The sequence below is a fragment of the Cervus canadensis genome, chromosome 5 (assembly GCF_019320065.1).
Source record: "Cervus canadensis isolate Bull #8, Minnesota chromosome 5, ASM1932006v1, whole genome shotgun sequence".
NCBI lineage: Eukaryota > Metazoa > Chordata > Mammalia > Artiodactyla > Cervidae > Cervus > Cervus canadensis.
Window position 1 is genome coordinate 99307458 of NC_057390.1, and position 136445 is coordinate 99443902.

Consider the following 136445-nt stretch of genomic DNA (forward strand, 5'->3'; position numbering starts at 1 on the left):
GAGGGGCCCGCTACAATAGACTGTTTTGTCTACGTTGTTGCGAATGTTTATAGTACTTCTCCGTTTGGGACCCGGGAGGTGTGCGGGGAGCCCCCCTCCTCCTCCCCCGACGGGGCTCCGAGTGGGCTGGGGAGGGGGGCTGTGTGTGTGCTTGGGCCTGGGGCACGCGTGTGTTCAGCCAGGCACCGGCTGCTCCGCAGGGTCTGGGAGCTGAGCCCAGGCCCCGAGAGGCCAGTGCGGGCCTGTACCCGCCCAGCCCCCGCCTCGCCCGGCCCAGGCGACAGCCTGAACTGGGCAATAAAGCCTCCCTGCCTGTGTTGCCTGGGTGAGCCCTGGGCACCCAAACCCATGTGTCCAGGGAGCTTCCCATCCTTTTGTCTCCTGCAAACGCGCTGCCCTGTGGGGACCTCCTAGCCATGGGGGCTGGATGCCCCATAAAACAGAGGACATTGGGTTACATTTAAATTTCAGAGGAATAGAGCCATTTTTAAGTAGGTCTCCTGCAAGTGTGCTCCGAATGTAAGACACACTGAGGCAAGATAATTATCTATTATCTGAAATTCAAATAGAACCAGGCATCCTGTATTTTATCTGCAACCCTACCCGTGTGGCTATTTACTTTCAGATCAATTAGACTCAGCTGACATTTAAAGAGCCAGCTCTGCCAGGCACGTTTGAGAGGCTCACCTCTCAAAGAGCCTGTGTGTCAGGCGGACGCTGCCCGGTCGGGGTGAGCATCTCCACCGTTTAAGTGAGTTCCGTGGCACGCCACCTCTCGAGGCCTCCAGTGACATCTCGGAGGACTTTTCCAGGCACTCACTCTCAGAAATCTCAGGACTCAGGCACCCCAGTCCTCCCTGCCTCGGGGTTGGGTGGGAGGGGCAGTCCTGTCTGGAGCCCAAGATGGCCCGGGACGGCCTGGGGAGGGGGCGCTTCCTGCACCAGGGACCTGAGTCTCAGATTCCAGGGACCTGAAGACCCCAGGACTCCCTCACACTGCGACCGGAGGTGTTGGAGTGAAGGCCACCACACTTCGTCCTTGTCAGTCTTGGGGTGTTGGGGGGGCTGCCTCTCTTCCCCTTCCTGGGCATGCCCCTCTGACCCTTGGGTAGACCCCTCCACCCCACAAGATGCCTAAGTGGTCCTTCAAGCCAGAGGAAGATGCCTCTGGGATGTCTGGCAAGACCCTGGGCACCGCCACCAAGTCAGTGATCTGTGCCCAAGACATGAGGGCCAGCTGCTGCCTCCCCGACCGTCAGGGTTCTCATCTGCAAAGTGGGCTCAAGACCCGCCCCTGGGACCTTCCGAGGGGGTCTCTGCGGGGGCCAGCGGTGCTCGGGAGGGGCGCAGTCGGGCCTGGAGCCCGAGAGGCAGACGGGGCTGAGGCCTGGAGCGCGCCTCCTAATTGTCCGTGACTTACAGACTTGGCCAGGCTCCCAGGTGGCCTCATAAATCAGGGCGGCCGCAGTGAGCAGCCTGTGGGTGCAGCCCCTATGCGCCTGGCAGGCCCCTGCCTCCTCCCCGCTCGGGAGCAGGCTGCGGCCTCCAACTTTCCACGCACTGCACTGCCGCGGGGCTGGGAGCTGGGGCGCGCTCGCTGGGAGGGCCCGGGGGGGGCTGGGAGGGAGGTGATGGGCTGGGGAGATGGTCGGGGGACGGTGGGAGGTGGTGGGCAGGGGCCGGCCACCTTGCAGATTTATGGAGTGATGCCGCCTGGCTCCCCTCCACCCGCGCGGCCCGCAGAGTCTGTCCTTTGCCTTACCAGCTGGTGCTGAGCCGTGCGTCTCCCCCTGTGGAACCGGGAGGCCAGAGGGGCAGACCCGAGGCCTCCGCAGGTGTGCGTGCGTGTCTGTGTGTGCACACGCGTGCTCACACCCCCACAGAAAGGCCCGAAGCCGACCAAGGCGTCACCTGCCTGCCCCTGGGCCAGGGGCCCCCCGTGTTCTGTGCCCTCCTGTGGGGACGCGTCCGGGTCACGGCCCAGGAGCTGTGATGAGCGAGCTCTCGCCCCATGAGGCGTGGTGAGGACCCTGAGCGTGGGGGGCCGCTCTGCCACTAGCGGACTGTGGAGACAGAAAGGGGTGGGGCCAGGGCCAGGCTGCGAGTGTCCAGGCCCCCAGGATGCGGGACCCTGGGGCCAGTCAAGGGGGCCCACAGACACACGGGGGCCAGGCTGCAGGGGCCGCCTGGTCCAGCTGTCTCCCTGAAGCGTGGCCGGGGTGACTTCAGGACACACCAGGGGCCGCCCCACGTGGTGGGCACGGACGTGGGCAGCTGCACGTCTGGAAACACAAACAGGCCCCAGACAGGTGTAGGTAACTTCCTGCCTGACGAATGTGCCCGGATCATTCGGGAAGCTGGGAGCCTCGGCTTTGTGAGGTGATGTCTGGGCGGCTGGCTCCCGCCCCCACGACCGGGCGGTGCCGGCGGGCCCTGGATGGGAGCGGGCTGACCTCTGCACATGGTGGCAAGCCCTGCCCCGTGGGGCCAGCCTGGGGACCCGGCGGCCTCGCTTGGGGTTCCGGACCTGGGCCCACCCTGGGTGGGAACTCGAAGGCTCGGTAGGTGCTCCAGAGTGAGGTGCCCGGAGTGGTGCCAGGCCCCAGGGACAGTGGGCTGAGGTCAGCCCTGCCGTCTCGAGCTTGGGGCCCGAAGAATCCCATGGACAGAGGAGCCCGGCAGGCTACAGTCCATGGGGTCGCGAAGTCAGACATGACTGAGTGACTTTTGTACTATAATCTTAACCCTACATCACTTTCCAACCTTCTCTCCCCCTCAAAGTAGGATACCTCTGGGCCTTGAACTTGCCATCTACTCAGACTTGCTTCAAGGACTGGATGAAATGAGGAGGGTGGACAGGACGTGCAGATGGCTTGATTCAGGGGCCTGGTGGGAAGGGCAGCAAGGGACAGAGCGGCCTGGCTGGCCCTGGCGCGCTGAGCCTGAGGGCACAGGTCAGCAGTGGGCAGACCGGTTGCCAAGAGAAAACAGGTGGCGGGTGACGTGGGGGGCACACGGCCGGGGACGGTGGGCAGGGCCCCTTGTGGCTGGGACTGGGTGGAGAGAGAAGGGGGAGGGGTAGGCAGACGCTGGCTCCGGGGCTCTGCAGACACTCCCATCTGCCAGGACCTTGGCTTAGCAGAAGGGAGAAAATTCTTTTCTTCCCAGCGTGGTGCTTAGCACCCCTAAGAAGTGGCTTCTCAGGAAGCGCCTGGCCTGTGCTTCCCAAAGCCCTGGAGAGGCCTCAGGCTCCGAGGAGGGACGTTCCTCCGGGTCAGGCAGGACAGGCGCCCCCGGCAGGCCGGGGACGGGGCAGAGCGGGGCTCGGAGCCAGGACGCCCGGTCAGATGCAGGCACAGCAGAGGGTGGAGCAGTCCAGCTTGGCGGGGGGCCCCGCGCTTCCAGCCTTCTTGTTGACCTTGGGCAGCAGCAGGGTGAAGGACATGGCCAGGGCGCAGTGGTAGAAGCTGTGGACGTAGGTGTAGTCCCAGTCCTACGGGGGCGGAACCGGACCAGTCTGCGGCCTCAGCCCCGCCCCGAGGCCTGTCTTCCTCCACCTGTCCCCTCCCGCCCTGGGGCCTCGGCTTTGGGCCTGGTGAGCCCGGGCACCTGCCGGGGTCAGGGGGCCCCTCCTCAACCGCCCAGCTCGTCCTTGGGAGTCTGGCCAAGTGTCCCCTCCAAGAGGCTTCCTGACACTGTCCAGCCCACGCTGGTCTCGCCCTCCACGCCGAGACCACCGAAGGTCTGTGCTGATTCACTGGGGCTTTGCCGGCGGGGTGGGGTGGGGTGGGGTGGGGTGGGGTGGGGCTCCTCCCTCCCTCCCCATGCCTCCCCCCCTCCCCGCCCCCCAGGAGTGGCTCCTGTCCCGGCCCCTTCAGGGCTGTGCACCCACCAAAGGCAAGCTCTCTGTACCACCCCCCACCCCTGGAGATGCTGGTGGTGCCGGGGAAGGACCAGGCCGTGACTGAACGGGGGTGCTGGTGTCAGCAGGAGCGGGGTGTTGCTGGAGCCCCCTGGAGGGGTGCGGCCCCACCCAGCCTCAGGCCAAGCAGGGCCTTTGTGGGGGGCTCCTTCCCCACCCCTTCCCAGGGTACCTCGAAGAAGAAGCGCAGCATGAGGGCCAGGGCCCCGAAGCAGAGGCCGGGGCCTATCTGCTGGGTGTACACGCTCTTGTCCGGAAACAGGCGTCTTGTCTCCTTCATCTGAGGCAGCTGCGGGGACGGGGGCCAGAGGGAGGGTCTCAGGCCCCAGCCACGGCACATGCGCCCGGGCACCCCGGGGGGAGCGGGGGACAGGGCTCGGGGAGGGGCCCAGGCGCATGGGGCTCCACGGCTGCAGGATGCGCGGGAGACCCCCCTGGGTTGGGCCGACTGGGGCTGCCCTCGGCCTCTTGACCCCACAAGGACCCCCTGCCCCGACCGCCTCTTGGAGGCAGAAACTTGCCCCTTGCAAGTTTCCAGCCAGAGGGGAGCCCCAGGGGACCAGTCACGCGGTGTTCCCCAGCCAAGGGGTGTTGGCGGTGTGGGACCTGCCCTCCAGCGTGACCACAGGAGGGCGTGGGAGGCGTGTGGCTGACCCCGCGAGACCTCTGGCCACTTTCAGAGTGGACCGACTCATCGTAGCATTTCTTAGACAAGCCTGCCCGGCACGTGAGAGGGCTGTGCCTCAGCTGGGCTGCCTAGAGTGAGACTCAAGTGGGAATTAGAAACACGGGTTCACGTTCGCTAAACAAACGAAGACAATGCAGGTCCGCGTCCCGAGAGCCCGAACCGCAAGTGCTACAGACGGCAGGGCGTTTCGGGTTCCAGCAAGGGAACCTGCCGTCACACACGCTCTGGGTGGTGGACCCCGTGTGCACACTCCCCCTGCAGCGGCCCACAGAGAGACTGTCAGTAGCTTCCTGCTGGGTCAGGCCCGGTTTTGCCACTAAATAAATTCCGCACTGATATCCGGTGTTCCGTTTTCTGGACTTTTCCACCACTGGTGAGGACTCCGGACCTGCAAAGTCGCGGGTGGTGTGTGGGCACAGCTGGGCAGCGTGACTCTGGGCGCAGGGGCCTGGGGACCTGGGAGGCCGCCTTCAGCTCGCCCAGCACCTTTGGACTCGAGGTCCCTGCCCTAGGGGGCGCCTGGCCTGGCCCCTCCCCCAGCCCTGGTCACCCCCTCTCTGCACTTCCTCTCCCTGACCGTTGCTCAAGAAGGGACGAGCCTCCAGGAGAAAAATGCACCCTCATTCCAGGAAACAACTGCCCTGGAAAAGCCAAAATAAACTCCACATTCAATGGTCTAGAAAACACAATTTGAGCCCCAGATGGAGGGAGGCAGGCAGCCCTGGGTTCCCGTGGGCCTTCACGGGGACACTGGCAAGGGACTGCTCTCCTGGCTAATTAGAATCCAGCCCAGAGCCAGACGGGTCAAGATTCTGCGGGAGGGACAATCCTTCAGGGCGGAACAAGGAGCCTTTATCCCACTTCCTGCCAGGGAGGGAGTGAATTATCAGTGATGGGAGCTCTCTGTGTTTACGCATTCCAGAATGTTAATTAACGTGGCCCTTCCTCGGGTCCAGACAAGTCAGACCCCAGCGCGCTTCCTCCCCCGGCCTCTCCGAGGGCCTCCTGGGTCAGCGCGGGGCCAGCTTGGCTTCCCCAAGATGTGAGGAGTCACAGCCTGGCCTCGCTTGTCCTGCCGTGACTTCTTGTTAAGTCACTGACCTCCCAGCCTTGCTTTCTTCACTACCCAAATGGCAAACTAAATCCTCTGCTCTCTGGCACAGAGAGGAGGGGGGAGCTTAGGAAAGCTCACCCCCAGGACTTCATTTTCCCTCCCCAGACTGCACAGTGGGTCGGTGGGAAACTTCTCACCTCCTGCCCCACCCCACCTCTTTCCCAGGCCTACATTCTGGTCCCCTCAAGGCACAGGGCACTGGGGGCTCAGAAGTGCCCTGGGTCTACTCTGCCCAGCATCCATCTTTCACTTGGACTAGTTTGAGTGGGTTTCGGTCCTTGAAGCCAGGAGGGCCTTGGGGTGGGGGAAGCCTGGGGACTATATGTAAAAGGCCTTGCGAGTGCTAGATCCCTGCGTGCCCAGCAAAGGGCCATTGGTGTTGGAAACTCTGGCTCAGGCCACTTGCATGCTCACGAGTGATTCCGTCTTCCTGTCGACCTCACACTGCATCCTCCTTCTTCATCTGAACCAGGCTCAAGGCTCACCCCCTCCAGGAAGTCTTCCCAGATTAACTCAGGCCACTTCCATTTGACATTGCATCTCTAAACCGGCCATTCTCTTCAATAATAATGATAATAACAATGACTATAATAGCAGCTCCTATTTGTTGAGCATACTAGAAGCCAGGTTCTGTGCCAGTCCTTAAGGTGCATTATCTCAGTTAATCTTTGAACCAACCCCTATGAGGTAGGTACTGAAATGTAATGCCCATTTTACAGATATGGAAAATGAGGCAGAGAGGTTAAGTAACTTGGGCCAGATCCAGAGCTGGTGAGTCCAGACATAATACAAACTGGGTCTGCAAGGCGGGCGCAGCGGACGGTCACTTTCTGTGTGTTAGCTGAGGCCCTGTGTCCAGCCTGCCAACCCCTGAGATGGGAAGTGGGTTGAGACTCTGGGAGGGAGGAGTCTCTGCCAGGGGAGGCAGCCCATTGTGTTGAGGCTCGCACGGTACGTACCCACTTGGCCGCGATGATGAGGATGGCCGAGCCGATGGGGCCGGAGTAGACGCCGTAGCCCCAGCGGTCGTGGTAGATCCGCACGGCGATGGTCAGGACGCCGAACATCACGAGAGTCGACCGCTTGGGCTCATCGAAGTCGGCCAGCGCTGCGGGGGAGAGAGCGGGGCAAGGTGAGGGGCCTCTTCTGGACGCACAGTTTTAAAAGGTTACAAAAAAAGGGAGTCGAGGCATTGGTGCCCTGCACGTGCCTTCTCACAGGTGGGCGGAGGGCTGGGCCGTCAGCGGGCCGGCCCGGGTGGGCAGCGGGCAGTGGGGCATCCTGACCGCACGTGCAGGGCCGGGGGCTACGGGGCGGGGCGGCCACTCACCCATCAGCGAGACCCACATGCTGAGGGCCGTCCCGTAGACGCTGAAGTACTCCAGGACGTCGTGACGCAGGAAGCAGAGGACTGACAGGCCGGGCCCGGTGCAGGCGTGGTGGAGCTGCGGGAGCCGCAGAAGGAGGCTCAGCGGGGAGGCGAGCGCGCCGGGGCCCCAGGCCCTGCGAGCCGGCGCCTCGGGCAGGCCGCTGAACGGCCCGGCCTCCGTCTCCCCATCCACTGTGAACCACTCTCCCAAAGGGTCCCCCAAAGCCCCACTGAGGTGGGGACCCTCCCACGCGATCTACACGTCCCCTCAGCATCTGCTCAGCTGAGGCCAGAGCCTTTTCCCTGGGGCACCAGTCTGCTCTGCCCCGGCCAGAGTTGGGGGGCCTCCTCTCCCACAAGTGACCCCTCTGACCACCGAGGCTATGGAGCCCTGGGGGCTGGCGAAGATGCAGGCGCGGACCCGGCCTGTGAGATGCCCTGCCAGCAGGTTGGAGTGGAGGTTGGAGAGCTGCTTTCCTAAGAGGCTCCCGGGCCGGTCTCAGGGTGCTGCCAGAAGGGAACCCATTTTGAGAACCGCCGGCTGGCAGCTCTCAAGTTCTGTCCGAAGTGAGGGCAGATGGCAGAGACACCCCCCACCCCACACCCACCCTTGTGCAGGTGCTAAACTCAGCATCCTCGTCTCAGCCCCCGCCCCTGACTCCTATGGTTGTCTCTCAACATCGACTTTGAAAGCAATTTGAAAGCAAAGTGCCAGTATTCTCAAAGCTGTCCACTTATTTCTGGACAACTCTCTCCTTTGGCGTACACATTTCATCATTTTCAGCAATATTTAATTACGTGATGTAATTATTTTGACAAGCTCAAGGGCATAAACAGGCTTGGGGACCAGCACAATGGACTCTTGGTTAATGCGTCTCAGCAGGATGCAGAGGCGTGCGGGAGAGCAGCCCACGTCTGGAGACGCCAGGGGCGCTGCGGTGGGGGTGGGGTGGGGTCGGGGGAGCCCTGGGTCTCCCGGTGTGTCGAGCCAAGGTGAGGTCAGCTTAGAGCTTCCACCGGTTGCAGCTTTATGTGACCTAAAGCTGTGGGGCACCAAGGCAGCATTAACAGAGATATAGTGTCCAGGGCAGGGGAGGAGAGGGCGCTGCTCCTTCCTGTCCGGTCAGACCTGCTTAGAGGACTGTGCTGGGCTTTGGATGCCACATGCTTTGAAGAGACACAGGGAAAGAAAAGCTTGAAGGGGAGGAACCAGGTGTGGATGTGACTGTTTGGTGCAGGAAAGAGAAGGAGCTTCAGGTGGGGCCTGATCAAGGTGCTCACCCCTCCGGGATAGAGGAAGAACACTTGCTCCCCCGCACGGCTCTGGCAGGCAGGACCGGACTCTATGAGTGACTCGGGTCCCCTTCTCCCCAGCCCCACCCGAGTCCCCTGGTCCGCCGTCTCTTCTGTATTCAGTACATCCGTAATAGCACAGATCACTGTGTAGGCTGGAAGACCTCATCGCTGTGAAATTCTGGATGCTGTCTGTGCCCTCCCTCCCATCTGCCTTGTCCCAGCCATGACCCCAGCTCACAGCAGAGCTGGCTTGCCCTCTGCCAGCGGCTTGCCTGCGAACGTGGGGTCAGGGAGGTGGGTTTTGGAGTGGTTTGGAGGAGAGCTGGCCCAGGAAGGGCCCTGACGCCCAGGCCCTTGGTTCACTGCTGCGGGACAGGTGGGGCAGGCGACCTTCGGGGAGGGACCAGGTGCCAAGGAGCAGGGGGACGAGGCAGGGGGCACTCGGCCTCTGCGTCTGCTGGGACCTGGCTCCCTGGGGTGCTGGCGGGGTGGGGGTGGGGCGTGCGGCTGGGGGCCTGGCAGGAAACGCATGGCCTCTGGAGGCCGACCTGGCGGGTCCTGGCTGTGAGCTCGGAGGGGTGGCTGACGGCCCCTGGGGCCAGGGTTGGGGCTTCTGTCAACTGGAGGTCAGAGCCCCTGCTCCACGGGTGGCGTGGGCCGGGGAGTTCCGCGTGACTGAGCACACAGCGCCGTGTCCAGCCGCTGTCACGCCTTCTGGTCGGGACGCAGAAGGTGCCACGTGGGAGGCAGAAGTGGGGATGGTGTCGGCTGTACACCAGCAGAAAATTCCAAGGGGAGTGGTGGTGCTTGCCGGGGCTCCTGGGAAAGGGGCTGAGCGAGTCTTTGTGGCCAGAGGACATTTGTCACCGGAGGCAGCTGGCCCTGTCCCTCTGGCGGGGCGGGGCGGGGCAGGCGAGGCGGGCCTCTGAGGCTGCCGCAGAGGCAGCTGCGGGGCCAGCTCACCCCGGCAGGGAGGGGGGGCCTCGGCGGTGACCGTGGTTTCCCGGGCTGGGTCTCCCGTGGGGTCTTGGAGGGTGAGACCTCGGCTTCTCTCCCTAGCTGCAGGCCCTCGTCCCCGCAAGGAAGCCCCCTGCCTGCCTGGCCCCAGTCTCCCACCTGCCGGGCAGACCTCCTGGCCCTCACCCAAGTTGGGGTCCTGAGTGGAGGTGGGGGGGGAGGGAAGTGGCTGTCGACAAGATGCGGTGAACGAGCGGGGCCGGGCTGCTGCTGGGGAAGTGAGCTGCCCAGCGCAGGGGGCAGGCCATCTCTTGCACGGAGCTCGGGTCACTCACCTCCCCCTGAGCATGCCACCCCAGGGAGCTGGGCTTCAGTCAAGGCTGGGACTGATGGAGTATGGTGGGGAGACACAGCGGGGCCACTCAGGGGGTGCACTGGGGAGGGTGGAGGAAGGAGCTTCAGAGGGTCAGGGGTACGGAGGCAGGAGGGCACTAAGACGTAGACAGATGATGGATGGATGGTCAGGCAGGTAGAGAGGTGGCTGGTTACATACATGTAAAGATGCTCGATCACAGAGAGGGTACATAGGTAGGGAGGTGGACAGACAGCTCGACAGAAGCTAGAGGGATGGATCCATGGAGCCAGAGAGACGCGTGGAGGCTGAGGGGGAGCAAGGCCAGGGAGGGAGAGACCCAGACATTCAGAAAGAGAGTCAATTCCACGGGCGTACAGCTCCAGAAATCAAGAGGGAACCAGACACAGACCGAGAAACAAGAGAAGGCAGCCCCAGAGGGAGTCAGGAAGAGAAGCACAGAGGGAGACGGACCCCCGGGGAGGGGGGCGGGGGCAGGGAGGGGAGCTGAGAGCCAGCCAGAAGTATAAATAGAGCGGGAAGGACCCAGGGAGACGCGCAGGCCCCACGAAGGAGAGACCGCGTACGTGAGCAGGCCGTCCCGCGCCGAGGCCAGCTGCAGCGTCCTGGAGGAAGATTCCTTGGCTCCTCACGCTCCCAGGGCCCTGCTAGTCCCCCTGCCGGGCCCGGGGTACCAGGGGGCGGGGTAGGGAGCTGGAGCCAGGAGCCGCCTGGAGGGGGGCGGTTGGCCAGTGACAAGAGAAGGGGAACCTCCGGGGGGCCAGGCCTGGGCCTACTGTCCCTGGCCCCTGTGGGCTTGGTCTCACTCACACCAACCCCAGAGGGCCTCTAGGCCCAGATGGGAAAACAGGTCCAGGGAGGTGAAGGCGTCCCCCAGCCCTCTCTCCTGGGCTCTTTCTTTCACCAGCTCCCCATCACTTTTCTTCATCACCCAACATGGGAAAGTGGTGAAAAGGTAGCCCCCATCCTCTGTCCCTGGGAAGGTGCTCTGGGCGGGGTGGGGGGGGGTCCTCTCCCCAGATCCCCAGACTTACCACCAGAAAGAACGTGGTGAAGAGGTAGACCATGGCCTCCATGTGGAACCGCCTCTTGGCGGCGATGCTGACCGTGGGGAGGAAGGCCAGGCTGCTGACTGTGGGCAGGAGCAGTTTGGCCATGAGCGTCCCCATGGGCTGGGGAGGAGAGGCGGGGTGCAGGCCGCCGGGGTCCCCAGGGCAGGGAGAAGAGAGGGACAGGGCCTGCTCCTTCCAGTGGGGGCCCCCGGTGGCAGCTGCGGTTTAAATGCCCTGAAGGAGGCAGGGATGTGAGCGCACATGTCGAGAAGCTCACGGGGAGGGTCCAACAGCTGACGGACCATGTGATCAGCACTTGTCTCTGATTTTTTTTTGGGATCGGTCAGAGTTGTTGATTCAGGGAGACCATACTTCTCGGAGGCAGCAGCACTGGAGAAAAGTCCCCTGTGAACACAGTCCCCGACATCCAGCCACTTTCCATCCTGGCCCCTCCCTGGGGCGCTGGGGAGCCCAGAATGAGAAAGGACAGACGCTATTGCTTGAGTCAGGAGTCCACAGGTCGGGGCACGAGGTGGGAGAGCCCAAGGGTTAGCCTGTTCCCCTGGAGAAGGAAACGGCAGCCCTCTCCAGTATCCTGCCTGGGAAATCCCACGGAGAGAGGAACCTGGCGGGCTACAGTCCGCGGGACTGCAAGAACTGGACATAGCTTAGTGGCCAAGCCACACCACCAATCACCGCAAGGGCCTTGTAGATAAGTCTCACGTTTTACCAGCCCGCATCCACATCTCACTCACCTGTTCTCGCCCAGACAGGTTTCCTTGGTAACTACGTGAATGAAACTGTTCCTTTCTGCTTGGTTACGTTGATTCAAGCCTGAAGTGCACAGACCAGGAACTTTCTATCAGGGTCACCGAGGCAAGGCTGACGCCAGCCCTCTCAGCGTTCCTATGCCTTCGGGAGATAGTCTTCGCTTTTTGAAGAGGCCTGGGGGGAGCTGCCTGGCAGAGGGCCCCCATCCTCCGGCCAAATTACCTCTGGATAACTCTGTGTGAGTTACCTGGGCTGGCGCTCTCCCGGGAAGGACTGCTGGATTGATTTGTTTGTTGTCAGCAAAAGGACAGCTTTTGTTAAATGTTTTGTGCTTCGCCACGGTGTAAGGATGTCACCTGCAGCAAAGCACACAGAGTCATAACGTGTGGTCTGGTGGGACTTGCCGAGTGCCGTGTGACGGCCCCAGCACCCCTTCACTCCAGTGCGGTCCTTTGAGTCCCCAGCAGAGGCAGCCTCTGTTCTGGCTTCTGCGGACACCTGTCTCAGCCTGCATAAACAGACGCATGCCGGGTGGATTCTTTCACGGCCCCAGAATGCCCCTGGGAGTCACCCATGTATGTCATGTGGCTTGTTCCTGTGGTCGCTGGGTGGCTACTCCGGATTTTGTTCTCCTGGGAGTTGGAATTTGGAGAATGGGAAAAGCAGGCGGGGGGCGAGGCTGAGGGGTGCCCACGCTCGCCAGTCGGTGCCTCAAGGAGAGGCTGCCGGCTTGTTCCCGGCCTTCGGGGTGCACTTGATCCTCCTTTCTGTCCTCCTGGGAGCTCCCTCACACCTTTCAGAAAAGTCTCTGCTTGTTGTATGCTGGCTGGAGCCCGTTTCTGCTGCCTGCAATGAAAAGTCCTACTTGGGACATGTGGTCACATCTTTTTCTGCTCAAGTGCCTTCTTCCTAGGCACCCACACTCTCAGCGTGAAGTCCAAGGTCTCCAGGAGAACCCTGGGCCATCCCTGCCCAGCCATCTCCCCTCAGCACCCCCAGCCGCCCTTGTACACCCAGAACCTCCTCCTGGCCTCTCTGCCTCCCCGGAAAGAACACACGTCCTCCACCTCTGAGTCTGTGGGGAAGGCTTGCCACCCGGCTTAGGTAAGCCGAGGTGCTCTGCGCTGGGCCCGACATGCTGCTCTCTCCCATCCAAGCGTCCATGCCTCTGTGCAGAGCGGCTCGGGTCGTGTGCCCGGGGCTTGGTTGGCCGGCTCCCCACCCAAGCCCCGGGCGGAGCCTGGCACGTGGTGGGTGGTCAGCAGACACTGGCTGGATGAATGACTTTGTGAAAAGAATGAATCAAAGTCGGGAGAGGCGGGCGGCAGTGCGCTTCAGTCTGGCACTTAGGAGCCCCGTGCCACTCCAAATGGGAAAACCAGGTCCTGCCGTGCGTGCGTGCGTGCGTGCGTGCAGCTCTGGGTAAGAGGCAGGCAACTCCCGGCGAGCTGGTCACCACCTCTGCCCCCAGCTCCGGCCTCCAGGAGGGGCAGAAATTGCAAGGTGAGGACATGGATTAGATGTCAGGTGCTAGGAGAGAGCTCTCTGGAGCCACAACCCCCCACTCGGAAGTGGGAAAACATTCCACAGTTGGTTTTGTGCATGAGTGTGTGTGTGTGTTTTTGCAGTTGTAAACTCCAGGGCCAGGGCTGCGAGCTCGGGGAAGGGAAAAAGAGAAGCGGGGAGGGGCCGGGGGGCAGGGGATTGCACATGTGTTGTAGCGATTAAGGAGAAGGGGGCTGAGGAGGGGCTCACCCTGAAGAAGAGAGACAGGTGGCCAGGCCGGGGCGAGGGGCTGGGGCGGAGGACTACCCCCCACCCACTCTGAGGAGGGGGGCTGAGCGCAGGGCGGAGGTCGGGGTCCCCTCTGAGACCTGGTCGCCTGGAGACAGACCAGCTGGCCCGGGGGAAGGCGTCCTGCTCTGAACAGGACTGGAATGACCTTCCTTTCTCACTGGTGCCAGGGACGTGATTGGCCTGGGGAGGTGGGATGGGGGGCAGAGGAAAAGAATCAGGCTGGCTGCTCAGGGGTGGTACTGCCCCTGGAGGCACAGGGCAGCGAGCCGGGCTGGGAGCCCAGCTCAACCTGGGCAGGTCCGGAGCCAGCAGAGGTGTGAGCTGGCGCCCTGTCCTCCCCGCCGCCCAGGGCTCCGCCTGCCAGCTGGCCTGCAATACGCCCCCCACCACCCCGCCCTCACCTGCTGGTGCCGGGTCAGCGCAGACCCCACAGGCAGCGGGCCTGGACCCTCCTGCCAGGGTGCCCGCCCCCGGGGGCGGCCTCCGAGTTCACAGTGTAGCTCTCCGTCCTGCCCGACCCCTGGCGATGGGGCGGGGAGCTCACATTTTCAGCCCCACCGCCCTGTGTATCTTGAAAACCATTTACGCACACAGACGTTCATTCAGCGCTGGCGGGTGCCAATCTCTCTTCCTATTTTGTCCCTCTGGGCTGTCAGCGGCTGGACGTCTCTCTCTCCCCATTTTACAGAAGAGAAGACTGAGGCTTAGAGCGGGGGGAGGCTGGCATTGCTCCTAGCCAAGGCACCCTGCCCCCACCACAGGCAGCATGCCCCCTGTCCCCAGCAGGTGGTGCTGGTCCCAGTGAGACCCAGCAGGGGCCGTTCCGGGTGGGGTGGGGGGCCGCCTGACCAGGCAGCCACAGCCTGGGGAGCGGGGAGGGGGAGACGACCCGCCCTCCCCGCCCCTCGGCTTTTATAGAGGTGCTGAAATGCCAGGAATGCCACACGGCTCCCATCTCCCGGACAGCTGCCTGTCTGCCCGGCTGGGCCTGCAGAGCAGGGCCAGCTGCCGCACTCGCGTCCTCCACGCTTTGAACCCCCAGCCTGGAGCTCCGGTCACCCCCGGGCACAGCAGGCCTCGGCTCCGGGTGCAAGGGTCCCCCGAGGCGCCCCCCTGCCCTGCCCCTGGTGGGAAGGGTCTGGGCACTGATGCTCCTGACCCCTTCATTGGGGCCCCCAGGCTGGAGCGCCAGCCTGGACCTCCACAACCGGCGCTGTGACAGCAGGCGTGCTGAGTTCGGCTGATGGCCGGACGTGAGCAGCTCACGCGGCCCCCAGCTCCTCCACACCTGCCGGGTGAGCCGGGTGAGGGCTCTGCCCTCCTCGCTCCGGGGCCTTGCTGTGCCCTCTGGGCCCGGAGCCTCGGTCTCCTCACTGACACGAGGGACGCCCGTCGCTGTCCCACAGGGGCGCTGTGATCACGGGCAGGTGCGCTGGGCTCTGGGAGCGGCTGGCCCAGGAAGCTGTCTGTTAATGAGAAGCAGCAAAGAGCCAATGTGGGTCATTACAGGGGGGACTCTCTTCCGAAAGGTGGGCCTCAGCATCCATGCCTGGGGACCTGGGGGCTGGGAGCAGGGCTGGGACAGGGACACAGGCTTGTCGTCCCCTGCCCCGCACCCCCCACTGTGTCCGCGCATTGGGTCTGCCTCTCTGTGCAGAGGAGGGAGTGGGGCTGAGACGGGACGGGGCTCCTGGGCACCGGGCCTTCCTGGGGGCCTCCTGCATACCCGGGCGGGCTGTGTAATCCAGGAGCCCGAGGTCACAGGTCCTGCCCGGCCCTGGGCCTGGTGGTGGGCTGTCCCTGGAGCTGCAGCGGCGAGCTCACTTCCCAGTCATGCCAGGGCCCCCCAGGGCCCCATCCTTCCTCCAGATCTGGGGACAAGGGCGCCTCTTTCTTGTGAGTTTTAAGAGCGAGGAGGCCTACACATAGAGTCCCCCGCTTGAACGTCAGGACTGGGCCTAGTGGAAAACGCCAGTGCTGGGAGGGAGGGAGGAGGAGCGCTCTGTTTTGTGGTCCAGCCTGCTGACTCCCGGGGCTTCCCCGGTGGCTCAGATGGTAACGAATTCGCCGGCAAGGTGGGAGGCCCGGGCTCGATCCCCGGGTGGGGGCAGATCCCCTGGAGGAGGGCATGGCAACCCACCCCAGTGTTCTGGCCTGGAGAATCCCCATGGACAGAGGAGCCTGGCGGGATAGAGTCCACGGGTCGTGATGAGTCGGACACGACAGGGACACACACACGTGCATTGCTGACCCCCAGTGGGCCGTGGAGGAGGGTCCTCCCAGAGGGAGGAAGATCCAGGGCAGAGACAGCTGGGCCTGCCTGGGGCTGGGCGGGGAGCTCTGGGGGTGGCGTTGGCCGCTGGGGCCTCTGCTGGGGCTTGGTCCTCTTCTGGTCCCGGCCCACCACTTCCAAACTGGCCACAGGGGCCCTGGTGGCCCAGTCCCCGTTGGGAAGAAGCGCTCTGCTGTCAGAAGGGGCCCAGGGCGCTCCAGGCTCTGGGTGGGCTGCAGGACGTGGCAGGAGAAGGTGGGGGTCATGGCCCTCCGGGCCGTGCTGGCGGCCTTGGGTGCCAGAGTTGAGGACCCCCTCGCAGGGTCTCTGGCCCTGGTCCCTCACCTTCGGAGCTCTGTTTTGGACACGTGGTTGTGCAGGACAGGGCCCAGCTCCCAGTGTGACCGTCCAACCACAAGGACCGCCAGGCTGGTCACCCCGGCCCACTGTGCCCCTCCCCCTCCCTGACCCGTCCCTTCCCTGCAGGCTCCTCTCCTCCCGCCTTGCTTTCCCACGCTTCACATCACCTTCCTGAAGAAATGTGCACATTTTCCTGTTTCCAAGCTCTTCAGAAATCCAGGTCTGGCAGAAAATCTCTAAAAAAACAGGTGTCCACAGCATCTCCAGCCAGGGCTGCCCAGAGAGTGGTGGGGACACTTCCCCCTCACCCCAAAGGACAGGGGCTGCCAGACAAATCCACGCTTCCACACACCGAGCACTTTCTATATGCCGGGCCTGGCAGGTGAGTCCCAGCCGTGGGTCGGGAAGCCAGATCAAAGTGCTGGACTGCTGCCTGGTGGGCTTCCTGGAGGACGTGTGCTCAGGAGCCCATCTGGAGGGCCAAGCACATCCAGACGGGTGTGAACAAGGGCTCCAGGGAGGAGATGGCAGGAACCAAGATGGGGGCCCCACGCCACTTCTTTCTGTGACACCCGAGGGAGCCCTGGGCGTTGTCAGGGCTGGGAAACAGCAATTCCGAGGGCCCCCGGGTGACCTGGGGGTGAGCTGGGGCTCAGTGAAAATCGAGAAGCCCCTCATTCACCAACAGGTCAAAGCTTTCTCTTTCTTCCAGGGCTGCTCCCTCTTAATGCTGTGCTCCGCTGGGCCCGGGGAGGTTGCGGCGTGAGCCCTTGCGACTCCACCAGAGGCTCCGCCTGACCCTGGTTCCCCAGGGGGCACGAGGCAGGCCTGAGAGGTGCGGGCGGTGGGGGGTCCCCCAGCAGATGCCCCATCACCCCATGCGATGTCACCCCCAGAACACAAATTCTAAAATGATGCGATTAAACCTTCAGCAACAGTGATGGCAGAGAGTGGACCCCAGAGTGTGGACCTCTTCTGAGCCTGGCCTGATGCTCTGGTCGCCAACACTTAGATCCTTTGGATCTGCCGTCCAGGTCTGGCTGCAGCCCCACAAGGTGGGCCCAGAGGGCACGTGAGGACCAGGAGGCCCTGCCTGACCGGTTCTCTGGAACCGACGGCAGCTCTGTGCCGGGCACATGACCAGGCCTTCCGTCGTGCTTCCTGCCTGTGCTTGACTCTATCCCCAACCACCCGCCTGCGATTCCTAGGGTCTTCAGGGCCCCAGGCCTTCCCCCAGACCACCAGTGGACCAAGCTGTGGTCAGAGCTCCCTGTGGGCCTGGAGTTTGGGGGAAGGCTGGTGTCCCTTCAGGAGGGGGAGCCCTGGCCAGCTCCTGGAGGTAGGGGGTGGGGTGGGGTGGATGGGGGGCCAGTCCAGGTCACACACCTGCTGGAGGTCCCAGAGCTGGGGTGGCAGCCTGCCTCTTGGGTGCTGTCCCACTGAGCTAAGAGAAGGCACTGGGGTGTTTGCGCCGGCTGGCTGTAGGGTCCCTCCCACGGGAAACCATTAGTCACTCTGGCTCTGGCTGGACGCGGATCCAGCTATGTCCGGAGAGCTGGGGACTCTGACTGGGGATGCAGAGCCCTGGTGCTCGGCTGGAGGGGCGGGGTGGGGCAGGCAGAGGCCCCAGAGTGCGGGAGTGATCAGCAGGGTGTCTGTGAGGGGGTTGGTGAGTGTGTGCCCCGTATGTGTGTGTGCATGCACACATGCATGCACGCATGTATACACACGTGCACGCACACACATGTGTACATGTGCGCACATGCACGGACGCACACATGTGTGCGTGTGTACACGCAGTGCACACATGTGTGCATGTGCTCGTGCCTGACACGTGTATGTGTGTGCGTGTGCACGCTCACCAGTGCTGTGTGACAGGTCCCGTCGTGTCTGCGATCCAGCGTGCCAACAGGGGGCAGCGTGGGCCTGGGTTCTGCCGAACATCCCCGGGGCCCCAGGGGAAGAAAAGCAGAGATGGATAAGACCTGCCTTCCCAGAGTCTGGGTCCAAGAGCCTGCCGAGGCGGGGATGGGCTGTGCCGCTCACCAGACGTGCGCCCCTGGGCGCCCCTGGGCAGTCTCGGAGCCTCAGTTTCTCCGTCTGTAAACTGGGGAGTTCCTAGCTCTTGGCACGGAGGAAGGACTCCTGCGGGAGGGACAGGACGGTGGCAGGGCAGCGGGCAGGGCTGCTGGCTCTCTTCCCCCGCCGCTCCTGCTGGTGGCAGAACTTCCCTAGGGGTGGAATGGTTCTCGGCCTGGAGGAGCTCGCCACAGTTCCTTCCGGCAGGGAGGACGCAGGAGGGGGAGGGCTCTCCAGGCGCCACTGTGAGCCATCTGCAGCGTAGAGGCAGGGGGATGGCTGGAGCGGCCCGGGGTTGCCCCCCTTCCACCCCCACCGTGTGTGGAGGTGCCCCTGCGTTCCGGGCTCCAGAGGGCCTGGTGTGTGGGGCGGGGGCCTGGCCTGCTTCCGGGGCGACTTGCAGTGTCTGGGGTGCCCCCCTGGGTGCCGGGGAGGGAGGGGGGGTGCGGCCGGAGTGCATGCTGCTGGCTCCGTGCTCTGCTCCACGCTCTGACTCAGCAGGAATGCAGGCTGGAGCCCCACGCCGGCCTGCCAGGGGCTGCCCAGCTGGCGTGCGCCCAGCCAGGCCGTGTGCCCTGCCAAGCTGGTGTGAACATCTGTAAAGCTCTGCGCTCCTCCCCCGCCGCTGGCTCCGGCCATGCGAGCTGTCTGGTTCGCGGGCTGCGGGCCCTCCTGTCCCATCCCCGGACCCTTGGCTGGGGCCTGCACTGGGTCTCTGTCAGTCCCTCCACTGCTCAGGAGAAATGTCTCCAAGCCTGGCTGGGTGACCTCAGAGCTGGGTCTCCCCTCCCGACCCCAGCCTCACCATCTGTAAGCGCCAGCCATCACATGGCTGTCTCACACACCTAGGATCCATTCTGGGGAGGGGCAGAGACGGCACCCCCCCCCACCCCCCAGGGAGGCAGGCATCCAATGGACCGAGCCTGGGGCTCAATTCTGCTCCCCCACCCTCCCCACGAGCTCCCCTGTGACCCCGGGCCAGCGGCCACTCTGTCTGGACACCCAGACTCTATCCCCAACCACGGTCCCGCGTGGTGGCCCCGGGCCGGCGGCCTCTCCGCTCGCGGCGGCGGCGGGCGGCAGGCAGCTGGGCCGGCCTGGCCGTGCTCCAGAGGCGCGGAGCGGGTTAAAGTGTGCGCCGGGCCGGCCGGCGGGGCGGCGGGCGGGGGAGCAGCCTGGTGGGAAGTGTGAGTTCCTCCCCGTCTGCCTGACAGCTATAAAGGCCGCCGCGCCCGCCCGCCCGGCCGCCGCTGGGCTGCGCCTCCCTGGGAACCCCCTCTCGTGGGTGCGCTTTGAAGTGGAGGAGGGAGGCGGCGAGGGGCGGGGGAGCAGACGGGAGAGAGGCACAGCCCGCGGCCCTCGGCATCCGAGCCTCCCCCTGCGCCGCGCACCTGGCCCGCCTGCCCGCGGCCGCGGCCCCTTCCCCCGCGAGGACACCCTGCCGAGCACCGGCCAGGTAGGCCACCGTCTGGCTTCCCTTCCCACGGCCGCCCGCCCAGGACGGAGGTGCGGCCCCCAGTGCCTGCAGGTCAGCCCCTGGCCCCTTGGGGAGCCGTTATATAACAGGAGCAGGGACTCCTGGGGAGGGGTGCAGACCCTCTGAGCCCGGCCCGGGGCGGGGGGTGGGGGGTCTCTCAGCTCCTAGCCTCACCGAGTCCAAAGCCCTCGCTTGCAGGCAAGCCTGTCCCGCTGGCCGGTGGTGGCTGCTTTTGGACCCCAGGGAGGGCTGGATCCCGCGTGAGCCGGGCCTGGCCTGCAGCCGCGGCTGTCTGGGAGCCTTAATGAAAACCAAGTGTGCGGCCGGCTCAGCACCTGTCCTCAGCCTGCAGGCAGGAGCCGGGGCCGCAGACGAGCCGATGGGGCTGCGGACGGGGGTCTGTGCTTGCGGGGGGCGGGGGGCCGGGGGGTGCAGGTGGGGGCCTGCGGGGAGGGGCAGCCCCCAGGTGGCAGGCGGGCCAGGCAGGCGGCTGGGGGGCTGCGGATCTCGAGGTCTCAGCTCCAAACTCCGGGGTGGACTGCTGCCCCTTCTGGGGCAGAGAGACATTCTTGGGGTGCGAGGCTGGCATTGCTATAGCTCCAGCAAACTTGCAGGCGCTTGGGCCCACGAGGAGGCGAGGGTTTGGTGCAGGACGGCGGGCAGATGAGGAGCTGTTTTCAGGGCTGGCGGGCAGCGGGCGGCCGGTCCTTTCTACCTTCTTTCCCTGGAACCAATCCCTGTTTGCTCTGGGGTCTGGGGGCTAGTTGGCCAGATACATGGCTGTGTGGCTTTGGGCAAACTGGCTCCCCTCTCTGGTCCCGGGCTAGAGGGGGCTGGGCTCGGGGGTTTCCGAAACTACTCCAACTCGCTGGCACGTGATGCTCAGGACCCAAGACAGACCCTGGCCAGAGGTCACTGCAGGGCTTGCTGGTCCTCCCGTCTCAGGGCCAGATGAGGGGGGCTGAGGGCCCAGGAGGCTGGAGGCAGCCCTTGATTTGATCTCTGGCAGGGAGGACAAGTATGGGCTTCCCTGGTGCCTCAGATGGTAAAGAATCCTCCTGCCAGTGCAGGAGACGTGGGTTCGATCCCTGGGTCTGGGAAGACCCCCTGGGGAAGGAAATGGCAACCCACACCAGGATTCTTGCCTGGAAAATCCCATGGACAGAGGAGCCTGGTGGGCTAAAATCCATGGGGTCACAAAGAGTCAGACACGACTGAGCGACTAAACCATAGCAGGGAGGTCAAGTCATGTTTTGGGCTGGGGATGTTGGACTTCTCGGGAAGGAGCCAACCCCAGGGTGGCCCTGGGCCACCCTCACATCAAGGCCCCAGAGGTACAAGCTGCATGTCTTCTCTTGGGAGGGAGGGGACAGAGGGCTCTTTGCAGCCTGGGGTCCCTCTGAGGCAGGGGGCAGCTGCACCCAGGGAGGGCCTGGCAGAGTCTGCTCACCCACACCTGCTCTAGCAGCTCCACATGGCTGGTGGGAAAGCCTCAGTCTCCCCTGTCGGTCAGCACGTGCCGAGCAGACGAAAATCCCAGGGTGCTCTTGCTTGGGCCAGGTCCAGCGCCGAGGTAATAGATTGATCCTTAGCTCCTTCATCCAGGGGGTGCAGCCCGGGCCTCTCTGTGTCCCTGGGTTTCTCCCCAGGCATCCTCCAAGGAGCTTAGGTATTCCGAGGCAAAGCTTGGCCCATGTCCCCAAACGCCCTCAGATCCGGTGGAACGGGCTTAGCACACACACCATCACCCTAGGGTCTCAAGCCCATGGCAGGCATCTCTAATCACTCATGGAGCCCACCCAACAGGGCTGGCAGGCAGTCACTACCAACAGATCCCAGATAATCGCAGGCCTCACTAGGTGGGCCCCCAGGGGGTTTTGCCCCAAAGCAGACTCTGGCCGCCTGCGAGGGGAGCTGGGCCTGGCCTGGCAATGACTGTGGCCTTGCTTCCTAGGATGGAGGGCAGATGGCAGCCTTCATGCTGGGCCTGGTCCCTGCTGGCTATGGCCTTAGTGACTGGGAGCGCGTCGTCCACGGGGACCACGGTGAGTGGGGTGCACAGGCCCTCACCCACGTGGGCTGACGCTGAGAGCTGCGTGGCAAGATACGGGACAGGGGCCTGGGGCATCTGGAGCGCCCACTCTCCAGGGCCCCCTCCACTCCCAGGAGCACACCTTACATGCCGGTCAGGCCAGCCCCTGGGTGGGTGGGTGGTGGGCTCTGGCGACTCTGGCGTCCTTGCCGGTTTGGCGGGACGGGGGCTGCGGGGACTGGGCGCTCCCCTTCAGCACAAAGGCCTGGGGTGTAGCGTGTATACAGATGGGTTTGGGTCCTGCAGAACCCAGGCTGGGCGCCCCCCCACCCCGAGGCCACTTGGGAGCGTGAGAGGATGGTTAGGTTTGGCGTCAGGATCCTGCCAAGCCCCCAGAAGGTTTTGGATCTCAAGATCAGGTAGCACCTGAGGCGCTCAGCTCCCTGGGAGGTCCCTCAGAGATCCCCCCCCAGAGGTCTGAGCTGGGGCTTTGAGCAACCCACCCAGGGGGCTGTGTCCTCCTGTCCAGGGCACGGGGTCGGCAGGCCCGTCTGGCCAGGCGCTCCAACCTCCTTTTAACCGTCGTGGGGCCTCTCACCCAGGACAACAGCCCGACGTCCAACAGCCTGGAGGTGGGCCCCGACGCCACCGCCTACTGGTGGGGAGAGTGGACCAAGTGGACGGCATGTTCCCGCAGCTGCGGGGCCGGGGTGACGTCCCAGGAGCGGCACTGCCTGCAGCAGAGGTGCTGGTGTGAGCGCGGGGCCCCGTGGGGCTGGCTGCCCGGACAGCGGGGCGGGGGGCAGGGAGGCGGGCAGCAGCTGCCGGGGGGTGGCTCGGGCTGAACGCAGCCTTCAGGTTGAGGCTGCACAGGCCAGCTGAGCCAGTCAGTCTTTTCATTGGCCTCCGCGTGGGGACGCGGCTTCTGTCGGGTCCCAGGCAAGAGTGTCCTGTGGTTCATCCCGCTCTGGGGCACTGGGCTAAGAGGACCCTGCCTAGGGCTCTTTCAGGGAGTGGTCAGGCCTCCCTGACCTTCTATCCTGAAGACCTGAGTTGAATAAACATGGGGTAAGCCTACGGTGCGGTGGTTACTGCTGGCCAGACCTGCGTTCACATCTTGCCTCTGCAACTCCCTAGCTGTGTGACCTTGGGGAAGTCACTTAACCTCTCTGAGGATCAGTTTCCTCTTTGTGGAGCGGAGATTATGCTCGAGCCCACCTGAGGTTTCTGAGCACGCGATTCCGTGTGTGTGTGTGTGTGTGTGTGTGTGTGTGCACTTTAGCAGAGGGCCCAGGCCCGGGCTGAACACTGTTCTGCCATCACTAATTCTGTGGCCTGAGACCCTACACCGTGTGCTGAGGATACAGAGGTGAAGGGGACCTCGCCCCTCCCCCAGGAGGAGGCTGAGAAGCCCCCTGAAACTGTGGGGGTACCTGAGACAGGAGCGGGCTCTGCTGGAGCAGCGGGGATGGAGTAGGGAGGGAGGCGGCCTCAGTCAGAGGAGCCCGTGGAGGCTCGGGGCTGGGGGGGACCGTCCAGAGGAGGGCTGGGAGCTGGGTCAGGACGGCAGCCGGCCACTCCTGACCTGAGCTCACAGCCCGGTCCTCCCTCCAGGAAGACATCCGTCACGGGCGCCGGGAACCGGACCTGCGCGGGCACGTCCAAGAGGTACCAGCTATGCAGAGTGCAGGTGAGGCCCGCCTGGCCGGACCACCCCCACCACCCCGTCCCACGCAGGACTCCGGGTGGCTTCCCGGTGGCCCCAGCCCTCTGGACACTCTGTTCTGGGCCCGCCCCTTGCATCCCAATGAACAGAAGTGGGGATGGGGGCCCCCAGGCCCAGAATCCCGCTCCCTGCCTCAGGTCAGGTCCGTGGTGCCCGCCACGCGCTGCGGGCACCTGAGTGGGAAGGACTCGCTTCTGCTGGCAGAGCTGTCATGTGACCTCAGAGTTTGGGGGTCTCTGGCCACCTGTGCCCCCCTGCACCCAGGGTGAATCATGCTCCCGGGGAGGCTTGATGTCACAGGCGGCCCTGTTCCGGCCACAGCCCCCGTGTGCCCCCTCTGCGCCCACACACTCAGCCCCCGAGCCTTGTCTGTTAACCTCGCTCTGCAGCGAGGTGGCCGGGCTGGGCTGGCCGGAGGCAGCACGCTGGTTTGGCTTCTGCGCGCTTCTCGATGATGGGGTCCAAGCCAGTCTGAACCGCACCCCCAGGACGGGGTGGGGCGGGGCAGAGAGATGACCGTGTGTGTCCTTGCGTCTGTGTGCATGTGTGAGGGGTCAGGGGCCGGCGGGAGTGAGCAGCCCGGCTTCTGGGTTGGCCTCGTGGGTCAGCTTGAGCTCGGGAGGGACACTCAGCCGGTTGAGCTTCTGGCCCCCTTGGAATCCTCTTCCACGAAGTCAAGCCCATTCAGTCAATGCCCGTGTCCCAGGCCCCATGGCTGTGGTTGCAGACATGCAGATGGGCCCCCTTCCCCAGGAGGCAGGGTGAGCACAGGCCAGGCTGGTGTCCCCGCGTCTCCATGAGCAGCAGGGGAGATGGCCAGGGTGGCAGGGGGCGACGGGATCCAGCTCGCAGCAGCGGGAGGGCCAGCACACGTGGGTCTGGAGGCCCGGCGCCCCCGCCCTCCTTCCAGAGAGCAGGGAGGAGAGGCCACCCCGCGGGCCTCGGCCTGGCACGGCCGTGCCGGCTGCAGCCACTTCCTGCTCAGCCTGGACAAAAATGCCTTTGTCGGGCCGAGTTCCTCCCGGAGCCTCCCTCCCTGTCTCTCTCTTCCCAGGAGTGTCCGCCGGACGGGAGGAGCTTCCGTGAGGAGCAGTGTATCTCCTTCAACTCCCGTGTGTACAATGGGCGCACGCACCAGTGGAAGCCACTCTACCCGGGTACTGCGGCCCTGGGCCACCCAGCGGGGGCCCGCTCCGGAAGAATCCATCCCTTGTGGCCACCCCCTGGGGACCACGGGAGGGCGCGCCCTTGTACAGCGGGAGGGCAGGGGGGGAAACAGCCTGGGGGGCGGTTCTTGTCGAAGGTCCCCAGTAGTTCAGGCAACAGTGTACAGGACCTGGCTTCTCCTGCTCACGGAGGAGGTGCAGGGTGCCCAGGACCGGCAGCCTGGGGCCACCAAGTCGGCTCCGAAGTCCTGCAGAGGGGACGCTGCCCGCTACTCACAGGGCCGCAGAGGCTGGACTCAGAGCTGATCTGGGACAGATCACATGCATCTCAGTCCCCGTCTCTACCGCTGAGGCCCTGGGCAAAGTCCCTTCCACTCTCCAGGTCTCAGGGTTCCCATCTGCACCACGGACAGAGGGCTGTCTCCGTCGGGGTGGGGAGGGGCGGGAGACATCCCCGACTCAGGCTCCGCAGCGCCCTGAGACGCTGTCTCCCTGCAGACGACTACGTGCACATCTCCAGCAAGCCGTGTGACCTGCACTGCACCACCGTGGACGGCCAGCGGCAGCTCATGGTGCCCGCCCGCGACGGCACGTCCTGCAAGCTCGCCGACCTGCGAGGGGTCTGCGTGTCTGGAAAATGTGAGGTTGTTCAACACTGTAGCACAAGCACCCACCGGTCCCCTCGCGCCCGCCGCCCACCCCGTCCCCCCGGCGGTGGCGGCCCCGGGGTCTCGCCTCGCGCCCTCCCAGCAGCCTCTCCGCCTCCCTTCCTGCAGCCCATCGGCTGTGACGGGGTGCTCTTCTCCACCCACACGCTGGACAAGTGTGGCGTCTGCCAGGGCGACGGGAGCAGCTGCACCCACGTGACGGGCAACTACCGCAAGGGCAACGCCCACCTGGGTAAGAGCCCCTGGCCTGCCTCCGGCCGCTGAGTGGCCGCGCGCAGGGTCCTTCCCCTCCTGGGCGCCCCCCCGCCCCGGATCCTCTGCCCAGGCCTGGCAGGACTGGCCCAGCAGCTCTGGGAGGACCCTCTTGGCCACAGGGCTAAGAGGAGATCTGCGTGGCCCATCCCTGGATCCCAGGTGCCCCGGTGCACATGGGGCTGGGAGACCACCTCCAACTCAGCACAGCCTACAGGGAGGTATTAGCCCCGCTCGTAACAGGGGGAAACTGAGGCACGCGTTCGGTCCTTGCCGCTGACCTGAGGGTGGGGCCTGGGCACGTGGATTCTGGGGCCTGAGCTCTCAGACCCAAGTCTCCAGGGCTGAAGGGACGTGCTGGGTCCCACTGGCCCCAGCCGACCCAGTGCAGAGCTGGCCCCTCTCTTTCCTGGGCTGCTTCTTATCAGCGGCCTCACAGGAGCGTCCAGCTCTGGGGGCTGGGCCGACAGGGGGGTCTGTGCATGTGCTGGGACTTGCTGGGACTTGCTGCTTTTGGAGGGATGTCGCTTATGACACTCGGGGCTAAACTGGAGGCATTCGTGGGCCTCGGTTAATGCCGTGGGATTTAACTGGGTTATCACAGCTCCTGGACTGGGACAGGCAGGGCAGCCCGAGACCCATTTAGCAGATGGGGAAACTGAGGTGCAGGGTGGGAACTGCCTGCTTGAAGTCCCCCACGGAGGCCAGGCACATCTGGACTGGAACCAACCCCGGGAGAGCCCCTGAGGACCTGGCTGTTGGGACCACACCTCTGCTGGAGCCGGAGCAGATGGATAATTTCAGAGTTAGTGTTAGAGCTTGGACGTGGCACCCAGGGATGAACACGCCGACTGAGGAGGGTCAGAGTAAGAGAAGGAGGGGTGTCTTAGCGGAGGCCCAGCTGGACAGGGCTCTGACTAACGCTTGACAGGCACAGTGGGCAGAGGCCGCTTTCTTCGCAGGGCTCACTTTGGAAGGAGCGTGGGCAAAGACATCGTGTGCTTCCTCTGTTCCTTGCACAAACCTGCCTGCAGGACCTTCTGCCAGGCCCCGGGGTGTGGACACGGCAGAGGCGGCGCTCAGGCAGTGCGTCTCTGTCTGAGCACCGCCTGTGTGCCAGGAGCTGCAGGGTACAGTAGGTCCTTGCCGGCACGGAGCTCGCAGCCTGGGGGCCTGGGGGCTGACACGGGACCAGTCCCACCCCTGCTGCCAAACGCGTTCTGTGCATGGGGCCACGTGCAGCGGGGTTAGCTTGCTCCCACCTCGCGGCATCTCCTCTGGGCGGGGACCACCACTGTCGTCGTGTTACAGATGTGGAAACAGAGAGGTTAAGAAACTAGGTTAAGGTCACATAGTCAAAAGAGGCAGAGTTGGGTCTGAACCCAGACAGCTTGTTCCCGGGTCTGTGGTCCTGAGCACTGACCCACATGGTCCCCGGGTGCGTGCATGGTAACCACGGTGAAGAGTCTCATGAGCTGGCTGCTAATTTAAAAGTAAGTATACATAAACAAAGATCATGGCATCCAGTCCCATCACTTCATGGCAAATAGATGGAGAAACAGTGGAAACAGTGGCAGACTTTATTTATTTGGGCTCCAAAATCACTGCAGATGGTGACTGTAGCCATGAAATTAAAAGACGCTTACTCCTTGGAAGGAAAGTTATGACCAACCTAGACAGCATATTAAAAAGCAGAGACATTACTTTGCCAACAAAGGTCCGTCTAGTGAAGGCTATGGTTTTTCCAGTAGTCATGTATGGATGTGAGAGTTGGACTATAGGGAAAGCTGAGCGCCAAAGAATTGATGCTTTTGAACTGTGGTGCTGGAGAAGACTCTTAAGAATCCCTTGAACTGCAAGGAGATCCAACCAGTCCATCCTAAAGGAGATCAGTCCTGGGTGTTCATTGGAAGGACTGATGTTGAAGCTGAAACTCCAATACTTTGGCTACCTCATGCGAAGAGCTGAGTCATTGGAAAAGACCCTGATGCTGAGAAAGATTGAAGGCTGGAGGAGAAGCAGACAACAGAGGATGAGATGGTTGGATGGCATCACCAACTCAATGGACATGAGTTTGAGTAAATTCTGGGAGTTGGTGATGGACAGGGAGGCCTGGCGTGCTGCAGTCCATGGGGTCGCAAAGAGTCGGACACGACTGAGCGACTGAACTGAACTGAACTGATATGGAAACCTTCAATGGCAACCCACTCCAGTATTCTTGCCTGGAGAATCCCATGGACAGAGGAGCCTGGTGGGCTACAGTCCATGGGGTCGCAAAGAGTCAGACAGAACTGAGCAACTATACACACACCTTCATTGCAATAAGTGATATTTAAGCAAAGTCAACCAGTTAATCCTAAAGAAAATCAACCCTAAGTGTTCATTGGAAGGACTGATACTGAAGCTTTAATACATTGGCCTCCTGATGCAAAAACCCAACTCATTGGAAAAAGACCCTGATGCTGGGATAGATTGAGGGTCGGGGAGAAGGGGACAGCAGAGGATGAGATCGTTGGATGGTGTCATTGACTCAATGGACATGAGTTTGAGTAAACTCTGGGAGATAGTGAAGGACAGGGAAGCCTGGGCGTGCTGCAGTCTATGGGGTCGCAAAGTCAGACATGACTGGGCTACTGAACACCACCAAGCACAGTCCTCACTTCCTAATCACTTACCTCTGGAATTAGTGTGTCTGTCAGCTGGAAGTACTAGGGCAGCAGGCAGATGACTGCGTCCCTTTTCCCAACCCTGCACGCAGCGACACCAGTTGGCAGCTTAAATCGGCCACTGTGACAGGCAGTGTTTGCACCCCGGAAACAGGCCAGGGCTGCAGGTCACAGCACCTGCTCTCCCACCAGGACAGCCGGAGGCGAAGTGTTTAGGGGCCCCCTGCTGGCTGGAAGGACAGGCTCAGGGTCTTCAGGTACCTGCAAAGGGGAGCAGCCTGTAGAAGCATCTCATCTGCCAGGTGGGCCCACACGTTCCTCAGGTAGCCTGGAATCAGCAAACCTGATTCCAGAACCTTCTCACCATCTCCTAAAAAGCTTTTCATTCTTAAGGCTTTAAAAATCTCCCCTCCTTCTCCCCAGCGAACCCTCTACCACTTTCTGGCGGCACTGTCCCTTCCTCAGACCCTGCCCCCAAGACCCTTGGTCCCTCTTTAGGGAGCTCTGCGGGAATGTCCGTGGCTGCTTCCTCACCTGCTGGGGCCTTTGATGACAGGCCCCGAGCTGGGGCCACGTACCTCCTCACCTACATTTGTAATGTAGCAAGCCTGTAAAATCAATGTGATGTTATGACAGTGTGGCTTTTTTAAAATAATAATAGTGAGAGTGTCCTCAGGGCCAGGCTCTGAGCTACCCAGAATCTCCTCCATCACCGAGCATGGGGGCTGTCATCCCCGTGTGTGGATGAGAACATGGAGGCCTGAGGCTCTAGCAGCTTGCCCAGGGCCACCTTGGTGATAGCGGTGGAGCAGGACTGAGGACGTCTGACTCCGGCCCATCTATGACCCCCGTGGCCTGTGGCGTCCCTCAGGAGGAACAGGGCAGGTACTCGGGAGCGGCACCCACGGCCTCGATGGGAAAGTGTCTTGGAATGCGGTACCGCTCAGGCCGTGCCGGGACGGCCAGCCAGCTCGCCAGCCGCACGGGTGGTTCCCGCAGTGCCGTGCGCGCACCCCTTGGGGGCCTGGGTGCAGCTCTCGGGTGGGGACGGGGCTGCCCTGAGACACTGTCTCTCGCCTACCAGGAGCGCAAGAAGGTGGTGACCGCCATCCAGGGCTGCCTTTCCGCTCGAGAGGCGCCTGTCGCGGCCAACCCGCCGCTCACCACTGTCCCCTCCCCCAGGTTACTCTCTGGTGACCCACATCCCGGCTGGCGCCCGAGACATCCAGATTGTGGAGAGGAAGAAGTCTGCGGATGTGCTGGGTGTGTATGTGGGCCTGGCGGCTCGCAGGGCTTGTGGATTTACACAGGGTGAAATGTGTGGGTTGTGGGTGGATGGGGGGCACTTGACCTTGCAGAAGAGGGGTGGCCCCGGAAGCCAGAACTCTGCCTGGGTGTCTGTGTCCATGCATGGGGTGGGGGTGGGGGCTCCTCGGGAGGCTGACCTCATCCCCAGGTGTGGAAAGACCTCACACTCAGGGCAGCTTGACACCAGAGGGGACTGTGACTCAGGTGGTGAGCGCCCCATCCCCAGGGGGCCAGGCACGGGAAAAAACTGGAGGTGCTGGAGGCGGCATCTCTGACCCCCCCGTCCTGCCCCAGGGCCTGAGGACTGAGAGTCTGGGGGTGAGAAGTTGAGGCAGGGCAAGAGGAAGTGGGGGGCCAGTTGGAAGCCAAGGGTGACAAGAAGCAGGGGTGGGATGCAAGCTCCCATCTGGGGCCCAGAGTTGATGTTCTGGCCACTGGCCATTCTGGTGGGAAGCTGGAGGCATTTGGGGTCTCTGACTTGAGGATTCTGGAGTAAGTTGCGTATTGGCCGAGGCAGTGAGGCCCACCTGGGTGACGATGTCTGGAAGGGCTCCCTGTGCGGCTGGAGGTTGGTGGGGCCATGCCCATTGTCTGTACCCCTGGGGAGCCCTTTCTGGCCAAGGAGGACAGGTATTGACAACTGGGAGCTGATCTCTGCCAGGCAGGCCAGGGATCCAGGCAGGCAGGCTGTCCCTGAAGCCTGACTCACCTCCCTGCCTCTCGAGGCATCTTCTTGGGGGCCAGGGCCAGCGGGGTGCAGCCACCCTTCCTGGGGGGTGCTGGTGTGGGGGTAGAGTGTCTGCTAAAGTTCCCCGGGGTTGAACCCTGCACAGGCTGTCAGCCCCAGCGCCTGGGCCCCTGAGCACCAGCCGCTGACCCAGTGGGTCTTCAGGCTCTAGGCGGCAGCCCCGGACCCGAGCGGGAGCCCGGCCTCTGCCAGGCCGGTTGCTCTGTGGCCTGCGGGGAGGGTGCTGAGGCCAGGAAACACCGTGTTCCCAGAGCTGGCTGCAAAGACATCATTCTTGAAACAGACGCGTAGAAATACCGAGGGCGGCCCGGAGTGCTGGGGAAGCCGCAGGAAGGAAGGTCATTACTGTCAGGAAGCAGGTTTTGGACGTGGGCCGGGGATTTAACCCCGTGCGCGAGCCTGGCCCTGCGGGTCCCCTTGCCCGGCCCACGCTCTCGTCCTCGTTATTTTTGACGGAGCTGCACAGAGAGTACTCGTCCAGCGGGCGGAGGCTGCTCGCTGTGTCTGATAATAAATTAACTGCTGGGCTCCGCTGCGCGTGTTGCATCAGGAGCTTTGGAAGCTAAGCTCTTCCCCGCCTTCAGGCCAGTTCCTGGAACAGGCTCTAAGGACACCCTCTGGAAGAGACGCTGTCCCCGAGGTGGAGCCCCCACCCACACCAGCCCTGAGGCTCCCGGGGAGGGCTAGCGGCCCGGCTCTGGGCAGACGTTCCAGCCTGTTGCCAGGGGTGTTGGGGGGGGTGCGGTTCCAGTTCCGGGAGCAGACGTCCTTCCGAGGTCCTTGGTTCCAAGTGTCCACCACACCCTGCCTCAGAGAGAGGCTGCCCCGGGAGAAGGGGCAACCAGGTCCCCCAGCCTGGCAGAGCATCACGCTCCCAGCAAGAGCACCAGGCCGGTTAGCTTGGGGTGGTCTGGTAGGGCCTGCAGGGGATGCTGAGACAGGGCTGCAGTGTCGCTCTGCGTGGGCCCCGTCGGGGCGGGAAGCTAAAAGTGGCGAGTCCCCCCAGCTCACGGGGGATCTCTAGCAGAGCTGGCCCCAACCTGGGTGACACCTGCGGTCCAGCATGTGTCTAGACCTGGCCGCTTGGCCCTGACGCTCCTGATCGCCCTGCAGCCCCGGGCCCTTCCGAGGCCACCAGAATGGCAGGACCAAGCGGGCCCCGAGCCAGCCATCCTCGGGTCGTCTAGACAAGCCCTTGTTTATTTTAGGCTGGTTAGGAATGAGGACTCATGTCTCCCCGGCCAGGGCCACATGCTGTGGCAGACAGAGCCTGCCACTCCCACACCACGTGGAGGTTCCCGGCTCTGGGGGTTTGGGGAGGGTCACAGGGCCAGGCTGACCAGAGAGCCTGAGCGTGGGGTCCCACTCCTCCTGGCCCTTCAGTCCCCTCTGTGTGCCCCACTCCCCGGCACATGTGACTGGGCAGCTGTGCCCTTTCAGCTCTTGCAGATGAAGCCGGCTACTTCTTCTTCAACGGCAACTTCAAGGTGGACAGCCCCAAGAACTTCAACATTGCCGGCACCGTGGTCAAGTACCGGCGGCCCATGGACGTGTATGAGACGGGCATCGAGTACATCGTGGCTCAGGGGCCCACCACCCAGGGCCTGAACGTCATGGTGCGTGGGCCGCTGCCCCCGTGCACGCTCACTCACTGATTCACGCCCTCATCCCAGCCCTCACTCAGATTCGAGTTCCTTCACTGGCCTCCCAGTGACTCGTGAATTCATTGGCCCGTTCGCTCGCTCACCCTCTCACCTGTGTGGTCCTCCCCCTCCCCTCCCTGCCTCCTCCTTCCCCCCTTCTAAGTTAGCTCCCCTGGGGGGCATACACAGCAGGAGCCCCAGGAACTGTGTGGGGGGGATGAGGACAGAGGGCTGGTTGGGGTGCGGGGGTGCAGGACCCCACCCCACTCCGCAGTTGGGGTTTGACCCCCCATGGAGTTCCCTACTCCCGGCCGCATGGACCCTCAGTGCCAAGGATGTGGCGGAGCTTGTCACAGCCATCCCCCGATGCTGTCCCCGGTGCTCACGGCTCCTGGGGGTGGGGCAGGGGCACGAGCAGAGGGCGGGAGAGTGCAGCCTGTTAGGCCCAGCTTGCCAGGACTCTCCCGGGGCTCCTGTCCAGAAGTGAAGGTCACTGCTGCCTCGCCCCGGCTCTGGAAATGTAGAGGAACATCATGGAGATCAGGGGATGTTAAGAGGTAGTTCTGAGGCTCTTGGAGGCCTGCTGGCCTTCGTGGTCACCGAGGGATGTGGTGGGAACAGAGGCCACCCTCCTGACCGATGCCGGAGGCTGGCCCATGTCAGCTGGCAGACCCCTTCTATCTCTTGCCTGGTTGTTTCAGGCCCTCCTGGGGCGGGGGCTCCCCTGAAGGCATTAACAGATGAACCAGAGACCCTCTTCCCTGAATCCACCCATGTGCGCCTTCTCCAGACCACCTCCTCCCCTGTCTTAAAATCTTTTCCTTCCAGGTGCCTGACTAACCAGCCAAGCCAATTGCACCGTCCATGAGTCAGCATTTATTCTTACCTAGGGCCACTCTGTCTTCCTTACAAACTGGATGACCACCTTACACGCACTGCCTGAAGCTCGCTGGGAGGGTTTTCCTTCACAGCAACTTTTCGGGGTCCCTCCGGAGCAGAGCTCATTTTCAGCTTGCACCTCCAGACCAAGCTGGCCTGATTTCGTGTCAAGTTTGGCCATGGTCCTCCTCTCTGACTTCATCAGAAGGGTACCCCACGCGGCCATAGGCGTGAGCTGAGAGAGTGTGCTGGTGCCAGAGTCGTGGGTGACGGCAGTTGGGTCACCTGCTGACCAGCTTTCTGACCCTCGAGCCCTGGACTGCTGCTGGGCCCTCCCAAGCTCCGAACTTAATGGAGTTGAGGGGCCGCGTGTTATGTTGTCCAGCTCTGGTCACTTGATGTCCTATGGTCAGAGGGCCTGGTAGCTTACCAGGAGCTTTTCCCAAAGAACATCTATTTATTTTAGGGGGTATGGCCTTTCTCTAGAATGCTAGGGTCTATGTTATCATTTTCTCAGCTAAGGTTGGCAGAAACTCTGCAGTCCATCTTTCTCCACCACAGACACCTCTGTTACTCCAAGGGCTGCCGGGTACTGTGGCCCAGGAGGCAGGATGTGTGCACCACCACCTGGACCTCCTGCAGAGCCCTTTGCCCTCAGGACCCCACTCAAAGCAAATCCCATGTATGGACTGGACCAATATTCCCAGACGTGGAATACGTTGTGTCCAAAATTCTTCATGATGGGCGAGCATGAGATGTGATCATTTTCCCTTTCTTTTCGAGGAGAGGTCCTTTCCTGCCCTTGACGACTGGCCCCGGAGATTTTCAGTGTCTTGGGGCCAGTCTTCCCCGGGGGTTAATCTCTGAGCATCTGGAGCACCTGTGTTTTACCAAGGCCTCCAGTGCCCCTTCCCGCTCATCTGATAAACACGATGTTGTCAGCCTAGAGGACCAAGGTCATGTAATGTGGGACAGGCCAGACCCCTTTGTCCTGTGTTGTGACAGGGAATAGGTGAGTCAGGGTGGCCCTTGGGCAGAGCCCCAAAACAGATCTCTCCTGCTCCTCGTTCCCGAAGGGGCAGATGAGAATGTGCCAGATGGATGGCCACATACGTTCAGCTGGAGGGCACGTTAATCTGTTCTAGAAAAGATGCCACATCAGTCCCAAAGCTGCACTTGAGGCTACTGCTGGGCTGAGTTTGTGGCAGTTCACCTCCTGGATCTGACTTGCTTCTGTTAGGGTCAAACTGTTGAATTAAATGGGGGCTATGATGGGGTCAGCACCCCTGCATCCTTGAGGTCTTTGAGCAGCGCTGATCTCTGTGTTTTCCCCAAGGATGCAAAGTGGTTTCTGATTTACCCTCTTGCATGAGGTTGGGACTCAGGTTCACAGGCTTCCCAGCTATGGTACAGCTGCTCCCCCCAGGTCCAGGAGCCGCCATGAGAGTTCTGCCAACTCCCAGTTATGCGTTTGGGGGCTGGGTGAGCCTTGGATCCAGTGGATGGACTCTGGATCAGACCAGAGTCATGATGGGGCCATTACTTGTCACCCACATGTTCTCACAGTAACGGAAGGTAATAATGATGCTTTGGGTCCCTGGTCAACAAGGACCACGTGGACCCAGGTTCCACAGTGTCTACCTGTTTCTCCACTGAGCAGTTCACCACGTAAATAGCTGTGAGTTTTTTGGAGGAAGAACTGGGGGAGCCTTTTTCCTGGGGACTTACTTGGCTGTTCCATCCTTCAGTGGATTCTGGGTCTAAAAAGTGGTCCAGGAAATAGAGCGGGAATGGATACTTTTATGTGGCAGCTGCCTCTGCCTCGTGCGTATCCACCCTCGATTTCTTCTGATCAGATGGATGGAGAAACACCTTTCTGGGCCCACGCATCTGTCCCCAGGGCGTTCTTTGTTTTATCAGCTGTGTCCAAATGTGTCCCTGGCTACGGTGTCAACCTTCTTGCTCATCATGGTACTTGAGCCTCCTTGTTCTGACTATCCTGGAGAGCAGACGTAACAGCACCTCTTGCCACCAACCCTGGCCCATGAGGACACCCATCAGCCCTCCGGGTGTCCCTCTGAGTGACGCTGGTGACTCTTCGCCATCACACTTCCTTTCGCTGCGGCAGACGGCATGTCCTCAGGCGATGCTACAGAAAACAGTCGCCTGGCGGCTCCCTCCTTCGGTGTCTGCTGCGATGGCCCCAGCATGGATTGTTCCCTCACCTCCTCCTGGGGTTCTTGCCAGTGTGGTTCCTCCCTCATCCTGAATGAGGGCTCCCCTGGGAGACTCCCCGCCTCACGCAGGCTCAGCTTCTGCTGCCTCCGGCGACTGGTCCTGCGGGCCTGTCACGGATTGCCTCTTTTCCCCTGAGCAGCCCCATGACTGTCCTGAGCAGGTGGAAAGGGGTCTGAACGCAAGCCTCCAGCCGGGTGGTCCAGGGAGGAGGTGGGCACAGCCCCAAGGGAGGCTGGCAGGGTTTTGAAGGCAGAGATCTCTGCACCATCTTCCGGTGAGGGCCGGGGGCTGGCCGTCACGGGGGTGGGAATGACCACATTCCAGGCCCCAAGATTCAGGGGAATCTGAGATTTCAAAATGTTCAAGCAGTTTCACTCAGATCTCCAGGCTCCAAGCCATCCCCCGGTCGGGCTCCTGGTGAGGTGGAGAAGCCAGCCTGGTTCTCTGGTTCTGGTACACTTTCTAGTCCTGCTGGGGGACATCCGCCTCTCCACGTGACACCAGCGAGGCCCTCTGGCTCGGCCTGAGGTTGCAGCTTAGGTGGTGACGTCACCCTAGCCTTTCGCTGTCTTTCTCCACAGACCCTTACCTTTGCTCCAGGCCCCTGCAACCCCAGCCAGCTCCCAACACTTGAGACACCGCACCCACAGCACACTTCCTTCCTCTCGTATCCTCCCCAGCCCACTGTGTGGGGGGGATCTCAGGGGTCTTTGCACCGCCAGGGAATCACCCCTGCTGGTGGAGGACCCTACTCTAAACTCCCATTTGAGAGCCCACTTCCTGGGGCCTCTTACACCAGCTGACTTAGACCAGGCAAGCCCTCGGGGAGGGTGGGGGGCGGGCGCTGGACCAGTAGGGGAGATGCTGGCGGTGATGTGGTCTCAACAGATGCCTCAGCACATCCCCCACCAGCTGTGATGGTGGGGGACCCTCAGGGGCCTGGGCCTTGGCCCTTCCCGCGCGGCCAGGGGGGCAGGTGGTGGGGACGGTCCAGTCTTATTGCTTAGGACTGCTGGCACGTGGTGATGGTAAAACGCAGGCTGGGTTTTAACTGGCTTTATTTCCTTTCAAACACTCTCTGCTACCCGAGCACCCTTGACTGCCTGTGCCTGGGCTTTGTCCGCTGGTCCTGGGCCATGTTCACCTGTCTTTGGACACGGGCTGCCCGTGGGGCTAAGTGTGGCCTTGGGCAGGCGAGGCAGCGTCCTCCAGGCAAGGGGGAGTCCCCGGGAGGGACTCAGCTGTCGGCCTGTGTGTGGCAGGGAACCCTCCCGCAGCTGCGGGACCAGAGTCTCCTGTCCTCGAGGGGCTCGTGGGCGGCGGGCTGAGCAGCCGCTCTGGGCTGGTGGGGAAGGGCTGGGGGAGGGGAGGGGCCAGGGTCCCACTTCTTCTCCTCCCCCAGGTGTGGAACCAGAATGGCAAGAGCCCCTCCATCACCTTCGAGTACACTCTGCTGCAGCCGCCGCACACCCACCGCCTCCAGCCCATCTACTACAGCTTCTCGGATCCCGCCTCCGACAGCGTGGAGAGCCAGGAGCTGGACGGGGCTGGGCTGGTGGGCTTCCTGCAGCACAACGCCTCCCTCTTCGGCCAGGCCTCTTCGGAGCGGCTGGGCCTGGACAACCGCCTGTTTGGCCACCGGGGCCCAGGGATCGAGCTGGGTCTGAGCAGAGGCCAGGAGACCAACGAGGTGTGCGCGCAGGCCAGCGGCAGGGCCTGCGAGGGGCCCCCCAGGGGCAAGGGCTTCCGAGGTAACCAGGAGGAGGGGCGGGGTGGGGGGGCGCTCCTAGGGAGAGGGCCCTCGGGTGAAGGGTCTTCAGCCCCCGCAGCCTGCAGAAGAGGGCAGCGGCGGTGCCGGTCACGTGCGGGCTGGCGGGGCAGGTGTGACCTCCACACACCTTCTTCGAGGTGGGTAAGGCTGTCTCCACTTGACCGAAGTGGGGACTGAGCCCCGGGGAGCGGTCTTTCCCAAGTGACGCCGTCCCCATCTGCTGGGGGCAAATCCCAGTGGGTCTGACCCCATGGCCTGGGCCCTTGATCACTTGGTGGGGACAGACAGACAGACAACGCAGCAAGGTGTGGTGAGAGCTCTGGAAGGGAGTGATGGGCAGCTGAGGGGTGTAGGGAAGACCTCGAGCCCTTGGCAACCGACCGCAAGCCGGGGGCGTAGAGCCTCAGAAACGCACAGACTCTGTCTTCAGCCCACTGCCCCTCTGCCTGTGCGTCTCCCGCGTTCTTCTAAGGACAGGGGCGCTGCAGTTAGCACCCACTCTAAACCTGTAGCAATCTACCCTGGAGCTCTGTAGTCTGTGAAGATCTCATTTCCACAGAAGCTCACATTCTGTGGTTGCAGGGCAGGCATGCATTCGGGGAGACCCTATTCGACGCCCCTGCTGAGCTCAGGCAGGTTCCCCAGCGAGAGCTTGTCTGGGTTGGCTTGCAAGGCTCCGCTGGACGATGCGCGTCCTCTCACTGGGTGGAAACCTGCCTCTGGGTGCTTCCTGGATCGGGTCTTTCCTGCAGCCCTGCCCCCTGGTCTGCACTCCCTCCCCCCACAACCAGGGCAACCCTTGCCCCACACGAGGGGGTCACGGAAGGTTGAGCACTCGTCTCCCCCATAGACGGTAACGCCACCCGGACAGCTCTGGCGGGAGACTCGGATGACCGAGAGGCCGACGCCCGTTTCGCCTCCCAGGAGCTGCTCTCACCCAATGCCATCTCCGACCAGCTGCTGGGTGCAGGCTCCGACTCCAGGGAACTCCCCCTCAACGAGACCGTCAACAGCATCTTCGCCCAGGGTGCCCCGAGGGGCTCCCCGGCCGAGAGCCTCTACCTGGACTACGAGGAGAGCGAGGGGGCCGGGGCTTACCTGCTCAACGGGTCCTACCTGGAGCTGAGCAGCGACAGGGTGGCCAACACCTCCTCCGAGGCCCCGTTCCCCAACGCCAGCGCCAGCCTCCCCGCCTTGGCCGGGAACCGGACGCAGAAGGCCAGGTAGGTGGCTCCCCGGCCCTGTCTGGCCAGGGGTGTTGGGGTGGGGGACACAGGGCAGAGGTAAGGGGGAGGGGGCTGCCCCTGCCTGGCCCCTCGGGGAGCCGGAGGCCTGGGTTTTAGCGTCTTTCCCACAAGTTAGTACCATGGGTTGAAGTTCCTGCTCTGCAGTGGGGCCGGGAAGTGGGGAGGCGGACAGTTCCGTGCACTTGGGGCTGAGCATCACCCATACAGAGGCGGGCTCTCATCCCAGCCCCCCCTCCTTAGGGACCGACATGGGGCTCAGAGAGGTAGGTGAGTGACACCTTCGGGGCTCAGAGCCTGGAGGCTTGCGGTCCTATGGTTCTTGGTCTGGATGGTTGTTGCACACGTGGCCATCAGGCATGAGGCGGACGTTCCCTGAAGGTGGAGTGGCTAGGACAGCCTTCCCTGCTGGCCAGGGAGGAGACTGGGGGATGGTTCAGTGGGGTGCCCAGCCAGGGGCCAGACCCCAGAGTCAGGCACTGGGAACAAGACCTCCGGCTGTGGGGGCTGGAGCTGCTTCTGGGTTTGGGACGTGGGAGAGTCCAGTGGCGAGGATACACTGCGGACACCTGGATGGTCACAGCTGGGGACCCCTGGACAGTCACAGCTGGGGACCCCTGGACAGTCACAGCTGGGGACCCCTGGACGGCCACAGCTGGGGACCCCTGGACAGTCACAGCTGGGGACCCCTGGACGGTCACAGCTGGGGGCCCCTGGATGGCCACAGCTGGGGACCCTTGGACAGTCACAGCTGGGGGCCCCTGGATGGCCACAGCTGGGGACCCTTGGACAGTCACAGTTGGGGGCCCCTGGATGGCCACAGCTGGGGACCCTTGGACAGTCACAGCTGGGGGCCCCTGGATGGCCACAGCTGGGGACCCTTGGACAGTCACAGCTGGGGACCCCTGGACAGTCACAGCTGGGGACCCCTGGACAGTCACAGCTGGGGACCCCTGGACGGCCACAGCTGGGGACCCCTGGACGGTCAGAGCTGGGGACCCCTGGACGGCCACAGCTGGGGGCCCCTGGACTGTCACAGCTGGCCCTGGAGGAATCTGAGGACAGGAGCCTCCCGGGGTTGGGGCCAGCTGGGAGCAGGGTGGCTCCAGGCCTGCTGCTGTCACTGTCCCTACGAGAGGACAATCCTGGCACCAGGCCCCGGGCTGAGGGCTACTGTCCTGTCATCCAGAGGCTCGCAGGGCAGTGAGGCTGTCTAAACAGACGGAGGAGGGCTCAGCAGAGGCCAGTGCGGGTGTAGACTGGAGGCCGGAACAAGCCCCCCGGGTTTTGTTTCGTCCCGTTTTCTGTGGACCCGCCTAGACCCCTTGACTTTAGACACCAAGCCAGCAGAACCCTTGCCGGGGCTGGGGGTGCAGAGGTGGGCATCCTTAGGGAACTGAGATTGATGGAATATTTGGGGTTCACTCTTAAGGTGGCACGGTTGGAGGCGACTCACCCCCGGAGGACAAGAGCAGGGAGCTGGGCCCCTGAGCCCACAGGAGATGCCCCTCTGGCCCTGTTCTCAAGGTGTTTTTTCTGAGGCCCTGTGAGACTCCCCTTCTGAGGGGGAGACTTTGCAAACGCGGATAGAGTGGGCGGCCCGGAGCCCCTGTGGCTGTGCTTCCTCTCCCAGGGCCCGTCGAGGCCATCTGCTGGCCTGACATGGGTCCAGAAGCTCACAGGAAGTGGGCCTCAGGGGTGTGTGGGACCCAGTGGCTGGAGGGGGACAGGCTCTGAGTCTGAGAGCGGGATTCCGAATCAGTTGCACTTGCCTGTGTGACCTGGGGCCAATTACTTGTTCTCTGATCCTGGGGGGCTCTTCTAAGCCCCAGGGGTGTCCAGAGGACTGAATTCTATCCAGGGCACCTAGCCAGGAAGCAGGGGCTGGTCATGAATGCACTCAGCCTCCAGGATGGGGGACCGGCCCTCCTGGGACCACGCTTGTGAGGATGGCCAGCTGTCCGATGGTCGGTCCCTGCCTGAATGGGTTTATGGAGGTGGAGCACGGGCTGCTGTTTAATGCGGCTGGAGGCCCGGAAAGTGCGGTGGAGATCCGGGTCACCATCCTAGCTCTGCCCCGCTACACGCGCGCACGCACACACACACACACACACACATGTGCACACACGCGTGCACACCTGAGTCCCACGGCATTAGGACACATCAGTGATCCTCTGTGGGCCTCCGTGCCCTGTCCCCGAGGGAGGGGCTTGTCGGGGGGCTCGTCAGGGCCGTCAGTTCAGGCATCCCGGGATCCCCAGGCTGGGTCACAGCAGCAGCTCTCGGGTCTTTAAGCCGCATTTTAAAGAGTCTCTCCCGTCTGGTCCCGTGGGTTCCTGCCCCCACCCCTGGGCCCTTAGGGGGATGTCTGGGATGCAGGAACCAATACAATGGCCATCAGGGCTCAGAAAGTCCCGACGGGGTGAGATGGGGACGCAGTGGCTTCAAAGGACACGGCTGACGGGAGACCAAAGATGGTCTTTGGAGATAAAGGGCTGAGGAGGCGGCGGGGGAAACCACCAGGCCAAAATAGCCCCGGCGCGGCAAATTGTCCAAACACAGGAAGTCGCGTCTGCTTAGGGAGGGCGCGGTCCAGGCGCGGTCCAGAGAGCAAGGTTATTTTCACCTTCTTGGAACTGCCTGGAACAACCAGTGGAGGCCCGACTCCAGACGCCAGGGCTGGGATGCAGACCTGGGGTCTCTCTCAAAGCCTAGGTGGGGGCGGGGAAGCGAAGCTCTTTCCGAGCCTCTTTTCGATGGTTAGGAACCCTCGAGGTCATCCAGGGAAAGTTGGAGATGAAGGACTTGGAGCATCCCTGTGGGGTGCCCGGCCCAGCCTGGCAATCAGCAGGTGCTAGCTTCCCTCCAGACGGAGGCGGTGGAGGGCTGTTGGTTCAGCGATTTCCCGGGTGTTTTTCTCTGCAGAGAGCAGAGCATTTTAGGCGTCGCATTATTGTGCAAAGACGCGTTTCAAGCAGGAGGGCCCCGCCTGTGCTGCGCTGGTGCGAACAGGGGCAGGCATCCCCTCCAGAAAGACCTTTGGTGCTGAAAACCCAGAGGGTTATTTTGAACGGCTAGCTGTCTCTCCACCATGAGTCACGCTGCCTGCTGGCCCAGGAGTGTGTAATTAGATAAAGATGGCGCAGCTCCTCCACGGGTGGGGTGGCAGGGCGGGGCTGAAGCCTTTGGTCCTTGTTCCTGGGGAGATTTAGAAGCTGTTGACAGGAGGGTGGGGGTCATGGTGTTGTGCGGGGCATCCAGCTCTCCCTCCCCGAGGAGGCGCCGCGGGCCCTTTGTTCTGAGACGCCTGGTCTCGGGTGGGTGGGGGGCCCATCTGAAAGGGCCCCCTCACTTTTCAGGAGGACGGGGGAGGACCTTCCGATTCCCCCTGTATGTATGGCAAGGCCGGGGCAGGTTGGGGCGGCGGGGAGGGTGAGGCTACCCGGCGAGGGGTCTCGGCGGTTGTGACCCAGCAACGGACTGCCGTAGGCTTTCCACTCCATTGCCTTGCTCCTTCCTGGGCTCATGGAACCATATCAGTGAATTCATGACTTCATGTCCGTCCGTGGGTAGATTATTTCCTGGTTCTCAGAGCAGGACGTGCCTTCAAGGCCACAAGTGCAGTGTAAGAGCTGTTCTTGTGAAATTCCAGAAGTTGGAAGGCAAACAGTAAACTCCCAGTCAAATCCAAACCGATGTCTCTATCACAGAATCGACTGGAAAGCCTTTTATTTATTTGTTTAAAGGTTTTTTTTTTTTTTTGGTTGTGGTTATTGTTGTTGCTTTCATTGGTCTGGACCGTGTTTTAAAAGTCTTTGCTGAATTTGTTACAATATTAGTTCTGTTTTAAATGGATTTTTGGTATTTTGGCCATGAAGCATGTGGAATCTTAGCTCCCTGACCAGGGATCGAACCCTTAACCTCTGCATTGGAAAGCAAAGTGTTAACCGCTGGACCACCAGGGAAGTCCCTGGAAAGTGTTTTAGAATGTGTGCCCTGCAAACCCTCCTCTAGGCCTGACCTCCGCGGTGACAGAAGGTCCCGAGAAAGGACCTGTGGGTGTGCCCCGTGCGAGGGTCTCAGCTTCAGGGGGTCTTCCGTCAGCCCCTCTGGATGGGAAGGGAAGCAGGGCTGGGCGGTGGACCCATCGTCCCGTGCCCCCTGGCTGGCTCTGGGGGCGGCTGCCTCTCAGGGCAGATCCCGGGCTCCGGGAGACGCCTCCACCACCTCGCTCGGCCCCTGCCGAGTCCACAACGAGCCGGCACATTGGATCCCGAGGTTGGGCCCAGCACACCGACTGGTTCAAAGAAGCAAACAGTCCGAACAATAGTTGGCCGGGCCGCCTGACTTCCGGCCAAGAATCCCAGCCCGTCGCTGGCGGGGACCCAGCTCGGCGTTCCCTTGCTCAGCAGCCCTCGCAGACCTGGGCAGAGGCGTCTGCAGGGGACGCGGCCCCTCCCCCGTCTGCCCCCGGGCTGGTCTGTTTTGATCCCCGGAGGCCCGGTGGCCAGAATCCCTGCTGGGGAAGGCTGCGGGAGATGGTTCCGCGTCTTCCACGCACACCAGGTGCCTCTGAGGTCCCTTCCCGGGGATGGGGGAGGAGGCATCGGTGTGCTCCTGCTGGAGGGGGGCGGTGAGAGGCCTGTGGGTGTGGAAGGGGCCACTATGATGGCGGGGAGCCCCAAGTTCTTCACCCACCCCCTCAGAGCCCCCAGTGGGGCCCCGACAGCTGCAGGGCCGTGTGCTCAGCCAGCTGTTGGGATGGAAAATGCCAGCTCCCCCTTCCTCCTAGCCCTGCCACCCCGGGGGCGCTCCTTCTAAACAGTGGGGACTGGGGCCCCCAGAAAGGCAGCGAGACTGCCCTTCTGCCCGGGGGAGGGGCTCAGGACGGGTACACACAGCTGCGCCCCCTGCCCTGCGGCGATGAGAACACGCGCTTCCACGGAACTCACCCCCTTCTCTGCTTCACCTGCTTTCAGGACCAGGCCCAAGTCCCGCAAGCAGGGTGTGAGCCCCGCGGACATGTACCGGTGGAAGCTCTCGTCCCACGAGCCCTGCAGTTCCACCTGCACCACAGGTACCCGAGACGGCCGGGGGCGCCCGCGAGCCCACCTCCACTGCGGGCGTGAGTCTGGGCTTCGGGGCCCGTCCGCTTGCTTGTAGCCCCGAACTGCCTGCAGTGAGCTAGTCTAGCGTTTTCCTGGCCCACAGGATGTGTGGGGACGTGGTGGCAGTCTGGGTGTCCTCATGACGGGGGGCCCAGCCGCGTGGGGGTCAGTCAGCACCTCCAAGGCTCCCTCGTTCATCTTTCCGTGTTTCGTACATTGTTAGGAAAATCCTTCTCTTGGTTAAGACGTAGGAAATCTCAGGCGGTGAGAAGGAGGGGAGTAGACCCGTGTGGACTATGAGAGAGGAAACTTCTCAGATTCTAGGACCTCATCTGGGGAGGAAACAGCTGGGGGGATAGCAGACCCTGGGGTTGCCTGGACAGACAGACACATGGCATCAGTAAGTGTCAAGTCAGGGCTTGAACCTATGTCTGTCTGCTCACTGGGCCGGCCGCCGCTGCACCAAGACGCTGGCTTGCAGCCCAGAGGCTGGGACCCCACCACCAGCCCTGGTCCCCTCCCCTGTGAGGTCGGACATCAGACCCAGGCGCCGGCCTGCGGCAAACGCAGGGAGACCCCGGGTGCTGCCTTGTCCGTACCTGGGACTTGGTGTTTCGGCAAGACTGGGCTTGCTGCCGCTGCTCCTGCCCCTGCACTCCCACCCCAGCTGGCCGGAGCTCTGGGAACCCCCGCACGCTCTGGCCAGTGTGGCGAAAGAAGCAAGTGGCTAACTGGGCCCTGGGCAGCCGGGGGCCTGGGGGTGACCGGCATCTCAGGAGATGGGGCTGAAGAAGGAGCTGGGGAGACAGCTCTGCGGGGCGCTGAGGGGACCACCGGCTCTCTATCTCAGGCGGGAAGCAGGGCCCATTCCTGCTACGCCGTCCTTCCTCCCCCGAGCAGGGCAGGTGATGGGCTGAGATTGCCCCCTGATATCTCGAGGGTTCGAGGAGGGCTTTGTGGGGGTGTGGTGAGCACTTGGGATGAACTATTTGGTTGTCCACACCCCACGCTCTTAATTGCTGAGTCTCTCCTCTCTACCTGTAAAATGGGACGTCCACCTATCCAAACGTGGTTATAGGGGTAGATGGGAAAGGAAAAATAAGCAATCAGGGTCAAGCTTGACAGCTGGGCGCCGTCAGCAGGACTGCTGCTGCCGTGTGCCACCAATGGGGCCAGGAGCAGCCACAGCACTGGTCCGGGGAGTGAAGTCGGGGCTGAGTGCTGGGGAGAGCGGGGTGTTGGGGGAGCCTGCTTTGAGAGCCTGCTCTCGAAGGGCAGGGTCCCGTTCTGAATCAGGAGCCCCGACGTCATCCCTCGGACCCCACACGTGCCGAGGTGGCCACAGCACATGTGGCGGGGAGTGTCTTTTGTTCCCCTTGCACATGTCCCTGCCCGGGAGGTGACAAGGCTTGAGATCCCTCCGGGATGAAGCCACCCCGGGGGTGAGCTGCTGAGCCTGGCCCTGGGCAGAAGGCGGTCCCCAGGGAGGTCATCCAGGGTGACTCGATGCCCGCAGAGTGCCGGGCAGGGGGTGGGCCAAGGTACACAGTAGGATGCAAGAAGAAAGGAAGTGAGGAAGACAGGTTCTGGCTCTGCTGAAAGGACGCATTCTCCTTCAGACGAGCCCCTCTGGGACTGGAGTGAGTGGCCCCGACCGAGTGAGTTCCCCTTCGCCACAGAGACACCAAATAGGGTGGGCAGCACCCCACAGAAGTGGTGAGCTGGGGTCCCTGCAGACCAGCTCACCTCTGCACACCTGTGGCGGGCTCCTCTCGAAATCCCGCTTGCCGGGGCGCTGACCCCAGGCCAGCTCTGGGCGTTGGGGGAGAGGGTGGTGGTTTACAAACCCTCTGTGGTCCGCGGGGTCTGTGCAAACTTCCACCTCATCACTGGCGATCAGCAGGTCTCCTATGTCCTGAGCCCCGGTCATAGCAGCAAGCATTCCTTCTTTTCCTTAAAGATGCTCTTGAGAGCAGGAGAAAGGCAGGTGGATCAGTTTGGACCCTTCACTTGAGTCACAAGGGATGATTCCCGAGGGCTCTCGGCAACCCCCTGGCCCAGGGCGGGGGGAGTGGACCTGACGGGCTCTGAGATCCCCGGCCTGCGGGCAGAACAGGCCCATTCAGTCCGGTGTCCGGGCCTTCTGCTCCTTTCCTTTAGAGGAAGGGCTTGGTAAGAAGGTTTGAGAAGCCCTGCATTCAGGACTGACACCGCGAGGTGGGTGTCCAGAAGACGGGAGCTGTGCCTCCCGTCCCGCGTGGGGGGTCCCCGGGAGGGGGTGAGTGGCAAGTGGAGGCCTGGAGAGTCTGACCGCCCTCACGTCACCCCCAGCCGGGGACGGCGCTGGGACCAGGAGTCCCGTCCCTCCTGATCAGGACCGGCTGTGTTTCCCCTGGATGACGAGAGAGCAAACAGACACTTGCTGAGGGTCTGCGAGTCCCCTGACTTGGACCTCCCTGGGCCCCAGAACTGGTGTCTCTGGAACATTCTGAGCAGGCCTGGCCAGGAAGCCAGCACCCCGCTCAGTGACGGCTAAAGACGACACAGTCCAGCGCTGGCAGAGAGGAAGCCGTGATTGCAACCTGGCTCGTCCCTCATGGAAAAAAGAAAAAATCCCCGTGTGGGCTGCCTCCCAGGCTGTTTTCATTCCATCCAAGGCTGGGGCTTGGAGAGGCAGGAGCTGCCGGCTCTCAGACACGCGCCCCTGGGCAGGGAGCGCGAGTCGGCAGGGGCCCTTGGTTTACGGGGCAGGGCAACCCCCGAGGGGAGGACTCTGCTCTCTCCAGCATCCAGCAGGGCTGGGTCCCTGCCCCTTGGCACACACACACCAGTGATAATGACAACCACGGCCCCTGACCCCAGCCGTGTTCACACTCGCCCTGAGTCACTCTGGCTCCTTGGCAGGGAGGTAACCACGCACTGTGGAGTGAGTTTGGCCCCTGCGTCAGCCTGATGCCTGGCATGGGGGTGCAGGGCAGGAAGACCGGAGAAGCAAAAGGTGGAGATGGCGGTCAAGGAATGAATAATTTTGGTTGAGGGCTGGCCCTTTACATACGGTCCCCCAACGGGATTTATAGAGTGAAGTGAAATGAAATGAAAGTCGCTTAGTCGTGTCTGACTCTTTGTGACCCCATGGACTTAGTCCATGGAATTCACCAGGCCAGGACACTGGAGTGGGTAGCCTTTCCCTTCTCCAGGGGATCTTCCTAACCTAGGGTTCGAACCCAGGTCTCCCACATTGCAGGCAGATTCTTTACCCACTGAGGCACAAGGGAAGCCCAAGAATACTGGTGCTGTTAGCCTAGCCCTTCTCCAGGGGATCTTCCTGACCCAGGAATTGAACAGGGGTTTCCTGCATTGTAGGCTGATTCTTTACCGACTGAGCTATCAGGGAAGACCTAGATTTATAGAGTAGCAGGTATTTAATCACAAAAATCATTAAAGAAAGTTTGAGAGGGAGCTGGATAAGGACTAGGGCATGCCATGGGAGGGCAGGGAGGATCTGAAGGTCTAATGTCATATCTGAGGAGTCTGTGAAGGGCTGGAATGGTTAGATTATCCATCCATCCATGCACCATCCATCCATACTTCCCCACCTATCCACCAACCTCCCCATTCACTCATCTATCTGTTCATCCACCATCCATCCTTCCACCACTAACCTACCCATCCATCTGTCCATCCACCACCCACCTACCCATCCACTCATCCATCCATCCATCTACCCACCCATCATAATCATTGAATGAATGAATGAGTGACACCTGGCTGGGTTTGCCTCTGCGCCTCTGTAAGGGCCATTCTGAGTTTACTAAAAGCGCAGCGTTTGTGACTTCTTGGGCTTCCCTGGGGCGCAGAAGGTAAAGAATCTGCCTGCAATACAAAAGACCCGTGTTCGATCCTTGGATCAGGAAGATCCCCTGGAGAAGGCAATGCTTACCCACTCCCAAGTAGTCTTGCCTGGAGAATCCCATGGGCAGAGGAGCCTGGTGGGCTACAGTCCACGGGGCCACAGAGTTGGACACGCCTGAAGCAGCCAACACGTCACCTGCTCGTTTCAGCTCGGGGCCTATGATGCAGCACAGGGTGGGCAGGGAAGGCTGTGCAGAGAAGTGCTCAGGCCCCTGGCCCAGGCGGGGAGGGAGCTCAGATGCACAGGCCCGGCCTCGCTGGGATCCGCCCCCAGTCCGGTCAGCGGGACTGAAACCAGGAAGCCCCGAGAGGCCGGGTGACCTGCCCACAGCCTCGGGGCCCGCCTGCCGGCCTCCAGGTGCTCACGGGGGCTCACAGTGCCCTTCCCTTCTCCTGAACCCAGGGGTCATGTCGACCTACGCCATGTGTGTCCGCTACGACGGCATCGAGGTGGACGACAGCTACTGCGACGCCCTGACGCGGCCCGAGCCTGTCCAGGAGTTCTGTGCAGGCAGGGAGTGCCAGCCCAGGTACCTGCCCCCCAGGCCCCGGACAGGGCATGTGCTGGGGGCGGGTGCGCTGGGGATCTGCCATGCCGCGTCCAGGGGGCTGCTCCATCCTGGGGTCTCTGCTCCATCCTGGGTCTCTGCTCCGTCCTGGGGTCTCTGGCCCGTCCTGGGGTCTCTATTCCATCCTGGGGTCTCTGCTCCGTCCTGGGGTCTCTGGCCCGTCCTGGGGTCTCTGCTCCGTCCTGGGGTCTCTGCTCTGTCCTGGGGTCTCTATTCCGTCCTGGGGTCTCTGCTCCGTCCTGGGGTCTCTGGCCCGTCCTGGGGTCTCTGCTCCGTCCTGGGGTCTCTGCTCCGTCCTGGGGTCTCTGCTCCGTCCTGGGGTCTCTGTTCCGTCCTGGGGTCTCTGTTCCGTCCTGGGGTCTCTGGCCCTTCCTGGGGTCTCTGGCCCGTCCTGGGGTCTCTGCTCCGTCCTGGGGTCTCTGCTCCGTCCTGGGGTCTCTGCTCTGTTCCTGGGGTCTCTGGTCCGTCCTGGGGTCTCTGGTCCGTCCTGGGGTCTCTGGTCCGTCCTGGGGTCTCTGCTCCATCCTGGGGTCTCTGCTCCGTCCTGGGGTCTCTATTCCGTCCTGGGGTCTCTGCTCCGTCCTGGGGTCTCTATTCCATCCTGGGGTCTCTGCTCTGTCCTGGGGTCTCTATTCCATCCTGGGGTCTCTATTCCATCTTGGGGTCTCTATTCCGTCCTGGGGTCTCTGCTTCGTCCTGGGGTCCATCCTGGGGTCTCTATTCCGTCCTGGGGTCTCTGCTCCGTCCTGGGGTCTCTGCTCCGTCCTGGGGTCCATCCTGGGGTCTCTCTTCCGTCCTGGGGTCTCTGCTCCGTCCTGGGGTCTCTGCTCCATCCTGGGGTCCATCCTGGGGTCTCTGCTCCATCCTGGGGTCTCTGCTCCGTCCTGGGGTCCATCCTGGGGTCTCTGCTCCGTCCTGGGGTCTCTATTCCATCCTGGAGTCTCTGCTCCGTCCTGGGGTCTCTATTCCGTCCTGGGGTCTCTGCTCCGTCCTGGGGTCTGTGCTCCATCCTGGGGTCCATCCTGGGGTCTCTATTCCGTCCTGGGGTCTCTGCTCCGTCCTGGGGTCTCTGCTCTGTCCTGGGGTCCATCCTGGGGTCTCTGGCCCGTCCTGGGGTCTCTGCTCCGTCCTGGGGTCCATCCTGGGGTCTCTGCTCTGTCCTGGGGTCTCTGCTCCCTATGTGTCTGCTCCTTTCCAAGAAGCTGGCTGTGCAGTCATGGGGGTGCCTTCTTCCCTTCAGTGGGGCTGGGGGCTCCAGGACACTGAGGCAGGACCCCAGGTTGGAGTTAGCAGGGGGGCGGTAGCAGGGCCTGACCGCTCTGGCTGGAGGGAGCCCGTGGGGGTGCGGCTGGGAGCGGGGTGGGGTCGCTGAAGGCCGCACCCCCCGAGGCAGGTGGGAGACCAGCAGCTGGAGCGAGTGCTCGCGCACCTGTGGCGAGGGCTACCAGTCACGCATCGTGCGCTGCTGGAAGATGCTGTCGCCCGGCTTCGACAGCTCCGTGTACAGCGACCTGTGCGAGGCGGCGGAGGCCGTGCGGCCCGAGGAGCGCAAGACCTGCCGGAACCCGGCCTGCGGGCCGCAGTGGGAGATGTCCGAGTGGTCTGAGGTGTGTGCGCGGGCCGGGGGAGGGCGGGGGCCTGCGGGCCGCAGTGGGAGATGTCCGCTTGGTCCGAGGTGGGGGCCGGGTGGGGGGGGTGCGGGAGGGGGCCGAGCGGGCCGGGTGGGAGCCGTGGGCCGGGTAGGGGCCGAGCGGGCCGGGTGGGGGCCGAGCGGGCCGGGTGGGGGCCGAGCGGGCCGGGTGGGGGCTGTGGGCCGGGTAGGGGCCGAGCGGGCCGGGTGGGAGCCGGGCCGGGGTCTGCATGCAGCTAGGGCTGCCGTGAGCCCGCTCTTCCGCCGTCTCCCCGCAGTGCACGGCCAAGTGTGGGGAGCGCAGTGTGGTTACCCGGGACATCCGCTGCTCGGAGGACGAGAAGCTGTGTGACCCCAGCACCAGGCCTGTGGGGGAGAAGGACTGCACAGGGCCCCCCTGCGACCGCCAGTGGACCGTCTCCGACTGGGGGCCGGTGAGGGCAGCCCGGCCGGGTGCTCAGAGGGCTGACCCGTGTGATCACGGGGGATCAGAACCTTGAACCAACACAAGAGGGCCCATTGCGACACCCCCGTTATAAGCTCCCTGCCTGCCTGTCTCTCTTTTCTCCCACCTGGATGAGACGCTCAGATGCCCACTGGGGTCCCCTCTGGGTGCTGGGTGCACAGGGGACTCTTCTGGGGTCTTAGGTGTGATCTTCTCTGTGTGTTTTTCATCGAGCATGCCATCTTTCTATAATTAGAACAGAGCATGGTATTTACAACACGGTTACCGTGGCAACCCCTCCCCACCCCCTCCCCGCTGCCCTGCTCTCCGTGAAAGGAGGTCCGGGGGCCCTGGGAGGGGGCTCTGCCTCTGACGCCGGTGTCCCCCTGCAGTGCAGCGGCAGCTGTGGGCAGGGCCGCATGATCAGACACGTGTACTGCAAGACCAGCGACGGGCGGGTCGTGCCCGAGTCTCAGTGCCAGATGGAGACCAAGCCGCTGGCCATCCACCCCTGCGGGGACAAGAACTGCCCCGCCCACTGGCTGGCTCAGGACTGGGAGCGGGTGAGTGCCCCCCGCCCGGCGGGCATCGAACTGGCCGAGAGCCAGGTGGCCAGGGGGGCAGGTTGGCCAAATGAGGAATTAATTGGAAATTATGATGCCACAATCCACTAAACATTAACTTGAAATAGAAAAAAACAAAAAACAAGAAAGGTAAGAAAACTGCTTAAAACATCCCAAGTCTAAATAGCGCATGTTCGGTGAGGCGTGCGGGGCCGATCCGTTTCCCACGACCCCATGTTCCCGAGGAGGAAGCCCAGGGTTGGGGTCCTTGGGCCGTGGGCCCTGTACGTTGCTTTGTTCTCATGACCTCTGGTGACCTGTCAAGGTCACCAGCTTGCCGTTTTCAGACACACGATGCCCAACCACATGGCTTTCAACCGCTTGGTTCAGGCAGATCGCTGTCAGCTAATTCATCGCCAGGCAAATGGTCATTAACCATTTTGTTTCACAACAGATGGTTTTTCTGCTAAATTGTTTCTGAGCAAATCTGTTTGGGGCCACGTGGTTATCGACCCGCAAGTTCTCAGCCCGTGTGTCGTTGATCTTAGCTGTTACTCACGTGCTGCTGACTGAGCCGTTTTCACGGGCAAGGCTGCGGGCCCCGTGTTCTGGTCTTCCTGACCTCTGGCCCCTCACCCCTAATCTGTCTGCCCTTCCACCCCAGTGCAACACGACCTGCGGCAGAGGTGTGAAGAAGAGGCTGGTCCTGTGCATGGAGCTGGCCAATGGGAAGCCGCAGACGCGCAGCGGCCCCGAGTGTGGTCTGGCCAAGAAGCCCCCCGAGGAGAGCACCTGCTTCGAGAGGCCCTGCTTCAAGTGGTACACCAGCCCGTGGTCTGAGGTGAGCGCTCCCCTGGCCCTCCTAAGGCCAGGCCTGATCTCTGGTCCTGCTGAAAGACCTCCTCTCCCACCCCGAGTGCCCCTCACGTCCCCCGGCTCAGCCTCCATCGGGCTTTCTCTCCCTGGAGGGACTGTCAGTGCTTCCACGTTGGCGAGCGTGAGGGCCGCCTCCTCCAGGAAGTCCTCCCGGATCTCACCTCTGGGATCCCTGCTGCGCTCGGCCAGGGCCCTTTTTTTGGTCTTGCCTTGTAAGCCTTTCAGTCATGCATTTGAAAGCCCGTGTGCCTGACACCCAGCATGGAACAGACAGATCCCAGGTCGGCACTGGGAGTGTGGGGAGCCAGAGTCAAGGCAGGGACACAGACTCTGAGAGGCACGGGGTTGGGAGGACGGTGGGCCCTGGGCAGAGGGAAGCCCAGGAGGAGTGGCGGCCGCCGCCCTGACACCGGCCTGTGGCTCCTAACTCGGCCTCTGGCGGGAGGGTGGCCTGGAGCGTGGCCTCTCCACTCTACAGCGGGGAGCAGACCCTCACCTTCCAGGCCCTTTGGGTGGGCCGGGCCCAGCGCTTGATGGAGGGGCTCCTTTCTTCCTCCCAACAGCACTGTGGGAGGGGGCTCCCCTTTTTGTCCCCTGTGGGGGAAGAAACCCAAGTACAGAGAGAGAACTGACCCAAGTTAGCAGACGCTGGACGCTGCTCTGGGCGGGGGGAGGGACCTGCAGAGTGTCGGAGGCCCGAGCCAGCCCCCACCCCCGGGAGCGGAGGGGCGCGGGGCTGCCTGCAGACGGGGGGGACAGCCCAGGTCCACGGGCCCCCACGGGAGCGGAGGGGCGTGGGGCTGCCTGCAGACGGGGGGGACAGCCCAGGTCCACGGGCCCCCACGGGAGCGGAGGGGCGCGGGGCTGCCTGCAGACGGGGGGGACAGCCCAGGTCTCTGGCCGAGCGAAGGGGGCCCATCTAACCGGAGCTTCTCCCTTCCGGCCCCTTTCCTGCGGGGAGATGCCTCAGGACTTGACCCCCTTCAGGCCCCTCTTACAGTCCAGGGGCGCGTCTAGGCGGAGGTTTTTACTGGTTCTCACGCATCCCCCCCTCTCCTGGGCCGCATCACCAGCCCCCGCCCCAAGGCCCCCCTCCACCTGGGGATGCACAGCTTCCGGGGGTGGGCCAGCGGGAAGGCCCAGACAGGTCTTCGCCCAGGAGCCTGGGGGCACGGGGGGAGGGCACCCTTCACCCTGATGATGGTGGGTGGGCGAGGGGTGACCAGACCGTGGGCAGGAGGACCTCTGTGTCCTTGTCCCTGGTTGGGGTGGGGTCTTTCTCCCCCTGTGGCCGCCTCTGCCTGGGAGGAGGGCTTAGTAAGAACGCGTCCTCCAAGCCGTCCACCCAGAGTGGAGGAGTGGGCTCCAGGAAAGGCCAGATGTGCGTTCTCTCTGGGGGGCGGGGGACGGCTCGGGGCGCCTTGGGGCATCCCCCCCAAAGGCCGATTGTTGTCGGGCTCAGTCCTCCAGGCTGTGCTAGTTCCCTCAAGCTGGGTGTGGGAGTCGGGCTGGAAGCCTTCCCAGTGCCTCTGTGAACAGAACTGGTGGGGGGTGGGGAGGGTGGTCAGGACCGGAACCCCAACCCCCAACCTCCGCAGACTGAGGTCCCAGCTGAGCCTGGGTGATGTGGGGTCACCCACAGCAGGGGCAGCCAGAGGGAGCCACCGCCTCTGGGATCTCGGCGGGAGGACGGCGGGGTAACTGGGGTCAGCAGATGGCCCTGGCATTCTGGGCGGCTTGGCGGGGCTTTCCGAGGGGAACATCTGGATGGGGAGCCGCGGGTGGGGGTGCTGGCTCTGGAAGATGTAGTTAATTGGCCCCCAGCTCTTAACTGGAGTGGGAAGCCAGCCTCCCCCTGGGCTGTGGCCCCCTGTGTCCCGAGCCTCCCGCAGCACAGGACGCTGGAGAGCTGGAACCAAAGGACCCTCCTGGGGGCAGAGATGGGGGGGTCCACGCCCTCACTGGGAAGCTGAGTAGTACGGTGGCGGTGGGAGTGAGGGGCGGAGGCGGGGGCAGCAGCATCTCCTGGTTGCTGGCCTGTCCTTCCTTGGCTCACCACCCCGAGCCCCCGAGCGTCCATGTGTCCTGCGTCCATGGAGACTCAGCACCCTGGCGAGAGGAGGGGAGTCCCACCCCTCCTCTGGCGGACCCCCCGCCCCGCCGGAGGGGTCTCAGTCTTGCTGTTTCTCCCCGGGCAGTGCACCAAGACCTGCGGGGCGGGTGTGCGGATGCGCGACGTGAAGTGCTACCAGGGCACTGACATCGTCCGGGGCTGCGACCCGCTGGTGAAGCCTGTTGGCAGACAAGCCTGTGACCTTCAGGCTTGCCCCACGGAGCCCCCAGGTGAGGACGCAGAGGCGGAGGCCAAGCCGGGGCCTGAGGGATGAGCAGGCAGTCATCCAGGAGGGTCTCTTGGCTCCAGAGACCAAGGCAGGGCGGGGAGCGAAGTCTCTCTCTGGGAGTGGCTGAGTCCAGCTGGGAGCTGCGGGTGGGAAGGGCGGCAGGTGAGATCTGACTGGAGCCTGGGGCCCCCAGGAGCCAGGCCGAGACCCGCCCTTTGCAAAGAGCATCTGGCTTCAGAAGATGGGAGGGCGGCGGTGGGGCAGGGGGCCAGGGCCGGGACAAACTCATCCAGAGCACCTTCAAGCTGGCCACACAGGGGCAGGGTGGTGAGGGCCTGAAGCAGGCTCTGTGGCTCGGGCACCTGGAAGATGCAGGCGGGTCCTAGGCTCCGAGGGGGCACCAGGGCCTGGCAATGAGCTTTATTTTGGACCCACCAAGTGGAAGGGCACCGGTGGGCCTCCTGGAGATGTTCAGGCCTCTGGGGTGAGGTCAGGGCCTCCTCCAAATCCTGGTCCCTGGGTATCTGCCTTCCCTGTGAGCGCTTCACATCACCTGTGGGGTCCTGACTTCCCTGGCGAGGGGTACGAGGGAGGGAGAGCTCCAGGAGGGGAGATGGACGGGGCAGGACCCCCGCCCCGCCCCACTGCCCCCTGACGCGCTGCGGTCCCTTCCCCAGATGACAGCTGCCAGGACCAGCCGGGCACCAACTGCGCCCTGGCCATCAAGGTGAACCTCTGCGGCCACTGGTACTACAGCAAGGCCTGCTGCCGCTCCTGCAGGCCGCCGCACTCCTAGGCCCGGCGGCCGCCCCTCAGAGACCAAGCACCCCGTCCCTGGGGCCGCAGCCGCCCCTTCACGGACACCCTTCCTGCAGGGCGCCCAGCTGTGAAGACGTGACACTGAGCCCCTGCTCTCCCTGGGCAGGAGAGCCCCCCACCCCCGGCGCGCCTGTCGGCACCCCCACCCCGGGACAGAGCTGTGAGGATGGCTCCCCGCCCCCCCAGGGGCCCGGGAGCACGCCGTCTCCCTGCGGGGCCGCAGGCCCAGGAGACAGGCAGGGGCCGCGGGGGAGCCCGGCGCCTCGGGGGACTCCCTGCGGGGCACTCGTAATCTCACGACTTAGCATCGCTCGCCTCCCCGACCGGAAGCTCTTGGCACGAGGGACCCACCGCACTTTACGCCCGGGAGGGGCGTCCTTCTCACGGCCCGAGGCCGCGCTGTCGTCGGGCAGTAATCTCTGTATGTTAATAAAGTGGTTGTATTTATGGTGGCATCGTGGGCTGTCCGGGGCTCTGCCAGGAGGTGTGGGGTGTCTTTCCCGCTCACCGCCCCAGATAGTCTGACGCAGCCTTGTGTGCAGGACTGGGTCTGGGACCAGGTCTGGGGCTGGGTCTGGGACCAGGTCTGGGTCTGGGGCCGGGTCTGGTTCTGAGGCTGGGTCTGGGGCTGGGGCTGGGTCTGGGACCAGGTCTGGGTCTGGGGCCGGGTCTGGTTCTGAGGCTGGGTCTGGGGCTGGGGCTGGGTCTGGGACCAGGCTGGGTCTGGGACCAGGTCTGGGGCTGGGTCTGGGACCAGGTCTGGGTCTGGGGCCGGGTCTGGTTCTGAGGCTGGGTTTGGGGCTGGGGCTGGGTCTGGGGCCGGGTCTGGGACCAGGCTGGGTCTGGGGCCAGGTCTGGTTCTGAGGCTGAGTCTGGGACCAGGTCTGGGGCTGGGGCCGGGTCTGGTTCTGAGGCTGAGTCTGGGGCTGGGACCGGGTCCGGGGCTGGGTCTGGGGCCGGGTCTGGGTCGGGCTGGGGCTGGGGGCACTAGGGCTGGGCTGCAGTGTCTCCCTGAGGAAATGCCAGTCGGGGAGGAAGCAGACAGAAGAGGACAAAAGAGAGGGCGCCTGCAGGGAGGGGCTCAGGGGGCTTTGGACTCAGGTGCTCGAGTCAGAACTGGGCTGTGGGGTCTAGGGGCCCGTGGGGCCCGAGGGGCCTCCAACACCCGCGCCCTGGGGGGAAGCTCCCACCTCCGCCTGTGCTGGGAAGATCATAAGGGGTGAGGCAGGCGGCGGTGGGGGGGAGGCACAGCGCGGGCCCACGTGGGGAGCTCAGGACACAGCCCTCGTTACTACTGCTCCTGGGCCTCCTAGAAGAGCCACTTCATCTGGACTGGCGGGTGCCGGGACACTGGCGGGCTTCCCAGAAGAGGTGATGTTTCGGCTGGTCCAGCCGCAGGAGTGACTCTAAAGCCTCCAGGGAGAGGGGTGGGTGTTTATGATGCTGAAAGCACCTTGGTTTGGCCGCAGCGGAGGAGGGAGGGTCTGGCTGTCTGCCGACTGAGGGACAGCGAGCCGGCCCCGGGCACGGATGCCGCGGGGAGGGTCTCCGTCCGGGACAGGAAGCAGCGAGGTGAGCGGCTGTCCGGCTGCTTGGCTGGGATGCAGGGCCTTCTGTCCCCAAACCGGGACCAGAGCAGGGTGGGCCGCAGTGTTTAGGACAGCGTCACAGTTGGGTGAGTGGCCGTGAAGGTGGAGGCCTGTGGGGTGGGCTCCCTCAGGGTCAGCGGCTCGGTTCCAGTGGAGGTGGGATCACGGCAATCCAGGGGCCCAGGGCTCCCTGACATACCCCACCATCACGCCCAGTCACTCCCCGCCTTCCCCCTCCTCCCCACCCCCCAGCACCTATAGTGTGCATTCCGCACCCCACATCCCGCATCCCTCATCCCACATCCCGAATCCCGCATCCTGAATCCTGCATCCCGCATCCCGCAGGCCAGGTTCTGTGCCCAGAGCATCCTCTCATCCTCCTCAGAGCCCCGTGAATCCCGTGTCATCACTGCCCATTGTGTGGATGGTAAGACCGAGGCCCACAGAGGTCGGTCACTCGCCCCAGGTGCCACAGCTCCTCTCCCCCAACCCACGCTCCAGGACCTCGGGGTTTCAGGCCAGTGGTTTCCAATCTTTTAAGATGGATACAGCCACCCCAGGAAAGTCAAAACCCAACATGGCTGCGACCAGGACCAGTCCCTCTGGGCAGAGCCTTGACCCCTGGGGCTGGATGGGAAGGAAGGGCCCACTCTGTCTGGGGTTGGGCTGGACGCAGCCCCTGCCAGGAAGCTCAGGAGAGGAATCCCGGGCAGACCAAAGACAGCGGGCGAGGTGTCGGAGAGTTTTATTGGCTCACGATTCTGTCGGGGAGCAGGTAGCTCCCCCAGTCTCCTCAGCGGAGCTGAGGGAGAGCTTGGATGGGTGTGTGCGTGTTGATGATGTCAGATGGATCTAGGAATCTATACAGAGGCCAGAGACCAGACAAGGAAACAGCAGACCGAACAGAACGGCCACGAGAAGTGCCACCTCCGGACCCTTCCCCCACCCCCCTCCCTCCCCACCCCCACCCCAGCCAATACATCAGAAAGAAACTCGTGGGGTCTGACAAGGGAACGGGAAGCTTGGGCATGAATCCATCAGCGAGTCCAAACGGAGGCAGGAGGCGAAGGGAAGACGAGGGGAAAAAAAAATCGAGAATGCCCGAAATAGGACGTCTTCCTAACTCTGCTCACGTCCGGAGTCACAGCTCAGCAGCGCTTCCGAGAGAGCGGGAGCTGTGGTGCCCACGCGGGGGGAAGCCGCTGGCCTTGGAGCTCGTCTTCTGGGAAGCCCGCTTGGCTGGGGGGCTCGGGCTGTCTTCTTGGGCAGACGGGGGCTGCCCTACGGGGGTGTTGGGGGTGCTCCATGGTGGGACCCAGAGGCAGTGGGGGAGAGAGAGAGAGAGAGAGCGGGCCCAGGAGAGGGCGGGGGCTCTGGGGGCCAGGCTGCAGAGAGAGGAGACAGGGCCTCTGAGCGGGGGGCTGTGTTCCCCACGGCAGGCGCCCCTGGGTCACGGCAGGCATCCCTGGGTTTGGGGCAGCTCTCTGGCTGGGTGGAGGGAGGAGCCGCTGGGCCTGAGGGGGCCTGGTGGGGGCTGAGCTCAGCTGTCCTCACCCGGGGGGCCGGGGGGTTGGGGGCCAGCGCACGGAAGGGCAGCCTGAGGCCTGGCTCCCAGGTCCTCCTGAGACCCGCCAGGTGGGAGGGTGTCTCAGGTCCCATGGGGCATCGGTGGGGCTTTCCGCCTCTGGTGCATGGCTCTGTCCGCCTGGCCACGTCAGGGCTGAGGAGTGGGCTGCGTGTGTTACTTCTGAAGTGGGAGTGTTGGCACACGGCCTCCTCCCCACTCCACTTTCACCAAAAAGCCAGTTGGGGGCTGCACTTCCCAAGAAACCCCCCCTTTCTCTGGGCATCAGCAGGGAGGCGGGCTCAAGCAGGGTCTCAGCTGCAGTGGAAGCTGGGGTGTGTGGGGATGGCGGGGGGGGCCTCATTCAGGGGGACAGGAGACTTGGCCCCCAAGGCTTGAGCTGCAGGGCCCCAGCCTGGCGGCCGCCACGTCATCCTTAAACAAGTAGGTAACCGAGACCCAGGGAGTCCCCGTCCCCTGGCCCCTTCCTGACGGCAGCCCTGGCATCCGCAGCCCAGCATCCACGCCCCAGAGCCCCGCCTCATTCTGCTGCCCGGGCACCTGGAGGCCCCACCTGCGCCCGCATCACGCCTGCCTCCCTGCAGACCCAGGCCCCGGCGGCTGCTGCCCGGGGCGGCCCCACCGGCCTTCACAGGGTCTGACCCCTTCAGGGAGCCCCGGAGCGCCCGCAACAATGGGCACATGAGGAGCGCCATGTTCGGGGCCCTGGGGCCAGGCGGGGACCCCCCGCCATGGTCTCAGGCCCTGCCGGGGGCGGGGGGCGCACTCAGACGTCGGTGCTGACGCTGCGGCTGCGGGAGAAGGCCTCCCGCATGGCCGACAGGCGGTTGGGGTTGAGCGCCTGCAGCCCCCCGAAGGCCCCGGGCGGCGGCCCCACGTCCTCCTGGCTGATGCTCCTGTAGGCCACGCGCTCCCCCCCGTTGCTGACGCCCTCGTCCTCCGGCTCCTGCAGGAAGAAGGCGGGCGGCTCGGAGCGGGAGCAGCTGCGGCAGAGGGCGCGGGCCTGCGGGGACCTCTGGCTGAAGGAGGTGGAGGCGGCCGGGTAGAGCGCCGGCCCGTTACTGAGCACCAGGTTGCGGTTGGAGTGCAGCGGGGGCAGGTGTGCGTGCACCGCGAAGTCCGGCTCCTCTTCGTCCTCCTCCGACTCGTCCTTCTTGCAGCAGTAGTACTGCGGGCAGAGGGCCGCCATGACCCCCGGCCCCCCACCACCCCGGCCCCCCGCGCAGGCCCGGGAGGGCGCCGGGACGCCCCCGGCTCAGATGCCCGTGTCCCCACCACGACCACGGAGGGGAGCGCGAGACCCAGGCGCCCCGAACTCCTGGGGTCCCTAAATGAGGGGTTCTCGCATTTCACCCCTTCCCTGGTGGCTCGGCTGCTAAAGAATCCGCCTGCAATGCAGGAGACCTGGGTTGGGAAGATCCCCTGGAGAAGGGAAAGGCTACCCCCTCCAGTATTCTGGCCTGGAGAATTCCAGGGACTGTACAGTCCATGGGGTCGCAAACAGCCGAACACGACTGAGCGACTTCCACTCACTTTCGCTCATTTCGCCCCACAGCAACCACGGGGCAGGGGCAGCGACCATGTCCAGTCTGCAGGCGGGGACACTGAGGCCCGGGGGGCGGGGTTCAGGCAGCCTGAGGGCGGCAGAGCTGGAGTCTGGCCCCAGTCTAGCTCGAGGGGGCCGGGCTGCACTGTCTTGCCCTGCACACCCGGCTTCTCCTCTCACGAAGACACGGGGCCCAGGACAGCCGTCGAGGGTGGGCAGGGCAGGGAGGCCCAGCTCGAGGGCTCACCACTGCGCCCCGCCTGGCAGCTGTGTGGCGTCAGCTAAGGCCCTCACCCTCTCTGACCCTCAGCAGCCTTGCCTCGCAGGGCGTCTGGGACGCTACCACCGAGCCCTCACACGCGGAGGCTGGGCAGGGCTGGTTGCCTTGCACCTTCTTGGAGGCCTCGCCCTGGGCGGGAGCTCCCGCCCTCTGCAGGGTCCCACCCTGGGCTCCCCTCCACCCCCCACGCTCCCGAGTACCTGGAGCCGGCAGTAGCACAGAACCGCGATGATGCAGAGCAGAATCACAGTCGCCAAGATGCCCCCGGTGATGACCACTGTCCCGGCTGTCATCCGCCCCCTTCTCCATCAACAGCCTGCAACACACGCCACCACCTTCACTGCCAGCTCATCGCAGAAGGAGCCTGTTCTAGGTTAAGACGCTAAGCAAGAGCTCTAAAAGGGAAAACAAACCCCCAGGGCCGGCAGGAGGCAGGGGCTTGGGGCGGGCTGGGAGAGCACCCCCTGCCCCATACAGCACTTCCCACGTCTGCAGGAGGGGATGCTAGCAGCACACAGCCTTGCTCCTGGGGTTCCGCGAAGGCTTCGTGAGCCTCTGCGTGAGCGCTCCGCCGAGCACACTTGCACTTGGGTGGGTAGCTCGGGCACACGTGTGTGCGTGCGTGCTCAGCTGCTTCAGTCCTGTCCGACTCTTTGTGACCGACCCCATGGGCTCTAGCCGCCAGTGTCCTCTGTCCATGGGATTATCCATGCAAGAATACTGGAGTGGGTTGCCATTTCCTCCTCCAGGGCATCTTCCCAATCCAGGGATCGAACTGGTGTCTCTGACATCTCCTGCATCGGGAGGCAGGTTCTTTACCACTAGCGCCACCTGGGAAGCCTGGGCGACCAGCTCATGCGTTTAAAAATTGACCCCAATGCAATCAGGCTGAATGTACGGTTTTGTAACCTGCTTTATCACCTATTCCGGCTCATCCTTAGTTTTCCTTATCGTTAAATTTTCTTCTGCAACGTAATTTTGAACCATATTCCACTTTATAACATAAACGATCCCTTTCCTTTAAAATATCAAATTACACATCACAGAAAATTTACCATCTTAACCATTTTAAAAAGTCTAGGTCAGTAGTGTTAAGTGTATTCAAACTGTCTGCAACCGATTTTCAAAAGTTTTTCATCTTTCAAAACTGAAAATCAGCTCCCTTTTGATATTGAGGCTGTTGACATTAAACAATTCTTAAGGGACCTCCCTGGTGGCCCAGCGGTTGACTCCACGCTGCCATGCAGGGGTCTAGGGCTTGGTGATGAGTCTGCCTGCAATGCAGGAGACCTGGCTTCAATTCCTGGGTTGGGAAGAAGCTCTGGAGAAGGACACAGCAACCCACTCCAGTATTCTTGCCTTGAGAATCCCCAAGGACAGAGGAGCCTGGCGGGCTACAGTCTATAGGGTGGCAAAGAGTCGGACACGACGAAAGCAACCTAACACGCACGTCGTGTAAATATTCCCGCTGTGGCCCATTCCAGGTGACCAAGGCTTAACAAGGGGCTTTGCTGAGTACACCTTGTCTCAACCTCCCAATCCCTTCCATTCCCCTCACCCCGGGAAATCGCATGGCAGGGGTAACTGAGTCCATTAAAGGAAATCCCAGAGCATATCAGTTCATTTATAAACACTTCCGTGCAGAGTCGGACAGGTGAGGACCTTTAACAAGCCTCCACTCAGCTCCATGACGCTTTTCCACAGTTGGCTTGTTCAAATCCAGACCCAGTTGAGTTTGGCCCTTTTGACTGTCGTTTCCCTTCATCCCCCTCCCTGCAGGTTGCTTACAGAAGAAACTGGGTCATTGATCTCACAGAATTTTCCATGTACGAGAGCTGGCTTGCAGTTCCTCCAGCAGCATTTCACGCGTTCCTCTGTCATGCTTCTGCCCTCTAAATTGGCTTCCCACCACATCACTTTTAGGGCCCCAGGACCGCTGTTCCTCTTGTCGTGATGTTAAGATGAGCCCGCGTGTTCAGCTGCTGTTAGCCCAGGCCTCCCCGCCAGCTCTCCCTCATTCTCTCAGCAGCGGCCGGGAATCCCTGCCTGGATCTGTTGTTTCATTAGGCGCTGCAGACAGAGACTGCTCGGACGCTATCACTTGTTCTGCGCGTATCAGCTCCGACTCTTCTCTAAAGAGTTTTCCCTGTTACGCAGCCGGTAATATTAACAGACTGTCTGCAGAGGAAAAGCATAGATGCTCAGCTTGTAAATTTTCCAGTTTTCAGAACAAGCTGGCACCCCATGAGGGCTGTGGTTGTTTTACAGCATCATCTTGTTCTCACTGATTTATACATATTTGATGTGTTTCAATGCACTGCAGCCGCTATTCTTTTCGATGTTTAAGTGATCTCCCTGGGACCAGGGGTTTGGCCTCCACGTTGACTGCAGTGTCACTTTGATGGTGGTGGTTTAGTCACTGAGTCTTGTTCGACTCTTTTGCGACCCCGTGGACTGTAGCCCGCCAGGCTCCTCTGTCCATGGAATTCTCTAGGCAAGAATACTGGAGTGAGTTGCCTTTCCCTTCTCCAGGGGTTCTTCCCCACCCAGGAATCAAACCTGGGTCTCCTGCATTGCAGGCAGATTCTTTACCGACTGAGCCACCAGGGAAGCCCCAAAGTCAGTTTAATGGGACCCCACTAATCCTCGATGGCATGTTGCTTTTAGGCATAAAATGTCCCAGTTCTTCTTGCTGCAGTCCTGGGATGCTCAGCTCTCTTGCTGGGAAGTGGTTCTAGAGACCACAGTCTGGGCCCTAGAGGAGCTAGTTGCTTCTGGCTTTGCCATGGTTCTGGGCTTTTTCAGTGGCCAGATCTAGGAAAGACTTTTCTTTTAAGGGAGAGAAAAATGAACATGAGTTTATACTGATATTTCCACTTAAAATTAGAGATGAAAGGGTTTTTCCATGTTAAAAATGTGATGTCTATGTGACTTTTACAGTGCAAGTTTTATTTCCTCATAACATACACTTCATCACTTACTTGCTTTTTCCCATTTAAAAGTTTCCTTACCAAAGTTTTTACTAACAAGACTACTGAATGGAATTTGATATTTGTTATTCTTTTTGTTTTTGTGCCCTTAGGGATGTGAAGTAAAAAGACTGTTTCGAAGTCACTTAAAATAATTCTTAGGATGCTTTTTTCCCCCCACTACCTCGATATTTAGGTTCATTTATTTCATTTAGTTTTTACTGTCTTAAAAAGAAAAACACACTGATTTAGCTTAGCTTTTTTTTTTTAAAGGTGGTTTTAGTATTTTAAAGTCTTTACTGCATTTGTCACAATATTGCTGCTATTTCTTTTGGTTTTTTGGCTGTGAGGCACACGGGGTCTTAGCTCCCTGACCAGGGATGGAACATGAACCCCCTGCATTGGAAAGTGAAAGCGTCAGTCGCAAGTCATCTCCGACTCTTTGGCAACCTCATGGACTGTGCCCACCAGGCTCCTCTGTCCACGGGATTCTCCAGGCAAGAACACTGGAGTGGGTTGCCATGCCCTCCTCCAGGGGATCTTCCCAACCCAGGGATCAAACCCGCGTCTCCTGCACTGCAGGCGGATTCATCACCATCTGAGCCCCCAGGGAAGCCCCTGCCTGCACTGGAAGGTGAGGTCTTAATTAACCACTGGGCCTCCAGGGAGTCACCAGTCCACTTTGTTCACTGCAGAAAACATTTGGCTCCAAAGTCAAAAGCATAAAACCAGGTGCATTCAGAGAGGTCCTGCTTCCTCCCTGCTCTGCCCCGAACTGACAGTTTCACTGAGCTCTGGGTTTGCCCTTCCATGGCTTCTTTCCAAAAAGGTAAGCAAATACAGATTTCTGTCCCTGTCCTAAGCGAACGTGACATTCTGTCTGCACCCTCCACACCTTCGCTGGTTACGCAGACATCTCTCCCCAGATGCCCAGGTTCTCCTAGACGAGAGACTGTCCACAGGGACCCCTGTCACAGGCCCCGCCGCATGGAGGGGCCCCGCTCGCTCAGCCAGGCCCCGTGGGCCAGGAGCTGCATTACATCCCAGGTTCCTGGGAACGCGCAGTGAAGAGTTTTGTGGTGTGCACGTTTCTAAAGTTGCTGATAAGCCTTGCCAAAGACTTGCTGGAATTTGGGCTGATTTTCCTTCTTCCAGGAATGTGTGAGAAGAACTGACAGACGGGGCTTTCGTCGGGAGACTCAGGGGGTCTGGCAGGCGGAGGGTCAGGGGTGGGGGGACCTGAGCCCCGCGTGGCGAGGCTGGAGGCTCAGGGGGTCCCCGCAGGCTAGTCTGCAGGGTTAGGGAGCCTGGCGGGGAGGGGCTGGGCAGGGGTCCCGCAGACCCCGGTCCACAGAGGAGGGCATGGACGTGTCTGTGGGGTCGGGCCCAGCCAGCACTGTGTGCCAGAGGCCACGCGGAGAGGGGACCCCAGACTCCGAGCAGACAGTCAGAGGGACAGAAAGGTAGATCCAGACAGGCCCGGAGCAGCGAGACAAGACCCAGATTCACAGACAGCTCCAAACTCAGACAGACAGAAGTGTAGACAGGCAGGTCCAGACAGCTGGGCCCACGGGGCCCGGTCAGGAAGACACAGCACAGGCCACACAGACGAAGCAGCAGCCCCAGGGACCCCTGCATTCCTGGGCACCCTGCCGGGCAGCTCCGACCTCCCTTGGCCCCCAGGGGGGCTGAGGCCAGCTGGCCCACCAGCCCTGCCAAGGGTGCAGGCCGACCGGGGCCTGATCCAGGGAGCTGGTTGTGCAGAGGCGGCGGCCAGCGGGGGATGCTGGCCAGGGGCCAGGCCTGTTGTCCAGATGCACTGCACGCCCTTCACGGAGGTGAGGCAAAGCGAAGCAGGCGGCTGCCGGCGAAGCGCCGGGCCCCATGTGCCCCCACGCTGCCCTCCGGCGACTCACAGGGACACCACAGCTCATCTCAGCCTGACCCTGGGGTGGCCAGAGAGTGGGCAGTGGATGGGACCCTGGCAGCCCTCCCTGGCCTCCCCCAGGGGCGGTGGGGGGGCAGCACAGGCATTGGGACCCCGAATTTGCAGATGAAGAGACTGAGGTTCAGAGTTGGCCAAGGTCAGTCCCACTGGCTGAGCCAAAGCCCAGCCCCCACGCGAAGCATGCGTGTCGTTCCGTTAACGGGCCCATCACAGCTGAAGGCCATGTGGGACCCACCGCCTGCCGCAGGGAGCCCAGGGTCTCCCGGGCCCAGAGGGTCCCGCAGCCTCGTGCGCACTGCTGCTGCCCCTCTGGACACCGCTTGCCAGGGACAGGGTGGGAAGGACTCACCCCACCCCAGCTGGGCCGGCCCTCTTCTCTCTCCCAGGAAACGGAACCGGGGCCTGGAGACTGGCCAGTCCCCACTCCCTGACCCTCGGTGGGTGCCCAGACTGCAGCAGGGCAGCCTGGGTGTGGAGCCAGAGGAGCCGGGCCGCGGGAGGACAGGACAGAGAGGCGGCTGTGGGCCCGGGGTACAGGGTCCCAACCCTCCCTGGGGTCTGCGGGGCAACTCGCTGAGAACACGCCGCCTTGTGTGTGTCTCTGCTACTTGCATCCCGGAAAGCTCACCATGGTCCTGTCTCACGGATAAGGGGACTCGCCGGCCAGGGGAGAGGTTGGGGAGGCAGGACAGGAGGGAAGCCGGACCCCGCCCCGGCAGGCAAGCTGCTCCCCGTGTGGCCCTGTCTCCTGCCAGTTGCAAGGACAGGGCTCCAATTGCTTCCTTTTCTCTGGGCCTCAGTCTCCTCCTCTGCAGAATGGGAGCGCACGGGAGGATTCCGCCAGAAGGCAGGTGTGCTGCGCTCGGACACACCTCCCTCTCTGCATCTAAACCTTCCACCGGGTCCCCGAGGGTGTGGCCACGCAGTCCCCTCCGGGTCTGAGACACAGATGGCCCCTCGGTCTTCCTGGCTCTGGGAGGGAGGCCTCCAGCGGCGGGCAGCCTGGTGGCCTGATGGGAGGGTGCCCTCACAGGCCAGGCGCCAGGGCTGTCAGCAGCCACGGCTCTGACACCCCCGCCCTGTCCAGCTGGAGCGCCTCAGCCTCACTCTGCAGACACGGGCATGCCAAGGGGCAGCAACGCCCGAGCTGGGCGCCGGTCCCAGGCCCAGGCCCGGCAGCAGGCACCCACGCGCACCCCTGGCAGCTTCGCTTACACCCCAGCCTGACATCAGCCCCCGAGAGTGACGTGGCTTCCTGGCCCCCACCCTCCAGCCGCCCCTCCGCCTTACCTGGCCCCACCCCAAGGGCGCTCTTCTCTCTGCCTCTGCAGGCTTTGGCCTGCCATCAGTGCCCAGAACACGCCTCCTCCTCCAGGAAGCCTTCCTGGACTTCTTAAAGCAACTCACAGAACCCTGGAGTGCCCGTTGCTGCAAGGACCATGTCCCACCCTCTGCTTAACGGGGGCGGTAGGAGGAGACTGAGGCCAGCGCAGGGGTAGTGACGGGGTGGGGGGGGGGACACGCGTGACCTCACACAGCAAGTCAGTGGAAGAACGGCAGCCAGAGGCCCTTTCCCCAAGGCCCAGGCCTTGCTGAGCTGTTGCTTTCCGGCTCTCCTTCCTGTGCCGGGACTCTGCCCAGCGGGACACCGAGGTGAGCGGTCTGAGGGGCCCTTGGCCTGCCCATGAGGGTGGGTGGGCGGGTGGGGGAGTGCCCTGCCGTCTGCTCACTGGGAACCTGGGTCACAGGCCGCCCCCTGGGCCTTGGTGTCCTCTGCAGTCTCCTCTGTACTGTGGGTACAGAAGGAGGTAGAGAACCGACTCCGTCAGCTCTGGACTTCAAGCACCTACCTAGGTGTGCGTCCTTAACCAGCCCTGCCTGTGAGGGGTCCGGATAACTGAGATGCACGACACAATTTCAGGACACGAATGTGAAAACGTGGAGCTGCTGATCCAAGCAATGCATCAGGATGCAAACCCCCTACACACTTGACACAGTTGCCCGGGAGCTTAGAGGGAAACTGGGCTGACCCAGCGTCTCCCTGACACCTGCGTCCTGCGAATGGCTGAGTGCCCCAGAGACCAGCCAACTGCTTTAGGGTTCAGGGGGTGCTATTGTGTTGGGGAACCGTGGGGGGCTTCCTGGAGGAGGAGGCTTCCGAGCTGTCCCGGAAGGATGGCTATCTGATGGGCCGGGCTGGGAGAGGAAGGCAAGGGACAGTGAGGGGCCCCGGGTCCAGTGACAGCTTGGGGGAGCCGCCAGCCCCCGCCCCCACCCCAATCTCCGCGCACCGCCTGCCCGCCCGCCAAGACGATTTGGCCAGGATTGCGCTGAATTGTTAATCTGCCCCCTGGGACCATAAACGGTTTTAAAGCTTTATAAACGGCTTTGCTTCCCTGTCCCGCCCCTGGCTTTTACAGGGACAAGCTGAGAGGGGGGGTGCCCCCTCTGGGCACCCCCAGCCCCGGAGTCTGTGGAGGGGGGCTGGGCAGGCCTCGGCCCCCTCCCCACAGCCCCAGTCTCCGGGGAGCCGCCGCTGTGCGCGCTCTGGTTGTCTCCTGCGGGCGTGAGACGGACGAGTGGAGGTGGGAGCAGGAAACACCTGTCGGGGGAGCCAGACGCTGGCCCACCTGCCCCCTGCCCCCTGCCCCGGAGCCCCTCCCCTGGCAGAAGCCCCCACGTGGCCGCCATCTGGACCACGAGGCCCGCCCCGTTTCAGACCCTCCAATTCTTCTCTGTTCCTCTAGCTCCGTCCCACCCCTCCCTGCCCTGAAGACCAAGGACTGAGCCTCCTCAGTCTGTCTTGTAGGCAAACATCCCCCCTCCCCGCCCGCCAGGCCCTGCCTTCTGTGCCTCCTGAAGGCTCAGTCTGCGCTTTCAGGAGCCAAGGAGAAACCCAGCCCTGCACCCTCTGCATTGGCGGGGCCTCCGGCTCAACCCGCCCAGCCACTTCTGGGACCAGACCCTGGGCAGCCTGCAGAGGCCCAAGCCTCAGCGGGTCTAAGTGGGGCCCTGGATCCGCCTGCTTCGCTAGCAGCATCGGACCAAGCAGTGGTGATGCTCCTGCTCCTTTCTAGACCGGGAGCCAGGGCTGGGGCGGCGGGCAGAGGGCAGGGCGAGGCCAGGGATCCGGGTCTGCTGCCCCCGCCAGCCTCTCCCCACCCTGGTGTCTGGCTGACGGCTTTCCCTCCGCAGCATCTGTCTGGTTCCTGGGAACCCAAGGGCCCCGTCGTCCACGAGCGGGAGCGGCCGGAGTTCCTGTCTAGACCTCCTCCACATTTGGTCCTAATTTCACGCTCCGCGGGCTCCCAGATTCCTGCGTTTGGTAATAAATAGACGGCGAAGCGCGCCGCATCGCTGCGGCTGGTCTCCGAGATATTACCCAGAGCCTGACTGGGGTGGGGGGGGGCGGTGGCGGGAGCGGCCTGGAGCCTGGAGAGGCTGTGCCCAACCGCACCTGGAGCGGCCCCCCGCCCCGCCAAGCTCCATCCTCAGCCAGATCAGCCCAGCCCAGCCCAGAGAGCACCCGGGCCAGCCGGGCACTGGGATCTAGTGAGCCGGGCCTGTGCCCACCCTGGGTCCCAAGGCCTGAGGATGCCTGCAGCAGCGGGCCTTGGTACCGCCAGGTGGGTTGGGGCTGGGTTACTGGTGTCCAGAAAATGCTGTGGACGCCTCGGGCTGGTCCGCTTTGCAGTCTGCACTTCTCCAGGGACCCCAGAAAGAGAACAGGGGCTGTCTCATTTTGCCAGCCATTTCTGGGGTTCACGAACATCCAGAAGCTCTCCCCGCAGCCCCCTGGGGGTGAGCAACGCAAGAGCAGGGCCCTGCCTGCGGTCCATGGCTCTGCTGCCCAGCCCAGAGCAGGGCGCCCGGCAGGGACTCAGGGGCACCGACTGTGTACAAAAGACTTGCCAGGGTCCTCGAGCTTCTGAAGGAGGAGCCAGAATTTCCCAGTGGGACCCCAGCAGAGCTCCGGAGTGGGGTTGGGAGGGAGACTGGGGTGCCATGGGGAGCCGCAGCTCCCCACTTCTCCGGGCCTCAGCTCAGCAATGTCAGGCCTCAGGAGGACATCAGTGACCACCACACCCGCGTGTTGATCTCATTTCACCCCGCAGCTCCCCCAGGGTGCACCGCGGGGCACCCCCCACTCCCGGGCCACGGGGGAAGCAGGGCTCAGACCATTCTCTCTGCACAATCACCCCACTCACATTTCCCAGGGGTCCACTGAGGCTGGAGGAGTGAGTCAACCCACCATGAAAGAGGAAAACCCAATCAGATGGACACCCCATTTCTGTGGCCCTGTCTGCCCTGCTTGGGGATACAGCTGGAGCTGAGGAGAGAAGCCCGAGGCTCTGTGGTCTGGGAGGAGAGGCTTCGGGGCGGACCCCAGGGCCTGGTGGCTGGGGAACTGGGGGGAGCAGGGATTTGCCACACCTGAGTGGGCCGGGCGTCCCGGCTTCCCCACCACTTGGGCACCCCCAGCTGGGTGGCCTTCCTGCCCCCTCTGGCCTGGTCCCCAGGCGGGTGCTGTCCCCAGGGAGCAGCAGGAGGAGCCCCTCCTGGCCTCCGTTAAGGAGCTCGGCCAACGCTGCCCGGGGTCTCCCTGGCCGTTTGGGACAGTGGGCGGCGCTGGGGGAGAGGCCTGGCCCAGAGGGTCCTCTTGTGAGGCCGGCGTTCAGAACCCACTGCAAAATTAAAGCCTGAGTTGTGGCCACTGCTGTCCAGCCTGGAGGCCCTGCCTCCCCCACTGCCTGGCTCGTCCAGAGGAGCAGGAACTCGGGGTGCATGCGCTGTGGACTGCGGTCAAAGGAAGCCGGAGCCTGGCTCCCTGGGGGCCAGCCCAGGGGTGCAGGAGGCTGTGAACACCTCACCGCCTGCTCACCGTGACGACGGGTGGCTGTGCTCGGCGGGGAGCCTGGCTCAGGGTCACCCCGACGTCTGCTCAGAGTGAGGGCCACAGGCCAGCAACCCTGAACTGTGTCTCTGGGCCCCCAGGTGGCGGTGGGAATGGGGTGGGAGCGGGGAGGCGGGCGAGGCCCCCAGCTGCTGGACGTTGAGCTCAGCAGCGCCCAGACCTCACCGGACTGCCCTTCTCGTGGTCTGAGAGAGTCTGCACGCTGTGGAGGCGCTCACAGTTCAGGCCCATCTCTCTGCGGGCCCCTCAGCTGTTGAGGTCAGCAACGCCAACACAGCAGAGAGGCTGCAGGGGCATCCCAGGACCTGGCATTCCTGCCCACGCTGCCGCCCTGGGGCCCCTGAACCTGAGTCTGGGCAGGTCCTGGCCTCCCTCCAACACCCTGGGCGGCTCCCCAGGGCCTCACAATAGCAGTAAGCACACGGTCCTATCCTGAACACCTCCTCTGTGCCAGGCAGGGCACCACACTCCTGATCAGCATCTTGAATCCCTAGGAGGGTGTGAGCAGGGTCGTCATGGTCCCCTTCTGCCAACAAGGAAACACAGACAGACACAGCTCACACGATTAGAGGTGGGGAGCGGGGCGGAGCCTGGGCACGCAGCCCTGGGTCGGCATCTTGTCTGGTCACCCCTGCTCCCAGCCCTCCCCTGCTTGCCTATGGGTGGCGGGGCGCACGTGTCTCCCGGTCCCCCGCTGAATGGAAGCCCCTTGAAGGCAGGGACCTGGGGGGCCTTGGCTCCGTACTCCACTTGCCACCGGTGGGCAGGGCCGCCCAAGGACACAGCGATGGCTCCACGCGGCAGGCGGACTGAACTGTCAGGGGCCGTTTGGCACGGTCTGGCTGAGCGGGCCCTGAAAGTGGGAAAGTGAGGGATGGGGTCTCGGCCCTGCGGCTCCCAGCTCCGGCATGGCTGCCCCCAGTGTGTCCTGGGGAGGTGGAGTGGACGGTACACACGGTGGGTGCTGCAGGCCAGGTCAGGGCGTGGAGGGCGGGGGTCCCGGTCAGGAGAAAGGCATTAGGGTGCACCATTCAGGGGCTTTCTAGGAGGGCGGTTTGAGACCCTTGAGGGAAGCCCAGCTCAGCGGCAGGCTTTTCCTATCCGTTAAAATAACCATGTGCAGAAGCTGGGTTTGCAAAACCCCTTTCTGCTGCTTGACAACTTTCTTCTTTTTACCTTCCTCGTCTAAGACCTGGGCACAGCCCCCGGAACCAGCTTAGAGCTGGGGACCTGTGCAGGAGGGCGTCCAGGCCAGGGCTCCTGGGACCGCCAGAGCCCCACTTACTAAGCACGTACGAAAGCTGGGCGCTGGGCAAGGGCTCTGCCTGCCGTGTTTCACTTCGCCCTCACAGGAACCCTTAGCACGGGTAAGGAACAGACGCGGGGTGTCTGGGTCTGCCCGGGGCACAAGCAGGACCCGATTCGGCCTTGGCCCAGGACTGCGGCTCAGCCCTGGGATCCATAAAACCCTACGAGCGTTTGGTAAAATCCTTGTGACTCAGCCAGACCCTGGGGGGCAACAGAGGCTCAGAGACTTGGCAGGGACGCACCTGTCCCCGGTGACCCAGGACTGCCCGCCCGCGGCAGGCTGGGCTCCCGCCCCCACAGCCGCATGGCTGTCCCGGGCACGGCAGTGTGGGCTTTCAGGGCCGGCCACTGCCCAGGCCTGAGGGGGCCACAGTGACATGACCCCCACGGCCGCCAGATCACTGAGGCATCCAAGTGAGCCGGCCACCCCCACCTGCATGAGCCTCCCACCCACACCGCGGCCGGTCCCGGCCACTTGCCTGTCTACTCCTTTGACACGTCTGTTGTCTATTATGTGCTGGCGCCGACCCCAACTTCTGAGACCTCCCCTCTCCGTGAGGGGCCCATGGAAGCCCAAGGGTCGACAGAGCAGTGCCACTGTGGCTTGGGGAGCACCCCGCCCCACCCCCCAGGCCTAACCTCAGGGCACTGTCTGCCTGGGTGAGTCGGGGGCAGGAGTGGCCCCTGAGACAACACCAAGGCCTCAGCGCTCCATCCCGCCCCCTTCCCTCCTACCTCCTGGACCCTGGGCCAGACTGGCTCCCCAGCCAGTGCCTGCCCCCTCGAGGGCCCCCCTCAAATTGGAGATTCTCACCCTAGGCTGCACCGGCTTTCCCTGGGGGGCTGTGGGCTGCACGGATTCCCCTGGAAGCTTCTGCTCAGAGGTCCAGGTGGGCTGAGAATGCCCATCTAGAAGGTCCTGAGGAGCTGCTGATGCTGCTGGACCAGGGAGCTCCCTAGGAGGACTGCCGTCTGGAAGGATGGAAGCCACTTCCCTGGGGCCAGCCTGGATGCCCCACCTCCGCACTGTGGGGGCACTGGCCTGTCCTTGCCCCACGGTCCCTCAGCTTGGGACGCCCCTGGGACCGCCGCCCGCTTCCTTCCAGGCGGCCAATTCCTGCTGACCCTGCCGGCCGACGTGTAGGTCTCCCCGTCTGCAGGAAGCCTGCTCCCTCCTCTGTGCACCCAGCTGTCCTCTGCATACCCCACGCTTTCGTATGAGCCGCCACCTTCCTGCCAGTCCCCGAGAGGCCCTGGGAGCCCCTGATGCACAGGCTCCAGTAATCAGAGGCGCTCTCGGCGTGCCCGTGCATGGAGTCACTGGCCACAGCAGAGCCCCTGGCAGCTAAGTGCTGGAGGAGGCGGACGGAGCCTTTGGAGCCTTTGATGCATTTCCGGGAAGAGGATCAAGCTGGCTGTGAAGGGCTCATGCCAGAGGGGTGAGTGGAGGGGGAGACTGAGGCTGCTGAGCCCAGGAGACCCTGACCACATCTGCTTCCGCTCCTGGCCTGCTGTATGGCGTCATGAAAGCCCCACTGCCCCCAGAGCTTCTGTTTACCGACTGCGAAAGCAGATGGGGACAGCGCCTGCACCACTGGTGCTCCGCATATTTAAGCCGCACCATCATCCTTGGCTTCCCCGGTGGCTCAGTGGGAAAGAATCTGCCTGCAATGCAGGAGACGCAGAGGATGTGGGTTCAATCCCTGGGTCTGGAAGATCCCCTGGAGTGGGGCATGGCAACCCACTCCAGTATTCTTGCCAGGAAAAATCTCGTGGACAGAGGAGTCTGGTAGGGTAGAGTCCCTGGGGTCACAAAGAGTTGGACACGACCCAAGCGACTGAGCACACACACACACGTTGTCCCTGGAGTCAGAAAAGTTGACCCCATTTTACAGATGAGGAAACTGAGGCTCAAGGAGAGACTGGCACTCGCCCAGGGTCAGTGAAAGGCAGAACTCGGGGTCAGGCTGGGGGGACAGGAGACTTTTACAGAAATGCCGGCCACCTCTGGCATCGCACAGTGATTGAACAAGCACCCCGTCCAGCATGAACAGCCAGTCACTGCACCCTGACTCCAGGACTGGAGGGGCTGCCGCGTGCTCCGGGGAACAGAGGCCTGGAGAGGCTGCCACGTGCTCCAGGGAACAGAGGCCTGGAGAGGCTGCCGCGTGCTCCGGGGAACAGAGGCCTGGAGGGGCTGCCGCATGCTCTGGGGAACAGAGGCGCGTGGGGGTGAGGGCCAGACGGCTCAGAGCAGAGGTCATGGTCAGCACAGACTTTGGGGGAGCCGGCAGCCCTGGTCTGTCTGGGAGTCAGACAGACCTGGGGGTGAATCCAGGCTCCTCGCCCTGGTGCCAGGGCGACCACGGGCATCGTGTCCTCCTCTTTGGAACAAGATGTTCACGCCAGTCTCCGCGAGCATCTGTGGGGTGTGGGCAGTGAGCCAGCCTGTGCCGTGTGGAGGTCACAGCAGGGAACAGGGCCGGGGTGCCAGCCTCTTCCTTTCCTCAGGGAGCGGGACTTCCGGGCAGCCCAGAGCCTGGCCGGGAGATGTGGAAAGCCTTGACAGAGCCCTGCTGACCGCCTCCCCTTTGTGTTTTGAGTACTGTTTTGCTGCATCCCTGGGGCCCTCCCGCCTCACCAGCCCCTCCGGGCCGTGTCCCCTGCCTCTCTCCCCAGCCCGCCTGCTCCCCGGGCCCTGCTCTGCCTTGCACTAGGCCCACGGCGGCCGCGGGGCCTTTGCACGCTGCCTCTCTGCCTGCGATGCACTGCTCTCACGGGCTGTGGGCTCCTGCCCTCATTCCACGCAGGTCTCTGCTCAGATGTCTCCTCCTGAGAGACCTGCGGCCGTCTGTCCAAAATAACCTCCCTCCCTACCACGGCCGCCCCGTACCCCGAGAGTCTCATCCTTCCAGCCCTTGCCCCTTCACACATTTTATATTCATTTACTGTCTGTCTCTTCTCCCGGGAATCCGAGTCACCGAGGACAGGGCTCTGTCTGCTCTGCTTCTTGCTGTGTCCCGGTGCCCGGAACAGTGGCTTGTGTTAGCTCAGTTGAGTGATGAGTGAATGAGTGAACCCAGCGGGCAGGCACAGGAGGGCGTTGACAAGGACGGTCACTGGGTCAGTTCTACTTTTTAAAAATCCCCCTGTGGCCATGGGGCGGGTGGCTGGGCATGGAGGCAGGGTAGGAGGGGCCATCTGGAGGCTAGCATCGGCTTCAGGTAACAAGGGCGGTGGAGACAGAAGGCGGTGACTGGGAGGCAGGATGGGGAGGAGTCCTGGGGACCCCGAGGCTTCGGGCCTGGGTGGCTGTGTGATGGGGAACCACTGTCTCTGAGAGGCGGCACGGGGTGGCCCAGGGCTCGCCTCCAGGCTCGGCACCACCCCGGGTAAGTCACTCAACGCCTCTGTGTCTCTGTGCTCACTGACAAAGTGGGGGTGATGCTGGGGCTCCTCTCATAAGTGGGAGCACTAACCTACGCCCTGAGGAGCAGCCCTGGTTAATCAGGGTCCTGGCCAAGATGGAGGAACTGGGCGGAGGTTTACCCTACGGCCTGAAACAACTAAGCATCCAGGACAAAATCTATGAAACAACGGTTCCCAAGGCACTGACGTCAGCTGATGAAGGACCATCCTTAGGAGATGGGCAAGGAATGAGGAGAGTCCAGACTGAACAGGCTCCCCACCTGGTGAGTCTCCGGGCTGCAGGGCAGGGGAATCCAGGTGGGGCCTGGTGGTCCCCCTGAGCTGGGGAGAGAGAGCTGAGTCCCGGAAGCTGAGGGATGCTTCTGCACACGGCAGGGTCCCAGCAGGAGGAGCTACATAGAGAGAAGTAGGAATCCCTGCAGAGGGTCCCCGTGAAAAGCCAGCTGCACGCCGATCAGTACGGCTACGTGGGTGGCACTCCCTGGGGTCAGAGAGAGAAACTTTATTTTAGGAGAAAGAACCATTTGAAAGGATTCTAGGGAACAATATTGGAAGCTCACACAGGTCCAGGAATAGTTCCTGCTCCTATCAGAGAGGAAACCTTCATAGTTCCTGGAGCCTTGGGTAGGAAACTCAGAGGGCTTTGACTAAATGTGCTTCCTTCTTGCCTCCCAGAGCATAACAGCAAGGGCCGAAACCAGCTATCTTCAAGCAACTACCAAAACCCAGAACAAAGTTCACAAACACGTACGGGGTCCAGCACCCAACAAGGTAAAATTCACAAGGTTAGCATCCAGTAAAAAACTACTTGGCATGCAAAGGCAAAAACAAATACAATCCACAATGAAGAGAAAAATCAGCTAACCCAGAAATGGCACAGATGATAGAATTAGGAGACAAGAACATTAAGATAGTTATTGTAACTGTCGCCCACATGTTGAAACACTAGAGAAAAAATTGGACACATTAAGTAGAAACAGGGAAGATGTTAAAAAGAACAAAATCAAATTTCTAGAGATAAAAAAAGGTACAATGTCTAAGATGAAAAATATACTGGATGGGGTTAACACTAATTTACATAGTGCAGAAGCAAAGACAGGTGAGCTTAGAGACAGCGATAGAAACTATCCAGAATGAATACAGAGAGAGAAAAGACAAAATGTAAATAAGTAAACAGAGCCTCAGAGAGACAGGGGAAACTTCAAGTGACCTCATATACGTGTAACTGGAAATCCTAAAGGAAGGAGGATGCAGCAAAATGATCAGAAGTAGTCCTGGATGAAAAATTTCCAAAGTGGGTGTAAAACTGTGGACCTACAGACCCAAACACTCAGAAACACAAACACAAGAAACACGAAGAGAACAACACCAAGGAACAAACCACATTCCTTAAAACCAGGATGAAGACAAAGGTGCCTTTAGAGAAAAAGGCACAGGCCGCTTACAGGGATACAGGTAAGGACGGCCGACTTTGCTCCGGAGATGATGAAAGCCAGGAGACAGTGGGCAGCATCTCCAAAGAAGGCACCCCAACCTAGAATGTTCTGCCCAGCAGAACAGCTTTCTGACATTAAGGTGAAATAAAGGACAATACGAGCATGGTCTCCTCTTCTCGACGAGAAAGCCCTGGAGGGCAGGGCCCACAGCTCAGCTCCTTGCCGGGGTACACATCTGTCTGGACCTATTGCTGGAGGAGCCTTATGTTCTCACTGGGTTTGGGTTCCCAGGGACCCTCCCTGAGCAGTGGGCGGGGGAGCCGTGTGGGAAGTTCCCTGCTTTGGGGGAGGCTGGGTGGTGAGGGCTTGTCTTGGGGGAGGCCCAGGTGGAAGGGGCAGTGGCCCTTCAGGGGCTCACCCCACTGGGGACCCCGGCTTCTGGGATCCGGGCCCTGCCACGTGAGCACAGGGGTGGGGGGTGGAGGCACGCTGGCAAGATGACCTCGTGCCCTGTATTCCCCTCACTCATCCCCACAGGAGTGTGAAAGCGCAAAGGAAATCTGCATAATGTTTTTAAAAACAACCAACCAAAAACTACATACATTTTAGCTGTTCACAAGGTTACAGGCAGTTTCCATGGCTACCGTTGCAAGCGGCACGCACTGGGGTGAGGAGGTGGGGCTCCCCTTAACCCAGGAGAGCAGGGCACTCACTCGCACAGTTAATTTTGGCCCAGGAGCCAGGCGCCTGGCTGCTGGGCTGGAGGCGGGGAGGGGGGCAGAAAGCAAGCCAGGATGTCCCGTCCCTCCCCCGGCCCCCCGCCCCGGCTGGCACGGACTCCGGTGGCTCAGTAGAACAGCGCCCGTGACGTCACCGCTCTCTCCAGGGTAAGCTGACTTTTCAGGCAGGGAATCCCCCCGCACCAGCAGCCCTGCGGGCTCGGACGGCAGCATGCCATCCTCCCCGCAGGCGGGCACTGACGCCTGGGACCAGGGCCACCCAGGAAACCACACTCAGTGAAACGAAGGCCTGGGCGGCTGGGACACTTGTGAACTCACGCCCGGCACGCCCGGGGTGGCCCTGAAGCTCCCACCCCCGCTGGAGACCACCCAGAGCAGATGGAGGGGCCAGGCCAGCCCCCTCTGCTGAAGCCAGGCCGGGCCACCTGCCCCGGAGCTGCGTGTGTGTGTTTGTGGGGGGGGCACACGTGTATCTGTTCGTATGTGTGTGTGCACACGTGTGTCTGTATGTGTTTATGTGTGCGTGTGTTTCCCGTGCTTCTGCGTACATATGTGTGCACATCTGTGTGTGTGTGTGGTGCTAATGGTGATTAAAGAGCAGATGAGCAGAGGCAAAGGTAAGTCAGATGAGGCAAAGGTAAATCAAGCCACCGGGCTTTTCCAGACACAGGCTGGACCGCCCAGCACTGGGGGCGGGGCTGTCACCACCACTCTGGACGCACCCTCTAAGTTCGGGGGACCTGGCCCCTGCCACGGAAACACCCCTGGGCCCCGGCCCTTGCCTCTGACCAGCGCAGCTCATTTAAGTCAGGCTCAGCGTCTGCCTTGTGGCTTCAGGGAGGGTCTGCGGTGGGTGTGGGGAAGGAGGAAGGTGGGGGGCAGAGGGTGAAGGGTGGGTGGGTGGCCAGGGGACCCATGGAGCAGGTGGGAAGAGGCTGCTCTGAGGTGGTGGACTCAGGGACTCCCAGGACCCAAGCACCCAAGTCCTGCTGTCTTAGAAAATCAGAACGTCTGAGCCACAGATGCCTAGAAGCAGAATCCCCCCAGTCTCCTCCTCCTAGGTTCAGAAGGGCCTTTGGATATTACCTGGCTTAATCACCTGCTCCGTGAACAGTAAGGGAACTTTTCTCCTCTTGAAATCACAATTCATCCAAGGTGGTCAACCCAAGGGGTCGGATCTCCAATTCTCCCCAGGGGGCAGAGGAGGGCAGTACCACCTCTGACACTCAGCCAATTGCTAAGCTTTCTGCTCCTCCCTGGAGTCACGACTGCTTCTCTCCAAGTACAAGCCAGGGGGGCCCCTGAAGAAGGCCCCCCCACCCCGGGCCTGTGCACCCCCATCCCAGGACAGAGGCCTCAAAGGGCAGCAGTCAGCCCCTGGCTCCACCCTCACCCCTTGCCCACTCCCTCGCCTCTTCATTCGTCTGATGGTTTATGGAGCTCGACTGCCCACCGGGCCTGCCGGCACCCCGGCTGCAAACTTGCCGCAAGCCCTCCTCCCACCCTCGGCCACCGTGGCCGACTCAGCAGCCCCTCATCCGCTTCTGGGGGCCGCTCAGCTGCCCTGGGCAGTCTTCCCTGGCCCAGGAGCCAGCGAAGACCCTGTTCGAAGCGATCTGTTTACATCCATTTTCCTTTAAAAAAAAATTGGGCTCAGCCATTTTTAAGTGAGTGTAGGCGTGTTGTTGAAAGGGCCCGTCTTGCAGATTAAAGGATTTTTTTTTTCAAAATCGGGAGTCGCTGTCAGTGAAGAGTGGCATTAACCCCCAAGGCCTGGCCAGGAGCCGAGGCCCCACCTAGTGAGGCCGCGAATTCGGGGCCGTCAACCAACACCTCGTCTGATGATGACGCTTCCGCCGCTGGAGGGCAGTGGGCACTGCATGGAACAGACTCTGCTGATGGCCGGACCCCTGGGTGCTGGCCGACCTCCTGCCAGCTTGGCTGACTTTCTGTCTCTGGGAAGTTCTGAACCCTTCCTTCTCCGAACAGGTTTGGATTGTTTGGAAGGGAGACCCAGATGGGAAAACAGATGTTGCTTCTGACTTGAGATGTTGGGGGCGGGTGGTCCTCAGTCCAGGGAAACTCGGCAAAGGCCACTGCTCCCTCATTGTCCCCAGCAGATGAGGTTGACCTGGAGAATGGCACAGAAATATCCAGCCGTCCGACAAAAATCTGTAAGTGCTCCTCCTCAGGTGCCAGGTCTGGGCTCTCTGATGAGCCAGACCGACAGCTGCCATCCTGTACGGGCTCCTGGGCTGCAGATGGAAGGAGGCCGGGGGACAAGCCACAGAGCCGGGTGCTGACCGGCCAAGAGCGTGTCCTGGACCTGACCTCCTCGGGAGGTGGCGTGAGGTCAGGGTCACTTCCCTGACGGGCAGACCTGTGCCAGCCATCATGGATCTTTCAGGCAGGGAGGCGAGGAGGCAGGAGGACCCCCAGGGACGAGGGTCTTGAATGTTCCAGAATGGAAGTAAGTGCGGCAGGGGAGGTCAGTGTTGAGGTTGGGGGTGGGAGCTAGCAGGGTCTGTCCCCTGCAGGGCCCCTGGATCACACCAGGCATCTGGGAGCTGGCCTCAGTGAGGACAGCTTTCAAGGTGGTGAAGTGGTAAAGAAAATGCCTGCCAATGCAGGAGACGCAGGATCCGTGATTTCAATCCCTGGGTCAGAAAGATCCCCTGGAGAAGGAAACGGCAACACACTCCAGTATTCTTGCCTGGAGAATTCCATCGACAGGGGAGCCTGGTGGGCTGCAGTCCCGGGGTCACAAAGCGTCGGAGACGCCTGAACACACACATGAGTGCCAATCACACGCACGAAAACCTGAATTCCAGCACGACAGCCATTCCACGGCCCCCACCCACCAGGCCAGAGGCCCCAGAATCCAGCAGCAGGCTGCATCTGTCATGCGTCTCTGGGTGTGCGGGGTCTTAGGTGGGTGATGACGAATCCTCACTGTGAGAGGCGGACGGCCGCCCCTGTCTGTGTGGACCAGGAACCTGGGCACAGAGAAGTTCAGTCATACACCTAAGGTCAGCAGCTGGAGGAGCGCGTGCCGGGTCCTAAGACCTGTGCCTGTTCTGAGCTTCCCACTGCATCTGCAGCCCTGCCGGCCCCCATCCACCCCCATCCCACGCCCTCCTCCTTGCCCTCACCTTCCCTCATCCTGACGTCTAAAGGCACCGACGCGGAGGGCAGACAGCAAAAACTCAGACACAGCCCAGCGGTGACAAAGCGATAGTCGCTCAGTCGCATCCGCTCAGTCCCCATGGACTATGTAGCCAGCCAGGCTCCTCTGTCCATGGGATTCTCGAGGCAAGAGTACTGGAGTGGGTAGCCATTCCCTTCTCCAGGGGATCTTCCCGACCCAGGGATCAAACCAGGGTCTCCTGCCTTGCAGGCAGATTCTTTACCGTCTGAAACACCAGGGAAGCCAAAGCCACCGTGAAAGTGATTATTCAAGACACAGTGTCATAAAACAAAATATTTTGGGGGAAGAGAAATCTGTTTAGTAATTAGGGGGAACTCTCCCATGTGGGAAGTTCCACGAAGGTACAATTAAAGTTGACTATGTTTTTCATTTTGTAAACGGGTTTGCACTGAGCCAGGAGCCTTCTGCATAATGAGTGCTTTAACCAAACAAACCCTCAACACAGGTAAACACCAGACGCTCAAAGTGACAAAGGCGTGGTTGCCGTTTTTGTGGTGAAACGGACTCTTTTCACTGTCCTCCTCCAAACCAGGATGGGGTCACTGCATCTTGGGATCGGCCTTCTCAAAGCCAGGGTTGGTTTTGTAGTGTTTCGAGGGGAGACCCCGGCAGGAAAAGACATGCAGTTTCTGACTGTACACGCAGGTGCTTCTCTAAGCCGGCGGCTCTGCTGGGCTCCCAGAGCAGTGGCTGCGTGGGGAGAGGGCCCCCTGCGGAGAAAGGCTCCAAGGCTCGCCTTTGAACTGAAAAGTAAGCGTTCTAATTTTGTCTGAAGAGAGTCCCTGAATGGACGGAGTGTGGGCACATTTGCCAAAGCCAAGTGGAAGAATTTGGAAAACAGGATGTAAATGTGATCTTTCCACCTGTAAGGTGAAGCCCGGGACAGTGTTCCGGATAAACTAACGATGCTTCCCGGGCCGCCCCCCTCCTCCGCTGGGTCAAACACACCCCCAAGGTCCCTGCTGCAGCCCCAGGCTTTCCTGCCTCCTCCCACACTCGGCAAAACAACAGGCGCTAACACTTGGGGTGCGTCGGCAGCAACTGCAAATGCGGCTGCCACAGCTGGGCCGGGGGCGGGGGCTCTGCAGTGGGTCCTTCATTTACTGCAGCCGAATCCCTCAGCACAGGGGGCAGGGTGTGCGTGCGTGCGTGCGTGTGTGTGTGTGCACGCGTGTGCCTCTTCAAGCCCAGCAGAGAGGCCAGAGGATGAGAGAGGGGGCCGTGAGTGGGGAAACCAACTTCAATCACAGCACATTCTCGAGTGCTTCAAGCCAGAGAGACCCCCAGGAAGGAGTCCAGGTGGTTCTCACGGGGAGCAGAGAGGTGGAGAAACCCAGAGCATCTTCAGTGGGTCCCCCGTTACCAACCGACGGTGCCCCCACATCCCAGGGACGGCAGAAACCTGCCATCTCTCCAGCATGCCTGCTCCTCTCCACTCCATGTTCATCTCTCAGGGCTTAGCTAGAACACCACCTCCAGGAAGCCTTCCCTGACTGCCCCAGCCCACAGGGTACCTTTCTCTGAGCCCGGGACAGCTCACACCCAGGCTGCGATCCACAGAGAACTGCCCTTGTCCTGTCAGCTCATTCAATTCATGCATGTCCCTCCCCCGGGGCCCTGCCTCCCTCTCGCGCCCCAAGCCATTCCCTGTGGGGATTACTGAACACATCTGTACAAACTACACATCACAGACAAAAACCTGCTAAGAGGCATCCGGTAACTCGACGAGAGGAGGGGGTGCTGGCGTGGGAAGATGCTCCAGACCAGCCGATAAAAGGACAAGGGAGGCAGAACAGCCCCGGTGACGCCCAGCGTAGCTGCAGCAACGCTGACGGCTACGCTCAGGGCTGGGGGCTGCAGCTGGAACGGCGCCTTTACTTTGTGACAAAGCTGGATGGCTTGATTTTTTTCTTTTTAACAGCAGGCGTGCATTTATTCTATTTAAAAAACTCTTCAATGTGGACTACAATGAATATATGTTAATTAATAACGTGAGGAGCATAAGGTAGACCTTCACCTACAAGAGCCTTCTGCAGGCACAGCCCTTTTCCTGTTCTGGATTAGAGTATGTTTTCCACAACAGTGTGTCTCAAACTTCGCTGAGCACCAGAGTTCTACAGCAGGTCTGGAGGGAGCCTGAGAACCTGATTTCCCAACCACCAACCAGCCCCCAGGGATGCTGAAGCTGCTGGCCTGCGGAGGACCACTGCTCCGGGCTGATGCTTGGACGGTTGTTGTTGTTGCTTAGGCACTAGGTCCTCCTAGAGAACATATCTTCCCAACCCAGGGACCAAACCTGGGTCTCCTGCATCTCCTGCTTGGCAGGCGGACTCTGCACCTCTGAGCCACCCAGGAAGCACGGGCTTGTGGACGGTATGGGCGACTAAATACGGCAAACAGTGGTAATAACAGTCACAGAGAGAATTCGGTTTTCCAGGGACCCAGGCCCGCACACAGGGCCAGCTGCCAGACAGAACCGGCCTGCGAGTGCCCCCAGGGGCGACCTCTGCCATTACTGCTGCCTGCAGAGACCCTGCACCTGGTCGGGTAGGATCAAGACGCAGGTGACCGTCAGGGAACCGTGTGGTCCCAGTATGGGGTCTGCCCGCTTCTCAGCCGTGAGGCCAGCCTGTGGCCAAGCCCAGACGTGACCCCCAGCGGGAGCCGCCCCAGGGTAGACCTGGCTGGGGAGTGAGGTTCCTGCCAGTGCGCAGCGGTGTGTGAACTCGACGTCATCATTGCCGCTTTGTGAATGAAGAACCTGGGGTCCAGAGAGGCCAAGCAGCTTCACTGAGGACACAGAGCATAGACACAAACAGCTCCAGTCGGCCCCGAAGGCTGCGCTTATGCCTACTGGGCCGCACTGCTCGCCTGTCCTCAGTGGCTGGGGCAGGTGGCAGGCTGGGCCGCAGCTCCAAGAGCCTGGCTTGGGCTGGGGCCTCTGCCCAGGCCCCTGATCAGCCCCACTCGGGCCTCCGGGCCGGTCCAGCCCTCTCTCACCTCTGCCAGCTGGGAAAGCTGAGCCTGGCACCTGCCTGCTTCTCCCTCTCCTGGCCCAGGCTTCCACTGCTTTCCTTCTGGCTGAATGCCGCAGTCTCCTCCCAAGCCTCCCTGCCTCCAGCCTCACCCTCTCCCGGGTCCCCTCCACACTGCACCCCTGAGAGCCAGACCTGCCTGAAGTCCTTCCAAGGCTCTTCCCACCTGTGGTTCCTGGACACCTGGGAGAAAGCCCACCCACAGAGCTGGGCTCACAAGCCTTGCCTGATCTGATCCCCACCTGCTCCCCACTTCCAATCCCAGGGCTCTCACCAGGACTGCTTATTTAACCCTCCAAGGCTCCCAGGGAATTAGGGGCCACAGTCCCCACTTCACAACCGGCAAGCAGCAGTGCTGGGCTTGGAACCCATGCCTCGGTCTGAGTTCAGGGTTCTTGCTTACCCTCTGCCCAGGACAAGCTGGCCCGTCCACCCGGGTTTCCTCCTGCAGTTCCTCCATCTCCCCCTCCACCCTTGGACGCCCCCAGGAAGCGGGTGGGGAGGTTCACCACCGTGAGCCTCTGCAGGGAGGGGACCTGATTCCAAAAGGAACAAAGAGCTTTGCAAAGACAAATAGGCGCAAGCTGGGCACCCAGGAGCCTCTCTGCTGCACAGTGGAAGGAGAGAAGCTGGCAGACTGAAGATGCTGGGCTTGTCAAATCCCCTCTGGACCAAATCCAAAGGGACTGACCCACCGCCAAGAAAGGCAGGGCCAAGGAGGGCAGCAGAGCCAGGCAGAGAAGCCCAGCCACGTGGCCTCGGCAGGGCTGACCCTGGACTAGGCTCCGGGCACCAGTGACGCGGCCAGGACTCTCAGTTACCCCCCATGTGCCGGAGGTGGAGGCAGGAACACCCCCCTTTTTGCACATGAGGAGGCTGAGTGACTTGCCCAGGGCAGCCTGGAATCCACTCTCTCTGCCATGGGAATTGCCTTTTCACTGATGCATAGACATGGACCTGCTCCTCTGGAGACAGTGGCAGGCTGGGGGCTGCCGTGGAGGACCACACAAGGGCCGGCTGCCACTCTGCCTTGCCCCTTGCCTTGAGTCAGAAGTGATTCACTGAGATGTAATGAACCTCTCCCGCGGCGCCGTCTGGCCCCTCGCCCCCCCGAGTGCTGTAATCGCTCCTCTGGGCTCCCACTGCCATCCCTCCACAGAGCCGGCCCACGCGGCCGGAGCCCAGAGGCTTGTCTGCGGGAATGAGGCTCCGCAGCCTCCCGGCCGGTCGCTCTACCTGCCTCGTCCGGAATCAGTGCTGGGAGTCGGTGACTTTGAACCAGCCCCCAGACAGGCAAGACCCCACACTCAAGTGGGGTCCTCACTGGAGAGGGAAGCGGCATTGGTGGGATTAGCCCCAGGCCAGCCCTGAGATTTCAAAACCCCTCTGAACTCCTCTAAGACTGGAATTCCTCCCAGCCTTACCTGCTCCATTTGGGGCTGCGATGAATGGACTTACAATGGCCCATGGGGGACGTGACGTGATTCACCCCATCATTTCACAGATGGGAAGGCAAGGTCTGGAGAGAGAGCAACTTGTCCAAGGTCACCCAGAAAGGTGAACCAACTGCCCACAGAGAAGTCCCGGCTCCTTCTGGCCGTGGCCGCCTTTCCCCGCCCAGCACCCTCATTCATGTCTGACGGCCGTGTTGACGTGTCGTGGTGTCTGGGGGCTCAACGCCTTGGAGGCTGGACGGGAGCTCTGGGGAGCTCTCCCCTGCCCAGGCTAGAGTGACAAAGATGGAGAAGCGGCAGCCCTTCTGTGGGCAAGAGCCTGGAGCAGAGCATCCGCTCGCTCCAGAAAGGCCAGCAGGGCTCCCCACCCCTACTCCTGTGCATCCTGGGAGCTCTGAGGCTGGGAGAGCCTGAAGGTCCTTTTCAGACCCCAAACCCTTCAGGAGACCATTTCCAAGCTTTCCTAGTGAATCCCTGGGATTCAGCCCCTTTGGAAATGCAGTCCATGGGGAGACAGGAACTCAGCAGGATCCAGGGCATGAGAATTACTCTGTCTTTTTCATCTTGTTCTCCAGGTGTCTAGCCAGCCGTTACCACATAAAGGAATGAATGAAGAAAATCCCACACTGCCTGAGCCCTGGCTTCAGGAGCAAGACGGATTTTTCAGAAGCCCCTAGCACACAAGCTCTTTAGAAAGCTAGTGGTCAGCATGCATGGGGTTAAACAAGCTCCCAGCACAGGAGGTACTCACACCCACCTGCTTAGACAAGAAGAGCCCCGGTCACCAAGACCCAATGCCCCCCAAGGAGGAGGAGGAGGGTGGGAAGATGGGCACGTGTGTTCTCCTGGCAAGCCCAAACTTTGGGGGGTTGGAAGTTCTCATTGTTCCTAGAAGGCCCCCCAAAAGCCTGGCCTGGCCTGGGTGGAGAGCATCGCTGGTGGAAGGCCGGCAGGGGTCCTTCCTAGTCTCCTATGCCAGCTTCTTGGGGGCATGCGAGGGGGCTTGCTGGGGCGATGGCCTCCAGGATGCTCCCTGATTTTCCAGATGGGTCCTTGAACTTGACCCTCAAGATCCTAGTCTCAGAGCTGCAGGGGGCTGCCCACTGGCAGGATCCCTCATGCCCATGTGGCCCTTGGCCTTGGGAGTCTGGGACGTGGAGTGAGTTGAAATGGCAGAGCTCGGAGGGTGGACAGGAAACCTCCTCTGGATTTTTAGTGTTTGCAGAGTCTTTCCATCCCCGACTGGAAAAACCCAAACACCAGACTGGTGCTCCCCTCCCCCACTTCAGCTGAGATTTCGGACAGACAAAGGTAGGTGTGAGGCGGGTAGCAGGCTGGTGTGTCTGAGGCCAGCTCTACCCCTTACTGGCTGTGTGACCTTGGGCAAGTGGCTAAACTTCCCTGGGCCTCGGTTTCCTCATCTGTCAAGGAGGGCTAATACCCCTCTTCTCCTGGGTGTTGAGTGCCTTGAATGGGTGACACCGCAGGTCTGGCCCCAGCAGGGTGTCTCGCGGGAGGCGGATCTTGGTAAAGAAAGGGCTCAGCCCCTGGAGGCAGAGACAATGGGGCCAGGCTCCGCTGGGAAACTTTCCCTTTCCAGCATCCCTCATCCCCCGGCTGGGAGGGAGACTAGGCATCCCTTGGCACAGTGGGTGCCCCCGTCTCTTCCTCAGGCCCTCGCTGCCCACCTCCGGTTCTGTCCACAGCCTCCTCGACAGGCGCGTACTTTGAGGGCATCCAGGGATGGGACGGGTGTCAGCGGCCCCGCAGCTGCCCGGGACGGGAGCCTGGCGCAAGGCAGCCCGGGGCAGGCTGTGGTGGGCGCTTCAGACCAAGTAGGCACTGCGCCTGGGCTTCCCCGCCTGCTTCCTCTGCCCACGCGCCCCGTGACCCGCGCGCCCGCTCGGCCCTTACCTTGAACCATGGGAACGGCGCGGCCCCGGCTGGCCGAGGACTTGGGCGCACGTGACGGGGCGGTCCGGCGTCCGTCCCAGGCCAGGCGCAGCTAGTAGCGGCCGCTCATGCCCAGGCCACGGCTGCGGCGCCTGCTGGGGCCCGGCGGGCGAGGCGGGCGCGGGAGAGGCCCCGGAGGACCGCGGCAGGCGGCTGCGTGCCCAGGCGGCAGCCCCTAGCCAGCGCCGGCTGCGCCGCGGCTCCGGACGCCAGGCTGGCTCCCGGCGAGCGGCACGCGCGCTGCTCCAGCCGCGTCCCGGGCGCGGGGCGCGCGCGCAGGCGGGGAGGGCGCGCGCCCGAGCCGGGCGAGAAGCGCGCCGCCGACCCCGCGCGCGGCGTCGTCGGGGGCTGCGGGGAGAGGCCTGGGAGCTGTCCCTGGTGCTGACGGCGGGTGCGCTCCGGGCCGGGGTTCGCGACCTCCCGCCGGCCTGGGAGCGACCCCACCCTCGCCCCGCGCGTTGTGGGTCTCCCTGGCTCTTCGCCTGCTTTCCGTGCGGTCCCCGTTTCCACCGCGCTGAGATTGGGACCCGGACCGAAGCTGCTTGTTTACCAAGAGTGCAACCTTGGGGCAAGTCCCTTACTGGGGTGCCCTCTGGCTCCCATCTTCAGAATGGGACTAGGAGCAGTGCCTGGAACGTCGGTCTGAGGATGAAATTCAACCACGTCCAGGTGCCTGGCGCACAATGAGTGCGTAGTAAATGCTTGCCTTGATCACGATTCCTCCTCCTCCCCCCATTTTCTTGGTTAGCAGGCACAGAGCAAGTGAGAGAAGGGGGCAGTGCTGATCCTGAGCTGGGCTGGCCGGTGTTGGGGGCTGGATACCTGTCTTTGGACCTCTTAGAGCATCCCTAGGGGAAGGGAGTGGACTTCTTCCTCAGGACCAACGGTCAGAAGCTAAAGTGAGGCAGCTTTGGGCTGGGTACCAGAGGAAACGTTCTGATGGAAGGTCCTTGACCCGAGCGGAGTGTTCTGTGACCTCTGTCCCCACGGACACTCCAGGCTGCGGCCTCAGAGACCCTGAACTGAGAAAGTTCTGGAAGTTAAAAGGCTTTGAGTTAGAATGTGTAAGCACTGAAAACCATGTCAGGCTCTCCGAAAGCACTGTTTGCATGCTTGCTTGATTGACTTTTGCGTGTGTGCTAAGTCGCTTCAGTCGTGTCCAACTCCCTGTGGCCCATGGACTGTAGCCCACCAGGCTCCTCTGTCCACGGGATTCTACAGGCAGGAACGCTGGAGTGGGTTGCCATTCCCTTCTGCAGGGGATCTTCCCGACCCCGGGATCAAACCCGCATCTCTTATGTCTCTTGCATTGGCAGACAGGTTCTTTACCACTAGCACCACCTGGGGAGCCCTTATTGACCCTCAGAGAGAGAGAGGGGAAATTGCTCAGTTGTGTCCAGCTCTTTGCAACCCCATGGACTACACAGTCCATGGAATTCTCCAGAACACTGGAGTGGGTAGCCTCTCCCTTCTCCAGTGGATCTTCCTGACCCAGGAATCAAGCCAGGGTCTCTCCTGCATTGCAGGTGGATTCTTCACAGCTGAGCTACCAGGGAAGCCCCTTATTGACCCTAATGTTCTCTATAAGAAGATATACCCTGGTAGGAAGAACATGTAACTTCACCCCGTTCTCGAGATGAGAATACCGAAAACAGACAGAGGAGGTAAAGCGACCTCCAGGGAGTCCATTCCCACCTTACAGACGGGCTGAGGGCAGAAGGGTAAGCAACTTGCTCAGAGCCACACGAGAGGGCCAAGAGGTGAGTGCTTACAAATCAAACAGACAGACTCCACTGCAGCCTGCCCCTGCTGCCTCCTCTGGCAAGGGTCCCTGTCCGGTTTTCCAGAGTTATTGAAGCAATTTTGACTCTGGAGAGCTTCCTCGTAGCAAACCAGGCAAGTAGCTCGTTCCTCTTAACTAACAAGAAGAGCTGCAGCCTTCCCTGTGAGTATCTCTGTCCCTTCCAAGCAGGGTAATTAAATGTCACCTGCCTCATTTCCCAGGGGCCGGTGGCTGTGCTTAATTCATTAATTGACTGTGAGCCGTGCCTGCCTCCAACAGGCACGTATCTCATGATAAACATCATTATGTGCTGAATATGTTCTAGACACAAAGGCTGAACACTTGTCCTGCATTGCTGCGTTTACTCCTCTCACCAGCCCAGCGAGATGCAGACTCTTGGTGCCTAAGTTTGCAGCTGAAGATTGAGGTTTTTAAAAGCAGCAGGCTGGAGTTGGGTCAGACCAGTTGTCAAGCATGGGCTCCTAATAGTCTCCTTCCAGATTTTCCACGTTGTCCCCAAACTAGGAAAAGAGGTGGAAATATGAATAGAAATTCCATATAAGGAGTTAGAGAAAGAGAGAGAAAGAGGAGACCGAGAGACAGGTGCAAAGTTGCCAGCCATTCAGGGCCCTAGCAGTCGGCATAGGAATCCTTTAAATCAACACTTTCAGTCAAAATCCTCGTTTTGACAACTGAGCAACTTTTTCTTTTTTTTCAAGATTTCTTGGATCCTAGCAACTGTGTGCCAGGAATTTTAAAAGGAGCGTCACTGCCAAACCCTCCTTACCAACCAGTTCGCAGGCCCTTCCTCTTCTCCCCAGGCCTGCTTTTCATTCACTCGACGGAGTTTCACAGCCGTGGGTCTGGGCAGCTGCAAATCTCTGAAGCTGATTCAGGCTCTGGAGCTCTTGACCTGGTGAAGCACTGGTTTCCTCCCAGGCTGTGCAGAGAGATGGGCTCCTGGTGCTTGTGACGCTGCAGTCCAAGCGCATTTTATCAAAACCAGCCTGAATATCACCCCCGGACATGTAAGGCAGACACCTTATCCTCAGTCTATAGACGGTAGCAGAGGGCGAATTAGACTACCCATGGTCACGTGACTGGCCAGGAGGTGGCTGCACTGAATGGATTTTCTTTGGATAACCATGCCTTGTGGTCACCACCAAACTGGTTCTTTGTGTGACCAACGCGTGGCTTCATTTTAAGCAAAAACCTCATTTCCAAAAATAAAAATGGGGGGAAATGAGGATTCACTGGTCTGACTTTATAGAAACAATTCACCTTCAGATTTCCTTAAATAGCAATTTCTCCCGTGCATGAAAAAAAAGGATGTGAGCTACACACAGTTCTCTCAGGTTGGCCAAAAACAGGCCCGGGGGCGGCAGGAACAGCACCGCGCCACCCCGCTGGCGTTCCCTCCACTACAATCTGCTTTTCGGTTGCATGGCAACTTCAGTCTACGGCAGCTACTATGTCCCCGGCTCCAGCATCTTTCCGCGATGCAGAGCTACATGGATAGAACTCAAATCCAGCAGATGGCCAAGTTGGTAGAAAAAAAATCCCAGCACGTTGGATCACGCATGGCAATTCACAGAGGTTCATTTCCCACTAAGAGCAAACGGGGCTCTTGGAAGTTGAGCGTGACACGTAAAGACAGGACCTTTATGGCCACGTGCTTCTTGGATGCGAGTGCGGGTAGCCTGCAGGGGAGGGACCACAACTTCACCGTGGGGACTCAGCCTTCTACTCACAGCCACATCGCACACACAGCCACATGCAAGTTTGGGTAACTGAATTAAGTTATTGGGAGCCAAGGGTATTTGCCCAGCTGCGATCTCTGGCCTGAATTTGGTCCTGTAGAGGAGCAGAGTGCTCGAGGAGTGAAGTTTCTGCCAGGATGTGAGACTAATGGCCCAAAGCCTTTCCAACTCTTTGTATATCTTCAGGAGGGGGTGAGTTCGCCGTCTCCAGAAGTGTCCGAGCAGCGGTTGGCCTTCACTTACAACAGGGACGAGCTGGCTGACCTGGCCCCGGGGACGTTTCCAGCCTTGGAAGTCCATGAGATTTCAGAAGGGGCGGCGGATGGCCGCCCAGAGGGGCTCCCACTTCCCTCAGCCTCTGTTTTGGCTGATGGTGGATCTTGGGCACCTAGAAGGGCCCCCTGTTGAGTTTTCCAAGGTTGCGGGCGCTGGGCCAGATGACCGAAGTGCTCATGGAAACCGTCCATACCTTCAGGCAATTGCTGCATTAACCTTTGTTTGCTCATCCCATTGTTTAGTTCTCTGGTCTGCTCTCCCTGCCGGTTCTGCCGGATTGAATGGGCTGGCGGCAGGTCTGCTGATGTCACTATATGAGGTCTCAGGTCAAGCCCATTCAGAGAACAGATAATTAAAAATTTTTTGTTTTTTCCGCGATAGGCAGTGCCGTGACACTGGGATTATTTTGTGATGTGGGCTAGCAGAGTGTACTCACATCTTAGATCAAGGACTTTGGGTTGGATGCCGTTTGGACGTGACCAGGAGAAAAACGAGGCATCAAAGTGTGTGAGGGCAAGAGGGCGAGGCGACCAGGCGTGCAGGGGGTCGGGAGTGGGCGGGTGTGTGTGTGCGTGCCAGCGTTCCGCACACATGGTGGGTGGGGTGATCCCAGTTGCCCTGGTTGGAACAGACAGCCTCGTCTGTTTGAACAGACATGACTGGTGGTTCTTAATTACCGCAATGTTTTAAAACGTTGTGACAGCAAGCTTGATCGTTCGTTCTTTAGGAGTCTCCAAGGCTGCTGAGCGAGGAAGCCTTGGCACTGAGTGAGGTACCCTGAGAAGGGTCCCTCAGGGCTCCTTAAGTGGATCTCAGGACAAGTCCTCCCCGAGGGTGGGGGCCGAGGCGGGGCCCCGGAGGCATCCTGTTTCCTCCGTTTCAGACATTTGTTACTTGTTGAGACGCTTTAACAAGAGCTCTTGGGATGCGATCCTGTTTCCCAATCAAACCTTTCTGCAGCAGGAGCAAACCCAAACGGTGCATCCATCCATCCCTCCATTCACGTGCCCCGGGGAGGGTGGGGCAGAGACAGAGCCAAAGCCCCTGGTATCTGGGAGCTCAGAGCTGGGTGAGGTTTTCGACAAGACCAAGCTCCTCACGTTGGATGGAGTTGGACCCAGGACTGTGCTACAAACAGCTACCACGTACGGGGTCTTCTTACCACTGAGCCCTCCGGACAGTCCTGAGAGGTGAGAACTCTTGTTTCACGTGACTCACTCGACAGGAGAGAGCCTGAGCCTTGGGGATGGGGGTGCCTGCCGGGCTGTGCGGTGACCGGGACCCTGCCAGCCCCCAAGTGCACACCGAGCCCCCACGCTTCTGAGCGGCCCCCCTCCCCTGCTTTGAAAAAGGACAGAAGAACAGAGATTCCCCGTTTGGACAACGTGAACCTAGAAACAAGGCCGTCTCCTGTCTCCCGTCGGCTTCTATCAGCGCAGGCTGTCGTGAAGGCCGAATGCTGCTCATGCTAATAGAAGACGCAGCAGGCGGCCCCTCCGTGACTGACGCTTACAGACGTCAGGACGTGACATTGACCTTTGTGCACGGTTGGAGGTCTTTCTCCCTAACAGCAAGGGAGACGTTCCTCCCCCGCCAGGATGTTCTCCGAGGGGCTGCGTGAGCTCCGCCACCCAGACCCTCAGCGGCTGACCTCCGGGGCACAGAGACGGAAAACAGGGACTTGGCCTGCCTGCTCGTCAGGATCCATCATGGCCACCCGCCCCCCACTGCCCAGTGGCAGATCTGAAAGGAGGGCACAGACGAGGGGGGATGTCAGAGGCGAGGGGAACAACAGGGTTCCACGTGGGGAAGCAGAGCTGACCACGGTGTCGGGGTCTCTGAGTGCAGGGGTGACGGGTGGGTTGTGCCAGCCAGAGGCTGCCTCCTGCCCTGGGCTTCCTCCTGCGCCCCCAACCCCTGATCTGGGTGGCCTGGGGTAGCCTGAAGAGCCTCAGCCACGGTTCTGTGCTGAAGCACACTGCTCCCGAGCCAGTGTCTGCACGGAAAAAAAATATGTATGGTGTTTCGAATTCCACTAAAGAAGCCTGATGGCACAGTGGTTAAGAATCCGCCTGCCAATGCTGGAGATGTGGGTCCAGTCCCTGAGCCGGAGACGCGGGTCCAGGCCCTGAGTCGGGAAGATCCCCTGGAGAGGGAAAGGGCAACCCACTGCAGTATTCTTGCCTGGGAAATCCCATGGGCGGAGGAGCCTGGCGGGCTACAGTCCATGGGGTCGCAGAGACTTGAACACGACCGAGCTCACACACACTGAAGCCAGGGGCACATTCCGCCCTCGGCAGCACCCCTTCCCTGGCCCCGACCCGGCCCTTCTCCGCCGACACCTGTTCCTGCTCTCAGCGGCCCTGGTTCTCAGCGCGGTCGCGTCCGTGGCTCCCGCAGGCTCGGCCGCTCTGCACAGCGACGGAAGGTCCGCCGGCGCCGCGCTTCGTCTCGGGACCCCAGCAACAGCCACAGCGGCTGTTGAGTGAAAGGAGGACCTTTGCGTGAGCACACAGAGCCTCCCTCCGCTCCCGACGTCCTGCGGACACCAGTGGCCGGTGGGGCTGAGGAGGAAACTGAGGCAGTGAGGGGCCAGACTGGCCGGACACGGAGCTGATGCACAGCCCAGGGCAGCTCCCGGCCCAGAGACCCTCCCCCAGGCCAGGCTCGGCAGAGAGGAAAGGCAGGGCCCGTCTCACCCATCTGCCCTGGGCTCACTGTAGGGGGAGCCTCCCTCACCCCAGTCCATCCCACACAGGCCGGAGCCCCTCCCCAGCAGGAACCCCTGGCTGCTTCTGGTGGCCTTGTGGATGGAGTGCAAGCTGGGGGAGTGGGGCGCGGAGGGGCGGCCAAGCGCCGACCCTGGATTGGCAGTTCCCGAGTCCACACCCCACTGCCATGGCCCTTGCTGGTGCCTCTGCCAGAGAGGCACTATCTACCCAGCACCATCACACGAACTCCTATGTGCCCTACAAAGCCCAGCTTGAATGTTGCTGCCTCCGGGATACCAGGAGGGTCATACAACACTTGGATCAAAATTCCAACACCACCTTTCCTGCAGCCGTTTAACCTCTTTGAGCACGAGTGCCCACGCCAAGTCAGACCGACTCCTCTATGAGCACCGACTGTGTGCAGGCAGGGGGATGGCGCTGGGAGAGAGGCGAGCAGGACAGGCCCAGTCTCGTCCTCTCAGAATCTACCCCTGGGTCAGGCTCGCCGTCTGGGCGGGTCCAACATTTGGGCCTGGACATGGAGCTCTGGCCACAGTGCCCTGGGGCAGCCCAGGAGGAGGGGAGGGGCTGGGACCTCGGCCCCTGCTTCCTAAGTGGGCAAGCATGAGCCCTGAGTCCAGGCTCTCCGAGCCTTGGTTTCCCCACGTGGGGCTCTGAGCCACGTGGGTCTGCTCACCTCCTGGGTGAGGGTGAGGCAGCCTGTCTGGCATGGCTGCTCTGTGAGCAGGGGCTGGAGGGGAGGCCGTGGCCATCCCAGCGGCAACGGCTGCGCTGGGCAGAAATCCCACCCTTCCTCCCGGTGGTCTCCCCGGGGCCAGGGTGCTGGTCTCCGGAGCCTCAGGCCTGCCAGTTTCACCCGTCCGGGTCGGGGTGGGGCTGGGCCGCTTCCTTGCCTCTGACAGAGCCCGGAGGGGCCTGTATTCCACCCTTGGCTCCAAGCAGGGCCAGTGGACAGCCGACTGGACCCATGGTGGGGGCGCTGAGGGCCACCTCGGGTGTGTCTCCTCACTGCCCCACCGACACCCCGAAACGGGGTCGGCCTGGGGTCCGAGTCCCAGCTCACCCTCCACGCCCCCTTCTCAGAGCCGGGGTGCAGTGTGGCTCCCGCGTGGGGAGGGGAGGGCCCCGGTCCTTGCGATGAGACTGGAATCGCCAGGCAGGACCCCGCAGACCTTCCCGACCCCGGCCGGCCTCTCCCGCCGCATTGCTCTCACTAGCTTTGCTCTTTCTGTTCTGATGAGAAGTTCGGGGTGGGCGGGTGCCCTGGCGTGCTCCAGGACCCCGCAGACTTCATGGGGCGTGCATCTCCCCTTGGAGGGGCTGGGGACGCACTCTTCTGCCAGCGAGCCTGCCCTCCCCTGGGGGCTGTCACCCCAGCACGGGGGGCTCGGGCGAGTGGGTGCACTTGGCCCGAAGGTCAGGGCCCCCCTCATATGGGTGGCAGCGGTGAGAGGCTCGTGAGGGCGGGTAGGAGGTGGACACGTCTGCTGCCCGCGCGGACGCCAGCCACAGGCACCTTCCAGTCTCCCCAGGCGTGGCCGAGGCAGAAGGGGAGAGGGCCGGGGGTCTCCCCGCCGGCCTCCTCTCTCCACATCACGTCCCAGCTCCTGGGACCCAGCCGTCTCCCTCTGGGGCCTCATCTCTTCATCCCACCAGTGGGAATAACAGCTCATCACTGCCCTTCACCTGGGCCCCTCACTGGGCCCAGGTCTTCATAAAACCCCCGCTATTAAACCCTCCTTGAGCGCCTTCATCTGAGTGACGCGTCATTTTCCCTCTAGGGCCCTGCCTGATGCCCTTCTCCCAGCCACACCGGGACCCATGTTGGATGTGATTAAACGGGGTGATTTCTTCTGACTTCTTGGTGTTAAACTTCATCTCGTTGGTTGATTGTGCCTTGGCCTGCCAGCTGGCAAGGCTGAGAATCCTTTCTTTCCTTGACCTATTTTTTCCATTCTGGAATCTTTGTGTCTGGATGCTCTTTACATATTCGGGATATGAATCCTGGATCTGTTTTGTGGGTGGCAAATATTTCCTCCCAGGCTGGCGTCTGTCTTCGCCTCTCTTTAGCATCCATCATCATGTTGATGCTGATTGCTTTCAAGGGTAGATCTGTCAGGCTTTTTCTTTAGGCTTCTGGGAGGCTGATTAAAGTAGACAATATTTTCCCTACTATCGGTGCGATTTTATACTTTTATGCTTAGTTTTTAGCCCACTTAAGATTTTCACAAATGTGAGCTAGAGGTTTGCTTGTTTTGTTTCTATTTTGTTTTGACTCTTGAATAGCCAGAGGTGATCTGTTCTTTATCGAAGTAGAACTCGCATCCATTGTTAATCTCACCCCAAACATGCAAGGGTTTCTGGACCCTTCACTGTCCTAGTTGCCCCTCCCTTGCCCAGCGTGTGACAGATAGAACTTTTATAGCTCGTGGAACCATTATTATCGAGAAGCATGGAATGCCTGCCAACGTTCCTTTATCTGGCTGTCAAAATTTTCTTGAGTTTTCTGCTCTTTTGAATGATCTGTACAATCAGCTTGTGAGGTTGGGAATCCTTTGGGGGCTTTATGTAAGATCAAACTGAATTATAGTTTAATTTGAAGAAACTCGACGCCTGGAGAGGAGCCCGGAGTGGTAGAACCCCAGGGCCAGAGAGCCTGGGTTCAAACCCCAGTTCCGTCTCTCCCCAGTGGTGTGCCCTTGGATAAGTTGCTCTCTGGGCCTCAGCTTCTTCATCTGTAAAATGGGGTAATAACCACACCAATATTGCTGGAAGCATCAGTGTAAAAAAATAAAAGGGTTACGATACGTAAAGCATGAATGAAATCAGACGTCATCTGTTTTAAGCTAAGTCACGACTGAATTTATCACGAGGAAGGAAAAATCTGCCAGTCAAACTGTGATATGCCCTTAACTGTAAAGCATATCTCAGTTTCAGAGGTGTTCAAAGGTGGAGAATGTACTCATTAGAATCAACACGGGAGACTATGTCTCTACAACTTTACAGTGTCTTCCCATCAAGGAACTAGGTTCTTATCCTTAAATATTTACCAAGGTTTTCTTTTTCTATCCTTCAGTAAAATTTTAAAACCGTCTTCATATGAGCTTTTTAGGGTCTTTGATCATTTTTAGGAGAGTAAAGTGTTTCGGAAGCCCCAGAGTTTGAGCACCATAGTCCTGCATTAAGAGAAATGCAGGAAGATACTAGGAGCATCTTAACAGATGCTGACAAAGCAGCTAATCACAGTCAGCGCCTATTGCTGTTTGAAAAGAAATGGATAGAAGCTTGCTGCCCGGGAGAGGATATTTCATGCCAGTCCATGGCAAGCGTCCTGCCCTCGAGCAGACGCCCCAGGTGCCGGCGGGAACAAGCTGAGCTGTGCGCCCTCGTGCTCCGGGCCGGGGACGCCTGGCGAGTCTGCGTGATAGAAATGGAAGTAAAAGACACAAATATTGAACCAGAAGACGCTGAACTGTGAACACTCAGTGATGCTGGAAAATTCCACTTGACAAATCCAAGCAAACCCAATGAAGATTTATTACAGCAGTTACAAGTGTGGCCAGTGGGCCAGCAGCAAAACAAACACTTAAAAATCAATGGCTTTGTACCCAGCTGAGGGCAAGAGGAGAAGGGGGCGACAGAGGGTGAGATGGTCGGATGGCATCACCGACTCAATGCACATGAGTTTGAGGAAACTCTGGGAGATGGTGAAGGACGGGGAAGCCTAGCGTGCTGCGGCCCATGGGGTCGCAAAGAGTCGGACATGACTGAGCGAATGAACGACAACAACCATGACCCGAGGAGAGATGTGATGAAAACCTGTTTCAGTTTGAGGAGAGGGACAGGGTGGGCTTAACTGGACCTGAGATACTTACGTATTTATTTTGTGAAACTAAAGCCACACAGTGTGATAAACAGAGAAGATCTGAGTGGTGAGCACATGAGTATCTCTTTTGCCGTTCTCCTCATTTTTCTTGGGCTGGAAGGTGATTACATGAGTATCTCTGACACCGTTCTCCTCGTTTTCTTGCTCTGGAAGTATTTCAGAGTAAAAGATGACAGTGGAACCCATCCCTGACGACACAGAAGGACCAGACTTCACCCGGTGCTGACCTTTCTCTTCCCGTGATTTCTTCTGTCCCCCTTCCTCTTCTTTCTTAAGATTTTTTTTTTTTTCGTGAGAATACCACCCTTGAATAATTCTTTCAGAGAGGAGGGTGGTGGCAGAACGTCTGAGTCCTTGCATGCTTGAATATTTTGAATTCTGCCCCAAAACTGGAATGCTGGGTTTGGAATTGTCGCTGTTCAGCGACTCAAGTCATATCCAACTCTTTGTGACTGCACGGACTGCAGCACGCCAGGCCTCCCTGTCCCTCACCATATTCTGGAATTTGCTCAAACTCATGTCCCTTGAGTCGATGATGCCATCCAACCATCTCACCCTCTGTTGCCCCTTTCTCCTCCCACCTTCAGTCTTTCCCAGGATCAGGGTCTTCCCCGATGAGTCGGCTCTTCCCGGCAGGTGGCTGAAGTACTGGAGCGTCAGCTTCAGCCTCAGAGTGGTGGGCTCTGCAGGAGACGTCATTTCCTGCTGCTCTGAGGGAGACTGGCGATGCCCCACACGTTCTTCCGCAGGGGAGCTTTCTCTGCCCCCTCCCCGCTCGCTCTTTTTCTCAGTTTTGCTCTCCAGTGGACATCCTCTCTCTCTGTCTCTCTGTCTGGGAGCATCTTTACTTCGTTTCTGGTGCTCTTTCTGGCCTCCCCGTGTCTGCACGCCTGTGCTCACTGGCTCCGGGTCTTTGCTGTTTTCTCCCTTCTGCCCTTGCTACCCCACTTCTGGATGTCCCTTAGTTGGCTGCAAGGCATTGAAGCTGTCCCCCAAGTCCCCATATTTCCCTCCTGTTTTCTACCCCTCTGCACTTGAAGACGAATCCCTCGACCAGCGCCGGGCCTGGTATTCCAGCTCACCAGGCTCCTCTCAGACGTCTCCTTTCCGCTCTCAGCACATCTATTTTAAATTTCCAAGATCTCTAATTAGTTCCTTTATATCAAAGCCCATTCTCGCTTCATGACTACGATAACCTCTCTTATCTCTCTAAAGATACTAATTATACTTATTTTCAAGTCTCTCTGCTGACTCCATCCATGCCTCTTCTCTGGGTGCTGAAGTTTCTGTTTCTGAGACGGAGGCTCTTTGATGCGGTAGCTTTTCCTCAACACGCTTGGTCTGGCGGGCCGTTTGCCTGGTTCTGCATTCGATCCCCAGTGCGGCTGCCTGCGGCTTCTGGGTCTCTTCTGAGCCGCTGACCCGGATGGGGAGGTACGTGCATCTTGGCGGGGTGGGTGGGGAATTGCTCCCTTGGACCACGGGTCCCTGCATTTCGCAGGGGACCGTAGTTCCCTGGTCACTGTCCTGCAGTGGTGACCGTTCTCTGCTTTAATCTGGGGACTCGGGGGCTCTCTGCTGCCTACCTCATGGGGGAGGGATGATCGGTCACATGGCTGGGCCTGTGAAGCCTCTGGAGGAGCCATCCTCAGCCACACCCAGTGTCCGGTCCCCGGCTCCGGGTCTGGTCCCCGGGCTCCGGGTCTGGCGCCTCAGTGGCTCTAGCTGTCCTCCCGCAGCAGCTGGGATGTGGTTTCCCCTAACTTTGTTTCTTTGCCTCTTTCTATGATTCCTGCAGAATTCCGATCCCCTGAGAAGACTCCATTTTTTTTAAAAACCAATTCTGTTGTGAATTTTTTCTTTCAAAATTGTCTTTCTGACACAGGGTAGGATTTTGGTGAGGAGGAGCTGTGCATCGCCCCCCATTTGTCTGAAGCCTTGGGTGTGTTGTTAAACACACCTGAAGAGCGTGTTTGCCCTAGGTACCCAGCGGCCCCCCTCCAGGGCCGGGGAGGCAGCAGCCATCCCTGGGTACCAAGGAGCAGCCATCAGGATGCAGCTGCATCCCTTGGTTTTGGGTGATGCTTCTGGTTTGAGACTAAAGTTTGGTTCTGCTCAACATTGTGAAGACCCTACAACAGAAGATAAAATGCTGAAGCCGCACTTCAGGGTGTTTCTCTGGATTGAAGGTGGTGATGTGTACACACCAACAGAGACGCCAGCTCACCCAGAATTCCCTTTGCCCCTCACAAGTGCTGTCCTGATGCTTCCGTTTGTCCAGATGGAAGGAAGGCGGTTGATGTTTTGGTTTTAAAAGTGCCCCTCTGTGTTGAGTCAGTGGCAACAGAGGATCTTAGCCAGGGGCGATAACACCGACCAGCCTGGACAAGGAGATTCCATCAGATGAGTTCCTTGATAGGCCCTGGAAGGGACCTGGGACCCTCGGTAGTCATGACACAGTGACCCCGGTGCTCCCACCACCAGGAGACTGTCAAGGGCAGACCCGTCGTCCAGGGGTGGCGATGCCCCGGTCCTGCTGAGACATCCTGTCGCGCCAGGTATTGACCAAGTGTCCACCGGAAAGATGTCCCTGTCTGCACCCCACCGGCTCCTCACCTACGTGCAGCACAGTCTCCATCCGGACGTTTAATTCACCTTGTCCCCTGCCCGCTCGTGGGCAAATCGCTCCATAACTCGATCAGCCGAGGGACAATTGGATCAGAGAGTGCTTATCCGCTGGCCCCTCTCACTGTGCGAATGTCAGAGGCCCCCCGGGCGCAGAGACCTGCTCTTTCCAAAGTCTCAGCTTTGAAAAGCAGATGGCGAGGCTCGGGCTTTATTGAATTTGCGTTTCTGTATGTGATGCATTTGACTGTAGCCTGAGGGCAGCTGTCCGGCCCAATAGCGAGTTTGGCCCATCAATAGGCTGAAACCTACTTACCTGTAAGAAGCTCTCTGTTCCAGGGAAGGGGTTTTGCGTCTGCCGGGTGGCGCACGGCCAGCGGCGGCCTCTCCTCCTGGACCTCAGGACGCAGTGGCGTCTGGGAGGAAGCCCCACTGCCTCTGGCCCCTCGGTTTTAGTTCTGGGGGCTGGCCCTAAGGAAGCACAGGCACAAGTGTGCGCGGATGGATGTGCGTGATCGCTGACTGCTCTGTAGTCACCACTGGTTTAAGTGAACACGCAGATGCCCGAATACTGACCAAGAGGGAGTGGGTTCCGTGAGTTAGCGCGCAGTCCCACAAGGGAATGTCGAGAGTTACGGAGAGGAGAGAGGCTGTGTGCCCAGCACCCTTGGAGGCAGATGCGGCTGCTCCGTGTAGCCTGTGTCCCCAGCGGGACCGCGGGTGTCAGCAGGCACTCTGGCCAGGTGAGAGCTCCACTGAGCCGGCCAGATGCAGCCCTGCAGGCCTCTCTCAGATCTGACCTCCAAACCCACCCCGCCTCAAAGCGGGTCGGGGGCTGGGGTGGGCTGGGGCCCTCTGACCTTCAGGCTGGGGTCACCGTTACTTGGCTGTGGCTGAAGGAACGGGGGAAGATCAGAGGGTCCTGGGCTGGGTGGCACCTGCTGACCTGCGGTTGGTGGGTCAGCTGAGCTGTTGAGGTCCCGAGCTTCAGGGCCTGTGACCTTCAGGGTGTGGCCTCCGACCTCTGAGCCGGGGTAGAGACGCTGGTCATCCAGTTGTCTTGATCGCTGCCTGCAGGCTTGCTTGTCAAGGCTGTCGTGTGGGTGGGCAGGGCCTGCGTGGAGCCCTGGGGGTGGGGTGGGTCTCAGCTTCTGACAGCCCCCATCAGCGCTGCTCAGCCCACTTTCCACACTGCCATCAGCTAGACTGCTGGAGTTTCCGGCGGCGGGGGGCGGAGGGCACCGCCTGCAGCCACCGTGGGGTGACTGGGGAGTGGCCTGGCCTGGCCTGTCTGGCTGAGGCCCCCCTCTGGCCTCAGGGCCCCACTGGCTCTAGTCTGGCCGTCGGGGAGCCAGCCTCACGTGGCAGAAGCCGTGGGGGATTACAGCTCCAAGGATGACAGTGTCAGAGAGAAGCAGGAAGGCAAAGGGCTTATTACAACACCGAAATCGGCTCCAAATGAGGTCAGCCATCGAAGCACTTTGGAGGAGAGCCAGGCGCTGCGCGGTGAACTGGTGTTTATTCCTGACAGGGTGGCGGAGGCGCCCCAGGGTGCCACCCCGCCCCCCACTTCTGGAGGGCAAACTGCACCAGATCGCCAGAGTGGAGCCAGGTGGGGGGACGGGAGTGGAAGCAGGGGGCAGCGGGGCCCCCATCCCACCCTGAGAGGACATGGAGAGGGAGCCAGCGATGTGTCCCGGGGGGGCGGGGGGGCGCTGTCCAGAGGATGCCTGGGCATCTCACCGACACAGCCAGGGCAGGAGCGCTGAGCACCGCTTCCTTATTCCGGGTCAGATTGCTTGTTTTTTAAAAATCCATTAAAGCAAAGAGCCGCACATCGCGGAGGAGGCCGCCGGATTGGACCAGCTCCCTCCCACCCCCACCGGCCCAGAGCTGCCTCAGCGTTTCTCCCTGCTTGCATTTCTGCCCCCAGCATCCCTTCCTCCTGACTCCAGTGGCATTTCCCTGACCTTGGCTGCCTCGAGTGCAGCCCCCTGGCCAAGAGTGCGCTCGGGGCACCAGGCAGACCCTGCCCCCGACGGGGCGTGGCTCCCCTCTCCTGGGCATCATCTCGTGTCCGAGGCCAGTCACAGACCTGCGCCCACGCTGCTGGGGCTGAAATGAAACGAGCAGGTGAAGGGACGGCCGCAAACACGATTTCCAGCTCCGGTTAATTACTAGTGCGGGCAATTCTCATTTCTGAAGTCAGCCGAACCCTTTTTATCAAACACAACTGGGAGGTCAGCGTGCCAGCCCGGCTCTGAGTGGAGACAGAGGACGTCTTCCAATTCCTGTTAAAAATAAACCCGCGGGCACCTTACCCTACTGTGTGCTGAGAGCCACGCAGACCTTGCTTCCTCAGCTCTCCGAGCAATGTTGCTCTCACCGCATCCAGAGAGGAGAGGCGTCTGCCTGGGCTCCTCCCCACCCAGGGCTCCTGACCCCTATCCTGGGCTCTGGCTCCCAGGCCTCACACCTCTCGGTTCCCCTGGAACCAAGGGGTGGAAGAGGGGCGGAGGGATAAACTACTGATATCTGCGATGGGCGCAGGTCTGGGTGGGAAAGCGCTTCTGTGCGAAGGTCCAGCCGGGACTCGGCAGGGGTGCAGCGGGCTTGAGACCAGAGCCCCGACCCCTGGGTATGAGGCCTTGGGGGTCCCGCTACTCCAGGTGGTTGGGGGGTAGTACCCACTCTTTCTCTTCTGGGCAGAGCCACGCAGATGGCCAGGAGGCTTACCCAGAGCCAGGGCTGCCGTGGAGCCCGGTCACCCTCACTGCACCTGCCGGCTTTGTCCGTGTGCCCCCTGGGAGCAGGTCGCCCGCCCCAGCAGCCTGTTCACCCCCTCGCCGCGGCAGTTCCCTAGTCGGGGGAGGAGGTGGCTAGTGGATGTCCAGTCAGTGGGTGTCTGATATCAGAGGCTCTCCGCCTGCCGCCCAGCACAGATAAGGGGGTTTTGGCAAAATTTTAGAGAACGAAGCAGTGCCCGGAGGGGTGGGGCCTCCGGAGCCTGCCCGGTGGTCTCCCCTGGCCTACGCCCTCCTGTCTTCCATGCAAGGGATGGTGACCGAAGGCTTTGCGACTGACCCTGTCTCCTGGCACCCCTGGGGCCACCCTGTCCGTGGGAACCCCGTCCTTTCAGGCTCTAGCTGAGTCCCTGCCCTTCTCCAGAAAGCCTGCCCGCCGCCCCAGGCTGCAGGCCTTCCCTGGGGTTTGTCCTGTCACTGGAGCCTAGGGTCTGCGGCCTCCAGGGCCCAGGGGGCCGGCTCTCGCCGCCTGTGATCCGTCAGCATCTTTCCGAAGGCCCAGGACGCAGGCCAGCAGCGGCGTCGCGTGCCTGTTCGTGAGTTGGCGTGCGCGTTGGTGGATTCACTCACCCTGTACCTCACCCTGACTCTGTGCCGCCTCGGGGAACGGGCCCGGCAGCGGGCGGCCCCAAGAACAGCCTTGTGGTGTCAGCACCGTAAGAGGCGTGTCCTGGAGCTCCCCAGCCCATGTACAGTCAGGGAGGGGGTCCTGGGGCCTCTTGTAGCAGCTTTCTCTTCCCGCCCTGTTTGCAGGGTGGCCCGGCCGCCGTGAGGAGAGCCCACCACCCACCAGGTCCTGGGAGGTGGGGAGCTTGCTCCAGATTTCGCCTTCAGGCAGACACAGCCACCCCTTCCTGAAGAACAGAGTTCAGAGCAAAAGCAGGGCCAGACGCTGCAAGCTCTAGGCCGGCCTTTGTTGCCCTTTGAGGACTTGTGGATACCTGCGGGCAATATTGTGGATATTGAGGATATTGCTCAGGTTCTTGGTTTTGCCAGAGAGAGGAGGAACTGGAGAAGGAAGAAAGAAGGGAGTCAGGTTCCTGGAAGGAGGCAGCCAAGTTCAGAGCAGAAGGCAAACAGGGAGAACTTCCCAGCGGCGGTAGCTCATGCCCAACCCACTCTGCATGGAGAAGGACTGGGTGAGCCGCTCCGCAGAGAGACTGACACTTCAGCTCAGTGGAGTGTGAGTCCCAGCGGGCCTGTGCAAAGGCCCTGTGGTGTGTGCGGGAGAAACACTGTCACAGACTGGCTGCCCTGGGAGGCTTCGAATTCAGACTGGGTCCACTCCAGGCTAAACGACCCTGGGTGTTGGAGCTTTGGCGACAAGGAAGCAGGCCTGTTGCTCGCACCCCTTTCTGAAGAGCCTGCAATCTACCCCTCCGCAAGGCCTCGTCAAGAAGTCTGCTCCCCAGCAATGTGCCCTGCCGTCCGGGCTCCCCAGAAACCCACCTGCAGCCTGTCCCCCGCCACCGTCAGCATGCCGCTGGGCCATCTGCCCCTGCCCCCAGCAGCACGCCCACCCCTTTGGGAGCAGCTGTGGCGCCAGCTGGAGCCTGTGGGGAGACAGAGCAGACAAAAGCGGCAGCAGCAGGCCCGGAGAGAGTGTCTAAACACAGGACTATTTGGGGATCATCTCTTATTTTTAGTTTGAAGTTGGTCCGCCCTCCAGGGCTGTAGACACGGCTCCCTGGGCCTGCAACAGCGAGGTCTCTTTTCTTGCTGGTCACTTTAGAAATAGGGCTTTCCCTGCGGTTCAGTGGTAGAGAATCCGCCTCCCACTGCAGGAGACGCAGTTCGATCCCTAGGCCAGGAAGATCCCTTGGAGCAAGAAATGGCAACCCACTCCAGGATCCTTGCCTAAGAAATCCCATGGACGGAGAAACCTGGTGGGCTTAGAGTCCATGGGGTCACAAAGGAGTCAGACGTGACTTCACGACTAAACCACCACCACCACAACCTTGGAAATAACCCCGCGGAGCCTCAGTCTGCCCATCCACGAATGGGGCGGCACCGGCCCCGCCCGCCAGCCGTGCGGGGACAGGCCCCGGCAGCCAGCCTGGTTGTCCACCCGGTGCCCAGCCGGAGGGTGCCCACAGGGAGGAACCCTTCCCGGATGGCTCTCGGGGACCGTTCAGAGGGAATGAAATCAGCCCGTCTGTTTCGATTCCCGCTGATGATGTCCATGCGTCATTAGTGCCAATTAGGAGAAACGAGGGCAGAAAAGCTTTTGGCCCGGGGGCCCGGGCTGGTGGGAGGGTCGCTGGGACAATTGAATTCCCCACCAGACAAATGTGATTACCGGTGCAGCCAGGGCCCACCTCCCCGGGGGGCCCAGGACATAAATGGCCAGGTGGGGCGGCCACGCTCACCCAGCCATGCAGGTCCCCAGCCCCAGCGTGCGCGAGGCGGCCTCCATGTACGGCACCGCGGTGGCCGTCTTCCTCGTCATCCTAGTGGCCGCGCTGCAGGGCTCGGCCCCCGCCGAGAGCCCCTTCCCCTTCCACATCCCCCTGGACCCCGAGGGGACCCTGGAGCTGTCCTGGAATGTCAGCTACGCGCAGGAGACCATCTACTTCCAGCTCCTGGTGCGGGAGCTCAAGGCTGGCATTCTGTTCGGGATGTCGGACCGGGGGGAGCTGGAGAACGCTGACCTGGTGGTGCTCTGGACTGACGGGGACGGTGCCTACTTCGGGGTGAGTCCTACCCCCACCCCAGCGCCCCCGCCCCTGCCCCTCTCTGCCCTCCCGGACCTGGCAAAGGAAGTCTCCCTCTTGCCTCTCCGGTCCGTTGTATCTGAGCACCCCTGTGTCCCAAGCTTGGGCATCTCGGATGCTGACGTGAGCTCAAGATGGGCAACAGGTGGCTTCCCCGATGGCCCGGCGCGCCCAAGAAGCGCAGCCCAAGATGGGGGACTTGCTCACCACATAAAGCAGCCTCTCCACACCTCCCCGTCGCCCTCAGGAGGGCGGCCCCCCCCCCCGACCGGCACAAACAACGCGCAGAGCTCACACACACCCGAGTGTGGGGCCTGGCCTGCCCCACCTGGGGCGTGGTGCCTGCACCGTGGGTGACCCGAGCACCCGGCCTGGAAGGAACCATCTGCCCTGAGGTGCACACCTCACTCCACACCCCAAATTCACCCTCAGTTCCTGCTGGAAAGGGTGGGGGGCAGGGAGGTCTCCCATCAGAGGAGAGGGGCTTGGGGGCCCTGGACAGACTGCAGAGGGGCCCCCCGGGTGGGGAGAGCCCAGCCATCCTGCCCTGAGCACTGTCGCACCTTCCTCACCCCGACCTCTCCAGGGGCCAAACCAGCTCCCTCGGGGAAACAGACCCGGGAGAGCTAAAGCCGTGTGGAAGTCAGGAGGCACTTCATCTGTGAGCAGAGGGGCTCTTATTTCGTGAAGGGTGGGAATTCGGCAGGACCGGTGAGCCAGGCTCAGGAGAGGCCTCCCAGCCTCCTGTTCCCCATCTGCAGAGTGGGTACAATTCTCCCTCTCCACTTTCTCGGGATGAGGGGCTTCACACGAGCTGACGCCCTTGGCTGATCTTTCTGGAACCCCGGGGAGGGGGGCGGTGGTGCTCCGTCCAACCCCTACCACAAGTCTGTAGGCAGGAAGGAGCTTTGCCCATGTCCCGGGGAGGCGGGAGGCTGGGCGAGCCTGACCACCAGCCAGATGGGATGGGGGCCACTTGCTCTGGGCCGCCCGCCTCCCCCGACGAGGCAGCTCAGTGGCTCCAGGTCACGGCCCGGGAAGACCAGGGCAGCGCGGCTCCAAGCCGGTCCCAAGGGAGCAGCAAGCCCCAGGCCCAGCTTCCCTGGCTGCCAAGAGAACTGGGGTGACTTTCGCATCCTCCCGCACAGGCAGGATTAATTTGCACAACAAATTCCTATGCAAACAAATGTCAGGCTTGTTTTTCCTCCTTTAGCAATATGTTCAACAAATACATTCTAGATTTCCAGCTGAAGGCTCACAGGCTAAGTTTCTGCTTCTGTTTGAACTGAGTCCTGCAGATCCCCGGAGTCCCCCAGCAGGAGCATCGTCACGGCGCTTTTCTCCAGGGGGGAGATTTGGCAAAATCTTTCGTGGGTTTTTTTTTTTTCCTCAAGGAAATGAAGAAAACGTGCCGCAGCCCTGAATGCAGGGTTTGAAAGCATCTGAGGCCGAGGACCGCTAGTCCCGTGCTGCTCCTCACCTGCTGGTCGGGGCAGGGCCTCCCTCGCAGCTGCCTGGCCCGGGGGCTGTCTTTGGTGCCCTGGCCTGGAGCCCCTGGGTGGCCGGGCCTTAGAGCTGGGTGCCAGGAAGCAGCTGGGGGGAGGGGAGGGCAGGGTCTGGCCAGAGCCCCCACCCTTGAACATCCTGGGGAAAGGCAGTGTGTCTGTTTGCGCCAGGGCCTCAGTTTACCTTCTCCAGGCAAAGCTGGGACTCGGGTGAGGTGGGCAGGTGTAGTGTTTCAGATGGTCTCACCCTGGCTGGTGCCCAGACCCCACTGGCAGCGTCTCTCTCTCCCCCCGTTCTCCACATCTCCCCTCTCCAAGGCTCCGCGTGCTATCAGGCCCCTGCCCCCCAGACCGAGGGGGAGTCTTTGTCTAGGACCCCACGTTCCCAGTCATGGCACCTCCTGAGTAATACAGGCTCTGGGTCCCACCCAGAGGTCTGGGAACCTGCATGACCAACCAGCCCCCGTGTTTCCTGGCTGGCATTTGAGGTCAGGTGTCAAGGCCAGGAACCCCAGGGCAGGGTGTGCCCAGGGGCTGTGCTGTGGGTGACCACCCCTCCTCCCCGGCTAGGCCACTTGGGCTCCAAGCCTGACCTTGTCTCTGCAGGACGCCTGGAGTGACCAGAAGGGGCAGGTCCACCTGGACTCCCAGCAGGATTACCAGCTTCTGCGGGCACAGAGGACCCCAGAGGGCCTGTACCTCCTCTTCAAGAGACCGTTTGGCACCTGCGATCCCAACGACTACCTCATCGAGGTGGGTGGCAGCCCACTTGCCGTGGGCGGGGTAGAGCCATCTTACGTCCTGGGGCAGCATCCCGGGCCCCTCACCCCCAGAGAGGGGGTCCCAGGGGCAGCCGGGCAGGGACAAGGCAGCTTGGGAGAAGCCAGCTCTGCTATCAGCCTCTGATCCTGTGAATAAGCAGCTCTTGGTTGACACTTGGCAGACATGTTTCTAGACGTGGGTCTCGCCCCGAAGCCTTCTAATGGGGCCCCGAGTGATCTTGCCCTGGACTCACTCTCTCCTCCTGGTCCAGCGTCTCCAGTGGAATTCTGGAGAAGAGTCTTCAGGAGACGTTGGTCTCCCAACCCGGCCCTGGTTGGCCAACGGGCTGTGAGTCTCCAGGCAAGTCCCCGCCTCAACTGGGCCTCGGTTTACCTGCCTGCAAATGGAGAAAGGGACATAGAAGTAAGGCTCAACCTGCTCCGTCCAGGGATTCACAGCCACAGTGGATCTGAGACCCTTAGGGAAGAACACCCGGTTTTCTCTTGAAGACAAAAATCCATTTAACTTTTCGGTGCACATGGACACCGTGGTCTTGGGTTCTATTGCAGCACAGCAGTGACGGGCTGGCCTGGGGCCACGTGAGGAGACTGAGGCCAGGTGGGGGAGGACTTTCCTGGGGACACGTGGCACGCTGGGGACAGAGCTGGGCCCAGAAGTGCCCTGAGACAGACGCGTGGTGTTCCGGGGGCTCCGGAGAGCTGCAGTCCTTTATGTCTCAGCAGAAAGAATCCAGCCGGAGGCAAAGGGATGGATGAGAAGGGATTTATGAGAACAGGACGCCTGTGAGGCAAGAGAGTGCTGCACCCCAAGAACTGAGTGGGCTACAGTTTTATAATCAAAGGGGAAGTGGGGTGGGGAGAAGTCCGTCTTTGTCTTTCTTGAGTAGACATCATGCTTCCATCATGCTCCTCCTCCCGGTCGGGGAGGGGAGTTTTCCTGTCCCTATATGGTCAAGCCAGGTCCACAAATTATTGCTTTTTCTGTGTGCAGAGAGCATGCCCTACCTCACTGGGCCCCCTGGGCAGGGCTGTGGGTCTGGTGCCACCATTGTTTTATTATTTAGGGGGTCTCTTGCTTCCACTGCCTGGTTTTGTTGCTAAGCAAGCCTGCTTGGTTCTCTGGTTGAGCAAACGCTTCTCGAGTCATCATTAGCATTCAGGGGTCTCCCGTATTCTTTCCTACTTAGAATCCGCTAGTGGGATTAACTATTTAATCACCCACTTTGTCCCTGTCACTTCCGGAAGGTCACCCTCCTACTCGCCTTCACCATGGAGGAGGCAAGGGCAGGCAGAGCACCCTCTCCCCGAACTTTGCAGGGTGTCTGATGCCCACGTGTGCTCAGCTCAGAGCTTCAGGTCTGGTGCAGGGCAACCTCCCGCCTGGAGCTCTGAGACACCTGTGCAGAGAACAGCACTGTTCCCAGGGACCCGGGGGAGGTGGAGGGAACCTGTGTTCCAGGTGAGCTAGCCTGGTTCACAGCGACCCAGCAATGGTTAGTTGAACGGACACTAACCAAATGTAGATCGAGAGAATTTAGAAAGACAAAATGCATTAATGCCGGGTGCAAACCGTGGGCTCTGGGCGTGGGTGGCCTTGGATTTAATCCCAGCCCAGTTCACACAGAGCCTGAAAGTTCCCGCCCTTCACAGAGATGAGAGCCAAGCATGTCACCGGCCAGGCGGGGGTGGGGAGGGACCCGACAGCCTCCCCGGTCACCAGGAGCCCGACTCGGGGCTGTGAGTGACGCAGCCCCATCCTGCCTGCAGGACGGCACCGTCCACCTGGTCTACGGGCTCCTGGAGGAGCCGCTCCCGTCGCTGGAGGCCATCAACACCTCCGGCTTGCACACGGGGCTGCAGAGGGTGCAGCTGCTGAAGCCCAACATTTCGCAGCCGGCCCTGCCCGCGGACACGCGCACCATGGAGATCCGCGCCCCCGACGTCCTCATCCCCGGCCAGGAGACCACGTACTGGTGCTACATCAGCGAGCTCCCGGCCGGCTTCCCCCGGCACCACATCGTCATGGTACGTGGGCCCGGGCGTGTCCAGTCCTGGAGAGCTGTCCGTGGTCCAGCCCCAAGTGTGCTCTGACCCCCATCGCCCTGCTCGCTCCCCACCACCCCCACCCCCACCAGGGCTGCTGCACCCTGGCTTCCCAGCCTGGACCAAAGGCAACCGATGTCTTGATTTCCGCATCTTCCCCTGGAATGGGAATGGCTGTCTATCTGTCTGTCTGTCTGTCAGGCCACCCTCCCCCTTGAAATAACAGCTCAACTCAGAGCTCAGTTGCTCTGAACACCCACCCGGAGCTACAACAACAATGACAATAGCTGCCGAATTACTCTTTGTCTGGCTCCAGGGGAAGGGAAAGTGGTTTACCCACTCCATCGCCCCAGCACTACACACACAGCCCTAGAGATCATCATTCTTATTTCCAGTCGAGGTTGTCTGGCCCAGAGAGTCTGTGTCAGCCCCCAGAGTCACAGCAGGAAGCGATGGGCCAGACTCACAGCTGCCCCTGCCCCCTAGGCTCAGGCTTAGCCTCGGGCAGTCTCCGTGTCTCTGCCCAGCCCCTGCCGCTTTCACGCAAGGGCTGCTGACTTCCTGTCCCCCTTACCAAGAAACGACTTGCCTGGGACCCCTTCTCTCTGCTTTAGCTCTCACCGTGAGCTTCAGGCAGATCCCGTCTGGTTCCCAGGTGGTGGCTTAGCTCCCAAAACCCTGGACTCCAGAGGCTCCCCAGAGGCCACCTGGTGCAAACCTCCCATTTTACAGATGGGCAAGCGGAGGCCCACTCGGGAGGGAGCTGCTGGGTCAGAGCCCCGTCAGTGGGGTGAGCGGTGCCGGGGGGAGGGGGGCGGGGGTCTCAGTGGGCGCCCCGCCCCCGCAGTACGAGCCCATCGTCACCGAGGGCAACGAGGCACTAGTGCACCACATGGAGGTCTTCCAGTGCGCCGCCGAGGTCGAGAGCGTCCCCCACTTCAGCGGGCCCTGCGACTCCAAGATGAAGCCGGAGCGGCTCAACTACTGCCGCCACGTGCTGGCCGCCTGGGCCCTGGGCGCCAAGGTGCGTGCCCTCCCGGCGTCTCCCCAGGGGGCTCCTCGTGTAAGCACCGGAGGGAGCCTGGGGGGTCCCCAAAGAGCCCCCTCTCCCCACTGCCTCTATGCTGCTGGGGTCCCATGGCTCTTTGGAGCCACAGATGCCTCCTCATCCTCCATGCCGTTCCTCGTGGGCATCGTTCTCATTCCCCGTCAAGTTCCGCTGGATTTGCAGGGGGCCGTGCACAGGGTGGTCCCGGGGCTGGCCGCCCTGGCTGCGTCCAGGGTCTTCCCGCAGCTCAGCGGTGGGGCTTGGGCGGTGGGCTCGCCTGGGGGTAAGAGCTCTCCACACTCGCTGACCTCAAGTCTAACAGGAGCACTGTGTGGGCTGGTAATGAGCTGCCCGTCAGTGGGGGAGTGTTGTTCTAATCTGGCTGCCCCTCCAACCCCCACCCCCGCCCTTGCAGCCCGGGCTCTGGCACGTGGGTGGGTTTGCCCTGACCCTCCAGGGACTCCCCTCGTGCCTGCCCTGTCTGTCTGTCTGGGCTGAGCCCTCCCTCTGCACCCCTGCAGGCCTTTTACTACCCAGAGGAAGCTGGCCTGGCCTTTGGGGGCCCCGGTTCCTCCAGATTTCTTCGCCTGGAAGTTCACTACCATAACCCGCTGATGATAAAAGGTAGGGAGGTCCGAGACATGCTTCCTTTCTTACTTGCCTCTGACCCGCCCTCGGGAGCCCGTGGACTCAGCCGTGTCCCAGGAGGGTAGCCAGGCTGGCGGGGCTCAGCCTGCATCCTGTCCCCTGAGTCCACCTGCTTGTCGCCTGACGCACCGTGGCCGGCGTCCTGCTCAGGCTCCTCTCTGTCCATCTCTTGTGGCTGCGGTAGGCTCGTAAACACGCATACCCACCCAGGAGGGGCCCAGCAGCTCAGCCTCCCTCTCCACAAGCACCGGCTGCTGCTGCCCCGGCGCCGCCCCAGGTACCACCTGGGAAAGGCAGCTTGAGGCTCCTGGGGTGCCCATTTTGCAGATGAGGAAGCTGAGGCCAGGGGTAGACACAGCTCACCCCTCCTCCCCACACCGTTTCCTTGCTGGCACCCACCAGAGTAGACGGCTAGTATCAGGGTGTGCCGACCAATGGGGACGCAGACGGTGGAGAGAGGGTGTCAGCTGGAGGGGGTTGCATACGCCATGTCCCCTGGAAGTCTAACTTCTGTGAGGCTGCTAAGACCTGGAGACGCCCCCTACCCCTGAGCACCCCTCTTCTTCCATCCCCAGAACAGCCTGTGCCAGGACAGGCATCTGGCCGGATAGCAGGAAGCAGGCTACTCTGAGCCAACATCATCCCTGCCCAGAACCCAGCCTCCGATGGCTTGACCGCCGGGAGGCATGGCCCCGGACTGTCTTCAGGGCAAGGGTCATGCCTGGCTCAACAGGGGCGTTTCTGGCCATGGACTTGCCTCCTGCTTCTCTCAATGGAGCAAAGGTGTGCCTGGAGTGTGCACGTTACAATGGGGCTTTGTTTCCACGCGTTCTGAGTCAGGGCGGCAAACAGGGCCTGCTCACCTGGCTCTCCTCTGAGTGACCCTCGGCGACGGCCCCTGGAAAGGCATCTGGGATTGATTGGTGATGTCGGCCCTGGGGGTGATGTCGGCACTGGGGGTGATGTCGGCGCTGGGGGTGATGTCGGCCCTGGGGGTGATGTCGGCGCTGCAGGGGTGATGTCGGCCCTGGGGGTGATGTCGGTGCTGCAGGGGTGATGTCGGCGCTAGGGGTGATGTCGGCGCTGGGGGTGATGTCGGCCCTGGGGGTGATGTTGGCGCTGCAGGGGAGATGTCGGCACTGGGGGTGATGTCGGCCCTGGGGGTGATGTCGGCCCTGGGGGTGACGTCGGTGCTGCAGGGGTGGTTCTTGTGTGTTTCTTGCTGTCGAGTTTACGCTCAGCAAACAGAAACCCACAAGACCCCCTCGTGTGGGAAGCAGGGTGGTGATCTCGTTTCCCGATCGACCACAGCAGACCTTGGGTCCAGAAAGACGTGAACGCTTCTCAGGAGGGAGACGCAAGCAAAGGGCGAGGAGGTATGAAAAGAGCCGTCTCAGTGGCCCGGGCAGCCTCGGAGCATGGGGAGCCTCTTCACGAGGGACGCCGACACGTGCTGCGTTCCAGATGGAGGGACAGGCTGTGCCTAGACATGGAGGTGGGCAAGGCCAGCGTGTTTCATAAAACACAGGTGGTCCGGCCTGGCTGCAGCGTAGGGGCTGGGAAAGCGAGGTGGGGTCCAGAGAGCAGGACGCCTGGATCACGCCACACCTGAAGGTGGACACAGGGTTAGTCTTTAGGAGGGTGATGCCTGCTGATTCTACCCCAGAAACTGAGAGCATTTTCCTCTCTGTTTCACTGGCATCTTCTGCCATATATAGGCACACAGGCTTCTTCCCCTCACTCACTTCTTTTTTAATGACATTTTTCATTTGTGTAAGTGAGGGGCGGAAACAGTCTGAGGAGAACCTGAGCTCCAGCCTGGGCCCAGTCTGTCTCTACCTGGTGGTGTGACCAGGCTTGGGGCACCCTCCCCCGCCCATGCTCACTCGCTCGCTCGGCCGCTCTGGGGCTGGGAAGGCTCGGGACCCAGCGCTCCCAACGGGGTGCAGGCTCCGGGGCTGCGCTTGACCGGTAGCCGCCAGCGATTTCTCCCCAGAGCATAACTAATACCTTCTGCCACCACTGGAATTATCTGCCGCACACACAGAGAGGACCATAAGTCAGCTTGGGCCTTAGCGTGGTATGGGATTTATGGCTCGTTTAAAACCTGAAAGCAAATGGATTTTCGAAAAACTCCTTAAGCATCAAGGAAGTCTGTCTCTTCCTGATTATCTGCTTGTATTTATGGATCCTTCGCCAAATATAAGGACGCTCCTGTCGCTTTGCAAAATCTGGAGATGGGTCTCTTTTCTATAAATATCAAAATTCCACAATTATTTCATTATTTAATCCCTTTCTGAATTTTAACCAATTGCATCTCCCTTTTTATTATTATCCTCTGATGTAATCAGCCCAGAGACACAGAGGCTGAGTTTGGACATTGCGGTGGTGGGGCGGGGTGGGGGGGAGGGTGGCTGGTGCAAGGGGGCGGGAGGCAGAGGCAGAGGTGTCCTCGGTTCTACCTCAGAGCGGCCGAGCAGGGAGACAGCCCGGCCCCCGAAGGCGCCGTGGGCCGCGTCCAAGCTCGGCTACTTCCCAGCCCTGCGGTTCTCAAGCAGGGGCTTCAGCTCAGGGGCTTCAGCTCAGGCTCCGGGCCTCAGTTTCCCCATCTATAACATGGGACGATGATTCTTCGGTTCCACGGGCTCCCTGCCCGGCTCCCAGCTCTCCTGCGTATCCCGAGGGGGTGGGCCATGTCCAGCCTCCGCTCCACCCCCACGGGAGCAGCCCTGAACTGCTCAGGGCCTCGCTGAGTGATTCCAGGCAGGGAGAAGGCAGGAAGGGGCCGCTGGAGGCCTGTGGGTGCCAGCATCTCCGGACCTCCGGCCATCAGCTTTGCATGACCACTGGGAGGCTGCCCAGGAAGTTTTTGGACTCACCAATTAGCCAACAGCAAGAAGAGCTGGCAGGGGTGGCTGGACCGTGATGGGCAGAAGCGATGATTCTTTGGACAAGGCGTTTGACTTCGAGCCCAGAGAGGGACAGCAACTCGCCCGAGATCACACAGCACACTATGGAGCAAACGGAGCCCAGGATGGTGTGGGAGCCAGGGGGTGCTCCAGGACCTCGCCCCGGGAGCCCACCCTCCTTCTCAGCTTTCTCCTGGGATGTCCTCCCGGGAGATGCAAGCCCTGGGTTGCCCCTGCAGGACAGGAATCAAAGGAGGGAGCCCCAAGGACGCACCTTAAATACTTCCTGCTGACTTCACCACACAAACCCGCGCTCACCTGCCCGAGAGGGGCGGAGGCTCCTCTCTGAGACCAGCGTGCCCTCCTCTCCGCCCTAACTGAACGGCTCACGCTGCGGGTGGATTCCAGCTCAGGGCCCCGTGAACTCGCGGGAAGAGCATCAGAGCGCCTGCCCAGCCTTCGGAGGGACTGGCCCGCTTCCCAAACCCATGGCAGGCATCTCGCCCCACCCGGTTCAAAGCACCGCTTTGGGTTTTTGTTTGCTGCCTTAGTTAAGTCTTCCCAGAGCACTTGCCTCGTTTTCGCAGAAACAATAGCTCTTTCTCTCCCTGTGGGAACCGCATGGGGCGCGTGAATTGGCCTTCCGGTAACCATGGCGTCTGCCTGGAGTAAGCTGGTGTGGGGACAAAGGCAGGGTGGGCAGGCGCGGGTGCCCAGCACCTCCTGGCTGAGGGAGGCTGGGGGTCACTGTGCGGGGCTGGGGGCCAGGGCCTCCGCTCACCTCCGTCCCTCCCCCCAGGCCGGCGCGACTCCTCGGGCATCCGCCTGTACTACACGGCCACGCTGCGGCGCTTCGACGCGGGCATCATGGAGCTGGGCCTGGTGTACACGCCCGTGATGGCCATCCCCCCACAGGAGACGGCCTTCGTCCTCACCGGCTACTGCACGGACAAGTGCACCCAGCTGGTGAGTGGCCGGACCTGGGGCAGGGCCTGACACCGCCCGCTTCCCCTGCTTAGGCCCGAGGTGGGCACCAAGGGCAGCAGCTGTGACCTCGCTCCCCCCACCACCCTGCAGCTTCTGCAGCCTCCCCCAGCCCGCCAACACCAGGGAGCCTTCCTGGGGGCCGCGTGCTCCTCGCCGCCCCCTCCAGCAGTGACTGTGGGCCCCCATTTAGTGGTGGGGCTGGTGGTGAAGAACCCGCCAGCCAGTGCAGGAAACGTAGGAGCCTCGGGTTCGATCCCTGGATCAGGAAGATCCCCTGGAGGAGGGCATGGCAACCCACTCCAGTATTCTTGCCTGGAGAATCCCATGGACAGAGGAGCCCGGCAGGCTACAGTCCAAAGGGTCACAAAGAGTCGGACAGAGTGAAGCAACTTAGCATGCATGCGCTTAGTCCACACCTGAGCCAGCATTTAAAATATGAGTTCAGTTATGAGTGGGGTAGGCATGCCCTCACCGCGGAAAAACGCAGGCAGCGCAGCTGACCACCAAGGCGCCCTCAGCTCCAGCTCTTGCCTGGCTGCCAGTTCTTGGATCTTTTGAGTCCTTCTAGATGGTTTCCCTGCTTGTTGCTACAAGCCCGTTCATGTGCATGCTTCAAAACAAATTGAGTAGTGAAGCTTCGTCCGTGATTTGCCCTTTAACCGACATGCAGCACGGATTCAGTGGGAACTTCATCACCTGAGGCCAGCCAGGTGCCCAGGGCAGGGCGTACGAGGGAGCACTGGGCCCCGGGGCTGTGGGTGTGGTGGGGGGCAGGCGGGCACAGGTAACGTCAGTCTCCGAAGCAGAGGGAGGGCCTGAGCTTCCAGAGGAGTGAAAGGGACTCCCCAGATTCTGGGTCCTCCATGCCCCCTGCGTCCCCCAGTTCCGGCCGGGGCTGACCTGCTCCCTCATCACCAGCATCCAGGCTGCCTTAACTTCCCACTGATGGGAAGAAACGCTCCAGAGAATTTCTGTGCACTCGGGAAAGGTGTGTCGGGTGGATTCTAGAGGTGCAGCCGCCATGCACGGGGATGTGAGCTTTCACGGGGTTAACTCTGGCAAAATGCCCCCCAGAAAGCCCACTCAGAGCTTTCTTCCCCCACAGGACTGGGGTGCACCCAGCGGCCCAGACTTACCCACCCACCCTGTTATCAGTGTCTTAGCGTCTCAGTCACTTGGGAGAAAAACATCCCTGCTGTTCCATTTGAATTCCTGTAATTATAGAAGTAGGCTTCCCTGAGAGCTCAGCTGGTAAAGAATCCACCTGCAATGCAGGAGACCCCAGTTTGATTCCTGGGTCAGGAAGATCTGCTGGAGAAGGGATAGGCTACCCACTCCTTGCCTGGAGAATCCCATGGACAGAGGAGCCCTGCGGGCTACAGTCCACGGGGTCGCACAGAGTTGGACTTGACTTGAGCAGCCCAGCCCAGCACACATTTACAGAAGCTGGGGGTCTTGGCCCCGCCCTCGAGGCCATTTGCCCTTCTTTTCTGTGAATATCTGCTCGTAACTCGTCCAGTGCTCCCGGCGGGTGGTCTGTCTCACTCGGTGGTTTCTCTTTGGCGGGTGTCACTGCTCGGTCCGTTGTGAATGCTGTGAACACCCTCTCCTGTGTGGCCCCCGCGCTCTCACGGAGCCAGCTGTGTTAGCGTCTCCACCCAGCAGACGAGGGGCCTGGGGCCCGCGGGGGCCGCGGTGCCTGCAGCTGCAGAGCGAGGAGTCAGACACGGGCTGCTCTGCGGTGAGGTTTAGGGCGGGTTTGTCTTCCCAGTGAGTGGACCCCCTGGGATTCGTCCTTCGGGGGGGAGCTCCTCGAAGTCTCAGGCAAGCAAGGTGCCCTTGAGACAGGGCTGGTGGGCTGCGTGGGCCCCGTCAGCATCCATGGCGGATCAGCTCCGTCTGAGACGAGACTGAGGAACTGTAACCACATGAGCGTCTGACCCCGTCCCGTGTCCCCAGAACACGTGACACCCGGCTGAACGAAGGGCCCGGGACAGTCACCGCCCTGTGCCGGCAGGACCCGGGTCGTGTTGACCCGCTGACCTTGAGCACACCTCTCGCCAGCCTGGAGACGAGGGCCTGCCTGCCTTCTCTCCCCAGAGTCTCCAAGTACTTTACGGCACAAAACAAGAAGAGTTCAGCTTTCTGGCTCCCCTTCAAATAGTACGTTCTTTGGGAAAATCACATTTCTGTGGACACTCGTGGAAGGGCTTCTGGAAGAGAGGAGGTCTCGTCTCCGTTGGCAGACCCCCGAGGGCCACAGCTTTTGCAGTCAGAAGGCCGTCCTGGTCTAGACATCTCGGCCAAAGACAAGTCCAGAAGAAGCATTGTGTTTTGGACCATAGGCCCCAAGATGGCAATCCCCCTGCACCTGTCACATAGCTGGACTTGGGGGCCAGAGGGGAGAGACCTAGGACCCCACCCATTGGCAGGGGCTCTCAGGTGTCACACACGCGGCCATAAAGTCTCCCGGACCTCCGTCACTGCAAAGGGGCCAGAGGGTGCCCGTAATGACCAAGGGCAGGGGCGGTGGCTGGCGGAGGGCAAGCTGGAGGCATGGAGGGGGAGTCGGGTGACCCGCAGAGGTGCAGCAACCTGTGGTCTCTCGGTGACGGAGCTGCCGACCGTGTGGACGGCACGGTGTTGCGAGGGCAGGGAGGTGACGCGTCGTGGAGGAAACGCTTGACGAGTGTAGCCGATTTAGGACGCTTTCTGTCTAAACCGCGTGAGCGTCACGTCGGGGGAACATCTGGGATGTCGTCTTCTGCCCTGGGGGTGACGTGAGGGCTGGCCTGTCTCCCCGGCGCTGCCTGGCCATGGCTGGGATGGTCAGCGCCTCACCCCACCGGGGAGACGGAAGGGTCAGGGCCGCCCACGTGCAAGGCCGCCCGTGGGCTGGGGGCTGCAGCGGCCGCGAGCCAGGCCCTGACCCCGCCCCGCCCCGCAGGCCCTGCCCGCCTCGGGGATCCATATCTTCGCCTCTCAGCTCCACACACACCTGACGGGCCGGAAGGTGGTCACGGTGCTGGCCAGGGACGGCCGGGAGAGGGAGGTCGTGAACAGGGACAACCACTACAGCCCACACTTCCAGGTAGGGTCCCCACCCCCACCACCCCTCCCTGCCCCTCCCAGGGCGCCGCTGGGGGCCCCGTATGACCTTCTCTGCCCCAACACACACCCCCTATCCCGCGCTCCTTCTCCTGGGCCAGGCCCACACCCCGGAGGAGCCCACCCAGCCAGTGGCGTCCCGTCGGGGGCTTGAGGTGGGGAGGGACTCTGGTAGTGGACTATAGCGTGTGGCTGACTGTGGGGTCTGGGGGACCTGGGCAGCTTGACGGTGACCTCCTTCTTAGATGACCATCTTCTTGTCCTAATGCCCTCCCGGCTGGAGGCCCCAAAGGTCATGGGGCAGTGGGGGGGCACTGGGTCTGCAGGACTCTGAAGTCTCGCCTCGTCCTTGCCCCTCCCCACCCTCTGCTCCGCCCACCCCAGGAGATCCGCATGTTGAAGAAGGTGGTGTCTGTCCACCCGGTGAGTGCCCGGTTCAGGGCAGGAGACTGAGGTGGGGGGGAGGGCAGGAAGGATGGGGAGGGCAGAGGCCATGGAAGGCCTTCCAGAACCACATCTGAGACTCCCCAGGGCTGCACAGGGGGCCCTTGGAGGGGCCAGGGCCAGAGGGCACTCGGGGTCACAGGCCTCCTCCCGCCTGATCAGCTGACCACAGACCTGAGAGCTTCAGGGAGAGATGAGGGCCAGGGGCCCACCGGTGGGTTGCTGACCATGCAGCAGGGCATTCCTGGGCAGGGTGGGGGCTCGCCCAAATGCAGGCTGTGACATCCGACCAGCCCCACGCAGCCACCTGCTGGCCTGTGACCCCAGTAGGAAGGGGCCAGAGAAGTCGACTGGTCATCACTCCATGGGGACACTCCAGAGTGGTCTTCATGTGTGGGAACCCCAGGTTCCTCAGGGGGCACCGACAACCGTGGTCACCTGTGGGTCTGGCCTGGTGCACCTGGACCCCAGGCGGGCAGGTGCTGAGGGTATCTGTCGGCTCGGCCCTCCAGGGAGACGTGCTCATCACCTCTTGCACGTACAACACGGAAGACAGGAGGCTGGCCACCGTGGTAAGTCACCCCAATGTCTCGCCCCCTGCCACAGAGTACAGACACCAGTCTCAACTCCGCTAGAGCGCAGGGCGGGGGTGCCCCTCCCTAATTCATGCACTAAACCAGCGGTTCTCAGGCTGTGGGCCCTGGGCCAGTATTAACATCCCCTGTTCAGTTCAGTTCAGTCGTGTCTGACTCTTTGCGATCCCATGGACCGCGGCACACCAGGCCTCCCTGTCCATCACTAACTCCCAGAGCTTACTCAAACTCATGTCCATCGAGCTGGTGATGCCATCCAACCATCTCATCCTCTGTCGTCCCCTTCTCCTCCTGCCCTCAAATATCCCCTGGGAACTTGGTAGAAAAAACACATAAACTCCTCAGTTCCTCCCCAGGCTGGGTGGTGACTCCCGGCGATGTCTGGTTTAAAGAACTACCCAGGTTATTTCGATGGCTGTCCTAGTTGGAGAGCCACGGCCAGAAACATGTGTCAGCACCAGAGCCTGTGCTGGGGAGAGGCCAGGGGCGTGAGGGGGCTCCCTGACCCCAGGGAGCCAGACCAGCCACACCGGCCTCCTGCGACTGGCAAAGGTGGAATAAAGCTGAGGACGCGGGGGAGGCATCGCTCCCTGAGCTGCACGTGCCGGCTGACTGCCTTGCTGTCTGTCTCTCCAGCAAAGGCTGAGGACTCCAGGAGGGCAGGGCCTCTGCCCACTCAGAACACCATCAGGCCTCGTGTGATGAGTGGGTGCACGCGTGCGTGCATGAACGCAGTGACCACATGGAGAGGCTGGGCGGCAGCGTCTAGGAGTAACACTGATACACCAGTCTGACCGGCGTCTTCTCCGCCCTGCAGGGGGGCTTTGGGATCCTGGAGGAGATGTGCGTCAACTACGTGCACTACTACCCTCAGACGCGGCTGGAGCTCTGCAAGAGCGCCGTGGACCCTGGCTTCCTGCAGAAGTACTTCCACCTTGTGAACAGGTGATGGCTCCTGGGGAGTGTGCCCACCGTGCCTTCCATCCCGGGCATGGCAGGGGATCCCCAGCCCCGAACACGCCCCCCAACCCCAAACCCTCCAGGCCTGGTCGAAAGCAGGGAGCCCAGGAGCAAGGTGAGCAGGAACCTGGCAATCAGGCCCCCAGCCACCCTGAGGTGCTGATGGCAGGCATCACCAATCGATCCCATACTTGCTTCCTATCGAGTCTGGACTTGGCCTGAGGAGCCCCTCCACCCAGCCCTGGAGCAGCTGTTCCCAACTGACCCAAGATGGCATAAGAGATGAAGCCTATCAGTCGTCGTGGCGGGAGGCAGCCAGGGCAGTGTGCTAGAAGACCGGTGTGCTCAGGGCCACTCTGGGGACCCCGCCCCTCTGCAGGGAGGCATCACCGGTGCCTTGCTGGGCTCCCCTCTGCTCCCCCAAACCCCACTCTGGGCGGCTCCTTCTCCCACCAGGTTCAACAGCGAGGAAGTCTGCACCTGCCCCCAGGCCTCCGTCCCCGAGCAGTTTGCCTCCGTGCCCTGGAACTCCTTCAACCGCGAGGTGCTCAAGGCCCTGTATGGCTTCGCGCCCATCTCCATGCACTGCAACAAGTCCTCGGCCGTCCGCTTCCAGGTGTGCCGGCTGTGTGTGTGTGCGCGCGCGCGTGTGTGTGCATGTGCGTGTGCATCTGTGCATGTGCATGTGTGTGTGCATGCTTGTGCGTGCGTGTGCATGCGTGCGTGCATGTGTGCACATGCGTGCGTGTGCGTGTGTGTATGCGTGTGTGTGCATGTGTGTGCATGCGTGCTTGTGAGTGTGTGTGCATGTGTGCACGTGCATGTTTGTGTGTGTGTGTGCACGCGTGCATGTGTGTGCACGCACGTGTGTGTGTGTGTGCGCGTGTGTGTGCATGTGCGTGTGTATGCTTGTGTGTGCATGTGCGTGCATGCATGCATATGTACACGTGTGTGCACGTGCATGTGTGTGCGTGCATGCTTGTGCGTGTGTGCATGTGCGTGTGCGTGTGTGTCCGCGCACATGTGTGCATGCATGTGTGTGCACATGTACATGTGTGTATGTGTGTGCACACATGTGTGGTTTGTCCGATTCCAGGTGTGGCTGCCCGTGTTGGGGGGAGGCTGAAAGCGGCTGGGGCCGGCTGGCTGCCCTTGGCCATGCAGTCACCCCTTTTGGACACCCAGCAGCCAGTTCTGAGTCTGCCCACCCCTCTGTGCCCCAGACCCCCCCAGAGGATCCCGGGGGTGACAGGGCTCCACCCCCAAGGAGCTAGCAAGAAGCGCTCACACAAAACAAGGATCAGGTGGTGAGAGACGGGCCCAGACAGGCAGCTGACGGCCCGCAGCAGGGAGCTGACAGCCGCCCCCGAGGGAGCCGCCCTCTCTGGGATGCCGGCACACCACGGGACTAACCTCGGTGGTGCGAGTGGGGCATCCGCAGCCCCCCCCGGAGCCTAAAAACACAGCACTCAGGGGCCGGGGGCAGTGAGCAGTCAGGGTCTGAGGCTGCAGGCTGGGTTCCCTCCTCATCCAGGACCCACTGGGATCCAAAGGCATCTCGCTCACTTCCTGTGAGCTCCTAGTGGGGCCCAGGGCCCGGGCCGGGGCTGAGTTAGGTGGAGAAGGCTCCATGGCCTGCAACTCTGTGAGGCAGCTTTCCTGGAAGCACTGGGAGCTGGACTAATCGCTAATCGAACGTTCCCAGCCCCAGGGCGGCCAATACTAGATCATCAAAGAGCAGTTTGGGGCCAACGTCTGATGTGGTTGAAATATGGCGTTTGACGCAGCCGTATGTATGAGTCGGGGGGTGGGGAGAGTGCCTGAAAACTCAGGCTGCACCCAGGCCTTCTGACTGCTTCCCCGAAAGAAGCGAAGGGTGGCCGAGCAGGCAGTTGGGAGCAACCCTGGCTCCCAGGTGAGGACCCCCAGCTAGCAATGGGCGGTTTGCTTTGGTTTGGGAGAAGGTGAGTTTAAGGGTGGGAACCCACGGGGTCACTGGGAGAAGCACCGGGGGAGGCGGCCCCCACCTCACCCCTCCAGCCTCCATTTACCTCCTCGTCCCTTCCTTGCAGGGCGAGTGGGATCGGCAGCCCCTGCCCGAGGTTGTGTCCAGGCTGGAAGAGCCCACCCCTCACTGCCCGGCCAGCCGGGCTCAGCGCCCTGCAGGCCCCACCGTGCTCAACATCGGCGGGGGCAAAGGTTGAGTGTGGGCGGTCTCTCCGCTCCCCTCATCATGCGGTCCCTGTGGGCTCACGCCAGTTCTGTGCACCCCCTACTTTGTGAAGACCCCCATGGAACAGCCCAGCATGGAGGGCTGGACCAAGCCACTGCCACAGACCAGGGTCCAGTCCAGCTTTCTCCCCCGGGGACCCCCTGCATGGCTGAGAGTGTCCTGTGACAGCTCTTACTGACCCATGAGGACCAGGTGGACCGAGACCCTTGCACACCCTTTGACACAGCATAAGGGTAACCCCGCTTGGGCGTCTAGAGTCCAGTGCCCCGGGAGCCCTGCCATCTCACTGGACGCAGGAGCCCCGCATCCCCAGTCCCTGCGGACGGCGGTCAGTGTTGGCGTGTGACGGGTACGAGCGCTGTTGTACTTAAACGTGTCCCTGCAGACTGGCTTGTGTGTTGCGGTGGGCGTCTTCCCTGCCGATGAGGGCAGGACAAACCACTTAGCTCGTTAGAGACGCGCCTGGGGAAATTGTTCCGTTGCAGGGTAAATAGATATTTTCGCCCACCTAAAGGGAAACCCTAAGAACAACTCTCACCACCAGCAAAAGGATGTGACGGCAAAGATCCAGACCAGGGTCTGGGCGCCAGCTCCCTGGGAGATGGGGTTAATGGCCCAAGTCACTTCTCTCTGTGGTGGGACAGGTGGCTAACAGAGCAAGCAAACCCTGGAATCAGACCTGCGATAGAAGCCCGGCCCCACCTCCCCATCCCGCAGTCTTCTCATCTGTAAGACGGGGCCAGTGTCACGCAGGTTACTGAGACGATAAAGCTCACGCCTGGGGCCGGCACCGGTCACAGCTAATGCAGGGCGGTGATGCCTGGCCAGGCCCTGCCTCCTGGGCCATCTCCACCTTCCTTCCCTCTTAGCTGCCGCTCATTGCAGGCCAAGTTCAGCTCTTTGATAGTTGCTGCTGGGAGTGACAGATCAGCTCTGTTCAGCCGGTTCAGCAGAACGCTGTGAAGCTATAGGAGAGAGAGGGTGATGGATGGGCCTCTGGGCCCCCCTTACACCCCAGCAGCCGTCCGCCAAGCGCTGCTTCTCCTCCTGCCAGCCACTTCATCACAGGCGGGCCAGGCACTGTGCCCCGGGCCTTGTAAATCACACTGCCCCTGCTGTAAGTCAGGCAGCGATGGCTGTGAGCTGCCAGGCCTGACAGAGGCTGCAGAGCAGCCGGCCCTCCGTCATCCTTAGAGCCTCGCGTGACAGCGGGGTGAGAGGCCCCTCCTTGCAGGGCCCAGGCCTCGGGAGGGCAGCTGCGGCTCACCTAGCCTCTGGCCTTGACCTTCTGGTCCAGGAAGTCCCCTCCACCTGAGGGGGCTCATCAGCCCAGAGCTCTGGGAGAGGGCTTGGGGGTGACCCCAGGCCTCACCCCCACCCAGCCCCCATCCTCACCCAGGGCTGAGCCTCTCCGCAGGAAAGGTTGCCCCCGCCCCTGGGGTCCCTGGAGGACTAGTGGCGACCAGGAATCGCTCCCAGTTCCAGAACCTTCCACCGCCCCCACTGACATGCCCTCCCCTGCACTCACTGTTGCCTTCGGGCTGGCCACTCTCTTCCTTGGGGGCGGCATGTGGTTTGCCCCACACACAGGCCACTGCCGACCCCCTGCCCCACCCGGAGCATCCCACCCGGGGCATCTGTAAGATCAGGTACCCTGGTTCTGCGCTAACTCACCCAGGAGCCCAGGACGCACTGTTTCTGCTCCCACTGACAGATGGGGAAACTCAGACACTTAAAGCCAGGTGCCAGGGTCACCCAGAATGCGTGGGGGGCCTGGAGGTGACCCTGGGCCTGTGTGATGGCAGAACCCAGGGTCCCGGCCTCCAGCCCCCCCACGCCGAGGATCTGGGCAGCACCCCCCACACCTCATGGGGACCGAGCCAGGCCAGCCAGGGAAACATCTGAGGCCAGGGCTGGGTGCCCCCTCGGCCAGAAGCCCCTGCGCACCGTCAGGCTTGCTCACCTTCTGCAGGATGGGAGCGATGCAGGCCCCGTGGCCGGGGGTCCCGTTCTGCCCTCTGCTGTGTGGCTCTGGCCAACCTACTCTCCTTCTCTGGGCCTTCCTCTCCCCGTCCACCCACGGAGAAGGCTCCCCAGGGTCCTGGGGGCGAGGGCTGCTAGGCTGCCAGGCCCGGAGAGCCAGACTGAGGTGTGCCCGCACACGCTCAGTGTGGAGACGGCCTGGGAGGTGGGGGTGCCCGGCCTGAGCCGGCCCCAGGATGCCCCAGGGCTGCACTGCCCACTGGCCATTAGGCTCATGTGGCTGTTGAAGCTTAATTGTAAATAAATTAAAATGAGGTAAAATAAAGCATCTGGGTTCTTGGTCACACCAGCCACATTTCAGACGCTCCTCAGCCACAGGTGGCCAGGGCTCCGGTATGCAGGGCCAGGATATCGGCCCGTCCATCGGCCTGGAAAGCTCCCCTGGGCTGCTCCACACCAGGGCCGGGTCCCACTGGTGGGACGGGAGCTGCCTGCACCCCCACCTCCCGGCCCCCTCCCCGTGGGCCCAGCGACCCCGCTCTGGCCATCACTGGGCCGAGCAGCTGGGCCGGCCAGGGCTGCGGGGCTTGTCCATGGAGGCATGTGGGGTGGGACCAGTCTCCCAGGCCAAGGGAGGTCCCTCCGGCCCCCAGTATGGCCACGAGAAACGCCCGGTAGGCCTCCCAAAGCCTGGGGAGGGCCGGGCTCGGGACCCAAATGCTGTGACTCGCCCGACCATCCAAGGCTTTCTCAGTCCCTGCCCCCCACCCGCCCCAATCCTGTGCTGCTGAAGGAGGAACAGCCCAGGCTTCCTGGGGGCGCCTGCTGCCCTGGACTCCATTGCAGACGAAAACACAGCTTCTCCTTACGGCAAAGAAGCCCTTTCCTTTCCCCTCGGGCTCTTCCAAAATGCGCTGAAACCCGGCAGCGGTCTCCCTGGGACATGCACGATTCTATTTTCTCCAGTCTTTCCCCCTCCCCCTCCCCCTCGCCCACCCGGCCTCACGCGTACATTCCACATTTCACTGCATTGTCAGGAGGCTCTTGGATGAAAGGCAGCCCACTGTGTCCCGTGAATCCCTGGCCAGAGACTATGGTATTTGTGGCAGGCTCCTAACGGGGGGACTCTGGGGGCCTTCAGGGGAAGGTTCTAAACCCGATCCTGGGCAGCCCTGCTCCGTTCTGACGTCATGGCCCAGGAGGCCTCTGTGTGGGGACCCTCACCCTCCGTCCCCTCCCAGTCCGAGACCAAGGCTTTGCCCTGGGCTTGCATCCTGTGCCTTCTTCCTCTGGAGCCGAGGACGAGGCGGTGGAAAGCAGGAGTGGGGAGGCGAGAGGGGGCAGTTATTTAGGGAGAGGCCTGGGGGGCTCACAGGGCTAGAGGGGGAGCCCAGCGGGGAGCCGAGGAGCAGCACCCGCAGGCCCAGGCCCCGCGTGCAGGGGGCCAACATGTTGGCAGCAGGGCCCTTGGGCCATGAGGAGGGACAAAGGATAAAGCTGAGGGGAGCAAAGGGGGGACACAGCACAGGTCCACGCTGGGCGTCCTGAGGCCGCTCAGCATTGCCACGAGCCCCTGAGTTCTGGAAGTGGCCGGCAGGCCGCCTGGAAGGCTGTCCAGCGCCCCTGGAGGAAAGTGGATGGGCCCCTGGCCACCCGTCTCTTCCGCTGGCCCCTGTCCAGCAGCCTGAGCAGGCTGTTAGGGCCCATGCAGGTCCCTGGGCCCTGCACCCAGCAAGGACATTTGCACCAGTCTGCCGGCACCTGGCCTCTGGTCTCTGCATCTGGCAAGGATGAGGTGCCAGCTTGCTCAATTCCTAGACGCCTCACACTCACGGGGCTGGCGCGGGACCCACTGCCCTCCAGCTGTTGGGGGTGGTGGCAATGGCATTTGGCAAAGGAGAGGTGCTGGGGTCAGACTTGAGTGCACCCAGCCCCATGGCTGTGCTCAGAGATGCCCCACTGGCCACACTGCCCGCTCCTCCCCCCGGCCCCCTGGATGCCCCGCTGTCTCCTGCTTGAGCAGCCAGGCGAGGACCCTGGGAGGAGTGAGCGTCTTGTTCCGGTCCCAGGGCTTCTGCCTGGCAAGCCTCTCCAAGCTTATGCTGCGTGACCCCCGGCCAGACGGCTCAGCGCTCGCCTGTCCATCAGGGACGGGGGCAGGATGTGCTGACCACCCTAGGCAAGCGCTTTGTTCCATGACGTGGGGGTGAGCTGAACACTTGGGCCCGTTTGGGCCGGATGGCACCTCTGTGGGGTCCGGGAGGGTCCTCGGCAGGCAGAAGCTCCCCTGGGGGGTCCCTAGGCTGAGGCAGAGCAGCAGAGCACAGGGCCTGCCCCAAACCCCTCTGCAGACAGGGTGGAGGAGGCCCAGCCTGGCCGACACCGCCCGGGGCACACGGCAGGTCATGCCCACCCCAGGACCTTTGCACGTGACGGGCTCGCTGACCACATCACTCAAGTCTGACCCCAGCACCTCTCCTTTGCCAAATGCCATTGCCACCACTCCCAACAGCTGGAGGGCAGTGGGTCCCGCGCCAGCCCCGTGAGTGTGAGGCGTCTAGGAATTGAGCAAGCTGGCACCTCATCCTTGCCAGATGCAGAGACCAGAGGCCAGGTGCCGGCAGACCGGTGCAAATGTCCCTGCTGGGTGCAGGGCCCAGGGACCTGCATGGGCCCTAACAGCCTGCTCAGGCTGCTGGACAGGGGCCAGCGGGAGAGTCGGGTGGGTAGGGGCCCGTCCACTTTCCTCCAGAGGGTGTGTTGCTGCCCTGGGTCCCTGCAGGAGGCTCAGAGCTCCCGGGATGCCTGGCCACACGCGGGCTGAGTCTGAGCGCGGGGGTCCCCTTCACTTGTGTCCTGCTAACAGCCACGCTCAGCCCAGCCTGTGCAGAGCTCCAGGCGGTGCTCAGAGCAACGTGCTCATTCTGCCCAGAGAAACCTTCCAAAACTAAGGCAGCAGAGCGTTTCCGGATTAGGGTGAGGAAGGGCTGGCCCGAGGTCACCGGCTCTGAGGGGAGAGAGCGATACGGTTCAGCCTGAAGCGATGGGGAAGCTCTCTGGGGCTCAGACCTTCCCGAGCTGCCCTTTGGGGTGAAGCGGGTGAGTTGGGGGGCGGCCCATGACGGCCTCCCTCACGTTGGGGGCCAGTGCCATTTCCAGAGGGTTATTTCTCCCCAGCAGAGGGGCAAACATAGGCAACGAAGGGAGCGTGAACACTTGCTTCCAGGCTCAGGCCCTGAGAGAGGAGTCAAGGTGGAACCTGGGCCGGACCACCCCTCGTCCCGAGCCGTCCCCCAGGGACGGCCGCTGAGTGAAAGTGTGCTCAGGCCCTGTCGGGGGGTCCAGGGCCAAACCACAGGGCCCGGGGAGCAGGCTTGCTCCCCTCCTCCCCTCTTCTGGCTCCACAGGGTCCTCTCGGGGTCCCCCAGGCCCTCCTGTGGGCAGGGGGGCTGCTGGCGTTACTGTGCCTGAGGCTTGAGAAAGACAGGCCCCTGTCCCCCAGGCTACAGTCTGATGAGGGTCCAGCTATCCCTCCAAAGATCACCCGAAGCACAGACATCTTTCCGTGGCCTTGACTTTATTAGCCTGACCTGTTTCAGCCCAGTCCCTGGAGAGGGCTGCGTGGCATGGCACCTCTGAAACCAACCCCAGGCCCCCAGGACTTTCTGCACCCCAGTCACCACACGGCTTCCTGCCCGCATCCCCTCTAGCCCCCTCCCCAGGGGGCTGCCTGGGTCCCAGGGCCGGGTGCCAGTCCCCGCAGGGAAGATGGGCAGTTCTGAAGGCCCTGGGATGGGGACGGGGGTCACCCCATTCCAGGCCCTGGGTGAGGGCCACTCCTGGGGACTGGGAGAGCGGGGGACGAGGCCCAGAGCTGAGTCAGACAGCAAGGACAGAGGCCACCCGGGCAGGAGAGACCCGCCAGGTCCGTACCTAGCAGCACCCCTTTGTCTCCGACATGGTGAGCGAGGGGCCCTGGGGGAAACCAGGGCAGGAGAGCACAGTGGGGGTGGCCCAGCTGAGACCCTCCCAGCCCTGCTCCTGGCGCTGATTTCAGGGCTGGGAACCCTCTGGGGGTTTCCCTGTGTGAAGACCCGAGAGGTCAAGGCAAGCAGAGCTCACTTTCTGGATCCACCCCTCCTTCCTGGGACCAGGGACCAGACCGTCCTGCCAACCCCGACCTCAGGGACGGTGCTAGTCTGGCACGCCTGCTTTCTGCCTTCACTACTGTGCCCGAGGCAGACAGGACGAATCAGTCCCACACCGTCCCCCATGCCAGACACACCCGCAACCCTCAAGGCTCCCCCGGGCAGCCTGCCCATCAGGGATAGAACACTGGGTGATGCTCTTTGCTGCCCCGCTTTTACAGGGGCCTTCTCCTTTTCAGAAGCTCTCCAGGGCTTCAGGCATGGTCCCTGAGCCCAAGGCATGGCAGGTGGCTTTTAGGGGGGTGGGGAGGACCCGAGACTCCCCCCTTCAGTCAGTGACCACAGAACAGACCTCCTGGGTCCTCTTTCCACTCCCTCTGTCTGCATCTTTTGGGGGCCATGGCGGTAGCTCTTGATGAAGGGCAGGGGAGCCCATGTTCCAGCCAGGGTCTGGGTCCTGGCACCCGGGGCGGCACAGGCCACTGGGAATGGGCAGCGTCGGCCGGGGTGGCAGGTCGCCGACCCCCGGACCAGCTGAGGCTCTGCCCGCGGCAGTCAGTAGATCCCCTTCACCCTCTTGTTGTCGGGGTCGAAGGGAGACTTGAGGTGGGCCTGGGCAGCGTAGGTCACCCCCATCCTCTCCAGGGCGTAGTCCCCACTCTTCACGAAGTCCAGGGAGACCTGGTGGGCACAGAGGGGGGCCCACGGTCACTCAGCGCCCCGCGGGAGCCGGGTTCATGCAGCCTGCCTCCCAGGATGGGGCCACCGTCTCGCCCTCTCACGCCCCTCCCTCCTCTGAGTCCAGGAACTGCTCTGAGCCCGGAGCAGGTGGACTCCATGTGCCCGGGCCCCTAAGCTGCACCTGAGCCCCCGGGGTCCAGGGGAGCTGAGGTCTGGCACTGGGGAGAACCTCTCCTGCTGGGCAGCAAGCCCCAACCTGTAACCACTGGTCCCTGGGAGGCGGGCAGCCAGTGGGGGAATTTTGGGGTTTATAAATGATGGTTTGGGCAAAATGCTTAGACCTTCTGCACACAGAACAGGCTGCCCCTTCGTCTCATTGCTGAGCCCCCCAAATGAGCCTGTGCACGTGCGTTTCTGTGTGCACACGTGCCAGTGTGGTACACGTGGGTATACCTGTGTGAACACCGAGGTGTGCACACACAACCGTTTGCACACACACAGGGTCTCCAGCTCCAAGGAGCAGAGCGGGTGAGCCCTGCGCAGAGCCCCTTTCTGACCATGAGAAGCCTGGAGCTTCCAAAGTCAGATTCTGTCAGAAAGAAAATATAGAAACAGCCACTGGCTATGCCCAGGGAAGACAGGGCCCCGTCAGTCAGTCCCCTCACTGTTCTCTGGTCCCCCCAGGCCCAGCCCACCCAGAGAGGGAGGCAGGGGTGCTATGGAGAGTCCCAGAGGGGACCGGGGCTCCCCGCGGCGGTGTGGGGGCAGGGGCGGGGGGGGACTCACCGGCCCGCCGCTGGGGTCTCGGATGTAGCCGTAGGCCAGGGTCTTATTGATGGTGAATCCGAAGTCGGCCCTCCGGACGTGGCCCACCACTTGGCCGTTCCTCCAGATGGCCTCCAGCCCGAACATGGGAACTTTCCTGGAAGAAGCAATAGACGGCTGGGACCCCAGAGGCCCTGAGGGGGATCTCCTGCACTTTGCCTGGCCGAGGAGAAAGGACAGAGCCCGCCAGACCACGGGCTCCACTCCTCAGGGCTGGTCTGCTATGAGCCCGCATGCCTCTCACCTGGCCCCCGAGGATGTCGGCGCTCAGGCTTCGAGCACATAAATGGACAGAAAACATCAAAACCAGAACCTGACTTCTGTGTCTCTGGAGGCAGGGCCCCGCGGACTCGGAACTGTCACTCAACCTGTTTTAATCTGACGGCTCTTCTTTTATGACAGTGTGATGCATCATTTATTAAAAGTATTTTTCTGTGTTACACATAAAATATGAATGCTCACCATAAAATTTTTGAAAATTTAAAACAGGGAAGAGGAGAGAATTAAACTGCAATCACAGAAACGTCAGAGCCAGAGCGTTTGGTGCAAACCTTGGCCGGCGTGCCTTCTCCCGCCCGAGTCCTCATGCCTGCGGGCAGTGGGCCGGGTGCTGGGGATGAGGGGCCCCCAGGGCAGCAGCACCGTGTGGCCCTGCGGGTCCCGGGGTGAAGCCGAGGACCGCACCCGGTGGGGTGTGGGGCGCGGCTGGGCTGGTTATGGTAACCGGAACTGGGGGGACCTTGCACTGAGCCGGTCTGGACAGGGTCTGGGGTGCCTCCCGGTTCAGAGGCCAGGGGTGACAAGGTCTGGGGCCCACAGGTGCAGTGGATGAGGGTGGGGTGGCAGAAGCTTTGCAAATGCATCCTGTCTCCTTTGGACATGTCCTACAAGGGTGCTGTGTCCACATGAGGAGACAGCCTCAGAGAGGTGCCCTGCCCCCCCAGGGCCCCAGGGCAGAGCTGCAGCATCCTGGCCACATCCCTCCTCGGGCCTGGACCAGCCAGGCCGCGGCCCCAGGTGGACTCTGCATCCCAGCAGGGAGCCCTGGGGAGGGGCGAGCAGGCCGTGGCTGCTGCTGTCTGAAGCAGCAGGCGCTTTCTGGAGGGCCAGGCGGCAGGAGGGCTTGGCGGACCCCTGCCCTGTCTGCACCCCAAACCAGAGCCGAGTGCTCCCCTGGAGGCGGACAAACAGTCAGGCAGACGGGCAGCCCGATGGGGTCCCAGGGAGGAGCTAGGAGACGACACACCCCAGCTCCGCTCACTCGGCACCCCCAACCCCGGCAGCCTCGAGGCTTCCTTTGAAGGAGCCGAATGTGGGAGAAAGGGACCGCTGGTGTCAGCTCTCGGCCCCAAACCAACGAGACCCAGAGACGCCCGCTGCCCCGGGGATGGCTGCTACCCAGCTCCACATCGCCCCATCCACGTCCTCCAACACCAGCACCAGGGACCCAGGGACCACGCAGGCTCAGCTCCCAGCACGTAAGGGCGGCGTGCTCAGAGCTGCCGGGGAGGTGGGGGTGGGGGAGTGGTGGGGGGAGGCAGGGGAGAGGTGGGGGGAGGCAGGGGAGAGGTGGGGGTGGGGCAGAAGAGATCGGGCCCCCCACAAGGCTTCCTTCCACTCCGGCCACGGGCCTGGGCGAGAACCGCTCTGCCCCTGGGCCCCCGTGGTCTTCGTCTGTCAGGGGGGCTGGTGGCCCCAGCCTGGCCCCTCCCCCCACGGGGCCCCTCCCGGGCTGTGGGGAGGCTCTGACCAGGACACGGGGGTGATGGCAGAGCCCTGACCAGCAGCCACATCGGGGGGCCTCGGCCGGAGCCTCCCACAAAGCCCACGTGGCTCGGCAGGGCTCCCCCTTTCAGAACACGTGTTTGGAGGAACTTCCCAGCCGTCCAGTACTTAGGACTGCAGCTTTCCCTGCCAAGGGCACGAGTTCAGTCCCTACGTGGGGAGCTAAGATCCTGCAAGCCGCATGGTGCAGCCAAAATAAACACAGTGAAACGAAACCTGTGTTTGCTGAGGGCTGCCCTGTTCGCTCCCTACCGACCACCACCAGCCCGCGCCCAGTTTGCCCCCGGCCTGGCGCTGGTGGGATCTGAGTTGCAGCCCCGGCTTCAGAGTTGGGCCTGCTGTGGACCCAACCCTGCCTCGTGGGTCCCAGTCTCTTCCCTGTCGGGGGCTGCGGTGCACGCTCCGGGAGAGGGTGTCTGGCCTGCGGGGAAAGGGGGAGCCCAGAATCACCGTCCCTCGCGTCTGCATGGCCATTCCCCGCTCCTGGTGGCCCCAGCCCTAGCGGTACTCACTCGTCCACGGTGAAGCCCAGCAGGCGCCGGCGGAGGCCCTCGGCCTGCTGCTTCTCCAGGGCCTCGCGCCCCAGGAAGGGGATGGAGGACTTGAGCTTGCAGGTGAAGGCCAAGCCTGCTTCCAGGGGGCTGTCATCAGCCCGGAGGTCGGCGTGCCAGTGCCGGTAGCCTGGAGTGGGGGAGGCCACAGGGTCACTGTCCAGCGGGGGCGGGGACTTCAGGAGACGCCCCAGGAGGTGCCCACCCCGTCACACCCTCAGCCTAGACCCGCCATGACTTGGGCTTTCTGGGGGCTGGGAGCATCGTCAGTCACAGGAGGCGCCCTGGCTGAGCCCCGGAGTCAGACCGCCCCCAGCAGCATCGCCGCGCATCTCTGCCATCAGGCTGGAGGCCCTGGGGAGGGGCAGCAGCGGGCGAGGCAGCTCGAAGTGCCCCCCCTCCTGCTCTGATGGTCTTCAGCTCTCTCTGGGAATCTCAGCGCTGAATCCAAATCTGGCTCTGGACCCACTTCCCCTGGGAGATACCTCCCCTGTACCCCCCTCCCAAGAGTGCTGGGATCAGAGATCCCACCACCGTCCCCAGGCCTGCGTGGAGGACCTGGTACAAGGCCAGCGAAAGGGCTCTGGGGAAACAGCCTGTGTGGGGGTATGGGGCGGCCCGGCACGGCAGGAAGGGAGCACGGGGCAGCCTCCAGTGAGGCTCAGCACCCCACCTGTGGTCCAGGACCCGCACACACCTTTCTCGATGCTCAGAGAGTCAATGGCCCGGTAGCCGGCATTGACGAGGCCGTGCTTGGCCCCCACGGTCATCAGCGCCTGGTACACGGGCAGGCAGGACGGCCTCGGGGTGTGCAGCTCCCAGCCCAGCTCCCCCACGAAGGACAGCCTCACGGCCCGGACCTGGGGGCAAGGCACAGCTCAGACCCGGGCTAGGGTGGAGGTCCGGCCGCCACCGATGGGTGGACACTTCCAACCGCCACCACTAATAGCCGGACCTGGGCCCAGGCCACAGGCCACCAAGAAATGGGGCCTGCCGGCGAGAGTCCTCAGGAGCGCTCTGGAAATCTTCGAAAGGAAGAGGTGTTGTCATTGGGAGTGGAAGTGGACACATGGTTCCCAGGCCACAGCTCGTCTCCTAAATGACCGTAGGAGTGTCCTGGGGCCTCGGTAGCCAGGGGCAGAGACCCACGGAAGTGAGCTCTCTGCCAGGTCTAAGGCCTGAAGTCCAAAACCAGGGTGTGGGCAGGGACGCGCTTCCTCTGGAGGCTCCGGGGCGGGTCCCTCCTGCCCCTTCCCTCTCCCGGGGGTCCAGGCTCTGCTGACGTGGACGCATCACGCTGGCCTTGGCCTGTGTCTCCTCCGTGTCTGTGTCTCTCCGTCTCTCATCAGGACACTGGCTGCTGGGCGGAGTCCCCCCTCACCAGGGTGCTCTTATCCCGTGATCCTCACCATCATCGAATCAGCAAAGCCCCTGATCCCAAGGTCCCGTTCCCAGCCCGGGGGTGATGTGTCTTTAGGGGGCCACCATTCAATCACTGCAGTGACCTTGGGCAAGACTCTTGGCCTCTCTCTGGCCTCTAAATGGGGTCGGGAGCCTGGCTTTGTCTGTCTTAGGAAGCTCTGAGGGGGTGTCCTCGAGGAAGGATGGGGAGTCAACCACACCACGATGAGTCACAGCACCTGCACTTAGCGCGTTCAGGGGCAGCGGGAGGGGGCAGCCGGGCGTCAGGCGAGTGTCCTGGTCGCCCCCCACCCAAGTGGACCTCAGTCAAGAGCTAGGATCTGAAGGCGGGCACAGCCTCTGCCCCCCAGGCCTTGAGTCTCGGAAGGACACAGCCAGACGCCAAAGCCGGCTCCAGGGCAGGCAGAGGGAAGGACCCTGAGGCAGGCACAGGCCAAGCTGGGCTCTTGAGCGGGGTTTGCTGTCACGGACAGGCCTTCCAGACAAGCGGAAGAGTGGGTGCAAAGGCGCAGAGCTGGAGCAAGTGTGAGCGTTGTCGGGGTGGGGGCGGGGGGAACAGGTAAGAAGGCTGGCGGGTGGGACCAGAAGGGCCTCGTCAACGGGCTGCAGACACTGGACTGTTAAAGCACTGCCCAGGCTGGGTTCACAGGCCAGGGAAGGGACCTCGGGCCCCCAAACCCCATGGAAGGGACGGTGCCGTTCACGGAGCGCCCCTGGGCCTCCTCTTTGTAGACATCACTACAAAAACTTCCCAGGGATGAAGCAGAAACAGGGGCTCCGGAGACAGCCCACCTGGCCCGCGCACACACAGTGCTGACGTGGGGACAGCTGGTCTCTGGGCGAGCGTGTCCCTCAGCCTGAGTCCCACGCCGGCGGCCACGTGGAGGCCACGAGCAGGAGTGGGGGACGCCTGGCCCGGCAGCCTGGCTTTTCCTGCCCGGCTGGCTGGTGCTGGGTCGCTTGTACACTCAGCACCTGCTGGTTGCTTCCAGCCTGCGGGCAAGCCCTTGAACGCCCAGTGTCCCCGCGTGCGGGGCCAGGCATGGCCCTGTCCAGGTCACAGAAGGCACAGGGGCTGCAGCCGGCCACAGTGCTCCCAGAGGCGGAGGACCTGATCCCATCACTGCTCCGAGCCCGAGGGGCTGCCCGGGACAGCTCCCGCGGCGATAAGGTCAGCAGACGGAGAGCTGGCCCGCTCTCCCGAATGACTTGAAATCACAGCCGCTGGGAGGGCTGGACTCAGAAAGCTTTGGAAAGGCACACATCTGCTCTGAGCTGCCATGTGCCCGGGGCCTCTCAAAAAACTCAGAATTGACTCAGAAAACGTACTGTTGACATTTCCCTGCTCCCCTGGTGCAAGCCGTGGGCCCCTGACAAAGACTGCCTTGTCAACGGGGTTCTAATTTTAGACAGACCACGGAGGAGCTTGGGGCTCAAAGCCAATCTCATTTCAAACAGGAAAAAAATCATTTTTAAAGCTCACCCATTAATGGGCCCAGGACTGCGGGTCTTGTCAGACACACTCCCTCCCCCAGTTAAGTCAGGCTCTCGAGTGAATTCAGGGGTGGGATGGAGCGACCTGGCCCCTTCCCCAGCTCCCAGGAATCCAACGAGGCTGGGAGGCCGGCCGGCGTGCTCTCCATTACAGCCCTGTGGGCAAGCCCGGCTCTCAGGGGGCTGAATAAATACTTCCCGGACGGAGCGGGCAGACAGGTGCAGAGGGCCAAAGCTCTGCTGTCCGGCAAAGTGAGGGGAAGGCCTTCGGGATTCCTAGTGACTTTCTAAGTTGCCAGCATCACTGGTTCTCGAGACCTCTTGTGTTTTTCTCTACTGAAGCTGTGGATTTAGGCGAGCCCTGGGGTCTTCTGAGAGGGTCACAGACTGAAGGGACAGGCCAGGCATGAGCGCATCTGGAACTTGGGCTCAGAGTCAGCCAGACCCACGGGCCGGCCTCCCCAGCCCCAGTGCCCACATCTGATAAACGGGGGTGAGCATCAAGCTCATGGAAGGCAGGTGCCTGGTACCGCCCTCTGCCAGTCAGCATCAGCTTGGATCAGCTTTAAAAGCGAGCCCCAAACCCTCTGCAAAATAGCCACACCCTGTTCTGGGAACCATGGAGAGTGGAAGGGACCACAGAGATGCAAAAGGTCAATAGGAAAGGCCTGAAACTAGGTTTTGTTTAAACCCTTTTGTGACCCCCAGGACTCCCCTGATACGGTTAGAACCAACAAACCAAGTCAGCAAGGTTGCAGGATACAAAATCAACACTCAAAAGTCAGCTGCATTTTTATACTCTAACAATAGACCAACTGAAAAGGAAATTAGAAAAAATTCCATTTACAGTCACACCAGAAAGAATAAAATACTTAGGAATAAACCTAACCATGGAGGTGAAAGACTTGCACGCTGAGAACTACAAAACACTGCCAAAAGAAACGAAAGACACAAATGGAAAGACAACTTTTCTGTTTGTGGGTTGGAAGACTGAATATCACCAAGATACCAGTATTAGCCAAAGTGATCTACAGATTCAATACAATCTGTATCAAAATCCAGTGACTTTTTTTTTTTTTTTGGCAGAAATAGAAAATTTCACCCTAACAGTTACATGAGTGACCTCGAATAGCCAAACAGTCTCGGAAAAGAACAAGGCAGAAGACTCACTTCCTCATTTCAAAACTTATTACAAAGCTGCCACAATCAAAACAGTGCTACTGGCATGAAATCAAACAGACAAATGGAATAGAAAAGAGAGCCCAGAAACAAACCCTCATGTAAATACCTAGTGACCTTTAACAAGGGATCCAAGACCATTGGGACTTCCCCGGCAGCTCAGTGGTAGAGTCTGCCTGCCAATGCAGGAAACAGAGGTTCAGTCCCCGAGTGGGGAAAATCCCTTGGAGGAAGAAATAGCGACCCACTCCACTATTCTTGCCTGGGAAAATCCCGTGGACATTGGAGCCTGGCAGGCTACAGTCCAAGGGGCCACAAAGAGTTGGACACGACTGAGCGTGCACACAAGCCTGCATGCCACGACTGCCCCATGGGGAAAGGACAGTGATCGGCAAACTGAACCTTCTCTTCTACCGCATACACCATACACGCACGTTAACTCAAACCGAGTTAAAGCCCAAATGCGAGCCTGCAGGCTGTGAAAGCCCTAGAAGACAATACAGAGGAAAGCTTCATGACTCTAGACTTGGCAATGATTTCCCAGATATGATACCAGAGGCAAAGGCAACAAAGAGCAAAATGAGCTAAACGGGACTCCAGCAAATGTAAAACCTTCTGTGCTTCAAAGGATGCAACCCACAGTGAAAAGTCAACCTACAGAATTGGAGAAAACATTCAAAAGTCCTGTATCTGATAAGGGGTTAACATCCAGAATATATAAAGAACACCTACAATTCAACAAAAACAAAGCAACCCGATTAAGAAACGAATTAAGAACTTGAATAGACATTTTACCAAAGATCTACAAATGGCCAACAAGCATATGAGAAGATGGTCAATGTCACGAAACATTAGAGAAACATCAATCAAAACCACAATGAGATATGACTTCTAAGCCATTAGCATTTCAAAGAAAACAGAAAATAATCAGTGTTGGCAGGAATATGAAGGAATCGGAACCCTTGGGCGCAGTTGGGGGAATGCAAAATGGTGCAACTGTTAGGAAAAAC

General features: G+C 61.6%; 5 protein-coding genes across 11 annotated transcripts in view; 2 read left to right on the plus strand and 3 right to left on the minus strand.

The window, feature by feature from the left end:
- Positions 1-2681: 2681 nt before the first annotated feature.
- On the minus strand, positions 2682-10981 carry MYMK (myomaker, myoblast fusion factor). 2 transcript variants are annotated; one of them, XM_043470106.1, is made up of 5 exons: positions 10754-10981; positions 7055-7169; positions 6684-6832; positions 4095-4211; positions 2682-3467 (listed from the first exon to the last, which is right to left on the minus strand). In XM_043470106.1, the coding sequence occupies exons 1-5, from the start codon at positions 10886-10888 to the stop codon at positions 3201-3203; spliced, it is 783 nt and encodes a 260-aa protein (XP_043326041.1). In that variant the 5' UTR covers positions 10889-10981; the 3' UTR covers positions 2682-3200. The 2 variants fall into 2 exon arrangements, with proteins under 2 accessions (XP_043326041.1, XP_043326042.1); XM_043470107.1 differs by having other exon boundaries at positions 2682-3493.
- Positions 10982-18332: 7351 nt separating this feature from the next.
- On the plus strand, positions 18333-54587 carry ADAMTSL2 (ADAMTS like 2). Of its 5 annotated transcripts, XM_043470059.1 has the most exons (20): positions 18333-18409; positions 19265-19506; positions 21482-21572; positions 22089-22312; positions 23174-23249; positions 24340-24442; positions 24950-25095; positions 25228-25351; positions 29220-29300; positions 31534-31709; positions 36256-36604; positions 37475-37847; positions 42848-42993; positions 47292-47418; positions 48851-49064; positions 49366-49521; positions 49925-50095; positions 50760-50936; positions 53170-53314; positions 53991-54587. In XM_043470059.1, the coding sequence occupies exons 3-20, from the start codon at positions 21483-21485 to the stop codon at positions 54107-54109; spliced, it is 2997 nt and encodes a 998-aa protein (XP_043325994.1). In that variant the 5' UTR covers positions 18333-18409; positions 19265-19506; position 21482; the 3' UTR covers positions 54110-54587. The 5 variants fall into 5 exon arrangements, with proteins under 5 accessions (XP_043325994.1, XP_043325998.1, XP_043325995.1 ...); XM_043470063.1 differs by lacking the exon at positions 18333-18409 and having other exon boundaries at positions 19112-19506; positions 48953-49064; XM_043470060.1 differs by lacking the exon at positions 18333-18409 and having other exon boundaries at positions 19117-19506; positions 42848-42945.
- Positions 54588-56449: 1862 nt separating this feature from the next.
- On the minus strand, positions 56450-85781 carry FAM163B (family with sequence similarity 163 member B). Its single transcript, XM_043470118.1, has 3 exons — positions 85489-85781; positions 59333-59448; positions 56450-58474 (listed from the first exon to the last, which is right to left on the minus strand). Exons 2-3 carry the CDS (start codon positions 59423-59425, stop codon positions 58073-58075), a joined length of 495 nt encoding a protein of 164 aa, XP_043326053.1. The 5' UTR covers positions 59426-59448; positions 85489-85781; the 3' UTR covers positions 56450-58072.
- A 17987-nt stretch (positions 85782-103768) lies between these two features.
- DBH (dopamine beta-hydroxylase) lies at positions 103769-122213 on the plus strand. Its single transcript, XM_043470074.1, has 12 exons — positions 103769-104086; positions 106219-106365; positions 108162-108419; positions 109285-109461; positions 110007-110109; positions 113842-114008; positions 116977-117120; positions 117522-117560; positions 118094-118153; positions 118992-119119; positions 119591-119750; positions 121207-122213. The coding sequence occupies exons 1-12, from the start codon at positions 103769-103771 to the stop codon at positions 121336-121338; spliced, it is 1833 nt and encodes a 610-aa protein (XP_043326009.1). The 3' UTR covers positions 121339-122213.
- Positions 122214-126908: 4695 nt separating this feature from the next.
- Positions 126909-136445, minus strand: part of SARDH (sarcosine dehydrogenase) — a 68791-nt gene continuing 59254 nt past the window's right edge. For both annotated transcript variants that reach the window (XM_043470069.1, XM_043470070.1), the window contains 4 exons: positions 132038-132200; positions 131302-131470; positions 128966-129101; positions 126909-128179 (listed from right to left, as the gene is read on the minus strand). In XM_043470069.1, coding sequence (XP_043326004.1) covers positions 128054-128179; positions 128966-129101; positions 131302-131470; positions 132038-132200 — 594 coding nt within the window. In that variant the 3' untranslated portion in view covers positions 126909-128053. The remainder of the gene's footprint in view (positions 128180-128965; positions 129102-131301; positions 131471-132037; positions 132201-136445) is intronic.

Coding starts and splice junctions, on each gene's coding strand:
- MYMK (XM_043470106.1), bottom strand. CDS start 10,888: ATGGGGACGCTCATGGCCAAACTGCTCCTGCCCACAGTCAGCAGCCTG. Junction 6,833..7,054: donor CATGTGGGTCTCGCTGATGG/GTGAGTGGCCGC, acceptor TCTCCCCCGCAG/CGCTGGCCGACTTCGATGAG. Junction 4,212..6,683: donor TCATCATCGCGGCCAAGTGG/GTACGTACCGTG, acceptor CCGTCCCCGCAG/CTGCCTCAGATGAAGGAGAC.
- ADAMTSL2 (XM_043470059.1), top strand. CDS start 21,483: ATGGAGGGCAGATGGCAGCCTTCATGCTGGGCCTGGTCCCTGCTGGCT. Junction 31,710..36,255: donor CCCAGGGCCTGAACGTCATG/GTGCGTGGGCCG, acceptor CTCCTCCCCCAG/GTGTGGAACCAGAATGGCAA. Junction 37,848..42,847: donor AACCGGACGCAGAAGGCCAG/GTAGGTGGCTCC, acceptor ACCTGCTTTCAG/GACCAGGCCCAAGTCCCGCA.
- FAM163B (XM_043470118.1), bottom strand. CDS start 59,425: ATGACAGCCGGGACAGTGGTCATCACCGGGGGCATCTTGGCGACTGTG. Junction 58,475..59,332: donor TGTGCTACTGCCGGCTCCAG/GTACTCGGGAGC, acceptor CTCTGCCCGCAG/TACTACTGCTGCAAGAAGGA.
- DBH (XM_043470074.1), top strand. CDS start 103,769: ATGCAGGTCCCCAGCCCCAGCGTGCGCGAGGCGGCCTCCATGTACGGC. Junction 110,110..113,841: donor TAACCCGCTGATGATAAAAG/GTAGGGAGGTCC, acceptor CCCTCCCCCCAG/GCCGGCGCGACTCCTCGGGC. Junction 118,154..118,991: donor ACAGGAGGCTGGCCACCGTG/GTAAGTCACCCC, acceptor TCCGCCCTGCAG/GGGGGCTTTGGGATCCTGGA.